At 37.9% G+C, this 131,912-nt stretch overlaps 1 protein-coding gene across 4 annotated transcripts; it reads left to right on the forward strand.

Moving 5' to 3' along the window:
* Nucleotides 1-29,779: 29,779 nt before the first annotated feature.
* On the forward strand, nucleotides 29,780-108,431 carry Nckap1 (NCK associated protein 1). Of its 4 annotated transcripts, none has more exons than XM_051184381.1 (32): nucleotides 29,780-29,946; nucleotides 40,921-40,938; nucleotides 41,878-41,988; nucleotides 54,822-54,914; nucleotides 55,199-55,255; nucleotides 55,927-56,069; nucleotides 56,153-56,243; nucleotides 56,430-56,567; nucleotides 57,425-57,473; nucleotides 59,964-60,120; nucleotides 62,797-62,853; nucleotides 63,712-63,808; nucleotides 64,107-64,213; nucleotides 65,095-65,227; nucleotides 68,540-68,621; nucleotides 70,914-70,972; nucleotides 74,789-74,934; nucleotides 76,544-76,676; nucleotides 79,485-79,604; nucleotides 83,583-83,722; nucleotides 85,080-85,211; nucleotides 88,016-88,234; nucleotides 88,569-88,699; nucleotides 88,873-88,970; nucleotides 90,596-90,689; nucleotides 95,331-95,413; nucleotides 95,770-95,850; nucleotides 99,092-99,185; nucleotides 100,878-100,994; nucleotides 101,570-101,679; nucleotides 106,610-106,699; nucleotides 107,543-108,431. In XM_051184381.1, exons 1-32 carry the CDS (start codon nucleotides 29,839-29,841, stop codon nucleotides 107,657-107,659), a joined length of 3,405 nt encoding a protein of 1,134 aa, XP_051040338.1. In that variant the 5' UTR covers nucleotides 29,780-29,838; the 3' UTR covers nucleotides 107,660-108,431. The 4 variants fall into 4 exon arrangements, with proteins under 4 accessions (XP_051040338.1, XP_051040339.1, XP_051040340.1 ...); XM_051184382.1 differs by having other exon boundaries at nucleotides 54,828-54,914; XM_051184383.1 differs by lacking the exon at nucleotides 40,921-40,938.
* The last annotated feature ends 23,481 nt before the right edge of the window (nucleotides 108,432-131,912 follow it).

The following is a 131,912-nucleotide window of genomic DNA, read 5'->3' on the forward strand; positions in this document are numbered from 1 at the left end:
CCATATCAGCAAAGAACAATTTAGAAAAACCTGATCCATTCCTTAACCAACAAACACATAGACAACAAACACATGCAAATCTGCAGAGAAAAGCTGTCTAAGTGTGTCTTTGGGTTTAGGGAGAGCTATTTTTTTAATATCACATTTCATACTAGTATGTGAATAGATTCTCTCTTCCCACCATGTGGGCTCAGGAGATCTAACTTAGGTTTGTGAGACTTGACAACAAGAGCCTTCACCCTGAGTCATCCCATTAACCCTGCTTCATGCTTTGGGGGCTAAAGCCTTCAAAGCTAAGGAGAGTTTTAGAACTGCCCTAACAACAAAGGAGACAAAATTCTTTAATATAATTTTCAAATGTGTGTTTTTAAGGATGCATATTCGTAGATGAGGATGTAGGACAACTTCAGGTGTAATCCTCAGAAGGGCAGCCTACTTCCTTTAAAACAGGGTCTTTTGTTAGTCTGATTCTCTCACTAATTAGGCTGGACCACCAGCAAGCAAGCCTCAGGGGTCCTCCTGTCTCTGCATTCCCAGAGCCTGGATTATGAGGACACACCACCAAGCTCAGCATTTTATGTGGGTTCTGGGGTCAAACTCATGTCCTTATACTAGCAAGGCGAACTGTTTTACTGACTGAGCCATCTCCCAGCTCTAGTCTGGTTTTATTTAATTTTTGTAATTGCATTTCCTTAAAGATTAGAGATTGAGATTATAATAGTTTAATTTTCCAAAAGAGGAGAGACCGAAAAGGGTTCAGGGTTCAAGGTTCTCATATTGGGGCAAGCACCATCACAGAGTTTTATGGGCAGCACAATTTTGGTCTTGAAGTATTAAAAAAAAAAAAAAAAAAAAAAAAAAAAAAGGACCCAAAGTTTGGTGGGTAAGGAAGTGGAGTTGGATCTGAAAAAAAGGTGGGGGAATGTAAATATGATAAAAACATGATTTGTGAAACTCTCAAAAAGCTAATAAGAATAAATTCACTGACACCCCCATAGTAAATGTGCATATTCTGCAAATACACCTCCACATTCATCTGCTGGAGGCTGAAACTCAGAGCACCCCCCCCCCCCCCCCCGCAAAGAACAGGAAATACTCTGACATCCTCAAACGAGTGTGACCAGGAAACTGTCCATAGATGGATAGACTTCTAAAGGCAAAGATGACTCCATACCCAACCCTTTCTAATGCCTGAAAGGACAAACCTGGTTCTAGGCTTTTGTGGCTCTTATTATTGAATAGCACATTAGTTTCCAGTGCCATTAAATTCTCTGTGCTACAAGATTTGGATAGATACACATTTCTATGGCAAGTTTATTAAGATATAGTACCCAAGTGTTCTTTTATTGGTGTGGAATTACTTAGAAATATCAGTGTGAGTATGCTATATCCCTACTGTAACTGCTCCCTTCTTTAGGAACCTATGTTGTGTTTAATCTACATCAATATAAAAAGTGTATTTGTGTATAATTTGAGAAGGGAATTTCTTTAAGCGTCAATTTCCAGTAGAATTTGAAATGTAAGATTACTTGCTCACATTTAGAAGCCATGAATAATTTGAATGCTCTTGACAGATATAGCTAAATTAGTCTCCAAAAAGGTAACAGCCATATGTGGAAGTAATTCTTTTACTCAAAATCAATTTGGGCTGGTGAAATAGCTCAGCTGGTAAAGGTACTTCCAGCAAGCCTGACAACATGAGTTCTATCCCTGGGATACACTCTTGTCACACTATCCTCTGATCACCACATGTGTGCCTTGGAATGTTTGCATCTCACCTACACCCAATAAAAATAAATAAAAATGTAATAAAGATTTTAAAATAAATTTGTTTATAGACTAAATTTTTCTGTTTTCTAAAATATAGAATCTTGCTGCTTTTATTTTGAAGATTACTTTTTCTTATGTTGCAAACAAATGAAGAAAATTAGATGTGGGCAGTTTTGTGTGTTATCAAGAGCAGACATTTTATTTCACAAATAATACAACATTATAGAGGTTAATATTTCACTATTTTATTATAGCTCTTTTCAATGACTCTTGAATTAACCTTAAATTTTACTATATAAGAATTAAATGATTATATTGTCAAGCTTGTCAATAAAGTTAGTTAATTTTTCCAAAGCTACAGCTAGTATTACCAGCAAAGTACAAACAAAACCCTCTTTCATTTTTTGTAATGGAAGGAGGGGGTCAATATTCTCACTAGATGAAGCAAAATTGTTTTATAGTTTTTCTGTCAGTATAAATCCCTAGCAAATGTTTAATACTTAGAGAAGCAGTCAATAATACTCCACTAAGAGTATGAATATTATCTGATTAGAAAATTAGAAGCTATTTTTCCTTGTATCTACATAGTAAACAGAGCACTTTTTACATAATCAAATTCCCTGCTCATGCCTCATTGTCTGAATACTCTGAGCATGCAATGGTTGAAGAGTGTTGTGGACAGGACAGGCAGCATAAGGCTTGGTTGGTTCATCCTGTGAGTTTGTAAAGGACGAACCACCTAGGAGAAGGAAAGGCAATTATTCTGGAGGGGAATATTATTCTTTCCTGCCAGTGACTCAGCACAATGAAAAACCCCATGCATTCTTCATCTGATTCTCAAAGATACAAACAGTTAGAAACCAGGGCTCATGTGGCCACTATATCACATGCTGTTAGCTTAGGTTCTGTTCGCTAGAGATATACATACTTAACTGACCTTTTAAGTGTGGCCCTGTGGAGGGGATTCTACCAGGAGTGTCACTTTTGAAAAAAAGATTTACTATTTTATTGTGTGTGTATGTATGTGTGTGTATGTATCTCTGTATGTTCGTGTATGTGTGCGCGCACATGTGGTGAGAAGAAAGCATCAGGTGTCTCCTCTATTATGCTCTATCTATCTTTAAGGCAGTATCTCTCCCAGAACTCAGGGCTAGTGTCTTTATCTCCTAGAGTGGAAGCCAGCAAGCCTCAGTATATTCCTGCCTCTGCTTCCTCTAGGATCTGGGTTACAGACATGTGTGGAACTCCTGGCTTGTTACATAGGTGCTGTAGATACAAACTATGTTGCTCATGATTACACATCAAACACTTATTCACTGATCAATCTCTCCAGCTCCCAGGAGTATCATTATGATATTTATTCTTAGTTCTTTCAAAACTTGCTAAAAAATAACCATCAAGAAATTTGAAAAAGAAAAAAAAAGTAGACCAGTAAGATGCTTCAGATGTTAAAAGCAATTGCCAAACACTCTCTCTGGCACTCATTTAAAAATATATTAAAAAGGAAAACTGAAAATAAAATTAACCTCATCTTGAAAATATTCTTTATAACTTCAATGCTTGAGGGAGTTAAAAACAGTTATCTTTTTTTTTCTTTATAATCAAGTCCATTTAAATGAAAACAAACATTTATAGACAATATTTGGGAATTTGGGCGTTGTTTTTTCCAAACTACTTCCTGCTGGTAAGGGGCGCTGTCATGGGGGATTCTAAGAAGATGCAGAAATCCTGACAAAAACAGTTATCTTTGAATAAATGTTTTAGAGCTTACTTTCAGTGTTTTTGAGGGCCAGTTGTAACAGGACCCCAGACCTAGTGAGCCCTATGACCTCAGCACAACTGACTGTGGATGTAAAACATGTAGACAGCACCACCTGTCAAAACAAAAATAAAGGCCCAATCCATCAAAGTCCATACTCCTGGGAAAGTCTCTAAATGGACTAACCTTGCTTTTTTTTGACTTTTATAGTTCTACTTCTGGCTAAGTGTTCCTTTTAACTGAAGTATGTCAATCCAGAATATGGTTTTATGTTTAAAAATTTACCCTGAGAAAGGCTCAGTGATACATTGGGATCCTGACCACCCAGTCATCGCCCTGGTAAAAAATACTTTCTATTGGCTTAAACCCATGTACAGTCTTTTCTGGTGAATTCCCCACAACATTTTTGGAGACACTTGAGGTCTCAGAGTGTCTTGGAGCAAGGAAGAGTGCAGTGATCAAGGGACTTCAGTGGGTGACAACCTGAGATGTTCCAGGCTCCCTTTGATCAATCACTGCCTAACACTTCAGAGAGGTCTGACACTTTTGGTGGTTTGGATAGACTTGGCCCCATAGACTCATGTGTTTGAATACTCAATCCATAGGGAGTGACACTATTAGGTGTGGCCTTGTTGGAAGAGGTTTAACTACCAGGTAGGCTTCAAGGTCATCTATGCTCAAGGTAGGCCTAGTGTCGCAGTCTCCTTCTGCTGCCTGCAGATCAATATATATACCTCTCAGTTCCTTCTCCAGCACCATTTCTGCCTGCAAACTGCCATACTTCCTGCCATGACCATAATGGATAAACCTCTGAAACTGTAAGCCAGCCCCAATTAAATGTTTTCCTTTACAAGAGTTGCCAGTGGTCATGGTATTTCTTCACAGCAATAGAAACCCTATAACACACCTCCACCCCAAAGGAAAAAAAAATTAGAAAGCTGCCTGGCCTGTCACCTACAGAGGAAAGTATGTTTAAGACTCTGTGGTAGTTCTAATGTAATTACCCCCATAAGCTTGTTAGTATTTAGGCATTTGTACTGGCCTTTCATGTTTTCTATCTCTTTTAAACCAATGACCTAGAAACCTACCATTCTCTGAAAAACAAAAAAATAGTTCAAAGAAACAAACAAAAACAAAGAGCATCCCTGGCCTGGGAAGGGAGATGTAGCACAATAAACAATAAAAGCCCAAATATTGGGGTTCAAGTTGAAGATCAAAAAGCAAAGCATTTAATCACTAGAGAGTTATTACTCTACTCGGGCTAAAACAAAAGGGTGGTGACCCTGTCCTCAGAGTGACTGTAGACTGCAACTCTCTCCACCAAACCTCAGACTGCCTGAGATTGCTCTGAGCTCCTGCCTTATATTCCTCTCTAATGCTGTGATTAAAGGTGTGACATCCCAAGTACTGGGATCAAAGGTGTGAGCTCTGTTTCTCTTTTAGACTGAGTCACTCTCATGTAGCTCAGGGTGGCCTTGAACTCAGAGATCCATCTGGGATTAAAGGTGTGTACCACCACTGCCTGTCCTCTATGACTAACTAGTGGCTTAGCTATGCACTCTGATCTTCAGGCAAGTTTTATTTGTTAAATCATAAACAAAATATCACCACAGGGGTATTGCTGCCAGACAACTCAGTGTGGAAAGAATGAATTTTCTCTCTGTCCAATACTGACCAAGGAGACTTTAAACAACTTTCACTAGGTGCTTTTAAAGATTAAAGACAACTGCTAAAAAGATTTCCTCTATTACCCAGTTGGCCCCAGATATTACAAAAAAAAATTAGAAAAGTCAAAAAACTTTAAAGTTATTAAACAGGTCCCAGTTGTTTGAGGTAGCTTAAAGGTTGCTTAACAACAGAGAGCTGATTGGGACAAAAAAAAAAAAAAAACTTTTGCATAAACTGAAAGCTACTATCACCTTCTCTGATGATGAGACACAGACTTACAGTAAAATGGCTTCTGTCAGAAGACTATCTCCCAGGTGAAAGTACTGTCTCTAATCAAAAGATATAGTTGGAAAGACTCTTAGTTTGATGACCAAGACTCCAGGGGATATAGGCAGAAACCAGCTCCCCAGGACTGCCCAACACCAAGCTCCTATAATTGTTCAACTAACCAGTATAGCTACCTCCATCCAGATTAAACAATACTCAATGACTCTGGAAATAAAAGGGTACATTGCAGTTCATAATGCATGGCTTAAGACCTGGGCATCCTGGTGCCCTGCCAGTCACCCTGGAATACATTCTCCTGCCTGTGAGGAAATATGGGACCTCTTATTCTCATGACTCTGATTCTTCTAGAGAAACAGGTGTACACTCTCTTGGACCTAAAAGATGCAGTCTTTAGCCTTCCATTGGCAGAGATGTGTCAAGCCATATTTGTTTTTAAATAGTCAGACCCAATTTGAGGTTACAGTGGACAACATACCTGGACCAGGTTGCCCTAGGATTTAAAGACACTAAATGCTGACTCCTGCCTTCCTGTAAGATGTTTCCTGGAAAAAAAAAAAAAAGATAAAAATACCCCAGAAGGACTGTGGCCAGAGTTACAGACCTTGGGCTACAGTGTCAACTAAGAAAGCCCAACTTTGTAGAAGGCTACCTATCTTGGCTACTAGCTGAAGGGAGGCAAAAGGAGCCTGTCTCAAAGTAGGATTGCTGCTGTCATGCAGATCCAGGCTCCAAAGACTAAGAGACAGGTTCCAGAGTTCCAAGTTACAGTTAGATATATCTGCCTCTGGATACCAGAGTTTGTGGAAATAACAAACCCTCTGTACACCAGCACAAAGAGGGGCACTGAGCCCCTAACCTTGACTGAGACTAAACAAAAAGCATTTGAGGCTTGAAAAACAGCTCTGTCTTCAGCTCACACCCTAGAACTTCCAAATATCACAAGACCTTTTCATCTGTTTACCCATAGAACAAAAGACAGGGTCTTTAACTGAAACTTTAGGGCCATAAAAAACACCCCGTGATATACTTGTCTAATTGATTGGACCCTGTAGCCACAGGATGATTCAGCCATCTAAGAGCTGTGGCAGCTACTGCTAGTTTAGTGAAAGAAATCAAACAAGTTAACTCTGGGTCCAGATCATATGCTCAAGTATCCCTTGACACTGTTGATGCCCTCTTCTGAAACACCAAAATGCTGGATATCTAATGACTGAGTGATCCACTAACAGGCCCTGCTCCTGACCCACCCTCTAGTCTGGTTTGAGAACCCATCACCATCAATTCAGCTTCCCTCTTGCCTGATGACTCAGGTGCTTGGCCATGACTGCCACGACATGAAAGATGAAACAGGTACATGGGAGCTTTACTAATTTCTTCAACCAAAACAATTTAGGTTCAAGTCAGGTATCTCAGCCCAGAAAACAGAACTGACTGGTCTGACCCAGGTACTTTAATTGGGAAAATGAATGTCCACGACCATATACATGGGCCATCAGTCGGTATGCTTTCACTACTGGGCAGATCCACAGTATGATCTATATAAAAAGAGGGCTTTTCATTGCTGGGTAAAATGACATTAAAAAAAATCTTGGCCTCCTCCAGGCTATTTGGTTTCCTCTGTGAACTGATGTCCTCCACTGCTGGACTGCTGACCTGGCTACCTGACAAACGGTCCTAAGACCAGCGAGTTCTACCGATATTCTGATGAAATACCATCACTCAGAACTAGCTCAAGCTTCATGGTAAGGAAGAAACAGAGAACTCAAACCCACAGATGGATGGAGGAAAGGACCATTTTCCCAGAAACAACTGGAAGGACTCTGGTAACCAACCTTCACCAGGTTACTTATCTGGGGTCTACAAAACTTTCTGAGTTGCTCAGACCAAGGTATAATATACCTAGACTGGACAGCCTAGCACAGGATATCTCAGCCAGATGCCAGGTTTGTGCTCAAGTAAATTCAAAACAGAGAGCCCTTGCCCAAGAAGGGATGCAAGGGAGAAACCAACACCCCAGCAAACTCTGAGAAAACTAACTTCACCAAGATCTGGCCTGCTGGGAGAGGATAAAAGTACTTAATGGCTTTTATTGATAACTTTTTCTAGGTGGGTAGAAGCATCTCTGATTAGACTAAAACTGCTCAAAGAGTAGTTAAAACATTCCTCCATCCCCTAGCAATGGGGTTTGACAATGGCCTGGCTTTCTCAGCCAAAACCTCTCAATTAATAGCTAAAGTTTTAGACATAGATTGAAAGCTTCATTGTACATTTAGACCTCAGAGATCTGGCCAAGTTAAAAAAACAAAAACAAACAAACAAAAAACAAAAAAACAGGACGTTAAAAGAAACTTTTAACAAAACTCTTATTAGAGTCCAGCAAAAGATGAACAGGTCTCCTTCCTTTGCTTTGTGCTGGCTCACTGCAACCTATATAGGAATGGATTTACCCCCCAAGATGAGATTATGTTTGGAAAATCTCCCCTACTGCTTCCAAGGCTCAGAGTCCAGCAGTCGGTAGACCTCTCTAACCATTCCTTTCGCAGATCACTACAGATTCTCCAAGCTCTCCATACAGGCTATTCATTGAACTACCTGAGAGACCCAACCTACTCTTGAGTCTACCACCAGTTTCCCCTAGATCGAATCCAATGATACCATCTGGGTCAAGTGAGTAGGCAAAGGGACACTGAAACTAACCTGGAAAGGACCTTACCAGGTGATTTCCTCCACTGGAACAGTGGTGAAGGTAGCTGGCATTATCCCAAGGATCTACCACACCCAGGCCAAGAAAATGAAAGCCACAGATACTGCTACCACATGAACTGTTTCTGAACTATGGACCCATTGAAATTAAGGTTTCTTTGGGCCCTGGGCCTTTCTACTCCCTGCCTCTCCACTTCCTCCTGAGTCTTGTGTTTTGTAGTATGGTTATGAATACAGGGTCGTGCTCCAGCCCCCACTACCCTCAGGCCTTGGACTGGAAACTAAGGAGTACAGATACAGGGAAGGGATTAGCTAGTGTGATTACAGACCAGCACCCCACATTCAGTCTTGACCTTAACTTTCTGATATCTACTGGTATTAAGAAAAGGAAAGATAGGGGAATTTGTCTTCTGAGATAAGAAAACAGAGTTTACAATTCTATGCATGCCCGGTGGCTGGGCCCCTAGTTACCGGAAACAAGGGAGTTTCCATTGTAAAAATTGGGGTTGTAAAACTGGGGCTTCCTGAAAAATTCCTTTTAAAAGATTCTGGCCTTTTGGAAACAGGAAAAGCCTGAAGAATCGGATGGTCTGCTATAGGAAGGGACCCTGGGGATAGATAGAGTTAATCATTCCTAGCCAGAAACTATCCAGATTGTCAGCCTATTGACTGACAAAGCTCACTGTGACTGGGGGTGGCCCAAGTTAACATTAGAGGGCTTATAAGGGGATAAAACCTGTCTAATATCCAAAACATTTATCCTAGGCATGTCCCTTTATTCTGATGCTTGCTATTCTGTCTTATGGATTAATTCATCTTGTTAATTGCAATATTAACCAAGGCCCTGTGTAAATGGAAATTTCCTGTCCTGGAGCTGCTCCATCCCAAATACCCAGCAACTACTTTCCAAATTAACACACAGAGGCTTATATTACTTTTAAATGCTTAGCTGATAGCTCAGGCTTATTACTAGCTAAATATTACACTTAAATTAACCCGTGTTTCTATTTATGCTTTGCTATGTATCTCATGGTTTGCTACCTCATTTTTTTTTTTACACATCCTGCTTATTCAGCTGCTGGCTGGCTGGCGTGTCCCTGACTCCGCCCTCCTTCTTCCCAGAGTCTTCTTTTTCTGCTATCCTGCCTATACTTCCTGCCTGGCTACTAGCCTGTCTGCTTTTTATTAATCAATGAGAGCAATACCAATGGTTTGACTAAATACACCTCTTGTGATGCTTTCCAAACAAAATAGACAGGTTGACTAGGACTTAGGGGTATTAAAATTAGATCCCCTTACAGAAATGATCTCCTTCCCCAATACACACAACACAACACACACACACACACAAAGTAATCTTACAAAACTGGAAAGGCTTAGACTTCTCATGAGATAAAGAAACCATGTCTGGCTTTGAAAAGAAAACTGTTGTTTCTATGCTAACTTATCAGGAGTAATTTTTTTAAAAATCTTTGTTAGTATTCAGGCATCTGTACTGGCTTGCCCTTAGGATCCTGACAGGATACATCCTCAGCTGTAGCCACCAAGAGCATCCCCTGTGCACATTCAATAAATTCCCTTATTAAAGGCAGGCCTTGCCCACCTCCCATCTCTTCCTTTTCCACTATTTTTGTCCTCAGAGACCTGTCTTTACCCCTCTCCCCTTCCCTCTGCCATCTGTTCCCTTTTCTGCCCCTTCTCTCTCCTCTTCCAATAAACCTCCTATATGAGCCCTGTTGTATAACATGATTTCTTCCTGCCGTTTTTAAAATTATAACAATCTTGCCATAGTTGTGCAGAAAGACAACCTCAAAAGGAGAAAGAAACAAAAACATAAATCAGATCATTGTTATCAGTATCTGTTCTCTTGGTCCTCCAGGCTAACTACTCTGCAATCAGCACTGACTGGGCCTTTAATTCTCATTCTGATTGGATTAATGGTGGACCCCTGCCTGCATCTTAGACTATATGGCCAATTATGTATCAGTTCAGTAAAATTAATGGTCCTTAGGACCAACTATGCCTCTTTAGAGCAGAATGAGTCCATGATTTGACTCATTCACTAAGGCCAGTGGGGAATGTAACAAGGCCCCAGAATTCGTAGGCCCCCAGCAGTTAGCACAACCAACTCCATAATGGAAGTCCATTCAGGCTGTAAAACAACATGTAGACAGCACCACTTGCCAAAACTAAAACGAAGGCCAAATCCATGAATGCCTATCCAGGAAAGACTCTAAATATAGTAACCTTGCGTTTTGGCTTCTTTAGTTCTGTTTCTGCCTAACTATTCTTGTTAACCAAAATACGTCAATCCAGAACATGGTTTTCATGCTTAAAAGCTCACCCTGAGTAAAGCTCGGGACTACACTGGGATCCTAAACACCCAGGATAGTAGCCAGCTGGCTTATAAATACTGGCTCAAAACCATGTTCGAGTAGTCTTCTCTAGTGAATACCCTACAATACAGTATAATGGCTTAAAAGATAAAGGCATGTGCAACCTGAATTCAAGCCCCAGGAATTCATGGTGGAAGAAAAAGGTCAATCCCTGTTTTTGATCTCCATCCAAGAACCATGGGGCACACACACACACACACACACACACACACACACACACACACACACACACACACACAAATACAATCAAAATAAAAAATAGGATAAAGAGATAGTTCAGAGGACCCAAGTTCATTCCCAGCACCCAAATCAGTTGGCTCACAACTATGTAACTCAATTCCAGGGGATTTGAAGCACACTTCTAGCTTGCATGGGCACTTATACACCTCTCTCTCTCTCTGTTTCTCACACACACACACACACACACACACATGCACACATACATACACACATACACACACACACTCACACATGCACACTCATAAATAAAAATTTAAAAATAGTTTCTAAAAAGAAAAAAAGTTGCTTGTCATTTATATTCCAATTTTTATCATAGCACAACTTTAAAAATCTGGTTTAGATTATAGGCAAATAAGTTGTTTTACATTCAAGTTTGGAAAAATATCATTAATGAGTTAAAGCTGGCTGGGCATTGTCTTGAAAACCTATAATCCCAGAATTCAGGTAGCTGAAGCAGGAGCATCACTGTGAGCTTAAGGTCATCTTAGGTTACATTTCAAACCTCTGTCTCAAAAAAAAAAAAAAAAAAAAGTAGAAGAGGGGAAAAGATGGGTAATGGGTACCCACAAAACTATAGTCTGTCTATTTGGTCTGTCTGTCTCTCCCTCTCAAGAGCTTTAGGAAACTCAGAATCTTCTCGTTAAATACAAGATTTTTTTTTTTTTTTTGGATTTTTTTAAATTTTATTTAATTTTATATAACAGTCCAATTAAATGAAAACAAACATTTATACACAATATTTGGGAATTTGGGCGTCGTTCTTTCCAAACTACTTCGTGCTGGTAAGGGGTGCTGTCTTGGGGGATTCGAAGAAGACAAGATTGTTTTTTTAAATGAAAAGGATGCAAAGAAAAATAAACCTCTCACAAGAATTGACTTAATATGTTCTGCAGGAACAGAAGAAAACAAATATGTCATTACTAGTAACTGAGTATCTTTTTGTGCGGTCATGTTGCACAAAGAATCCAGGTGCTGACCTAACTCTGGTAACCACTGTTACCTAATACAAACTTCTCTTTAACTTTACTTGAGAATAAATCGATTGTGTTTTTCTCTATTTAAAGAAAACAGTAGCAGTTTGAAACAGAGGATCAATTGTATTCGTGGGTGCGATTGCTACTTGTCCCAAAAGTAGGGGAGATATTTATGCCAGGCTCTCAGTTCTGGGTTTCTGGGTGTTTGAAAGCCTTGCCAGTCCTCGCTGCTGCTGCAGCATGAAGTTTGTAATCTTTGCAGGAGCTTATGTCTCTTCTTCCTCGTGTTAAGTCTTCTTAGGAAAAGGATATGAAGAGGGTGTACCAGCAACAGATTTCCCGACCTACTGCTTCACACAGAGCAGCTTTAGAAGCTGGAAAAAAAAAAAAAAAAAAAAAAACTGGCTGTGTGTACTTCAGCAGCAGGTTTCATAGTCTAAATCTGTAATGTTTCTGCAATCGTTCTGAGGCAGACTAAGTATGGCTTATGTCATGTGCAGAAACCATGGGCTAGCTAAAAAACACTGCATTTAATTTAGGACAAAACAGCCAACCCCATGCTACTTAAAGCAACAAGAGAAAGGGAAATGCAGAAAAATGACAACCTGTAGACAGTTTAAACCCTCCTGTTAAACAGCAGTTTCCATTTCCTTTCCATGAAAACATTTGGCCAAGGTGTTCAACCGAAAAACAAAACAAATTGGGTTTCACATTTCTATCTCTTCTACGTTCTGTGGGAGGTGCCAGACCTGGCAGCCAGAGTGTGACAAAGAGGGAACCTGAGAGATTGATCTACCGTGGGATATTGGGCCTTGATAAAATGCTGATTATAGCGGATACCCTGCTGCAGAGTTAGTGTATTGAACTGGTAAGGAAAAGGAAAACTCTATAGCTCTAGATGACATAAAATCTTCACTTTCTACTGTTTGTGTCCAGCTTAAACATGGACACTTCACATAGTTACTTGCTCCAATTATGCCTCTTTTCTCTCTCTCTCTCTCTCTCTCTCTCTCTCTCTCTCTCTCTCTCTCTCTCTCTCACTCTTCTCTCTCTCTGGTTTCACTATATAGTCTAGGTAGACTAGAGCTGCATATACTCTTGCCTCTGCCTGCTTTGCTTCTTATCAGTTGAGTGCTGGGATTACAGGCATAGTTCACCACAACTTGTGCAGGCAAGCACACTATAGAGCTCATGAATATGTCATAGTTAGAAGACACCATCTTTCAGCAGGAATCCTGGTCCACCAGCTCTTAAGTCTTTCAACTCCTCCTCCCATGGTATTCCCTGCTTAGTTATAGGGGTTGTATTGTAGATTTGCCATTTGGTGTTGAACACCACAGAATTACTTACTCTCTATACTTTGATCAGTTGTGGATCTCTGTAATAGTCTCCATCTGCTCCAAAAAGAAGCAACTTTGATGAGTGACAAGAACTACACTTATCTGTGGTTATGGGTAATAATATTTAGAATGCAGTTACAAGTCATACTGTAGCACTGGGTTCTTCACCGGCATCTGTGACTTCTCTAGCCATGGTTAGCTAGCTAGGTTTCTAGTACCAGGCATGACTTCTGTTCTATTAAGTGGACCTTATGTCCAATTAGACAGTCAATGTTTACCCCAAGACATAAATGCCACTACTACACCCTTGGTGATAATTTGCCATACTGGTCGTTGTTATGGTTCACAGGCTTACATCTGTGTAGGATTTGCTGTTTTCCTCTCTTGACAGCCTGTGCAGCACCTTCCCATATTATATGAACCAGTCCTCAGAGAGGAGGATCCCAGGTCATTTCCAGCTTAATTACTCCCAAGTCTTGTACTCAGAGTATGTGGTATCTTCAGCTATAAAGTCTTACCTTCAAATTCTGTGAGGCAGCCAAGCGCAATGAAAACAGCCTATAATGTTTTGGGAATCCCTTGAAACCCCCTGACCGGCTATTCAAAGACAGGTTCCCTATGCCTGGCACTGGGGTTTTATTAGATTGTCTATGGCTTTGGGGGTAAGCATTATCATTCTGGGTAGCATAATTTCATTTACTATACATAAAATGTTTAATTATATTAATATAACACAATATATATTAATATAATACAAATTATAATACATATAATACAAATACACATTATATGTTTAATATATGTTAACATATTTTATACATTTAATATATATTATTGCAATATATATTATACATGACTTTTAAGTAAGCTTATAAGATAATGTTCTCCTATGGCTTTTTCAAATATCCTTAGTGTTCCATATCTCTCCTTCCTCTCTCTCCCTCTGTACTACCCTCCCTCCATTTTCCATGGTTAAATGCAACTTACTGTGTATGACTATGGTAACATTGGGTTTGCATTTAAATATGAATACAAAGTTGAATTTATTTAATTTTTAAATTGTATTTATTTTTATGTATACATGTGTATATGGTATAGCTGTGTGTGTGTGTGTGTGTGTGTGTGTGTATACACGTGCATGCACAGGCATTATGGTACAGGTGCGGAGGTCAGAGAAGAGTTTTTGTGAGGTCATTTGTCTCTTTCTACCTTTACATGGGTTCCTGGAATCAAACTCGGGTCATCAGGCTTATATAGCTAGGGCCAAGCCATCTCTCCAGGCCTTACAATGTTGAATTTAAGAAGTAGTAAACACCTGAGTTATAAACATTTAGACTGCAAAGATGTCTTAATGAGGAAAAATCATCTTATGATGAGTTTGTATACTTTAACATAATGTATATTTTATAATAAAGGAAAAGTTAATGCCCTTAGCATTTGCATATAATCATTTTAGAATTATAGTGATTATGGTGTGTGCCTCACGTGAAACAGTGAAAATATCATTTTCAGAAATTATTACTTTGAAATAGGAGTTTTCTAAGCAAAGCAATTTAATGCAATTAGGTAGGTTTTTAATTTTTTTGGTTGAATGCTAAAACACAATGTGTTAGCTATTTAAAGAAGGCTATTATGCCATAGCCATCACCTACTCCTTTTCTGTTCTCTTCCTTCACTGTACTCAACTAAAAAAAGAAAACCCACAAGCTTCTATTTTTCTTCATGCAAATGCATGTACCAATGTACAGTATATAATGTACAGGGATTAAAAAAATAACAATAGATGATAACCATAAGAATTTGGAACCTTACCGTAAATTTGCATCTATTAAAATGGTCTCATACAACAACAGTCTAGTGAGGTCAGCCCAATGCTCTCTAGGGTGAAAAAGCAATACTTACAGAGCACTTACAGAGCACCTCAGCCACAGGCCACAGCCACACTGTACTGGGAAGCAGCGCCAGGATCCCACCTTTAGCATCTGACCTTTAGCTTAGGCTTTTTTCTTCTAACCGTATAACACACAACACAAAGCTTGAAGGAACACTGCATTTTTTTATTTTTATTTTTTGACTGTGCCTGGGGTGGAACTTAGAAACATTCACATACTAGGTATGTGCTGAGTTACACCACCTACCCTAAACATTTAACATTTTTTCCACATGTTTCAAGAAGTTGAAATATTTTTATTTCATTGAAAAGTTAGAAGATATGATAAAACATTCCTAACTTCTCCAAAAGAATTACTTTTTTAAAATTATGGTGTAGTTGTGTGTGTAGTGGGTTATGTGCATGTGAAAAGGCAGGTGGCCATAGAGTCCAAAAGAGGTTGTCAGATCCCCTGGCATTGGAATTAGAGGTGGCTGTGAGCCCCTTGCTGTGAGTACTATGAACCAAACTGGTCCTCTGTAAGAGGAGTATTGTATTCAGTGGAGTCCACCCACAAAAATTCTTATTTATGATGATGGCTGTGTGTGTGTGTGTGTGTGTGTGTGTGTGCCCATGCATACACTCATTCATGCACATGCATGAAGGTCAGAGGACAACTTTGTGAGTTCTCTCCTACTTTTACATGGATGAATGTTGAGGAAGGCAAGCACTTCATCCAATGAGCCATGTCACCAGCCCTGTGCAAATTCTACTGTGCTATATCAGTGTACATGGCATACATTAAGAGTGGGAGCACTCAGTATGAGTTTAGGCAGAACTTCCTTCTCTGTTTAACAGGATCAAAAGGATTTAACTACTCACAAGACTTAGTTAAGATGGAGTTCAATAACCCAAATCAGACAGCTGAAATGGCATGCACATTCCAAGCACCTGGTACTGACAAATTAACATCATCGTTTGGGATTCTTTAACCCCAATCTCATCAAAACAAAGAGTTAGTTTGGCCTCATATCAGCTGCTTCTCCGCCTCTTTCCTTCTTGTCCTTCTTGCTCTCTTTAAAGTGCCATGAACTTGCAGTTTGCCAAGTTCAATGAGTGCATGTCCACTTAGTTCTCTCATGAGTCAACTACTCAGTGGTATGGGGATATGGCTCCATGATAGAGTACATACTGCATGTGTGGTACTATAACAAAAACAAAGCAAGGGAAGGTCCAGTGGTCATTCAGGTGACCCACAACTCACTGAAATAATTTCTCTCTTGACTTCCCATTTGTTTATGATTTGCAGGTACCTTAAGGGACATTTGCTACCTCCATTTACTTTACTCAGGACCTACAGTTAAAGTTTGTCTGGTATGGGAACAGGATGGACAAGATCCTATTTTGCTTATTCAATCTACTTTTCAAACATTACTTAATTTAATTATATAAATATAAATACCAACTGTATTTTTCTTGTTCTGGAACTAGCTCTTGTAAACCAGACTGGTTTGGAACTTACAGAGATCTGCCTGTCTCTGCCTTCTGAGTGCTGAGATTAAAGGCGTGCACCACCAGCAGCCGGCTAAATACCAACTGTATTTTTTATATATATATATTTTTAAGACAGGGTTTCTCTGTGTAATGAGCAGCTCTGGCTATCTTGCAACCAGTTTTGTAGACCAGGCTGGCCTCAAATTCACAAGAGATCTGTCTGCCCCTGTTTTTCCAAGTGTTAGTATTAAAGGCATGCACCACCTCACCTTATCCACCTGTACTCTTAAGGATCCAATTTACATTTCCTTGGAAGCCTCTTTTATTATCATATTAAGTTCCCATCCCAAGTTTTGAAAGAATGTTAACTTTTGGGATAGATCAAATGTAAAACTGTGAACAAGTCACCTTTGTTTCAGCTGGAAATTGGGATTATCATAGGTTTAACTTGTATTCTAACCCCAGTTCTGTTCTATCATTAATACTGCCAAAATTGTATGTCACAATCTAACAGAACTGTGTACAAGATTATGATGACTGAGGTCAGGTCTTTATTTTTTTATTTTATTTAAAGCCAGGTCTTTATGTATGCTAAAGAAGCATGTTCCTGTGAATTCTACAGCCAGATATATAGTTTAAGATTTACAAACAGACCAAACCAAAAAGATCAATAAATATTTATATACACTGATATGGATTCCATTACATTCTATTTGCATATACAAAATAAAAACCTCATGAGTTCTTTGTGTTATGAAAATAACATGGACAATTAAAAAGCAATTATGCACTTAAATTGTTCATTGGATCAGACTTTTTCCCATAGGAAAGCTGAAGTTCTTTGGATGACTTTAAAAAGGAATCTAAACTGGACCTTGTACAGTACAGAATCGTAAGTAAGTATTATGAGGCGTATCCCTGAAGATCTAGTAAGCTGTAAGCTGACACTATCTGGATGGGAATGATTAAGCTTGGGGATGTAATTAATTTTTCATTGCTTTCCTTTTTATCTTTTTGTATTCATTCTATTTCTGGCATCTCCTCTGCTGACTGCTGGAGATGGTTTACGTTTCCTGTAGGCTGTCTTGGTTCCTCTTCTGACATACTGTGTTGCACTCTCTGTTAAGCTTTAACTCCTTACTCCTCTTTCTACAGATACTAGGATACCGTTGTACCATCTTTTCTTAATTCTTTTTCATGGTCATTTTCAGTGGTGACTATCTCATACCTTATAGTCTCTGCCATGATGGAGAACAGAAACTGCTGGTATGATTTAGCACTCATCTTACTATCTGTCATTTCTATGACCAGAGTTAAAACTATAATGAACTCTCCCATACTTCACCCTAAAGCTCTTTACCTAGAGTCAATTCCTCTGTTTATATTATAGTCTTGATAAACACAGCTTTAACACTGTTTTTAAAATGTTAATTCATTGAAAAACTTCATTAGTTTACTGTTCTTTTGCTTGACTGTTCCCAGATTGCCCCACTTTTTTCCTCTCTGAATTTCATTTTAGCAGAATGTAGCAGTGGTCCAAAGGAAGAGATAAAGGGCATATGTCTACTACTCTAGTCTTGGGTGTTTTTAAAGAGAAATTGTCCATTTATTTTGAATCAGCAGTATCTAGTTTGAGGTCTGATAGAAGGAAAATTGTTATATTTGTCTTTAAGAACTATCACCTTTCACCAAAGACTCATAATCAAAGTTGAGCACCCCTGGAAATGCTGCCAGCAAGTTTTCTCTGCTCTTTTATTATGAAGAGAAATAATAAAGGGTCAGTGTAGTAAGCTTTGTTGTCAGGACTGCCAGCCCAAAAATGACACAGAAATTGATTATTTATTAGGAAAGCATGGCCTTGGCTTAGGTTTTCTTACTAACTAGTTCTTATAACTTAATTAACTTGTTTCAATTAAACTAAGTTCTATCATGTGGCTTTGTCACCTTTCCTCTGTCCTGTATTTCTGACTTATTTCACATCCCATTGGTGTCTCTTGTATGCCTAGATTCATCCCTCTGACTTTCTCTCTCTCTCTTCTGGAAATCCTGCCTATCTTCTCTTGCCTAGCTATTAGCCATTCAGCTCTTTATTAAAGCTTTTTCAGGTCCTATGTGGAAATATGTGCCCCACATTGGGCACGAGTATTTTTTTGTTCTGCCAGTCAGCTCCCAAATAATGAAATGGAGACTTTTATTAATTATGAAAGCACAGTCTATAGCTTAGGCTTGTTCCTAACTAGTTCTTATAACTTAACTGATTCATATTAATCCACATTCTATCATGTGACATTACGTCTTTTTCATCTTATACCTCCTCTTCTCCATGTCTCCTGGCATCTCCTGTGTGCCTCGATTCCTCCTCCTCTTCCTTTCTCTCCAGAGAAATCCCACCTATACCTCCTATCTAGCTACTGGCTACTCAGTTTTTTATTATAGCAATCACAGCAATACATCTTCACACCGATTTTTTTTTTTTTTTAGATATAAAGCTGTAGGCCAGCTACTTGTTTATTATTGGCTAGCTCTGTCTTAATTATTAACCCATTTCTATTAATCTAAGTATTTCCACGTGGTCTTATCTTACCAGAGAGGGGCTGGCATTCTTCTCTCTATCCTCCATCTTGGATCTCCTCCCTCCTACTTCCTCTCTCCTCCTAGTCTCATAGTCCCGCCTATCTTGCTTTGCTATTGGCCAACATTGCTTTATTCATTAACCAATAAGAGAAACATATTTACAGAATGACATCTCCCATCATCTTCTCTTTTCTGTCTAAAATAAAAAGAAGGGTTTTAACCTTTCCATAGCAAAATGTATAACAAAACAGTTATCAAATAAGAACCAAAGTTAACAATATTTAGTCCATTAACATTTAGTAAGATTTGAAGAAAATATTTCATCATTTATGCTATCTTTGTGACTCTGAAGTCCTATATGTAACTTATCTTTAATCCTAACTAAAGAAAACTATAACCATAACTATATGTCTTCAACTCCTTCAAAGACCACAGAAGGATAATATATAAACTCTAGAAATGACAGAGACAACTTGACACCTGGTCAGTCACTTGAAGTTCTTCTGTAATGTTCCATCTTCAGCCCATAGGCCATAGTGTGTCTGGCAGACTCCTCAGCAAAGCAGGAAACTTTAAACTGTCCTTCTGTATTGGCAGTTTGTCAGTCACTTTTCTCTGTGTCCTGTAGACTATTTGGCAGACTCTTCTATGAAGCAGGGACCCTATAGCAATGTCCATCTTGTATCAGCAGTCACTTTCCTGTGGGCCCTGCATGTTTATACAGCATAAATCAAACAGTCTAGACAAGAGCAGTATCTTGCCCAAATGGCTAGTCTTGCCATATTGAAAGCAAATTCCATAATGTGTTTCTTCAAGGTCCATCTTCCTTTCAGATGCAGGTGGTGTTGCCAGGAGTAGTTGTGCCTCACTGTTAAGAAAAACCCTAAACCATTTTAAATGCCATATTCTGTAGGTCTTTGAAAGGTTTGAAGAATGCCTATCCATCTCAAATACATTTCTGTGTATCTTGAAAACCTAACTTAACTCTAAGTTTTGACTACCATAGGTAACTATCTACAATCTGTATCAAATTATACATTACATTTTAAATGAGCTATATAAACACAATACCTAAATAAGAGGAGAAATATATACATCACAAAATTGACCTTAAATTGTATCAATAAATGAAAATCCATTTTAAAACAAAGTTTTCATCTCTATACCATAATCCCCTTTTTACCTTTAAAAGAATTGGTTGTGATCATTAACCATTTATAACCAAGCCCATTTAAATGACAACAAACATTTATAAACAATATTTGGGAATTTGGGCGTCATTCTTTCCAAACTGCTTCCTGCTGGTAGGGGGCGCTGTCGTGGGGGATCAGAAGGAGATGCAGAAATCCTGACTGTAATCTGTAAGGTTGCCTTGTCCCAACTGTTTTGAATGTTGGATCACCTGGGACTCTGTTTCAGGGGGTCTTGCTTGAGCAAACCACATTAGTCTAGAAGGAATCCTCAGCTTTTCATTTTCTGTGGAAACAAAATTAAAAATCCTTTTCCCCAGTAACTTGTCCTTAGACTTAAATGTTGAAGTCAAAGCATTTTTTTTTCTTTTTTCAAGATGATAAGTTTTATTTTCTCAGGGGAGGCTTATATAGGATTGTGAGCAGGATGTGAGTAGGGTTTGAGCGTAGCCAGGGTATGGGCACTGGCACATAGGCAGAGTGAGAAGGTCAGTAGAAGGAATGCCCTGAATTGTTTAGCTAACTTGTAATTGGCTGTAAATTGCAGCTGGAGAGATAGCTCTGAGCTGGTTAGCTACTCTTTAGCTGGCTGTTAAACTGCAGCAGGAGAGAGAGCCCTGAGCTATTCTTTAACTGGCTGTGAGACCACAAGCCTGTACCTTGGAATGTTCTGCTGAACATTCTGTTTATATCTTTAAGAGGCAGTATTTTCTGCCTGAGAGACCTGAGGTTGTGAGGATGGTGATGGTCCCCAACAGTACTAAGGATGGCATGATTCATTGTGACATTGGTGTCCACTTGCTGTGTGTGGAACTATTCTTTCCAGGCTGCTCTATATGAGACATTGACTTCTAAAGATCTTTAGACTAACATTCAAATATCCTATATCTGTAATTGCATTGAGTTTTATCTATGTCTATTCTACCTTACCCCTAAAAAGGAGTTAAGACTATTGTACGTTAATAGATTAGCATGAAAAGGGAGCTTATTATTTTAAAGAGATTTTGATATTTTAACCTGTGGATACTGACATGTGGAATAACATATTTAATTAGTAAAGAAAAACGGGGTGCTTAAGGAAATGCAGGCACCTGGGAAATACATTTGGTATTTCAGTGCTTTACTAATTTGTATGTGAGCCTCAGTATATCATTTATTTCTCTGGCTTAATTTGTTGATTTGTAAAATTATTGTGTCATAAAATTTGAAATATGTCAGTGTATCTGTCTGAACATGATGTAGTAAAACTTAAATTCAAAAGAAAGCAAAATCTATAGTGACTAAACCAGTCTGAACCTGACTGAACTGGCTTGAACAGGATTAAACCGGTATGAACCAGATAGAACTGGATTAAACCGGTCTGAATCAGTATCAAACCGGTCTGAACCAGATTGAACTGGTTTAAACTGGTCTGAACCAATATGAACCAGATCCAACCAGTCTGAACTGGATCAAACAGGTCTGTACCAGTCTGAACCAGATGGAACTGGTGTGATCTCAATTGAACCTGTCTAAACTGGGCTGAACTGGATAGACCCAGTTTGATCCAGGCTGAACTGGATAGAACCAGATAGAGCCAGATAAAAACATCTTATGGGTCGGAACCAGATCAAACCAGTCTGAACCTGTCTAAACCGGTCTGAACTGGTTAGAGTCGGATAGAGCCGGATCGAACAAGTCTGAACAGGATCGAACTGGTATGAATCGGATCGAACCGGTCTGAACCAGCTTAAATAGTATCAGCCCAGTCTCAACTGGATAGAACCGGTCTGAACCAGATCGAACCTCTCTGAATCTGTCTAAACTGGATAGACCCAGTTTGATCCGGTCTGAATTGAATAGAGCCATTCTGAACCGGATCGAACCAGATAAACCAGGTCTGCACCGGTCTGAACTGGATCATACCTGTCTGAGTCTGTCTGAACTTGATAGAACCGGTCTGAACTGGATTTTTAAAATATATTAATTGAATCAATCCAGCAGTATTTCTTTTAACAGTTGTTGTTATTTCCTCATCAGTCAAACAATTTAAAGATAACAGAACAGCATATACTATCCAAAATTCCTCTGTGCTTTCCATCTTTACATGGCTTTTTTATTACTCTTTTTCTTCTACTTCTATTTTTTAATTTTTTTTTGAGACAGGGTTTCTCTGTGTAACTTTTATCTGTCCTAAATGTAACTCCAGGAGCACAGACACTGAGAGAAACAATTAATAAATGGGACCTCCTCAAACTTAGAAACTTCCGTAAGGCAAAGGACACAGTGGACAAGATCAAACAGCAGCCCACAGACTAGGAAAAAATTTTCACCAATCCTACATCTGACAAAGGGCTTATCTCAAGAAACTAGTCAACAAAACACCAAATAATCCTATTAAAAAATGGGGTACAGAACTGAAGAAAGAATTCTCAATAGAGGGAATCAAAAAGGCTGAAAGACACTTAAGAAAGTGCTCCGCATCATTAGCTATCAGGTAAGTGCAAATCAAAACAACTTTGAGATACCTATCTTATTCCTGCTAGAATGGCTAATATTAGAAATACCAATGACAACTTATGCTGGAGAGGATGTGGAGAAAAGGGAACACTCCTCCACTGTTGGTGGGAGTGCAAACTCGTTCAGCCATTTTGGAGATCAGTATGGAGGTTCCTCAGGAAAATGGGAATTAGCTTAACACAGGACCCAGCAATCCCCCTCTTAGGCATATACCCAAATAATCCACGTCCATGCAACAAAGACATGTGCTCAACTATGTTCATAGCAGCACTATTTGTAATAGCAAGAACCTGGAAGCAACCTAGATGCCCCTCAACTGAAGAATGGATAAAGAAGATGTGGCACATCTACACAATGGAATACTACTCTGCAGAAAAAAATAATGGTATCTTGAAATTCGCAGGCAAGTGGATGGCACTTGAAGAAACCATCCTGAATGAGGTAAGCCAGTTACAAAAAGAGGAACATGGTATGTATTCGCTCATATATGGATTTTAGAGCAAAAGATCACCAGCCTATAATTCACACCACCAGAGGAACTAGGATACAAGGTTTATTCTAAGAGAGTCATATAAGGTCCCTCACAGAACTGGGAAGGGACAAGTCCCCCAGAGCACATGGGAAGTGGGGGCGGGGCAGTGAACGGAGAGAGAAGTAAGAGAAAGAGAAGGGGAGGAGAGGAAAGCACATGCGACTAGGAAGATTGAGTCAGGGTAGGAATAGAAGACAAGAGAGAGAGAGAGAGAGAGAGAGAGAGAGAGAGAGAGAGAGAGAGAGAGAGAGAACACAAATGAACGAACATAAAAGAGGGAGCCATTACTGGTTTGAAGAGAAAACTGAATCTAAAGAAAGGTCTAGAGACCTAAAAGACTGCCGCCAACTAACAATTTGAGCAACCGTGGAAAGGCTACCATAAATGCCCTTCTTGGATAGTGAGATCAGCAACTTATCCACCATCATGGAGCCCTCATCTAGTACATGTTGGAAACAGAAGCAAACACCCATAAGTAAACACTGAGTCGAACTAGAATCCAGATGCAGAGGGAGAGGACAAGACCAGGTTGCAGAAACACATAGAGACAGCTGACCTGAACAAGGAGGAGCTAACGGGCCCCCAGGCTGATAGCTGGGAATCCAGCATGGGACTGACTCAGGCCCCCCTGAATATGGGTCTTAGCCAGAAGGACTGAACAGTCTAAGGGACCTCAGACAGTGGAACCAGAATGTATTCCTGGTGCACAAAAGGACCTTGTGGACACTTCCCCCATGGAGGGATAACTGCCTTAACCTAGAGACAGGAGAGAAGCCCTAGTTCCTACTTCAAATGATCTGTCAGATTTACATGACCCCACCTGGATGGCATTGCCCTACTTATGGAATTGGGGTGGGGGGGATGGGAGGGTGGTCAGGGTGCATGTGAGGGGGCAGAGAGGGTAAGAGGGAGAGAGGGAGGGAGAGGGAACTGGTATCGACATGTAAAATAAAAAATAAATTAAAAAAAGAGAAATATTTGACACAGGACAGCAGAGTGAAACAATTAGAAATTTTACTCTTAACAATAAATAAAACATGCTAGTAAAGTCCAAAAGAAAAAGAAAAAGAAAAAGAAAGTAGAGTGTGGTGGCACACACCTGTAATTCCAGTACTCAGGAGATAGAGGCAGGCAGATCTCTGTGATTGCAAAGTAAACTTGGTATATAGAGATAAAGCATGAATTTTAACTGATCTTAATAATAAAAACTCTGAGTCAGGTATCTGAAAATGAAAGCTGAAGGATCAGAGAAGCCAGAGCAGCCAGCTGTGAGAGAGTTCTTACCTCTACTAATGCTCAGACCAAAGGGGCGATCCTGTCCCTGCAAATCTTCAGACTGCATCTGTTTCTCTTTTAGACTGGATCAATTTTGTGTAGCTTAGAGTGGCCTTGAAGTTACAGAGATCAGTGTGCCTCTGTCTCTCCAGTGCTGGGAATAAAGATGTGTGCCACCATTGCCTGGCCTCTATAGCTAACTAGTATGAACAGCTCTGCACTCTGATCTGTGCTACTGTCTATGAGGTGGCCCTTGGGCAGTTAAAAAATAGTTATCTACATGTCAGTTTCCTTATTGTCTCATAGTACAGTGCTTGCTCAGCATTCAACTAGGATCTAGGTCTTTTTCCTTCAGCATTGTAACGGAAAAAAACAGACACAAGGGATGGAAGGATAGAGAGACAGAGAGAGAGAGAGAAAGAGAGAGAGAGAACAAGATTAAGTAACATCTCAAATATTTCTTCTTGAGATAGGTAGTATATTTATGAAAACCTGACACATAGTATAAGAATATCTAGTTTAATTTCTACTCCTTATTTTATTTTCTTAGCACAGAGATTATAATGTTAGTTGAAGAAACTATTATCATTAAAATCAAGTTTTGCTGCAGTAAACCCACCCCTCAAGAGGCCTCAAATTCATGACTCTTTTTCAATTACTATTACACACACACACACACACACACACACACACACACACACACACACAGTCTATTGAGCTGTTGCCTACATATGTAATTGTTTAAGGCTAAACACATGGAATTGGATTCCTGATCAGGGAGCTTATCCTTGGAGAGGACTGATTCTTCCTCTCCTAGCAGCCATTAATTAATTGACTGTAGTTCTTCATTTAGGGGCAAAGCCCCTAATTTCTCCAACACTCAATGGCATGTCAATTGGTGTTATCATTGTGTACATCTTGCTCAGTTGATCATATTTTTGAGATTTCATGGGTGCAGCTTCCCAGTCATATATAGAAGATGCTATCTCCCAGCAGATGTTCTGGTTCTGCTGGTTCTTCCATCTTTCTACCCTCTCCTCCTCCACAATGTTTCCTGAGTTTTCGACACATACTGTCACTATTGCAGTCTTGGGCATATCTTGTCATAGTGGTCTTTGTTGTGGTTGGTAGGCTTTATATCTGGGTAGGGCTGTTATTCTCTCTTGGCAGCTTGTATACCTTCCCCTATTATGAGGGCCAGTCCTCAGATAGGAGGCTCCAGATCAGCTCTTTGAAGGCCTATATCTGAAAATGTGTAGTGTCTTCAGCTATAAAATTGTACTTTTAAGTTCTGTGAGGCAACCAAGGACCTTTGTTATTTGGGATATCTCTTCAATTCCCTTGACTAAATGAAAACGTGTGTGTGTGTGTGTGTGTGTGTGTGTGTGTGTGTGTGTGTGTGTGAGAGAGAGAGAGAGAGAGAGAGAGAGAGAGAGAGAGAGAGAGAGAGAGAGAGAGAGAACTTATGGAAATGGTTTTTCTCTTCCTACCAACTTGGTCCTGAGGATTGCACTCTGATGATCAGACTTGATAATAAGCTCCCTTATCCATTGAATCATCTCAGCAGCCCTGTAAACAGTTTTTTTTTTTTGCAGGGAGGGAAGATCTAATGTCTTTTTTACTCAAATAAATTTAGTTGCTGGTTTTCTTGTCCTGCCAGGTCCCACAGCTCTGCTGCCCCAAATAAATGAGCAGACCTATATTAATTATTAAACTGTTGACCAAATGGCTAGGGCTTCTTACTGGCTACCTCTCTCTTAATTATTAACCTATAACAACTAATCCATGTATTTTCACGAGGTGCCCAGACCTTTTACTCCTTTATGGTCTACATGGTCTCTCTGGCAGGCTCCCTCTGCCTACCTTTCCCAGAATTCTCCTCATCTCCTAGCCCCACCTATATACGTCCTGCCTAGCCAATCAGTGTTTTATTCATCAACCAGTAAGTGAAACGTATATACAGAACATCCCCTATCAGGATTTGGCTTATTACATTGTTAGGTTAGTTTGTCTAAAAATTAGTTGTAAATAATCAAATAATATTAATGTGCTGGCAGTTATATTTCAACTTCACACACACAGTAGGGTCATTGGAGAAGAAGGTGCCTCAATTGACAAAATACAACCATAAGATCAGGCAAGCCTGTAGGGTATTTCCTAATTAGTGATTGATGTGGAGCATACCAGCCTTTTGTGGGTGGGGTCACTCCTGGGCTGGTGGTCCTAGTTTCTACTGAAAAGCAGGTTGAAGCCAGGAAGTGGTGGCACATCTTAGCACTCAGGAAGCAGTAGCAGGTGGATCTATGTGAGTCTGAGGCCAACTTGGTCTACAGAAGCATTCCAAGACAGTTAGGGTAACACAAAGAAACTCTGTCTTGAACTGTCTCTACCTGCCAGCCAAAAACATACAAACAAAAAACCAAAGGAAGAAAAAAGAAAACAGGCTGAGCAAGCCATGAGGAACAAGACAATAAGCAACACTCGTCCATAGCATAGCATCAGCTACTGCATCCAGGTTCCTGACCCCTTTTAGTTCATGCTCTGATTTCCTTTGAAGATGGGCTGTGATGTAGAAGTATAAGCCAAATGAACCCCTTCCTCCCCAAGTTGCTTTGGTTATGGTGTATTTAATCATACTAATAGTAATTATGATGGTTTGAATAAGAATGGCCCCATAGGCTCATATATATTTGAATGTTTAGTCAACAGAGAATGGCGTTATTTGGATCAGGATGTACTTTTCAATTACTCCACCACCAGCAGCCTGTCATGCTGTACCATGTTTGCTGCTACCATGATGATAATGGACTAAACCTCTGAAACTATAAGCAAGGCCCTAATTAAATACTTTCTATTATAAGAATTGCCTTGGTCATGGTGTCTCCTCATAGCAATAGGACACTGACTACAACAGTAATCCTGACTAAGACAATGAGTATCTGCAGACCTCTTTTATTGGATACTATAAGATATAAACAGCTGCAAGTACTCAAGTTCATATAGAAACCAGACACGGTACACATGCCTATAATCTTAGCTCATGGGAGGCAAGGCTGGAGAGACTGTTGGGTTTGAATGGGAATGGTTTCCTACAGGCTCATGCTTGAATACTTGGTCTCCAATTGTGGAACTATTGGGGAAGGATTAGGAGTTGTGGCCTTGTTAGAAGAGGTGTGTCACGGGGAATGGATGGACTTTGAGGTTTCAAAAGCTTGTGACATTCCTAGTAGCTCTCTGTCTCACACTTGGCAGCTCTCTGTTAGTAACAACTACAGCATCAAGCCTGCCTACTTGCTGCCATGCCTACATGATGGCCATGGACTCTAATCCTCTGAACATACACCCCCCTCTAAACTGTAGAGATGGTCAGTTCTGCCTGAGCTGAGCTTGGATTGTCATTTAGGACATTTTCGGTGGCACTGCCATTTGGAGGGCCTGCTTTGGACCTAACCCAACTGCCTGTAACTACAGTGCCAGGAGATCTGACACTGTATTCTGGCCTCCAGGCTTGTACAAAGTGCACTAACATACATGCAGGCTAAAACATTCATACACATAAAATAAAAACAAATGAATCTTAAGGAAATACAGCTATCCACCTAGACAGAATTGATACCTACTTTTCCTAAAGACACACACTGCTCTATATACAGTAGCTTTACATTTTCTTGTCTGGCTGCTCCCAGATTCTCACAGCAGTGTTCGCTTCCCAGTTTTCCTCTTAATTGTCTTGGGTTTGGACCCCGGCCTCTGGTAAATTTAAATGTTAGCTACCAGCTTGCCAAGTACCTAGTAAATTAAATTTCCCAATTAGTTAATAACAGAGTGAATAGCTCAACAGATGGTCTCTCTGAGATGGAGGAGAGAGAGAAGTAAGCAAGAGGGGGGAAGAGAGAGAATATATATACATCTAAGGGATGCTGTGCCACATATATGGCACACTGACAGCTAAACTTTTGACTTTTCTAGTGGGACTAGGACTCTTAAACGTCCCTTAAGGAAAATCTATTCTGTGTACTCTTGTAGATGTCTGTAAGCTAGTGGATACAGTAGCTTCTTAAAATGTCTCAGAAGCTATTTGTTACATTTCATTAGAAGGTTGCTTTAATGAATCTGTATCTTATTAACTTCAGAATGCCTTTTATTAAGGTGTTGGGGGCATTTTGTGGTTGATTTATACTAGTTAAAGCCCCAAATGTCCAAGTGTCCTGAGTACCTACCCCGCGGTGGAAGTTTTCACTCTATCATATGGAGACACATCTTACTCATGTTTGAAACCCTGTGTGATCATGAGTGGACGTGAAGTGGGATGATGACAAACCGTTCTTGGGAGGTAGGGGGTGGAAAAGTGGAACTGCTTCCAGAAAGGACTGGGGCTTGAGGAGGAGGCCGGGAGCGAACCCCTCCTTAACCGAGCAAACATTTACTCTTTTTTTTTTTTTTTTTTTTTTTTTGTGCCTACCACACGCCAGAGCCTATTCGTGTGTCTTCCGGATGGGTGCTGCTCCTTGATAATTCTCTATTCTGATAATCTCAGGAACTCGAGCTGCCCTCACTTCCGACCTCCTTCCTCTGAAGCCGGCCGGAGGCGGGAGCGGGGAGCGCGGCGGGGCGACCGATACCGGCCGGCCGACCGACCGGAGCACACATCTGCCGCGTTCTCCCGGGAGCGTCTGTCAAGGCGTGGGAGGAAAACGCGCTCCGAGTCGCCTCCAGCCGGGCCTCGGGACCAAGGTCTCCCGAAGCGCACGTTCCCCGCCCCCACGCCGCTGCGGGCCCCGGGGGTGGGGTGGGGTGGGGTGGAGGGAGCCGAGGCAACTTCGGGGGAAGTCGAGGAAGGCGGCCTGGGGTCCCGGGAGCCGAGGCCGGGCGGGGCGCACGGGCGCGGGCCGCAGTTCTCCCGGCGGCCTCGCGGGGGCGCCGGCGCGGCCGATCAGGTGACCGAGCGCCGGTCCGGGCTACGGGAAGCCGCCTCGTTCTCAGCCGCCGCCGCCGCCGCCGCCACCGCCACCACCACACCTAGCGGAGGAGCCGGGAAAGGCGGCCCGGGTGGGGGTGGGGGGACGACTGGGGTGGAGAGCGCCGCGGGTGGAGGCGGAAGGGCGGCGGGCGGAAGCGAGCGCCGCGGCTGCTGTGTCACGGCGCGGGTGGGCGCGCGGCATGGGCGCGCCGCGCTGAGGCGGAGGTCGCGGGCGGGCGGGCGGGAGGGCCTGAGGGAGGCGGCGAGCCGCGGAGTTGCGCGCCCGGCGGCGGCGGCGGCCGCACCATGTCGCGCTCCGTGCTGCAGCCCAGTCAGCAGAAGCTGGCGGAGAAGCTCACCATCCTCAACGACCGGGGCGTCGGCATGCTCACGCGCCTCTACAACATCAAGAAGGTGCGCACGGGCCGGTGAGGCCGGGCGGGGTGCGGCGGGGGAAGGCCGCGGGCGCGAGCTCGGCCTGCTCGCGCGGGGCCTCCGGGATGCGCCGCGGCCTAGAGTGAGCCGCGGGGCTGGCAGGCAGGAGCCATTTCCCGGCTCCCGGCGGCAGGAACCGGCCGGGCCGCGCATGGCTGCCGCGGCGCGTTGGTTTGCGGGAAGGGAGAGCGCGCGGCCTTCCCGGGCTGTGGCGGCGAACGAGCCCGGTTTCCTGGCGAGGGAGTGTGGGAATGTGGCGAGCGACCCTCGCTCCGCTCCCCACTTGGCCACTTGATATTTGGGTCGCTGAATAAGCCCCCTCTCCCCCCACCCCCAGCTCCAGCATGTTGACGTTTAGGATAATTCCATTTTGAAGATGGACAGGAGGGGGAAGTGAGGGTGGAACCGGTTTTCGTTTGAAATACTTGTAGACTGTGAGTCACTAGAACAGGAATAACAACCTTTCCTCTCTACTCCTCCTCATTTTAGTTTTCCCAACTCTATCTGAGGAGCACCAAGGCACCATTCCTTAAAGTACAATTTTATACAAAATAAAAACAAATCTGTTCCCTTTGCAATTCCCTTCGAAACATATACGAGGATTTGAGTAACTAGCCAGTGGACCTATTGGGAATCTGTATGCTTTCAGGTTGGGGAGTGGAAGACAGTATTGAAGTTACGAAAAGTAGATATAAAAATGAGAGGGGATGCCATTAATTTACCTTAGAGGGAAACAACCCCAAATCCGTTTGTTTTTAGACAGCTTTGATAAGCCTCCGTGAATTTCGTAGAGAAAAAGTTTGCTTTTGGTACAGTCTATACATCTACCTCCTTGTGGGTTTGTATGTATGTGTCAAATTTTTCATAATCCCGTTTTAAAAGGATATAACGTGAAATAGTGCCCTTTGACTATAGCAGTGAAGTATATAGGTTGTTTTTGAGTATTGCTGAAGATTCCTTTAAAAATTGAAGTCAAAGCATTCGAGTATAAACTTGTTTTAACCCTCCAGTTTGAATTAGATGCTGATTCTGAAGCACACTGCTTTAAGTTAGTAATATTAAACACTGGGAAAGGATGCTGTCTGTGTTCTGCTTACTCAGTTGGTTTCAATGAATGGTTGCTCTAAACCCAGCACACTCTAAAGGATGTACCTATTCAGTCTGTGACATGACAAAGTCCTCTTCATTCTTCCCTTGACTACAACTTTATAGGGTTTGGAAAAATTTAATTTTAGGTAGTATTAGTCGTATTGATGACAATCGACTTTTGGATTTCACCACTTAAGAATCTTGGAAGTCTAAGTTCTATGTGGACTTCGTTTTCTTAAAAAAAAAAAAAAAAAAAAAAAAAAAACCCAGCAAGTCAAATGTTACTAAAAGTTACCAGACCTGCGGTATTGTGGTTAAAGGAAATGGTTATGATGGTTTCTAGAAGAGGAAGTGAGAGTAACATCAGAAGTGATTTGGGTGGTTGAGCAAAATACTTTCTTTAATGCAGTCAATTCTCTAAACATTTTTATAGAATAAATATAAACAGACTTGAATACTTCATTCTCATGGGTAATAGTAAATGGAATTCTAAACATTTAAACTTATAATTACAGTCTGTGGCCTTTTTGCAAAGTGTTTTTCACTTCCTGTTTTGAGAAACCTCAGGCTCTTGTGTTGACTACTAAAATGGGAATTAAGTGAATGCAGTCATTATATCTAATTGTCAAGCATTTTGAGTTACTGAAATGTGTATATTTCAGCACTTACATGTAGTTAGTTTCTTGAAATATTTTGCCTACTTGGCTTATGAATTTCTTCTGAGAAGAGTAATTCATTTTGAAGACTAATACTTAGGACATTACATAGCACATAGGCTTTGATTAGTGCTCGATGAAATTGTGTGTGTGTGTGTGTGTGTGTGTGTGTGTGTGTGTGTGTGTGTGTGTTAAATGCATCTGCTGTTTATTTTGTGACAGGAAGAAAGAGAGTAAGGAAGCAATCAGGTGCTTGGAGGTTAGTGGATAACTTGGGAGAGTCTGTTCTCTCCTTCTACCTCGGGGGATTTCTGGGATAGGATATGGTAATCAGGTGTAGCTGTAAGTGCCTTTACACTCTGAACCATGTTGCTGGCCCATTTAATAGAATTTGAATCTTTTAGCCTATGGATTTGCCTGTCTATCAGCTGCTTTTCTATACCCAGTTGGCTAAGGATTGAAACATTTATTCAAATATCTTGCCAAAGAAGTAAGATCTGCTCATCATTGTTTATAATGTTCATGTTGTCTGTATTCTTATGGCAATATAAGTCACATAATCTTTATATTTATTTTTGTCTTTTAGATTTTAAGTTTTGTATGTATGAGTGTTTTGCCTCCATATATTTCTGTACCATTTGTGTGTCTGATGCCCACAGAGACCAGAAGAAGGTGTTAGAGACTCTGGAACTGGAGTTAAAATAGTTGTCAGCTCCTACTCATATTTCAAAACCTGGCACAAATGTTCCTATCCATCTTCCTATCTTTCCCAGTCTAAAATCTTTAGAGTCTCGAGTCTCCCACAATCCTACTTATACTCTGCATTTGACTAGCTACACATCTCTTTAATCAAGATATGATGCTGGATTTAATATACCTGTTTCTCTAATGCTAGAGAAGACATTGAATAGATGGTGACTAAATGCAATGGGGGGAAGTGTAGCATGAATTCTAATTGGTATTGATATTGGGATTAAAGCTGAAGATCAGAGAAGCAAAGTGGCCAGACACTAGAGTTCTCAGTCTGTACAAATGCTCAGACCAAAAGGGTGATCCTGTCCTCAGACTACATCTACAGACTGCACTGTTCCTCAGACTGCACTGATCTCCTGTCTCTTCACACCTTATGTTCCTCTCTAGTGCTGGAGTTAAATGCCTGGGACCCCAAGTGCTGATATCACCTTTGTGTGAGCTCTGTTTTTCTTTTAGACTGGATCAGTATTGTTTATCTCAGGATGGCCTTGAACTAAAGGAGATCTGCCTCTGTGTGTCACCACTGCCTGGCCTCTATGACTAATTAGTGTGGCTGGATTTGCACTCTGATCTTCAGGCTAGCTTTATTTGTTAGATCATAAACAAAACATCACTGTGGCATGAATAATAAGAACCCAGAGACAGATATTGGGATTCAAGCTGAAGACCAAAGGAGCAAAGAGTCCAGCCATTAGAGAGTTCTCGCCTCTACCAATGCTCAGTAGGAAGGGACGATCATGTACTCTGGTTGCATCTCCAAACTGCACTGCTCCTCGAACGGCCTAGACTGCAGAGTGAATACAGTCTGAGACCCTGAGCTCCTGTTTTTTATTCCTCTCTAGTGCTGGGATTAAAGGCTTGCACCACCACCCAGCATCTATGGCTAACTAGTGTGTCTGTTGGGATTAAAGGTATATACCACCAATGCCTGGCCTCTATGGCTGTGACTAGCTTTGCATTCTGATCTTCAGGCAAGGTTTATTTGTTAGAGCATAAACAAAATATCACCACATATCACCACAGGGAAACCCTCTCAGCATTGTGACTACCTAAAAGGTTAGCTTATAAGGAAGTATTTTCAAGATTCTTTTAAGAGATTATTTGAAATTTTCAGATACACAAATCTATTTACACATTAACAATTTAAGATTTTATGAGGTTTGATATAATTAATAAAATACTGCAATACTATGCTCAAATAGGGAATAGTTTCATTGTTTAAGTATACATTTTACCAAAGCCCAGAGTATTGTTAAATTCTTAGTAACAGTATGAATTCTTACAATCTTAAGAATTTAACTATATTCACTAGCAAATGTGATATTGAAAACAGCAAAAAAAAAATCTTAGGTGTGTGATTACTATAAATTAAGCTATTAATTAAACACACTTAGTTTGAGTACTATTAATGAAACAAACTTAGGCCAATCTATTCCTAATTGTATTTCTTTTATTGCTGTTTACATAGATTTTCAGTGTACAAAGTTATGATTTGTAATTTCATACCCTAGACTGTGCTAGAAAACAAATCTTTGAGGCAGTCTTACTAGAAGTGTTCTGACACCAAGCTAAATTTCCAGTGGCCCTTTTTGTCTTTGAAAATAAAAATCTAAAATGAAAATTGCAGAAGAAAAGATTTATTTCACTGTTTTTCTAATTTCCTCTTTAAGCAAAATGACCTACTTCTGTTAGTTTTACTTATGTGGTTAGTTCTTTCATCTTGTACACATTGTAATGCATCAGAGATTGAATCTTAACAGTAACCATAGAGAGCTGAGGAGACAGCTCAGCTAGGGAAGGGCTTGCCACACAAGCATAAACAGTATGAGTAAGGTCCCCAGTACTGACCTAACATTCCATATTTGTAATCCCAGCTCTATCAAGATAGCGACAAGTAGATTCTTAGAGCTTGCTGAGTAATCAGCCAGCCTCATCGAATCAGCAAAATGAGCCAGCCCCAGGTCCCAGTGAGAGACCCCCACTTCTCCAAAAAGGTTAGGTAACTCCTGTGGAATGATACCAATGCTGACCTTTGCCCTCTACATGAATGTACATGTGCACACACCTACAGTCAACCCATGTAAAGACAATTGCAAAAGAAAATAAACTTAACATGCAAAGTTGACATAAAATATATTTTACCGAAGAAATTTGAGTTAAAATTTTAAATTGCTAGTTTAAAGTTATCTCTCTTTTTAATACATTATACAAAACCAAACAGAAATCTCCATTAATACTCACTGATGCTCTGACATGATGAAAATGATCTTTTCATACAAATTTCATCACAAGTAATCCACAGTAAAAAGGAAAATTATTCCTCTACTTGTACATTTCTGTAAAGTTATTGGCATGTAACTATTAATTGCGTGTTTCTTTTAGATGTTTAAGAAATTGAATTGGATTTATCTAGAGTCAGGTTTCTGAAGAACATACAAGGAAAATTTAAGAAGCAGTGAGATGGCTCAGTGAGTAAAAACACTTCTGCTGGGCATGATGACCGGAGAATAATTAAGAGCCACGTAGTGGAAGGACAGAATTAACTCTGAAAAGCTGTCCTCTGACCTCTACATGTGCTCCATGGCAGCCAAGAGCATGTCCCTTTCCACATCTCCCTCTCTGCACACCCCATTCACACAAACTAAATAAATTAATAAAAAAATGAAACTTTCTGAGCTATAGAGATGGCTCAGCACTTACAAACACTGGCTGCTCTTCCAGAGGATCAGAGTTTGATTCCCAGAACTCACATGGTCCTTTACAACTGTCCTTAACTTCAGTTTCAAGGGATCTGACACCCTTTTCTGGCCTCTGGTGGCACCAGGCATGCCCACAGTGCACAGGCAAGAACTAACAAAGATTAAATTCCACAACTTATGTTCAGTAGAATAAAAATACAAACTATGTTATAAAATACCTGTGCTGGTATTTGTGTGTGTGTGTGTGTGTGTGTGTGTGTGTGTGTGTGTGTGTGTACGTACACCCCAGTGATCAGAGGACCACTTGGGGGAAGTTGTTCTTTTCTTCCATCATGTGGGTATTGGGGATTGACTCTGGTCATCAGACAGGGTGACAAGTCTTTAACAGCTGGGCCATCTAGCCAACTGTTTTTTTTGTTTGTTTGTTTTTTTTAAACAGGCAAACAAACTATACTTCCCTGTACTTAAATTTTCTTTTTCCAAGTCTCATGACATTTTATGGGTTGAGAGTCACATTCTAGGTGAAGCTTTAATACTAATCTGTTTTCACTGTGAACAAATTATTTGTCCTTCCTTCTTGGCTATAATTTATAAAGTGAGATTAGTAGTTCTTACAATTGAATTATCTTTTTTTTTCCCCCCCCAAGCACATGAGTCAGAAAGTAGTTGTGATGTTAAGAAGCTCTGCTGTAAGAAAACAGTGGTTCAGTCCTTACTGCCCATGGTTTCTTCCTCCCACAGCTGTTATTGTCAGGACTCAGTTTGTCAGCTAGGTTATAACAACATTTTGGAAGGTTGCTCAGGGCTGTCCTTTAAATGCAAAATGTCTTCATGGTATGTACCTTCCCTCAGGGCCTGTTAGATTCCGACCTGTATCTTTTGCCTTTTTAAAGCCTTACCGGCCCTGCTGGTTCTAGGCTAGCACTCTACCACTGCTCTGTATCTCCAGTCCTCAGTATTACTGATTTCTGTCTAGCCTTGGAATCTTAAGAGATATTCCAGTTCTCCCACAGGGTGCAATACTGTTACTAACCTCATAGTTGGAGAATTAAGTCAAATATTAGTACAGTGCGGTATTAAGGGATAAATGGGCTTGGAGAGATGGCTCACTGATTAAGGGTTCTTACTGCTCTTCCAGAGGACTTGAGTTTGGTTCTTCAGGTTCACAGATACATGTAACTCCAACTTTAGAGGATCTGACATCTTCCTTTAGCCTCTACAGATAACCTGCAGTTAACATACTCTCTCTCCTCCTCCCACCCCCCAAGCTTTAAAAGGGGAATAAACAGAATAAATGTTGGCTGCTGTTATCTGTTTTGGGATCTTCGAACAGAATACATCCCTCCCATTAACTTCAGCTCTGTTCCACCTTTAGAAACATTGCTTAAGTACCTTTTTCTCTACTTGACATCTAGTTAGTGTTCATACAGAGCAATTGCAGAAGTGTATTCTGCAGTAGTCTTTAAAGATCTAATTAACATTGGGAACAACTATATCAGTGTATAAAACCTAAATAAACCTTTGTTTCATAACAAGTATATATCTGTACCATGTGTATGCTTGGTGTCTAAGGAAGTCAGAAGAGGGCTTTGGACCCCCTGGAATTGGAGTTATGGGTGGTTGTAAACTACCACGTATGTCTGGAACTCAAACCAGAGTACTTGACAAGAGCAGGAAGTGCTTTTAACTGCTAAGCCTCTCTCCAACCCAGAATTAGAAAAAATTTTAGTGAATGATTTTGAAGGAGGTAATGGTTTGATCCTCTTAGATCATTATTTTCCCAAGATTTGTCTTGGAGAACAGAAATTAAAGTTTCTTTATCTTTATTCAGATCTACAATTACTAACTTTAAGAGCTAGAATTATTAATAAAATCACATGATTTGAAAGCACATCTAATAATTTTGATACACTTTTCTCTTGGCCTCTTAGCCTAAACTATTAATGAAGTTATTTCTTGTTTTCCTACTCAAACTCAGGGAAAGTATTAGTTTCAAGTAGATTGTCTGACTAAAATATAGGAGATACAGGAGGAAAAAAAATGGAATAGTAACCAGTGATTCTTCAGTTCAAGACTGCTATATTTTTATAAAGCTTATCAAATCAGTCAGTTTTGAGCAGCTGAATTATGGTAAGAATGTTGTGGCATGAATTCTCTTTAGTCTTAATAATAAAAACTTGGCCTTGGAGTTAAAGCTGAAAGGACAGAGAAGCAAACTGGCCAGCCACTAGAGAATTCTCACCTCTACCAATGCTCAGACTGAAGGGATGATGATCCTGTCCTCAGACTGATTGCTCCTCAAACTGCCATGAGCTCCTGTCTTCTCCTGCCTTGTATTCCTCTCTCTGTCCAGACATATCACTTCCTGTCTCCACCTCCTTAGTGCCAGGATTAAAGGCATGTCACTTCAAGTGTTGAGATCACCTTTGTGTGAGCACTGTTTTAGAGTGGACCAATTTTTTTTTGGTAGCTCAGGATGGCCTTGAACTAACAAGAGACCCATCTGCCTCTATCTCCTCAGTGCTGTAATTAAAAGGTGTGTGCCACCCTGCTTAGACTCTATGGCTAACTAGTGTGACTGACTTTGCACTCTGATCTTCAGGAAAGCTGTATTTGTTAGATCATAAACAAAATGGAGTATTTTTATATATCACCTTGGAGACCTCCTAGAGATATACCTTCTGGTATTGAGATATTCAGTTACAGGTTTGTATTTGTGTCATGCTAGTTAGTGACTAAATCCTTGACTAGGCTACTATGTTTCTCTGAAGTTCCTCTGTTCAGGTAATCTCTAATGCATGGCTGCCTTTGAATACAAGAATTACCCCAGTAATGTTGCTTCTATTCTCTTATTTTTGATTGTGTTGCTGTTTCTTGAGTTTTGTTAATAATCTTTTATGAATAGGTAGTAGGACTTTGAGAGTGCATTTTTTGTTTTTAATTTTGGTGACTTCTTGGAAAATCATGTAGCTGTAAGCATGTAAAATTAAGCTATGGTATGTAATCTTAGCTGTAAACACTTACGCAAAGGACTGAAAAGGATTTCAATTGTAGATTACTGGGGAAAAAATTCTACCAGGTCTATTCTTGGTGTTTCTAGTCAAAGGCATTTATTTTGTGACTTAAATTATACATGTTTTCTGGAAATCTGTTCCTGATGATAACATTAGATTTTGGTTTTGTGAGAACATTAACTTATAGATGTTGTATTAGCAATATGAATGTAAAATTGGAATTCCACATAGGTTGAAAGTTTTACTTTAAAAGTGAGAAGATGTGATTTAGAGCTCATTAAATATTTAAGTTCTTGGCATTGAGATAGGCATTTTACCTACCCTATTTATTAACGTGTTTAGATTCAGTCTTTGTTATGAGCCTTTCTGGATATATTAGTACAGATAGTTTTAGTAGCTAAGTGTAGTGATGATGTTTGTAAGATATATATATATATATATATATATATATATACACACACACACACATACACACACATATGTATGTATATTTATATATGTATATATAAAAAACTCTACTTCTAAGATGACCAATCAGAAGGGTTAATTACAAATTTGATAGCATGAGATGCTTTCAAATATGTTGACAATTTCTGTTCAAAAACAGTAGTGGGGAAAATTAATCTTTATAGAAAGATTTCTGGTCAGTTAAGTTTTTCTACTGTGGTACTGTTATGTGAAAACCATAACTGAGTTATAGCTCTTGCTAGTGTGTATCTTACCTGGGTAACTTAATCAGCTCATAGTTTAGTTTTTCTTGTACTTTTTTTTCCTGATTATTCCTCCTATAAATATTTTTTTATTAAGTAAATATGTTAGGTAAGTTGATTTTTTTTAAAAAAAAAGTAGAATGGAATGTTTGTGTATTCCTTGAGTTTGTATTAGGTTTATTTTTTTTAAATGTTCCTTGTATGTAAAATATACCTGTAAGTTCTTCACACCCACAAACATACCATACTGGTATAGTAAATACAGAACTTTTTAGAATAAGTTGTAATTATTGTCTCCAGTTTAGTAGAAGACACCAAGAAATGAAGGGTGAAATCATTAACTCATGGTTTTACAGCTATTATGTTACCTAACCAGGACTTGAACATGAGTATTCCATTTTAGAACTCATGTTCTTGAACTGTTGGGATATAATGGTAGAATATGTTCTTGGCATATTTGCATTCCCGAGTTCAATCCTCAGCACCAGAAATATAAATCTATATTCTTTCCCTAAGTAAAACAAATATAGCATGTTGACCTAGGGTAAGTGAGAGAAACAATGTGGTTGAGAGAGGGACTCACAGTTAAGGAAGTTACACTAAATGTGCTGCTTCTAGATATCATTATGTAGACCGTTACCAATGATCAGTCTCCATTGTAGACTTCGGCTTAAGTGACTGATACTCTTTATTTATTATAACCATTTCTAATAACGGTGTACATTTTTGAGCACTTACATGCCAGTCACTTTGTTAAATGCTTTACATGGATTACTTAGGCTCTTCAAACCCTCATAATGACACTGTGAGGTAAGTACTCTCCCTTCTGCCTCTTACAGAAGAAGGAACTGAGTGAGACTAGGGAATGTTCTAAATGTGAGGTCCCAGAGCTAGCAAGTGGTAGAAATCAGAGCCTAACTGCTTAGCAAAATCGGTGTCACTTCTCAGGGATGCTCTCATGTATGCCCACTGAGCAACATGCAAAGAATAATAACAGTAACTTCTAAAATAAGTTATGGATAATTTTATTTCTCCCCCGAACTGAAGTTCCTTTTTTACTTTGTTTTCAGTATAACAAGAGCTGTTTATATATAGATTTCTTTTGTGATTTTTGGAAATAGGTATTGTTTTTATTGATAGCTGCCAATATTGTTAAATAACCTGGAGTTTTAAATAATTAGAATATAAAAGATATGTATCATGAAAGGTCAACATATTGATTCACTTTAGGATTCTGTACTGTCTTAGGCATGCTTTATATAAGAAAATGCTAATCTGTAGCTATTGTTAAAGGGCAGTGAGTCTAGATTATGTTATATGTTATATATGAATGATATCTTGAAAAAAAGCCAACAAACTAGAAGACCAGTCAAAGAAATTATAGTCTGAGGAATCAGACTATGCTAATATTATGTAGAAACAGATTTCCGTAGTAGCCTCATCAGTCTCATTAAAGGTTAAGTTCTAAATTTAAAAAATTGTTTGATCTAATTATAGTGAGAATTGGTACTACGTTCCTATTTCCATTTATAAAAAATGGTTTCATTGGCTTTCTTTATTTTATACTTTGGATTGGAAGCTAGGTGATATTTAATAAATAGTTTCAATTTGAACTGAAGTACAAAGTTCATCCTGTAACAATTCATTTTTATTCTTGGCTACCGTTTCTTTTTAAGGTATGTAAAATTTCACTGATGGTTTTGCTCCTATTTTTATAGCTGCATGTAGTCTTTATTTTTCCTTCTTTCTAGTGTTACTTTAAGTTTGTTTAGAAAGACCCCTGAGATACTGACATGGTTGTACACTTACACGGTAGTATTTAAATCTATATGAATAGTATAAACTATATAAATCTATTGTATAATAGAACTTGCTACTTAAGTACCTTATAAATTGTAGCACCATACAATTCTCATTTTGTATTGTTATTCATAGTCTTCAGTGCATAAGTTTTCTACTGAAAAGTATGTCATAGTTTGACAATCATTGTTTACACGTAATTTTCTCTCTTTTTATTACAATGCTTCCCCAGCAAGGACAAGTTTGGAAGGTTTGCAAAGCTTTTCACCTTCCCTCTGCCCGCTTGCCCGCTTTCAGATCAGTCTCATGTTTCATAACTTCTCTTTCTGTAATCCACAACATAGCCATAGTAAACTAGAAGGTCAGGTTACAGTACTGTTTCTCCTCACACACGGCAGACATTACTGTAATAGCATATGCTTTAAAAATGGAATAAAAATTAAGGGTGATGTGATTGTAATATTTCCCTAAGAGAAAGCTTCTCACACAAGCAGGTATGTCATACTGGTACTGATGATAACTTGCTCGCACTGCTGATGTGGTTAGATGGGGACATTTCCGTATCCCTTGCTCTTGAGAGAGAGGACAGACACAGATGCATTGCTTGAGGTGCTGCTGTATGAGGGAACACAGTGTTGTAATGCAGATGACCGGAGAAGCAGGCAACACACTTTAGGAGTACAGTGTTAGCAGCTTCAGTGTTAGCAGCTTCCAGTTCTTCTGAACTAGGACTCTTGTATTAAAATGTTGTCAGTGAATGAGGAAAACATTTTGGAAAAAACATTTTTTAAGCATAAGCCTTCATTTTATACACTTAGAAATATTTCTAGGACTTTACTTAATATTTGATTTTGTAATACTTTATTAGCTTCAGATGAGTACAAACCTACCTCAAACCAAAAAGGGTTTTCATTTTCTTTTCCTTTTTTTAGGTTTGAGCTTTTTCCTTCACTGCTGTTCTGCGCTAACTGCTTTAAAACTTTCCATGCGTTTTTTTCAGTAGAAGAACATCTCTGTACTGTCTCCATCGCATATTTCAGCTGTGACAATCCCTGCACTTTGCCTGTTCATTTTATCACCTGCTCACCAAAAACAATAAATCTTTCTAATTTCTGATTTCAGATTTGCTATTCTTCCTTGATTTTAGGAAGATACATTTCACTCTTTTTCATTACTGTTGTTTTTTTAGGCATGTGGAGACCCCAAGGCTAAACCATCCTACCTTATTGACAAAAACCTGGAATCTGCCGTGAAATTCATAGTCAGAAAGTTTCCTGCTGTAGAAACGCGCAACAACAATGTAAGTTGTCCCAATTTTTTACTTGGCGTCACCCATCTATGAAAAGAGCAATGTTCAGTGGAGTGTTGTATCTCCCATTCATCTAACGCTATGTGCAACATTTGATGCACAGATTTTAGACCTTGTTTAAATGCTTTTAAAGGCAGTATTCATATCTCTGACACTAGAAAACCTTCTAGCTACATGTTACATCTTTATTTCTTACACACTATTTTCTTTGAACTAACAAGAATAGTTAATGTATTGATAAATAGCACCCCAAATGTGTGTGGTTGCTTGGGGCATCTTGTTATCCTTTCATCATTAATTTTCTTTTGAGGTTGGCAATGGTGTTATAGAGCTTATGGCTTTAGTAAGCAGCTGTTTTTACTTTTAAGATGTAGTTGCTTCCCTGGTACTTTCTTGGTTTCCAAAAGCATTTCTAAAGTTAGTGAGGTTGTGCTATTAGGGTCTTTCTTCCTATATTAGTTCCTATGTGGAATTTTTCTCTTATAAAATTTGGTCATATTCAGTCTTTCTGGTATGTTTTTTGGGAGGCAGTTTTTAATAGTAATCTTATGAATAACCAGTTCTAAAATTTTGTTTTACTGTAACATATTTATAAAAGTTTTATTGACTTGGAAACAAGTTATCCATTCCGCTTTTATTTTTCCTTTGATATTCTCATACTGCAACCCTTGCTTTCTTTTTTGCTTAATATAAAAATTTATTCTAGTAATTTTTGCTTATGAGTGCTCCAGTCTCAAATCTTTTTAAAAGATACATGCCACGTTTTATCCTGAAATGATATGTGATCATAGAAGATTTATATTTTCCTTGTTGCTAATATTTAAAACATTTTAATGTGGAGAGAAGTATTAGAATTAGTAAAAGTAAGTCAGGTGCTTTTAAAAAAAAAAGTCTTGGTTTGGGTTTCTTCTGCTTTTTAAGTACTTTGTTAAAGTCTGGGGTTTTTTTTTGTTTTTTGTTTTTTTGAAGTTTGGGTTGGTAAAAATCTTGGTTTTACAAAAGATTGTATTAGAACTTTATAATTGATTGTATAAAGGAATACAAAGAGGTCCTGATAGTAAAATTTTTATTCAAAGTACACATTTTAAAAAGACAGTTATTTAATGTAGATAATTAAAAGCAAGAAAACAGCATGATGTTATTTCATTGGTAATTTTCATACAGCCAAAATTAAAACAAAGTACATAGAAAGCATGTGTTCATTTGCATTGCATAGTAAAACATTTGCATAACTGCTGGGTGTGGTGGTGCACTCCTGTGGGCAGAGTCGGGCAGCTCTTAGTGACAGGCCAGATTAGTCTAATAGGGAGGTCTGGGACCCCAGGACTACATATTGAGACTGTCTCAGTCTCAATGAAAAGGGCAAGGTATTAGCTATGAATATTAATTTGCTCTTCTTTCTGAGAGATTAAATACTCATCCAAAAGGACAAATGATAATCTGTCACTTCATTATGTATATACTTTCTAATAAAGTGTGTGACAGGAAAATCTTTTAAATTTAACATATGATAATTTTCATATGGCACATGTACTGAATGTGAGATCTTATTAGGAGATGATTAGATAGATAATATATATTAACTGTTTCATAATAATAAACATTTTCTGGAAAAGCCAATAAATAATTCTTACTGTTTTCAGTATGCTTGACAAACTGCTTATAATAATAATGCTCTGCAGACCTTTGTTCTTTAATAGTTTCTCTTCCTTTTTCAATGTTAAAAGTATGAAATTAGAATTCTTGGATAAACACTTTATTTAGAAATATTTCATATGGTGTACAATTTACCTCCTAAATGTACAGATTAAGATTTTTAGTGTCTTCACAGAATAATTGCGAGTCTCGGGTACTGTACTGTTGGCCTGGCCCACATGAAGTAAACTGTTATTGGTTTTTAATACATTCAGCAACTCGGTAAATTTTAGAGCAGTTAATCACCCAGAAGAAATTCTGCTTGCTGAGCGTTGAGGATCTCTGATTCCCTGCCAGCCTCCTAGTCCTAGGCAAGCACTGATCTATTTTCTGTGTCTGTGCCTACTCTAGAACTCTTATGTAAATATAATCATGATATGTTATATTTTGTGACTGGCTTCTGCCATTCAGTACAATGCTTCCCAGGTTTATCCAAATGCTAGTGGTTTTACACTTCATTTCTTTTTATTGTGAAAATTATCCCACTATGAATATAAAAGTATTTTATGGATTCATTCATAAGTTGATAGATGTTCATATTGCTTTTACTTTTCTTGACCATGAATAATAGTATTGTGAACATTTTTTGTGTGTGATGTATGTGCATATATATGTATATATGTATATACTTTGCTTTTAATGCATACATTTATGAGTAAATTTGCTGTGATATGTGATTTTTTTTGTGTTGAACCTATAAAATTGATAGCATGATGTTAACTGTTATGACTGTATGTACAGTTGTCATATGCTTTCACAATTATTCTATATATGCTATTCTGTGCTGTCTGTTTTTTGTTCACTTTTAAATATACATTGTATTATGTATTGACTTTTTGAGGGGTCTTATCTCAGTTTTGGTCTGGATCTGCTAAAATATTGATGATAGACTCCTAGCTAGTTTAGATTAGAAAAGAAGAGGTTGGGCTTTGTAATTATTTTCAGTTCCATAAATTAGTTCATGAAGGCTACACATTTTATTGCAGCACTCAATAGGCAGAGACAGATGGATCTGTGGGTTTGAGGCCAGCCTGGTCTACCAAGTGATTTTTCAGGTCATTGAGGGCTATATAGTGAAACCTTGTCTCAAAACAAAAATTAATTAATTAATGAGAGTTTAAAGATTGAGCAACAGTGCCTGGAGTTGATAGGAAGTGGCAGATTTTCGTCTTTGTGCCACAGAGCATGCTTATGCTTACCCCACAATTGGCACTATTTGTACTTTAATTCATGTTTTAAATAATGCTTGTCCTCCACTTAAGAAAAAAAAAAAAAAACTCAAGAATAGAGATTGTTTTAGTATAAATTAAACATGTTTTTGAAGTTTTTCAAATAGATTCTTTAAGAAAAGGGTTACTCTTACAACATTTTAGCTAAAAGTGTTTCTGGTTTTGGTCCCTTCCTCAGTATCTGGCAGCAGTCTCTAAGCTTTTTAACTCTGTCCGAAGCTATGAGCACAACTTTCTGGGGTATGTCAAAGAAAGCACTGCTGTTGGCAGCAGGGTGGTATGTAAGGCGGCCTCGTTCATTTTCATTTTTCCTCTTATTCAGGACCCTTTGTGGACATACTGTCTATTTAATTCTGGATTTAGGGGGAAAACTGTACCAAAGAATGAGGGGTGCCTCCTCCCTCAGCTGTAGTGTTTAACTAAATACCTCATATACTTCAAAGTAAGCTGATGAAATGAAATCTGGTAGGTTTTGTGATTTTAGAAGCCACTTCATATTGCCTTCAATATTGTGGGCTGTACATTTTGGTATATTTCATTTATTTTCAAACTATCCAAATTATTGAACTATTATTTTTCATTATCTTGAAAGTTCAATTGTGAAGACGTCCATATTTTTCATAGATACCTGAAGATCTGTTATGATCGTAGGAGTGCATTAGAAACCCATTTAAAGTAATACTACTTTTAATAGGAAAGATTTTAAATCCCCACATTGTCCATGTTCAACTTAAAAATTCTTGCTATTTTTTCAAATAATTTCATTTTTTCTTCTGTTTCTTTCTTTGTATTTACATCTAAAATCTACTTTGTCATTTTTAAATAAGGGAATAATACTACCCTGTAATCCCACGTTTTAGGAGGTAGAATCTGGGAGATCAGGAGTTCAAGGTCATTCTCAGTTACAAGCAAGTCAGCCTGGGCAACATGAAACTATGTTTCAAAATGCAAACAAACAAAAGTGTAATAAAGAAAAATCTGTCATTACAGAATTTTCCTATTGTCACTTGTGTGTAATATTTTGATTTTATTTCCCAGTGTAATTGGAAAATAATAATCTCTGCCATAAATGTGTTGAATATATTTTACGGTCTAAGAACAAGAACATTGTTGTGAGGAGAGGGCAGCAAAGGTGTTACAGGGATTCTGGGCCAGAACACAGGCAATTGTCAAAATACTGTGAAATCATTTTTTTTTTTTCTTCTTCTTCTTCTTTTTTTATTTTTCTCCAAGATAGGGTTTCTCTTTGTACCCCTGGTTGTCGTGGAACTTGCTATGTAGGCCATGCTGGCCTTGAACTCACAGACATCAACTTGTCTCTGCCTCCTAAGTGCTGGGATTAAAGACATGCTCCACCATCTCCCAGGTGAAAATCATATTTTCTACCAAAGGACAATATTTTAAGTTATAGATGTTACTTCTTAGGGCAGCACAATATTATAAGAGGCTATGCAACAATTATTTCCTGTTTAAACTTACATTTTTAAATAGTTTGTTTTTTAATCCCTCGTGCCTATTTGGTACCAACTTTCTTTCACTTGTCTAATGCTGCCTTGGACTTAGGTCAGGACCCAAAACCTCTTTAAGATACAAAAAGAAATTCTAGTGCTTTTTAAAAAAATAAAGTTAATGCAGCTCTCATTAAGGTTGTTGTGGGGTTCTCAAAGTAACCTTGTAAAAGAATAACATTCCTAGCTTTAAAAACATAATGAGGCTGGTGGATATGGTAGTGGTATTGGAATAGATATAGGACTGTCCTTGATATGCCCACTGTGTAAAGGAGTTAGAAGGGAATGATAAAGACATTTGAATTCCTTCTTAACCAGTCCTTAAGGAGCTTTTATTGTTTTACCATGATTTTCATTATGAGAGTAGTATGGTGGTTAGAGACTGGACTTTGAACAGCAAAATTTTTTTCTAACATTGAACAGTATTCTTTTTTCCCCTTCTATTGTGTCTCCTGCCCTGAGCCATTATCATGTAACTTGGTTGTTTAAACTATAATCTTTATAATCTCCTTTCACTTTCATAAAACATCAGTCTCCTTATTTGGGGCTTGTTTTCAACTCCACAGTTTCATGGACTTACCTCATTCAGGTATATGTTATCTCTTGAAACAAGTACTATCTATCATAAGCCAAACATTGATTGTCATGTTTTCTAATCTCCCCACTTGCTATTTCTTCCATTCTCTAACAGGGGGAGTAAACCAAACCAGTGTTTCTCCCTTGCATATGTGTCTTTACTGACCAAGCCTTTCACTCATTTTTGAATCTCTGAGGTCTAGAAGATACAATCTCTGATGTTTAGGAGATATAGGTCAACAAGCAAAACTTTGGTTTAGTTGGTTTAGAAGGAATTACTTTGATATACAATATTATATACATTGTGGCTTCAGTATGAGTGTATATATTTCCTGATGGGAACTTGATAGAATGTTGGTTTTAACTAAATTGAACATGAATTCTAAAAAACTAAAAGAATTTCAGTACAGTAGAAATAATTCAGGCAACAATATTATTTTTAAATAACACGAAAGAAGACCTGATGGTTCTAAACACCAGTATTTACTTGGGAGATGAAACAAAAGAACTATGGACTCAATGGAGGTTGTATACAAAAGCTCAGTCTTAATGTGTTAGGCTTGAGGGTCCCGTAGCAATCTGCATGGAGACACTGGCAACAGATTGCACATTACAATCTGGAACTCAGGCTAGAGTTAGGGTGAGCTAAGAACCAAAGAGAGCTTTGATTGTTGGGGATTTTTAGGAGACTTGAGAAAGTATGTTAACTATTGAGGAAAGAGGGAGAGTGACTTGACAATAGAAACTAAAATAGTGTTCTGACTCAGTTACCATTAATTATCAAGTCAGCATGTGTGTGCTTTCTTTCACTGTAGGCTTCATCAGGCACTTATAAGAGGAAGAGAAGGACCAAAGATAATTGTAATGAAGGACCGTTTAAATTAAGATAGTTAAGAGAGGAATTAGGATATGATGATGGGTGACAGTTAAAAAAAAAAATAAAGGTAGGGGAATGGGGCTGGAGAGATGGCTCAGGTTAAGAATATGGTTGCTCTTCCAGAGGTCCTGAGTTCAATTTCCAGCAACCACATGGTGGCTCACAACCATCTGTAATGAGTTCTGCTACCCTCTTCTGGCTGGCAGTTATATATGCAGGCAGAACATTGTATACATAATAAATCAGTCTTCTTTTTAAAGGTAGGGTGAATAATCAGGGGCCTCTTGAGTTCAGAGATATGGTGGAGGTGTATATATTCTCTCTCTGATGTCATCTAATATCTCCAAGCTTTCCAAGAACAATAGATGTCCAAAAACAATTAAAAGAAGCCAAGATAACTTAAAAGATAAATTTATATTTTTGGTTTTTGGCTCACCAATTAAGGAAACTATCATTCTGTCTTGTCAGTATATACCCCAGATAATTCATGGGTGTTCTGAGTTTTAGGCCCATCTTTAATTTCCTCCACCAGGCTCACCATCCTTGTGACTCTTCAAAGCTATGGCCTTTCTTACTATGGTCTTTCTTGTACTACAATACAAGATCTTACCCCTTCCTGTCATTCCTGTGAGTCCCTGTGGCTTGCAGCAAATGTGGGGACTATAGTTTCCTCGCCATCTCTGAATTTCCACCTAGAAATAGTTGTGGAAATGGCTTCTCAACTGTGTATTTAACTTCAGCAGCAAACATGGGAAAGCCTTACATATGCGCACAGCCTTCACTATACTTGGTAGCTCATTTAGAGAGCCTTTGTTAATACTTTTGCTCAGCTTCTCCCACAAGGTCTGATAACTTTGTAGTATTTGTTCACAAATAATGATGTTATTTAGTGATCGAATTTCATTCCCTTGGCTGTCTGAATCACAGCTGAAAACTAGGAAAGGAAGCAGTTCTAATTGAAGGTAATCCAAATTTTCTCAAACAAAATAAAAATATCTTTCTTAGATATGTTCATAGCAACATTGATTATTCACAATTCCAAACTAGGAACAGTTCAGGTGTCCATCAACTAACTGATTCATGAATAAACAGAATGTGATTAACACTCCTCCACTCCAAACCAAATTTTTGGAAGCTCAAAGGAAAACACTACTGATATATATTTATGCCTCTACTAAACATTAAGGACATTATGGTAAGTGACGAAGTCAAATAAACTAAGCTGTGCATACTGTTTGATTCTTTTCTATAGGGAGTGTCTAGAAAAAGAGAGGTTTATTAAGACAGGAAGCAGATCATAATTTGCACAGGGCTGAGAGTCAAACCTAGATTACCTGCCAGTAAGCACAGGGAACAGTTTTGGGAGGATGGATATATTCTAAACTAAATAGGGTTGGTGGCTTAATAAGTATAAATATACTAAAATATGTAAAATACAATCTTGAGAAGTAAGTGATATTCTATAATCAGTTAAGTTTATTCATAGGAGGGCTTTCTGCTGCTATGGCCTAGCTAGTTGAGTTTTCTTAAATATAATTGTACCAAGAACACATTGTACATTAAATGGTACTTTCCCTTGGAAACATTATTGACAGGGAGAAATAAAAACCTTAAAAGTTTAGGGGCAGGGCAGGAACTAGGGTGATGGCTCAGTGGCTCAAGTTTGTGTCTGAAGCAACCACATGTGTAAAAGCTGGGCATGGTATGTTTAGTAGCATCTTGACTTGCCATTGAATTTGTGTTAGTGGCCATCCCCCTTTGGGTGTGGCTTTAGGTACAGATGTGACAGGAAGGTAAAGAAGTGCAGGGCGACTCTCTTCCTTGGGTCACAGGCAGATTGCATCGGAAGGGCAGAGACTGCATCTTCAGGCGCAGGAACTCTGGGGCAGTTCCTTATATTATCTGTGTAAGTTGTTCCCCAATAAAACACCCATTTATCATTTATCTTGGGTCTACTGAACTCATTAATATCCTACCTTCACTAGTGTGTGTCTGTAACTCCAGTGCTGGGAGTGGCCTTATGCATGTACTATCCCTTTTAGTTACTTCTTTCTTTTATACTTACCTGTTCTGGAATGGCATGTTCAAATATTTTGCCTACCTTTGGGGATTTATTGAAGGGATCAGTCACTGTATATGTTAAGTTACACTCACCTGGGAAATGAATGCAGTCCAGGATTTGAGTTCATTTTCTAGCCACAAAAAAGTAAGGCCTCCTTTGTGATTTTTTACTTTGAGAAACTTGAGGATAATTGATCTCTTGTTTATAGTGTATTCTGCACTTAGACTGTAGATACTGAAGCTCTGAGAAGACAAACCCTCTTGTTCTTGTAGAATTTAGTTCAAATAGACATGTTAGGTGACAAAGTGAATAAATATGCACTTCCTTCTTGAGATAAGTGGGAGAAAGCAATGAGAAGCAAGGTAGGGTTTAGAGCAGTGCTTTTCACCCCTCCTAACACTACAGCTCTGTATAATATAGTTCCTCATGTTGTGGTGACCCCAAGCATAAAATTATTTTTGATGCTACTTCATAACTGTAATTTTGCTACTGTTATGAATCATACTGTAAATACTTTATACTAGACCCATGTGAAAGGGCCATTTAACCCCCCTTAAGGGAGTCATGACCTCTGTATTGACTACTAGGAGGGAAGCGTACTTTAAATAAGTAGCCTTCAACAATATAGTCTTCACTGAAGAGAAGTGAGCAAAGAACATCCCAGCCATGACTAAGAGCAGATGCTAGAGTTCTGAGGTTTGTGACAAGCAGCAAGGCCAGTGGGCAGCTGTTGATAGTGGGGTGAGATTTGAGAAAGAAAACATTGGGTGCCTGTAAGATTGTATTTTAATCATGCCAGGAGATTACTGCAATTTAAAACTTTTTTTTTATAAAATAACATTAGACTTACATAAAATTTTCAGAAATACAGAGTTCTCACTATTCTTTCCACAGAGTTAATACATTGTGTGATCTTCATTAGAATTGCTTTTTTTCAAGGTAAAGTGGTGTGTACCTTCAGATGTACACTATGCTAATGCTATGTGAAGATGCATGAGGAATGCAAGTCCAAAGACCATTAAAAGCCACTGTAGTAGTCTAGTTGAGTGAGAGCTATGGCAGTTTAAGAAGGTATCTCAATACTTTCTTATTAAGTGTATCTGGTGTGAAGTCTCACTAAGACACTGGACAGTGTTTTCCTGAAACTAGACTTTAAAACTTGGTTTGGTTTTGCTTTGTTTTTGGCATAATTTTGAGACTAGGTGAGGCTAGGCTAGAACTCTCAATCCTGCCTTAACTTCCTGATTGCTGGAATTCTAGATGTGTGTCACTGCAAAACCCAAACTTCCCCCTCCCTTTGAGAACAATGGTCTATATCAAGAAAAAATAATTATACATAGCAACTTCAGTAGTAAAGAAGGTGATAACTATACTTAATTAAAACCTTTAGCCATGTTTCTTGTATTAAAGATTAGTGAGTTAGCCCTGCTGAGTATTGGTTCCTTCAGTAATTTACTAATGCCTTTTGTAGAAAATAATGAGAAATAGTAAATGCTAAATATCAGTTCACATTTAATTTTGTCTGTCTGAGCTGAGATTAAATCAGCAAGATACTCAGTGTAAAGATGTGTAATTTCTGTGACTGATATTTGCACTATTTCACATTTTACTTATTTTAATGTTAAGAATGTTACCAAGCCAGAAAACATAATGAAGTATTACATGAATATTTTGCTAAAATATTTTTATGTGTCACATGAATATTTTAAATTGTTGAATTCATGATGTTCAGATAGAACCTCTAATGTTCTGCTGTACATCAATAATTATTGCCCACATACATTTTAAATAATCTCCAACCTTGAACCTGGCATTAATGGTTTTTTAGGTGTATCATTGACTTTGAAAACTAAATGTAATTCTTTCTGGTTTTTTTCCCCTTGTAGTTGAAATCTGAGAATTATATTATTTGACATCTTTTGTGCATGAATTTATGAAGTTTATTTTCACTAAAATAGGGAGCATAATTGTGACTACTAGGTAGAAATTGTGTGATTCTTATAAAATACCAGGAATAATGCTGGACACCCAGTGCATACTTAGCAAATATTATAAATAGCATTAGGATTACTTATGTAATAGATTTTGTTTGTTTGGAGTAGTGGTCTGGGGCCTCATTATTATTCTCCCTAACACTTAATGCATACTTTGTAGGTGTTAGCCACTATTCAGTGTTGTCATGTGCCAGTTTATATAATTGCCTTGGTTAAGTATATAAATTAGTTTTCATGTGGTAAAGATATCAGACTTTGCACTGTTAAGTCACTTATCCTTTTTTGTTTACACAATTGGAGATGAACTTTCTAAAAGCATTTCTTCCCAAATATGTCATCTGGCACTCTGCATTATGATCCTTTACTTAATACACTTGGGTTCGATACTTACTTATATCGGTAAAACCTTGAGTCTTGAGCGCTGTCTCTCTTGATGAGGATAATAGGGACAAGCTAGAAAGCAGTGGCTCCCATCAGGAGGGAACGGTTTGTATTTAGGGAGGATGTTAGCAAGGTTGGTTTCTGGAAAATGGGGTTAGCATTTATGCTGAGTGGTTTACGATAGTGGGCTTTGGATATAAATGGTGAGGTTTTGCTATCTCTGTAGGGAAATCGAGTTAGAAATCATGAACTGTGCATAGAAAATAGCAATATTTGTTTACTGTAAAGTCTGTGAATGGATGTAGGGGAGATTGAGTCTGGAAAAGTAAAGGGACCAGATTGTAGAGAACATTAAAAACTCATTCACTTAGAACTTCCAATATAGTCACTGTAGCTAATACAGAGCCTAGAAATACGTGCTTGGGAAAAATTAAAGGAGAAATTTAGACTAAGGTGGGGCTCTATTTTGACAAGGAGAATGGAGTTGAGAATAGAACACATTTAAGACACTTGGCTGTTAATTAAGCATTTAACTTGCAAGATTTGTTTTGGATTTTGTAGGTAGTACATGTAATTTTTTTTAAAATTAGTAATGTGATTTTATAAAATTTATATAAAAATGACATGGAATGAAGGTTTGTATAAGACTTCAGATTTATTTATAAGAGTATGACGTGTCATTAACTTCAAATTAGGATATTGAGGTGGAAAAGAAGGCACTGTTAATAATTAGCTTGGTGCAATTGAAATAAATTGGGATTAAGAAATCCCATAGCAATCATATTATGCTCTTCATATCTTTTTATTTGTTTTTAGCTTTTTGAGACAGGGTTTCTCTGTATAGGCCTCACTGTCCTGGATGCCACTATATAGACCAGATTGGTCTGAAACTCACAGAGATCTACCTGTCTCTGCCTCTCTCTGAGTGCTAGGATTAAAGGTGTGTACTACCACATCTGGCTTTTCATATCTTGTTTTCTGAGCTTACTTTTCTGTATTGTACACTGGAATTCAAATTTATAGAACTGAAAAAGCCAGAAAAAATAATTATGTCAGTCGGATGTGTTTAGTAAAGTTAATGAACTAAAGGTGTAATTGAAGGATGGGATCATTTTTAAGTAGTTATTCACCTGATAATGCTGGAGTAGTAGTGATTTAAAAAAAAAATCAGGGAGACATGAAATTGTTTTGAAACAGATATATTGAACAAGATAGTTAGTTATGCTCAGAGAGGAGCTGCACATTGGAGTTACACATTGCTGCAGGTGCATAATTTCTTGAATTAGTGGGGAGAAATGAGATTTCAGTCACTCATGTTTTCCAGACATACCCCTTCCTTAAGTGGCTTTACACAGAGGTGTTAGTTTGCCAGACTGTTTACTGTTTCCAATCAGCTTTTCCAGAAGAATCTTTTCCTGATGTTAGGCTCACTTTTGTAAACTTTCATTTATCATAATGGCTCAATATACTTATGTATAGGCATCTCTCCCAGTGCTCCCATGAAAAGTATACATAACCCTATGAGGACACAATTGTGTGGCCTTTTGTCACCATGGACATTTTTGAATGCTTTCTTGTAGTTTTCTCATGTCCTAAGTGAGAAAGCCATTTCCTGTGTATGTAGATCACCTGAACTATGTTTTTAAAAGGCAGATTCTTTCTTACTTAGCAGGTCTGAGGTGGGCCAGAAACTCCTTCCACCTTTCTAATGAGGCCCTAACTGATACTCAGTAGATAGCATACAGAACATTCCGGCTCTGGATGCTCCCTTGGAATCCTGGGGACCCTGGATTACATAAGGCACCCTGTTACATAAGGCACCAGAAAGGACTAGTTTTCCAGAAATGATGGTAATTGTGATTTAATAAGGAAAAGTAGTACTTTTAAGTTCAATAATTCAAAAAGAATACTTTTTCACATTCCCTTCTCTCATGTCTAAACTCTAGTCTCGCTTTTTTGTTTTTTCATTTCCTTTTTGTTCTTGTGATTTTTGCTTTTGTTTAAAATATTATTGTGTTCTGTGGGTCTGATCAGGGAACCGTTACTGTATTTTATGTTTGTATCTACATTTTATTTTGCATGCGTAACGTGGCTTTGCCTGGATGTTCTTTTTGGTAAGTTCCAAATTTATCTAGCATATTGTTTTTTGTAGTGTAAGCTATAATGTTTTTCATCTTTTCTCCCACTTCTAGTGAACATAATCATGATTTGTTTTTATTTTTTTTAAGAGTTCATTCGATGTATTTTCTCCTAACATTTTTCAGTTTTCTGTTGTAGTGCAGTTTGGTACTAATCCGCCTTGATCTGTTTTATGGCCTCCCACTGTTCAGCTGCTGATCGCATTAGCAGTTGCTCTCTCAAGTGATTAGGTTTAAAAAAACCTTAATCATTTAGAAGTCTAAAAGCTTGCGCTTCCATATAGCAACCATTAGAAAGGTAGTGTACAGTGGAACTCGATATCTCTGCTCTCTCTGAAAATAAACTCTCATTTTGTTTTTACAGCAACAGCTTGCACAACTACAGAAGGAAAAATCAGAGATTCTGAAAAATCTGGCGTTATATTACTTTACATTTGTAGATGTTATGGAATTTAAGGTATGTATTTTAATAAGTAAACTTTAAGAATCCAGAAATTGATTTAGTATTTGTTAATTGTATTAATTGCTTTGTCACTTATGCAATAAAAGTAGAATTCTTCCATAACCAAAATATAAAGTATACTTCATACATTTGTGTTTTCCAAATTTAAAGTTATTTATTCAGGGCTGAAGATGTGGCTCAGTGGCAGAAGGAGTACCAACCAGAAACTCTGGCTTTAATCCTCAGCAATTCCCTCTAAAAGTCCTATTGGTAAAAGTTTGATAAACTTTCCTTTTCAGGACCATGTCTGTGACTTGCTGAATACTATTGACGTTTGCCAAGTCTTCTTTGATATTGTGAGTATCATTCTTTCCTAATTCTCTGTTTCCAAAGAACTCAGGGAACCAATTACTTTCCTTTGAAGAAACATTTTATAAGAGTATAAAGTTATAACATTGTTTATTTGGCTTGCTGAATAACTTTTTTAAAAGTAAAACTTTTGTCATATATTTTTTTATGTTATTGAATATAAGCCTAGTTCATTTGTAAAATAACTGTTAAATTTGGCATTTTTTCCATAATATATCCAGCTATAAAAACTGAACAATATTTTTCTGTAAAGTCATTCTTGATAGTTTTCCTTTATATGACATTTTTTAGATAGAGGGACTTAAGGTGAGAAATGTGCCCATTAACTTAATAGTAAAAATATGAAAAATTAAATACTCCTTTTTGCTTTGGTAAGATCCGTACCAATGTTTCTCCTTTCTCTCTCTCTCTTTCTCTCTCACTGTCTTGTCCTTTTCATCTATTAACAGCTTTAATATAGTAACCAATGTCCATTTTCTTTTTTCGGTAAAATTGTGTCACAAACAAAACAATTTTTATCTCTAACTCCTTAATTTTACATGTTTAGAGAAAGAAAGTAGAAATCCAGAAATGGGAGTAAACAAAGAGTTATAGAAAAAGATTTTTGTGTGTTTCAGACTTTGACAGGTAAGAGTTAAACTTGTTTTTGTTTTTCCAGACTGTGAACTTCGATTTAACAAAGAACTACTTAGATTTGACTGTAACCTATACAACGTTAATGATATTGCTATCCCGGATTGAAGAAAGGAAGGCAATCATTGGATTATACAACTATGCACATGAAATGACCCACGGAGCAAGGTAGGCATACATTATACAGTTGCTTATAAAGATATTAATTTGATGGCTTGTAACTCACTTGAATTTGATGTGTTAATTTTAAGTGATCGAGAATACCCACGCCTTGGTCAGATGATTGTGGACTATGAAAACCCTTTAAAAAAGATGATGGAAGAATTTGTACCCCATAGCAAGGTAAGAGATATTATTTAGATGTGCAACAGTACATGTAAGGGATGGATTGATCAAGCAGGAGGAATTAAATCACTTAGTTTGGTGGTAAAGATTATAATGACTTATGAATAACTGCTTTTTTATCTTGTGAGTCTAAACAGAAGAGAAGCACACTGTTCTTTCTTCACCTTATCCTTTGTTTATCAGTCTCTTTCAGATGCACTCATTTCTCTTCAGATGGTATATCCTAGACGGAATCTTTCAGCAGAGCAATGGAGAAATGCCCAGTTGTTGAGTCTTATCAGTGCACCCAGTACAATGCTCAACCCTGCCCAATCTGACACTGTACGGTCCATTTTACCTTTTAAATGTATATTCACTTATCATTTAAACATGTTATTGAAAGTTTTTCTAATTAATACTAGTCTGTCAGGTTTATTGTAAAAAAAAAAATAATCACACAGGTTTTTAAAAAAATTGCTTAGTTCTCAAAAATTGAAGTTAATCTGGTGAGATGACTCAGTGGATAGAGGCAATTGTCACTAAGCCTGACAACCAGAGTTTGATTCCCAGGATGTAGGGCATAGTGTAATGACAATGCCAACATGGGCATGTATGCCCACACAAATAAATGTAATTTTAAAAAATTGTTTTTATCATTGTATAAAAATTTGAAGATGTAGACAAGTATAAAGAAAAAAGCAAACACATTAAATCTTGCCAATAGAGAAAAATCATTGTTATAGTTTGCTATATTTCTTTTCAACTATCTCTCAGGATATGAACATGGATATTACTGTTACAGATAATGCACGTAAACCCTTGGTTTACTTGGGAGGAGATGGAGAGGATCCAGGCACAAGAATCTCTTTTCACTTGACTAAAATAAATCATTTGGACAAATGTAAACTCTTAAGTGAGTTTGAGAAACTAGAAATTTGGCAACAGTTTGGCAACAATATATATATATAGTTCAAAGATGGTTGACCATGTGCAAATGTGAAAGGCTGCAGCTCTCATTGCCCTTTGCTGGCTGTGAGCTGAAATAATTATTCATTTTTACCAGTGTCTCAAGTTTTTTGTGGTATGTGAACCAATAATTGACCAGTAAGAATTAGGAGGAAGCGAGGTGGAGAAAGATTAAGTAGGAAAGTTTTTAAAGAATTTATGTTAAGCACAGATGTGTCTGTTCTCTTTTTAAGATGCCTTGTGAATATCTCTCCTTGGATACAATGGAGAAATGGATTATCTGTAAGTAATGGGTTAGTTATGGGATTACCCCTTAGGTTTAAGCTTTAATGAGGAAATACCTGGTAACTTGCCTTCACTCTGTAGTGAACACCTGTATGCTTTACCTTATTCATTCCTCATACTGATCATATCAGTATGTAGATAATCATATAAATGAGGAATCTAAAGTTAGGTCACATAGTTCTGTAGTGACAGAGCCAAAGCTCAGGAACTACATTGCCTCCAATCACTCTCAACAATGAACTTTTGCTTTTACTAATTTTTTTCTTATGTCACATCTATTTAGTTAAGTCATTTGATAAATGACTTATTGCTTGGCAGTTTGATAGATTCATGAGGGTTAAAATTACTGCTGTGTGGTCCTAGGCAGCTCAAAAACTGGAAAAATAGACATGATAGAAAATGAGAATCGGTGTAGTATATATAGTCAGGTTCCTTCCTCCCGTTGCTCACTCAGTGCCAAAGGGAATAGTTTTGAGTAGTTTGTGCTTTTCTTCTTGATGTATTAACTGCTAACTGTTTATTGTACTATTATAGTGTTTCTCCAACTATGGTGAAGGACCATTTTTCTTTAATACCTGTGTTTTGATACTTTTGTAAAATAATGAACAATTTTTTTAACAAAACAAGTATTAGACATAGACACCCATAGTTTTGTTAGATTTAGCACAATTTAGCAATTAGATATTGTAAGGTTTACTTTAAAATGACTGCAGATTTTCAAATAGTCATCATATATACAAAATCTCATTATAGACTGGCATTTATAGTAACATTAACTTAAATATGAAAGAGAAATTTACTAGCACATACTATTTGCACTTAGATACTTTAATTAATTTTATTACTTTTCAGATTTGTGATAGTAATATTTTTCCAAAAAAGTTTACATTTCTATGCCTTGTCCATTAACTTGATTTTAAAGAAAGATAAGGCATTTGAAGTATTAATTTTGTTTGATTACATAATGATTCTTAGTGTTTGCTTTATGTGTTTGGCTGTGATTGAAGATTTGGGTTAAATGGTAGAGTTAGCTGTATGGATAACTATACAACTGTCTTTGTTAGTATTTCTGTTGTTGTGATAAAACACCATGACTAAAAACAACTTAAGGAGGTTTATTTCAACGTACATGTCCTGATCACAGAGGGAGGTCTTGGCAGGAACTCAAGGCAGGAACTTGGAGGCAGGAGCTGAAGCAGAGGCCATGGAGGATGCTGCTTATTGGCTTGCTCCTATGGTTTGCTTAGCCTGTTTTACAGCTTCCTAGATCACACGATTGACACAGGATGGTCAGTGCTCTCAATGGACTGCACCCTCCCAATTGCTAATGAAGAAAATAATCTACAGGCTTGCTTACAGCTCCACCATATGGAGACACTTGAGAGTCCCATGTCTTAAATGCCACCTTCTTGTTTAAAATGACACAAAACTAGCCAGCACTTTGGAATTCAGTTTTTAAAAAAATCAGGAGTGACTGTCAATGAATAGAAAAATTTCAACAAAAGTTGAAACTTTGTGCATATGTAGCAAGCACTAAGTAAATGTTGCATGAATAGACAATGAGGTTTCATGCCTTGCTGTAGAAGTTTAGAGAGGGCATTTACAAGTGCATATATGTATATATCATTATACATTTGTGTAGGGTTTCCAGATTGGGTAACCAAAAGTAGAAGATACTTAGAATTCATATAAAGAAAGCAGCTTAATCTGTTGCAAGAATGTTGGACTTCGGGGGTTAATACTTGGACTTCCTTGTTTTTTTGTTTGTTTGTTTTTTGCTTTTTTTTTGTTTGTTTTGTTTTTTTTTTTCTTGAAACAGAGTCTCCTGGCCTAGCCCTGGCTAGCTTGGGACTCATTATGCAGAGCAGGCTGGACTTGAACTCACTGCTTGCCTGCCTGTGAATGCTAGGTTAAAGATGTCTCCTTCTACACCCTGCCTGCCTCTGTTACTTTAGTATTACTGGGCACTCCTTCAGCTATAAAAGAATGATACTGTCTTCTCTATTACACAGAATAATCATGTGAGGTAATGTGTGCAAATATTAGTAAGGGAGAAACTGGTGAGACAAGAAATGTCGTTACTCTAGTATTCCTTCTTGTGACTACAAAAGTTGATTACTTTTATTTTTCAGTTACTTTAACAGCTGTAATGATTACCATATTTACCATATTATGTGTTAATTTCTGATCTTTTGCTGTGTTTTTAATGTTTCTTTTTTAAAAAAAAAAATTTCATAACCTCTCCCTAACAGATATTTTTCCCTTTTGTTACTGCATCTTCAAAGAATTTACAGAATATAGAAAGTTATAATTAAAAGTGTTGCTTATATACATATGTCTTTATACATATATATTACATTATGAATCACTTAGGAGCCTCCATTTAGTGATGGAAATTGTTTCCCCCTCTGTAGAAAGTTACCCCATAACCAAAGAGCCTTGTCTGTGCAGTACTTTTAACTTGTACTTGTTTTCTTTGTGTTGAAGTTGGCTTTATTCTGTGCCATGGGATGCTAAATACAGAGGCTACAGCACTGAACCTTTGGAAGCTAGCTCTTCAGAGTAGCTCTTGCCTCTCTCTCTTTCGGGATGAAGTTTTCCACATTCACAAAGCTGCGGAAGATTTATTTGTAAATATTCGGGGGTATGCTGTTTTCACTTTATTTATTTTTGGTGGGGTGGGGGCATGCAGGGAGAGAAGGTGGTGAATGCAATGTCTTTAGTAACAGATTTTGGGGTTAGAGATTGGTCACACCCTGCAGAAAGGTATGGCATAAACTTTTGATCCCAGCAAGTTGCTTTTAACAATAGCCTGGTAGAAATAATGCTCTTACAGGTAATTTTACTATTAAAAATCTTTAGGATTTCTTACCCTTTTAAATTTTGTGTTCTAGATAAATGTGTCCTCTTTTTAATTCATGCATGATTTTATACATAATTATTACTGAAAGCTAAATATAGGGTATATTTCCCAGCATGGTGGTTCATACCTTTAATTCTAGCACTTGGGTAACTGAGACCAGCAAATCTCTGACTTTGAGGCCTGCTCAGTCTATAGAGTGAGTTACAGGATGGCCAGGGCTACACTGAGAACCTTGTCTCACTCTGTCTGCCAAATAAAGAACAGCGTGTATTTATAAGACTATTTGAAGCAATCAAAAAATGTCATTAAGTTATGAGTAACAATTATAGAAGCCTAACCACAGCACAGGGATCATGGTTCTTAACAACAAAGGGTGCCCAAATGACTTATATTAATCTTCTGCATGCAAGAGATACTTCTCTGAAATGGTTGTGGGCACTTCTTTTGTTATGTCTCTAATAACTTCGTTTCTCTTGAGGTCCTGTAGCCAGTACATAAAGAGCCATGTTGAATTCACATGTGAGAGTAGTCATGTAATCTTTTGAAATAAAAAAACAGATAAAATACCCCTGAATTCCTTGCTCTTAGTTGAATCTGTTGGATATGGTAAGCAGGAAAAAAGTGAAATTTGTATATATTTTATATACAATTCAGTATTTCGTAAAGTTGAGACAAAATGAAGCTTTTGTTGGTTTTTACAAAAAAATAACAGTGTGTCTAGTGCTAATAAATTGAGCCAGTTCTGTGTCTTAGTGGGCATTTGAATTCCCCTGGGATGCAAACTGAACACAGGTTCTTCAGCATCACTATTATCTTGGAGAAAATAGTTTGTTCTGTGCACCTTGAGTAATTTATTGAGCAGTCTTCACCTAGATGATAGGTGAAGATGTAGGATGCCTCCGCTTCACAGATGAGCTTTTGCCCCTCTAGTCACCACTGCCATTCTTACTTCTTTCTGAGCAGTAGTGTTCTGACTTTGTCATTTTATTAGTCATAATAAGAAAAACATTACCAAGTTGCTTCTCTGCTTTTATTTTATTCAGATTGTAAATGATAAAATTTGTATTATGCCTTAATATGTTTGCCATCGCTTTCAGTGAACTAATGCATCAGTGTAAGTCTACTGATACCACAAAACTATCTTTATCCTGCCTGCTAAATGATTTTTTAAAAATTTACTTATTTTTATTTTATGTGATTGAATTTTTGCCTTCATGTATGTTTGTGTACTATGTACATGCTGGTTGGTGTCCAAGGAAGAAGGCATTGGATTCTCTGGAACTACAGTTGTGAGCTGCCATGTGGTGTTGGGAACCAAACCCTATTCTCTTCAAGAGTAGCACATACTCTGAACTGCTGAAACATCTCTTCAGCCCTGATCCTGGGTGTCCTGTCCCCCACTGCCAAAACCATTTCCTTCTTTTCCTTTGTTTTTCTTTTTTCAGTTGCCAGTCCCATTAAAAAGAATTATCATAGTCAAGTCATGAGTATGAAAGTGTGTTAATTACAAAGGCCCATATTAGACATTTTCTCAAAGAGAAAATAATATCAAGTGTGCTTGCATATAGAAATTGGGGTTCATGTTAGTGTAAATGACTCAGCTAAGTTGTCAGGAAAGGTTTTTTTTTTTCTTTATGAATTTTGAGATTTTATCAGTAGTCATGAAGTTATTTAATAATAAGCTTAGTGGTATATCTGAACTAATTAATATTGGAGTTCTGTTTCTTTTACTTTTTATTACAAGGCTTTTTTTTCCCTTTGAGAGTGGGTCTCATATAGTCCTGGGAGTCACTGTTCAGACCAGGCTGAACTTGAACTCACAGAGATCCACTTGCCACTGACTCTGAATTAAAGACATGCTCCATACACCCCCCCAAAAAAATTCCACGTGTGTGTGTGTGTGTGTGTGTGTGTGTGTATAAAATGTAAAAATAAGCCTGTCTCAAAAAAAAAAAAAAAAGTAATCAAAATGTCTTCCTGCTTTAGCTTTCTGTCCACAAAACACCCACATTCAAAGTAACTGCTGTGGATTCCTCATTTGTATCCTTTTAGAATTTATCTGTGCTTATGAGTGACATTGCTAGTGTCAGAAGCAATCGTTTTAATCATTTTTTGAGTATTTAAGATATTTGGAAGTTATTTAATTGCATCAAATTGAAATTTTAACATAACTTGATGCTTAAGGAAATAATAAAATTTAATAAAAATCTGCACAATGAAGTTTCATGTTATTTATTGATTTTTTTTTTTTTCTGTAACTAATATCTTTTCAAGAAGATTTGATTTGAGTGTGTAAAGTACCGGAAAATACTTCAGGTAGACTTCACCCATCATTTCCTTTGTCATTGTTACTGTTGTTGAAAATAGGTATTTCAAATTGATTTTTTTTGTATTTCACTTCTTTTTTACTTTGTTTCAAATTAAGATTGACATGGTTCGTATTTTCCTTGTACACAGCTATAATAAACGTATTAATGACATAAGAGAATGCAAGGAGGCGGCTGTATCACATGCGTGAGTACTTCCATCTGTGAGGAATTTCTTCTTAAAATACTACTTTGTTAAATGAAGACAGGTTAGGGATATTCAAATGTAGAAGATGAAAATGTTGAATTGAAGGAAAAGTAAGTATAGAATGTCTGTAACCAGTAACTTCATAATTAGCGTAGATGTTAGATGTTTTGAAATACTGATAAAATAAAAGAAGTTCCAAAAAATTATTTTACATGTATTTAATTAGTGAGAATATGCATGGGTGCATGACTGCTTGTGACACAGTACATATATTGTGGACAGAGGCCACCTTGGGGGAGTTGGTTCTCTCAGTCCACTATGTGTGTTCTGGGGAATCAGACTCAGATGGTCTAGATTGGTAGCAGGTGCTCTGTAGGTCCTGGCTTTTGTAGTTCCTACTGTCACTCTGATCCCCATGGCAGTGCTTTGTAAGCTCTGCTGAGTTTTGTACACCTTCGTGAAAACTATTAACATTCTTACACCAATGCAAACAATGTAAGAACATAACATTCACAGTTTGTTAAATCTTCACCTTGTTCCAGTTTTATATTCTGAAATTAAGAAATATGTGGAAATGATTGTATTTAAGACCTGTAAACAACTTTCCAGTTTCCCCATGAAATATTAGATACCTTAAGATGGTTGTTAAATACATGATTACATATTCTCCCATGAGCTTAGAGAAGATGAAATGGTGACACTGTCTGATCCATCAGTGTTTCTGCTAGACATGGGAAAGACAATCACGATTCCATAGATGAGGACAGCAGATCACAAGTTTTAAATCCTCATTCCCTGTGCCTACATTTTCCACCCAAGTGAAACACAGGTGACATGTGATGATATCTTTCTCTACAGTGGCTCAATGCACAGAGAAAGGCGCAAGTTTTTAAGGTCTGCACTGAAGGAACTGGCAACTGTCCTCTCTGATCAGCCTGGCCTGCTTGGTCCTAAGGTAAGTGACGATAAATGTGCCCTGTCAACAGTAAAAGGCATGGCTTCTTTAGGAAATTAAAGAAGCTTGAGCCAAGAACACATTTGCTGACTTGAGGCTCAGCATCACACTTCTCTCTTTTCCTCATTTCCTATATGCACACTCATCTTTGTGAGTACTGCTGTGTGGTCTGTCTTGTACTGACTGCCTCTTTCAATTTAGTATCATTTCTTGCCAAGGGCTTTTCACTTAGAACAAGACTATAAGCAATCTTGATCTTTAATCATTGTATAATCAACTGTTGTTTTTCTTTTAATAGGCACTTTTTGTTTTCATGGCATTATCTTTTGCCCGTGATGAAATTATCTGGCTACTTCGTCATGCAGATAATATGCCAAAGAAGAGTGCAGATGACTTTATAGATAAGTAAGTTAGTCACATTAGAGTCATGTTATTTCAGTTTATTTCAGTTCAGTTTAATATGAGTCTGAGGACTTATTAAAGCAAAGATATTTTGAAAAACTCTTCAGGGTCCTTTGTAATAGAAGAAATGTCGCTAATTTTGTAATTTTATAATTAGAATGCAAAAATTCTAAGACCTTTAATATTTATATTATACTAGTGATGAGAAAGTTGTTCTTTGGCTCTGCCTAGTAATATATATTCTATGTATTTGATTTTCAAAATTAATACTGCACAAAAATAAAAATCATGAAAAATAAAAATCATAGCATGGTCTCATTGCCATAAGTATGGCATTAGAAATATCATTTAGACCCTAGTTTCTTAGTCAGAATTAGATAACTGAAAATAGAAATGATTGCATTTAGAAAATCTTATTTCTTGTTAATAGTCTGGCTGATTTAAAACTAATGATGTAGCTAAGATGGGAAATTTTTACTTGCATTTGGATATTCTGCTGCTAATTTTCAGTCTTAGTGTTTTTTTTTTCTTTCCATGATTTTGTTGTTATAAAAGAATTTTAAAAGAAAGTAATTGACAATAAAAATTAATAGCTGTAGCCAAGTAGTGGTGGCACATGCCTTTAATTCCAGCACTTGAGAGGTAGGCAGGCAGATCTCTGTGAATTCAAGGCCAGCCTATTCTACAGAGTGAGTTCCAGGACAGTCAGTGCTGTTACACAGAGAAACCCTGTCTTGAACCGCCCCAACCCCCCCCCCCAAAAAGAAAAAAATTAATGCCTTTCTTAGGGGAAAAGTTCTAGAAATAATACCAAAAACATTTAGTATATTCCGGGTCAACAATGAACTTATTCTCTGAAACCTTTCTCCTGGCTTGTCACGAAGGCACATTGCTGAGCTGATCTTTTACATGGAAGAACTTAGAGCACACGTCAGGAAGTATGGGCCTGTAATGCAGAGGTACTATGTGCAGTACCTGTCTGGCTTTGATGCTGTAGTCCTCAATGAACTCGTGCAGGTAAGAATCCTAATGCCCTGTTTTTGCTTCCCACCTATTGAGTAATTGACATGTAAACTACAACATGTACCAAGTGGTGTAAATAGAAACAAGCCATGGCCACATTCTACAGGTGAAGAAACAGGTACTTACATTACATAGTTGGTTCTTTCATGTGTGTTTGTACAAACTTGAGAGTGAACACAATAAAGAGACTAGTTACCTGTTCCCAAGATGGTTGTATACACTAACCAGAAGAGCATTGCAAAAGAGCCTAGTCATAAGTCAGGATTTGGAAAGATCATGCTGGTCCAGCGTGGCTAAAGCATTGCTAGAAGCCAAGGGCCAAGGAGAAGACAAATTAGAGTAAATTCTTTTTTTTTAATTTAATTTATTATTTTATATGTCGATCCCAATTCCCTCTCCTTCCCTCCCTCACTTTTACCCTCTCTGCCCTCTAACATGCATCCTAACCACCCTCCCCTCCCATCCCCCACCCCAATTCCATATGTAGGGGAATGCCATTCAGTAGGGGTCATATAGATCTGACAGGTCATGTGAAGTAGGGACTAGGGCTTCTCTCCTGTCTCTAGATTAAGGCAGTTATCCCTCCATGGGGGATGTGTTCGCAAAGTCCTTTTGTGCACCAGGGATACATCCTGGCTCCACTGTCTGAGGTCCCTTAGACTGCTCAGTCCTTCTGGCTGAGACCCATATTCAGGGGGGCCTTAGTCAGTCCCATGCTGGCTTTCCAGCTATCAGTCTGGGGGCCTGTTAGCTCATCCTTGTTCAGGTCAGCTGTCTCTGTGTTTCTGCAGCCTGGTCTTGTCCTCTCCATCTGCATCTGGGTTCTACTTCAACTCAGTGTTTATGTATGGGTGTTTGCTCCTGTTTCCAACTGGTATTAGATGAGGGCTCCATGGATAAGCTAGTTGTTGATCTCACTATCTGGGAAGGGCATTTATGGTAGCCTTTCCACGGATGCTCAAATAGTTAGTTGGCAGCAGTCTTGTAGTTCCCTAGACCTTTCTTTGGGTTCAATTTTCTCTTCAAACCAATATTGGCTCTCTCTTTTATGTTCTCTCTCTCTCCCTCTCTCCTTCTCTTTCCCTTTCTCCCTCTCTCTCTCTCTGCCCCTCTACCCCTCTCTCCCTCTCCCTCTCCCTCTCCACCCCCCCTCCCTCCTGTCTTCTATTCCTAACCGGACGCAATCTTCCTAGTCGCACATGTTTTCCTCAGAATCTTATAGTAGGTTAGGTGAGTGCTAATGGGAGCCTGAACTGGGCAGTGACTAGATAAAGATGGATGAGATGGCAGACAGTCTAACTGGTAGTTAGTAGAGGGAAAGGGGTGGAGAGAACAAGATGGCCAGTAAGTGAAAAATTTGCCTGAATCTTATTCAAGTGTCCTATTTTTATTTTGGATTTTCCTCTTTGCTTTTTAATCTTTCCTTTTTGCTTAAAAAAAAAAAAAATCTTTAGTCTTTTTACTTTAATGTAAGTTTTTTAATTTTATTGCAGGTAAAGTATAATTTTAAATAGTTTTATTTTGCTTCACTTATAAACTCACAGGTACCTAAAGCTACTATAAATTAATGACCAATACAAAAAAGGAGGAAATTAAATTCTCTTTTAAGATCTGGTTTTCCTGGATTCCTCTATTTATCCACTAGATGGTGCTCAGGCTTGCCTTTTTTTTTTTTTTTTTTTTTTTTTTTAAGAATGGTCACTAAAATGAACATGAATACCTGTTAAATTTACCAGATGAGTGTTAGCTTATCATTGTTTATTATTATTTATTCATAATAGCATATAATTTTATAACAAACCCAAACTTCCTAGTTTCATGTAATTTTAAAAACTATGTTGTATCTCTTTGGATACTTACTAAGAAATTTTTACAGGTTTTTGATATATTGTTAAAATGTTTAGACCACTTAATATATATGGCATGTTTTATCTAAAATAGACTGTACTGAGAAAGTTCTTAGCATTTCTCCTGGGACTGTAGTAAGATTAGCAGTAGTAACAACAATAATAATAATACTAAAGTTGCTGTGCCCACTGATAGTGTATCTTATTAAGTTGCAATAACTGTGAAAGTAGAGAAAATAATCATTGTTGAAGAAAAGGAGCTAATAATGGTATCTCATAAGGAACAGTTCAATCTTTTTAATCAGGATACAATCTTGGTGCTAAGGTACACATGTAAAAGCACGATTATAAACCTGTTAATGAAGTTTATTGTTAAAGATGTTAATTATATAAAGAACATAATTTAACATTTTGACCATTTTTAAATTTATAATTCAGTGACATGTACATTTACATTGTTATGCAAGTCTTAGTGTTTTTAAACTATATTTTAGATATATTGTTTATAAGCCAAGCATCTACTGCTATTTAAAAGATTTACTTATATTTTATGTGTAAGGGTGTTTTGCCTACCTGTAAGTAGTTACTGTGTGCATATGAGGTATCCATGGAGTCTAGAATAGGGCATTGCATTACCCAGAACTTGAGAGACACAAACAGTGGAAAGTTACCATGTCGGTGCTAAGAATCAAAACCACTGAGCTATCTGCAGGCACAGATGTGCTTTTGTTGTTGCCTTTTGTTTTTAGTGTCCATTTTAGGTTTTAGATTCCGATTTTTAAACAGTCAGTTCTTGTTTTTGCTTTTGAAGTGCTGTAGATTAAACTACTTGCCTGTTACCTGCAGGCAAAGAGTGCTACTACTGAGCCACATCCCAAGGCTCCCAGATGCTCATTTTCTTAACCAGTTAAAAATAGTTTTCTTTGGGAATTTTACTATGGCCCTACCATGGTGAACATATGTAACTAAACCAGAAAGGTGGGATTTTTGTTGTTTTCATATTTTAAAAATGTTTTGTTTGTTGGTTCTTATTTTTGAGGCCTATTTTTACATGTTAAAAACATTTTTTTTTTTCATTTTGATGTAGTACATATTCATGTAACTCCCTCTACATTTGACCTAGAACATGCCCAGCAGCTTTAAGTTTTACTATGTATGTTCATGGTGGGTTCTTTATAACCCTTTCTAACAAACAATTCATGTCCTGTCACTGCAGTTTTACCTTCTGGAACATTGTTCATGCTTGTGGTATCCCACTTTATAGTCTTCTGGTTTTATTTCTTTCCATTAGTAAAGTGTTTTTGAGATTTATTATACCGGTCAGCATTTAATTACTTTTTCTTCCTGAAAAATAATTCTGTAATGTGGATATACCAGTTCATCTGTCCACGTGTGATGGAGTTGTGAGTTGTCTAATTAGATGGCTTTCATATTACTGTATGTTTGTTTTCTTCTTCAGAATCTCTCTGTTTGCCCTGAAGATGAATCAATCATCATGTCATCTTTTGTTAACACTATGACTTCCCTAAGTGTAAAACAAGGTAAGTAAGGGAGTGTTGTCTGTCTTTCAGTTAGAGACTCAAGTTTTGATTATTAAAGAGATCAGATTTTAACAGTAACATTTTATGAAGTCTTTTATGTTTGGATACATTTGATCTGTTGCCTTTGCATAATTTAGTTCTGTCAGAACAAAGATTTCCAAACTGGGTTTCAAATGGTGTCCATAAAAAATTGAAGAGTTGTTTTGTGATGTTTATTACTTAGGAGAAAAAGAGACATCTGTGACAAAAGGTAAAACGGGAGTTCTGCGAACTGTAATGTGTCTGTGTGGCTCTGGCACACCTGGGGCAACAGTACACTGGTATCAGTTATATCATGTTTATCTGAAGTCTGGCCTGGCATGGTGAGAGCCTTCAGTCCCAGCACTGGTGAAGCAGAGACATGTTCTGCATAGTGGGTTCCAGCGGGGCCCTGATCAGGAAGCCAAGTAATAATAACTTTAAAGTCTGTATCAGTGACTTCATATGTGTTGTCTCAATCTTCAACACAAAAAAAAGTTTCAAAAAAAAAAAGGATGTAACGAAAAGTTCTTTGTCCCAGCTGATCGATCCTTATGCCCTTGAGCTCCAAATAGACACAAAGTGTTTGCTGGTGGCTTGGGCTTCTTATTGGCTAGCTCTGTCTTAATTATTAGCCCATTTTTATTAATCTATGTATTTCCACGTAGTCTTGGCTTACTGGAGAATGCCTGGTGTGTCCTCTCTTTCCAGACACACATGGATACTCCGTCTGCCTACGTTTCCCAGAATTCTCCTAATCTCCTAGCCATGCCTATACTTCTTGCCTGGCCAATCAGCCAATCAGTGTTTTATTCATCAGCCAGTAAGAGAAACATATATACAGAAGGACATCTCCCATCAAAAGAAAGTTACTTCTTTTATTTGTCAGATATGGAAACTCTGGGTTTCCCTAAAGGGTTAAGAGTTAACCTCTCAATTATAAGTAAGAATAGTAATTAGAGATTAGGTATGCCAATCTCAAATAATCAGTGCTGTAAATACATCAGCTAACTGTTGTTTGAACATTCTGTTCCAATAGATTGATGTGTTTTTGTTTGTATTCCTTATAAAAAGATGTCAAAAATCCTGAAAAGATCAGGTTAATAACTGTATTTTAGTTCCATCAAGCTTTATGATTAATGTGTAGTAAGGAGACTACTGCAGTGTGGTGTAGTAATGCTTGATTGTGTGTCATTACCTTATGGAGTTTTAGTGTGCTAGCACTATCCTGCTCTCTTAGATTGGTGTTGTAAGCACATGAAGAGTCAGAGCGCTTGAAGACTCAGAGCTCTTAGAAGCCTTCTTCTTCTCTTGGCACAGTTGTTGCCTTTAAGGATTTGAGAAATATTGTGGTCTTAGTGCCTAAATTAAAATTTGTTGGTTTCATTTTTTTACTTATAAAATTCGCTTAACGTAAAACATCCTAACTATCTTTCAGTGTATTGTCCACTTAGGTTATTTATTGCCTAAGCACTAGTCTGGAGAGAGCTTTTTCATGTTGGAAAACTGGAACTCTGTTTTTAAAAATACATTATCTTCTCCCATTACCTATGGTAATTCCAATGCCATTCTAGTTCCCATTTTTGTAAACTTGCTCTAAAACACTTCTTAGTGGAGCTGAGTGCTGAGTAGTTGTATTTTTATAGCTGGCTGCTTTTTCTTTTCTTTTTTTTTTTTTTTTTTTTTTTTTTTTTTTTTTTTTTTTTACTTTTTTGTTGTTTTGAGAGGGGATTTTGTACATTACTTTTGGGTATACTCTAACACTTTACATAATCTTTCTGCCTCAGGCTCTCAAGTAGCTGGGATTTCAGGCACAAGCCACTGCAACTGGTCCTTGAACATGTCATTAGTGTTCAGCTATATGTAGAATTTCCTTCCTCTGTAAGACTAATACTCTTTTGTGGCTTCTGAGATGTTTTATTAATTCATTCATTTTTAGCAAACAGTTAAGTTACTTTCAGTTTGGAGTATTTTGAATTACCTAGGTATAACTATGCGTGTACAAATACCACTTTGAGACTCTGTTTTTCTTTTGGTTATATACCCAGAATTGAATTGTCTTGGCTCTTTTGTTTGCTTGTTTGTTTGTTTTGATTTTGTTGTTCTTTAGACAGGATCTTACTAGGTAGCTCTGGTTGTCCTAGAACTCCCAGGTACTAGGATTAATGTCCTGTACCACTAGCCCATGTGTCTTAGCTCTTAAAGTATAAAAAATAATTAGTGATTTGTAAAATGATTAATCTATTTTGTCCCCTTTATTTTTCTTTATTACAGTTGAAGATGGGGAAGTATTTGATTTCAGAGGGATGAGATTAGATTGGTTTAGGTTACAGGTAAGAAGAACTTGATTTTTATTGTATACATTGTAGTTTTATAACTGAATTAACTTACTGAAAAGGTGTCTTTTTTATGTGATGAACCATAAGCATGAAGTATTTTGTACATTGTCAAAATTAATTAGTCAATGTAGAAGTTTTTAATAAAATAGGTTATAATTTTATGATATCCATAAATGTATGTTCCTAGCTCTCTTGGTTATCCTGATTCATATATTTAAAGTTTAATGTGAAAGCGCAGTTTCTTTAGACAAAACACATTTATAGTGTTGCTATATTTTTTAAAAGTTGATACAAATTTGGGTTTGTATGCTGTTCGGTGTTTGACATAAACAACACTTCTGGGCGCTGGTAGCACATGCCCTTAAGCCTAGCACTTGGGAAGCAGAGGCAGGCTCTGTGAGTTCGAGGCCAGCCTGGTCTACAGAGCAAGTTCCAGGACAGCTTCCAAAGCTACAGAGAAATCCTGTTTCAAAAAACCAAAACAAAAAATAGCACTTCTATTCTAATACCAGAGCAGCTGCAGACTACATAAACGGAGCTCCCCAAACTTGTATTTCTGAACTACAGAACTATATAGTTTTAGACTTCAGTAGGGTCACTTCATATATATTTCTTGAGTGTCTTTGAAAAAAATCAATCCTATTCTCTTTGTGTGCTGTAAATTAGCAGCAATTGACTGTCTTTATTGTTAGTAATTACACAAAGAAAAGGGAGTTACCCTGTTTAAGCATTATATGATCTAACAACTATGTAGACAAGACATATAAAAAAAATAAAGCAGTTGAAAATCTAAAAGACTGGGGCTGGAGAGCTGTCTTGGTAGTTAAGAGCATGGGCTCTTCCAGAGAACCTAGATTTGATTCCCAACACCCACATGATGGCTCACAGCTGTCTGAACTCTGATTGCAGGGGTTTTGATGCTCTCCTCTGGCCTCTGGGCACTATGCATACACATGGTGCATAGACATACATCCTGGTGGGATACCCATACACATTAAGTAAATGAATCAATGTTTTTTTTTTAAGGATTGAATAGGGCATTGCAGTGATATAACTGTTTGCTTATTACAGCAATTGAGAGGGAGAAAGCTCAACTGATAGTAATAATAGTTAGAAAGAGGGGTGGGATTTAAATATGATGGTGGCTTGTTCAGGAAAAGGACAAAACTGAGTTAAGTAGAAATCAGCTCTAGTATGAAGTTTTCCTGTGAGAACGAAATATTAATGATAGTACTTCTGTCACTTACAGTTGATTCCAGGTGGAAGAATGAAAGTGATTAGATAAACAGGTGTGGCCAGGGAGAGGCTAAGGGTTCTGCAAACACCAGCAGTTGCAGTAGAGCAAAGCCAGCAAAATTAGCCTTTGGAGAATTGCAGTTGTGTACTTTACCCTTGCTGGAGTCATATCCAGTTTTGATTCTGAGGTTATTGATCATTTTCATGTTTCACTTTTTCCCACTCTTGTGAGTTCTTTATCTGTGCATTATCAGTCATTTTTCTCTTACCAGAGGATCTCATTCCCTTATCACTTCAGTCCCTTAAGCACGTAGTCATCTTCAGTTCCTTTCCAAATGTCATCTTCCCATTGTCTCATTTATTTGGATTGTCCCTTTCTTAAAAATGGTGTAGAAACACACTTCTCCTTCCTTTGTTGTCAGTAATTTCAGAAGTGTGTTTTCAGCCATTTCACTTGGCACTTTTTCTCCTGAATCTATTTTTATAATGTCATTTAAATTCTGAGCTTTTGAAGTAGGCACCAGTTATTGGAAGTCTTTATTGAAGTCATAACTACAACTGACTCGTTTAAAACACATTAAAAGCAAATAAATACAATTAGGATTATATATATATATACATATATATGTATATATATGTATGTATATACATATATATATATACACACACACACTCACACACATATACACACACAATTAGGATTACATATATATATATATATATATATATATATATATATATATATATATCATCAGAAAATTGATGTTTGTTTCTTAATCTTTTCCCCTTTTCTACCAAACAAAACTAAAACATAAAGAATTGCATTTTCTGACTTGTGTTAAAAGATGTTTTTTATTTTCTTCCACCTGCCAGTTCTTAAATAAACACTCAAAGACTTAATATTAATTATAATTTTTTGACCAATGGCTTAGGCATATTACTGCCTCGCTCTCACAATTAAATTAACCCATTCAGTTTATATTTTACCAGGATGCTCGTGGCTTATTACCTCACATCTTGCTTCTCTAGCAGCTACATGCTGTCTCCCAGATTCTGCCTTCTTTTCCCCTGTATCTTGGTTTGGATTTCCTGCCTGGCTCTATTCTGCCTGGCTATTGGCCAAATCAGCTTCTTTATTAACCAATGGTAATCAAACACATTCACAGCATACAGAAGGACATCCCACATCGGACTTGTTGCTATTAGTGAATGGTAATGTTGTCTATCTGAAGGCCTTTTGCCATTGTAAAATTAGAGATTTGATTTTTTTATATTTCTTATAAAACATAGCTTAGTTTCTTGTCATTCCTTGATTGATAGGACATGGAGCTCCAAGAGACCCAAGGACTTGATTTTTCCATCATGTATGTCAGCATATGTGCATCATTTTCTCTTTTGAGTCCTACATGAATAGGTTAGGGTCTTGCAGATTAATGACATGTGTGCAGTGGTTTATGCTGCTGCTAAGGCATCCTGAGCTTGAGGAACTGTCTGTTCTCTCAACAATATATAGGCTTGCTTATTATTTCCATGAAAACATAGCCACATCTTTCAGGTTTGATTTTATACATATGACTCCAATATGTAGCCTTGAGAATGAGTAGCCTGGGTCTTGAGTCTTTTTCATATGTAACAAAATGTAGAAGTGCATGAGACCCACAAAGACGTCTCCCCTAACAACCAGAACTATTATCAACATCCCAAATTCTGTCGCCCATTGCAACTAGTCATTTCCCACAATGAATTATTTGAGTGACTATCACTCTAGACCAAGCCATCATAAGCTGTCTGTCATGTTGCCAGCATGTCCTTCTAATAGGCTTCTGTCTCACTGTCTATCTACATCCATTTTCCTGCTCTTTCCATATGCAGTTTCTTAAGTAAGAACTGGCCATTACACAGATCTCTCAGTGGTTCACCCAAGGATTTGAATCCTTTAGCATGACATATAATCTGTTTGAATCTCATTCTTCACCCCTTCTTTTCATTCGTTTGCATTCAAACTCTGGCCACTGTGACCTATGTTTATCTGTAAGCACCTCTGCTGTTACCCTCTGCTCTTCTTAAATGTCCATTATTCACAGACAGAACCCTAATGTTTGATTTGATATCCAAGTCATGGAATTTCTTTCTCCACAACCTGCTTGAGAGTGTTGGTTACATCTTAAGTTTGTTTGTCCAGTTCATTTTAATAGTTAATATACTTACATATGTTTGTAGAAGCCATCAAATTAATTTAGTCTATTATATTGTCCAGATTTGTGTATATGTGTAGATGGTGTAGGACAGGGCACACATAAAGGTTAGAAGAAAACCTTGAGATTCAGTTCTGTCTTCTATTATGTGGGTCTAAGGGGTTGAACTAGATCATTTGGCTCAGCCACAAACAGGCCCACTTGCCAAGCCAATGTAGAGCTTCCACTGTGAACAATTGTAGAAAACAATGTTACAGGTACAGTTAGCATGTTTTTCAATAATGGATCCCCCCACACACACACACACACATACTTTATATTGGCAAGATTTGAGTCTTTTATCTTTCCCTAAACTATTGTTTGTGTTGAACTGCTACAGGCATATACTAGTGTCTCCAAAGCTTCACTTAGCCTTGCAGATCATCGAGAACTTGGAAAAATGATGAATACAATAATATTTCATACGAAAATGGTAGATTCCTTGGTGGAAATGTTGGTAGAAACATCAGATCTCTCCATATTTTGGTATGTTATACTTTTCTTTAAATCTGAACTGGAAATGTTTATTATCTGAAGTCGCTTGATTTTTTTGTTTGTTTATTTGTTTTTGTTAGTACAGTTCTTAAGATAGTTCAGTATTTAACCATAAGGGAACAATAGACTTTTTACAAGAACTTTGTAACAAGCTGGGTGCTGGTAACTTGCACTAATCCCAGAACTCAGGAGGCAGAAGTAGACAGATCTCTAAATTGGAGGAGGCCAGCCTGGTCTACAGACTGAATTCCAGGATACCTAGGGTTACACAGAGAAGCCCTGTCTCCATTGTTAACAAAATTAAGATTGCCAAACTGAGATTTTTATGTCTGGTTTTAGTTACTTATAAGAGAAACTCTTCATGGTGTGAAATGTCTTTCTTTCATTTTTTTGAAGATATGAATTTCACATTAAGGGCTCTTTTACATAATGATTTTGAGTGTAAAAAGGTGGTGGATAAATAAATAAATGAGAGAAAATATTGGAAATTAATACTTGGTACCTTGATGCATATTATATTTTGAGTCACAGGAATGTGCTAGCTGCTCCCAGCATTGTTAAGTACACCCTCTCCTGTTATACTTAGCACTGTCATTCACTTTTCTCTGGTTATCCTCTCCAGAAAACTTATTTCTTAAAGGAAGTTTATATTATTGAATTTTGGAATGAATGAGTGAACTAGGTTAGACTCAACTGTTCAAACTGTAGTACTCTCACACTGTAGCTGTGTGGTACCAACTCAGTTCCCTACTTCTTGGCCTTTTAGAGGGGTGAATTGAAGCACCAATATCTGTCTCCTTACTGCTAAAGGGCTGAGATATCCAAATGGATAGTAATAGTGGTATCGGTGTCACATGGAGATGATTATCTAAAGCTTTTTATTTTAGCAGTTTATTAGGTTTTCTTTTATTACTAGTGCTGGAGAAGAAATCACCTGCTTCTCAAAGGAACACAGCAGTCCATTTGCTTTTCCGTTTAGAGCCCTGTATATTAAATTTTAGAGAATTTTAAGAACATTTGAACCCCCTCTATAACTTTTTGATCCAAAATCTATTCTAGAAAGGATGTAACATTTTTTTATTTGGATTATTTTTTAGCTCTAGGAAGTTCCTATTGTAAAAAATTATAGTTAGAAACTTCTTCCCTTTTTAGAGATAAAAGTATTTTGTATAATATTTAAATTTTGTATTTGTCAGTCGTATTTGATTAATTTTATCCATATTTTAAAAATGGCATATGATTGATGGTATATGATTTGCAATATTCTCAATGATAAAATAATATTGTTCCTTATAATTGATAATTTCTTAGCTATGATAAAATTTGAAGATAAAAGTATTCATATTCTGTAAATATTGCAAATAACTGCTTAAGTTTTTGTTTAAAATGTTTGATGTTATTGAAAGAGTATTACTCTGAATGAATTATTGATATGTAAAAGGTACTTTAAGGGGAATATTCTTAAGGGAATAAATGTGATCAATTGGTAACCTTTATTCACTTGAGTTTAAGTTAACGAGACATCAGGCACTGTGTCATTTTTATTCGCATCTGAGCTATGAGAGTTGCTGTTTGATGCCTTCACTGTCTCTCCTAACAGTTTTTACAGCCGTGCTTTTGAGAAGATGTTTCAGCAGTGCTTGGAGTTACCCTCTCAGTCAAGATACTCCATAGCATTTCCTCTCCTCTGCACTCACTTCATGAGCTGCACACATGAGCTGTGTCCTGAAGAGGTAACTTTAGCGCAACGCTGTGGTTTATGCAATAATGTTAGATCAGATGGGCAGCCAGCCAAACATTTTAAAAGATCCAGTTACTTAATCTTTGTTCTTACCTAAACCTGTTTATAAAGTTCAGAAAAATGCTTGAACAAACACATGATAAAACAGTAAGATGTATGATAGAGGTATGGCAAATAAGAATATACGTAGCTGAATAGACAGGCATATATGTCAGTCCTTTGCCTTTTAAAATAACTAATATGACTAGTATTACTGTTTATACATTCAGTAATTCAATTTAATCTTAAATTCAATAATTACATTTTTGTGCTTTTCATCTTAACACTTGAAGAGCTTGAAAATGAATTTATGGATTACTGATTCATTAACATCATGGATATTAGATAAAACCCAGGTTTGCTGATACTTGTGAGGCAGATATAAACACACAACCCCTGAGGACTGCTAATCAGTCATTTTGGAGATCCTAACTGTCTGTCAGAAATACACTGGATATCAAAAGGAAAGTTTTAGCTTGGCAAAATAAGTTTCAATGATCTATTACACTGCATGGTGACACAGTTAATAATGTACAGCTGGGCATGGTGGTAATCCCAGGACTCGGGAGCCTGTGGCAGGAAGATCACAAGTTTAAGGCTAACCTGAGCTACCTAGATAGATCATCTCAGAAAATAGTAACATTAACAAATATTTTAACTGGCGAAAAAGAATTTTAACATTCTTACTACAGAAATCAAGTTGGTGAAGTGATGGAGTCTTTCTACAGTGTACACACAGATCATAATGTGAGGATGCTTAGAGTCCATAGTGTGCTAGAGTGTTTGCTGGGTGTTGACAAGGCTCTGGGGTTATCCCCAGAATTAAAAAAAAAAACAAAAACAAAAACATAAATAAATAAAACATTACATTACATCTCCAATAGATGCACTTTTCATTTGACAACCAGTAAGGAGATAAACTGAAAAGATGTTTTTTTTCTGGTCTTTAAAAAACAATTTATTTTGTAAGTGTGACAAGACTATACATTAAAATTGAGTAATGTATTACTTTGTAATTTAGTGTTTACTCTCTTTTCTTAGAACTGCAGAATATGTTGAAAAGAAACTTGAGGTAGCATATCTCTAGATTGTGAGTATTCCATGGGAAGAGGACTTTGAGACAGAGATGAGGCCATAGGAAGCTTTTTGGAAACTAAATATAAAGACTTGTGTGACATGTTAAGAGACACAACAGAGCCTGATGGCCCAAGCCTGTAATTTCTGCTACTTCTGAGGCCAAGGCAAGAGGATTGCATACTTAAGGCCAGGCTAGGCAATTTAATGAGAGCCTGTCTCAAATAAAGAAGGCAAATGAAGGTTGGAGATGTAGTTTATTGGTAAACTGCTTACCCAGTTAAACTACCTAGCTCCCCCCTTCACTGCCAAAAATAAAAAATAAAAAAAATTCTCTGAGTGCCCCCCCCACAATACAAATTTAAATTGGCCAGTATTTAATTATGCTTGGCTACAATTTCTTTTGTTTGGGTTCCTATTGAAGTTTTTAGGTTGTTTAAAATAACATTTAAGGTTGATAGATTCAGGAATGATTATTTTATGGATCAAATATTTGTATGTTGTGTACCATTATTTCAGCAACATGAAGACTTTCTGTGTGATACATAAATAGGAAAGAGAGAAATTTTTCCTTTGTAAAAAATGTATAGTGGAGAATTTATACCTTCATATTCTGAACACTCTAGCTTTTTGTTTGTTTTTTGTTATTTTGAGACAGAGTTTCTTTGTGTATCCCAAGATGTCCTAGAACTCATTCCATCGGTAGAACAGGCTGTTTTATGAAATTCTTTTCAGTCAGCAATTAATTTTGTGTTGTTTAGTTTCTAGTTTTTCAAGACAACCCTGAGTGTCCTGGAACTCGAACTTGTTCTGTAGCTCACACTGGCCATGAACTCACAAAGATCCACCTGCCTCTGCTTTTTGGGATTAAAGGCATGTGACAACACTGGCTGGCTCTTATTATTTTTAACAACATCCCACCAAACTACTACAGTCTGCCAAAACTAAACAAATACCGACCCCTGTAGAGATAAGTAGATTATCTAGATATAGCTATATATGCATACAGATGTGTTCAAAGAGTGCACGTTCAGTTTTGTTTCCTTCCCTTCACCATCCCCAGGAAGCAGGAACAGAGGAGATAATTTCAGAAATTTTAAATGTCTCATTTGTTTTCCCAACTTGATTTCTAATAGTTTTATTTGTTTGAGCTCTTGCTTGTTTATTACAGAACTATGTCAGAATTTATGTATTAGATGTAAATATTAAAGAGTCAAGATTAGAAAACTAACTTAAATATGCTCATGTCCATTGTGTGCTTTATTTGTAGCTACTGAGTATTTAGATTTAGAACTTGGTAAATTTGAATAATGAAATATATAGTTTATTATTCTTTCCAAGATAGTCTCAGTCTTGTAAAACTTCTGCCTCAGTTTCCCCAGTGCTGGGATTCCAAATGTGTGCTACCATGCCTGGATAAATAACATAATTTTATGCTTTATAAATATTGATATTTAAATATTTTTCTTAATCATAATTTTCTTACATTGTTAATGTTACAAAATACATATTATTGTATGTGCAAACATAAAGCCTTATTTTGGTTTCTGTAGTAGAGAAAGCAACCACATCTACTTCCCCACCCCTTACAGTAGGACTTTAATAACTGAATTTTCATGTTTATTTAAAGTGTTTTGTTTGCATCACTTTCTTGTGACCTGTGTTATTTCCATCCTCTGCCTATCAGCGCCATCATATTGGAGATCGCAGTCTTTCCCTGTGTAATATGTTCCTGGATGAAATGGCCAAACAAGCTCGAAACCTCATCACTGACATTTGCACAGAACAGTGTACTCTTAGTGACCAGGTAATAGTTTAAGTTTCCCTTACAGATAGAGAATTTGTGAGTGCAAGAAAATAAGTCATAAGATGTTGATTTACTTTTCTAAGATTCTCTGACTCTCAAAATAGTTGTTATCATCTCTTGTTGGGAACTCCATTAACAATCTGTTACGTAAAAGTCTGTCCATGTCTGTTCTTTTTTTTTTTTTTTTTTTTCCAAGAGATATAAGTTGTCTTCTTCTTGATTTGGTTTTTTTTTTGTGATTTTAGTACTTGATTCCATTATTTGGTGACTGCAAAATGTTTATTCATTTCTTTTGTATTAATAATAGTTGTACATTTTCTCATCTGCTTCTACTCAGTGGTATAGCTGTAAAGGAAAACAATAAAACACTTGACTGTTTCCCTCTATTTCCTAGGTGACTAGTAAACTATTTTATACTATAGTGGGTTCCTGGAATTTACCATGTTTGATAATTTTTAAATCAGTTTCTATACTAAAATTCATCTTTGGCCAGTGGGAACCTTTAGAGCACCTAAAAGCCTTCTTTCTTTCTTGCAAAATAAGCCCTGGGATAGTACATGCATTCCCCACTTGTCTAGTATGTACAAGGGCCTAGGTTCAATCCCCAGTGCTAAAATAAATTAGTTAATTTAAAAGTACCAACTTCATCTTGTATATGTTTTTATTTGGACAGTTTCTCTTAGTTTCTTTCAGTGGGACATATCAAGCCCCAGTCTGGACATTAGGATGCCTCCTGGTCTTATTTAGGCCTCCTGAGACACATTCATTCCTCATCACCCATGGGGTCCATACTACTAGTGTTTCAGATTCAGCACTGTGGCTTTGCTGTCTTTCCTTGTTTTATATCCATATCTTCCACATTGAGAAGATGAAAGAATTAGAATTTACCATAAATTATATGTATTCAAACTCAGAACAGTTCCATGGTGGTAATATTAATATTACCGACCAAAGTTTATAATTGTTTTTTTTTAAACATATCTTCCTGGCACTAACCCTGTTGGTGATGATATAATGACATTAAGCATGTAGTACTACATGTTCCACGCTGTTGACGTTGACTTTTATTTACTGTTACTTCTGTGAAAACATTTGATGCTACAGTTCTACTTCTTGTTTATCTCTTTAGTGGATTTATTTATGCACTTATTGATAGAGTTGACTTCAGTTTTCAACAATCTTTTATTCTTTTAGGAGTGTTGTTTGTTTTGGGCAATTATAATATAATTACAATTTTCTCCATTCTCTTTCCTCCTTTGAAACCCTCCTATATACCTCTCCCTGCTTGCTTTTAAATTCATGGCCTCTTCTTTCATTAATTGTTACTGCATACACACACACACACACACACACACACTCTCATTCAATCCTAACTCTAACCTGCTCAGTCCATATGTATGTTTTCAGAGCTGACCATTTGGCACTGGGCAGCCAGTTGGTGTGCTTTCCCTTAGGGAAGACAATTCCTCCTTCCTCCCAGCTTTCCTTAGTTTCCTATAGTTCTTTGTGTAGAGTTGAAGACTTGCGGGCTTTTCTCTGTCAGTTTTGGCATATTTGCTGGAGTCATCCTTGTTCAGCTCACATTTGGACAGTCATGTTTATAAGACTTTTGGAGCATAGCTTCTAATGTTACTGGAGATACAGTCTCACCACAAACTCCCTGATCCTCTGGCTCTTACTATCTTTCTGCCCCCCTCTTTTGCAATGTACCCTTAGCCCCAAGGAGTGTTTTGTAAATACATCTACTGGGACTGTGCGCCACAAGACTAATTTTTGATTGGTTGTGCTTTTCTGTGGTGGTCTTCATGTGTTGAAAAGAAATTTCCTTGATGAAGGATGAAGGCTACACTATCTGTGGGACAGATGTCTATAGATTGATATTGGGGATTATGCTGTCTTAGTAAATTTGTATTGGAGATTCTCCTCCCATTGTCCATGACTTTACTAGCACTGAGTAGTCATCTAGGTTTCCAATACCAGACATGACCTCCCTCTTGTTGAGTAGGCCTTAAGTCCAATTATCAAGCCATTGTTATCACCAAGGTGTGTGCACCTTTAGGGTCATCTCACCATGCTGGTTGGTGGCATGGTTCACAGGCAACAGAGCTGGGTAGTACTGTTGGTTGCCTCCCTCCTTTGGAAGCTTGAATAATGCCTCGGGGAGGGGACATTCAGGTCAGTTTATATCCTGAGTTTGTTTTTCCTTGTACTTTGATTAAGTATGGAATTACCTTTTAGAAATGTTGTTAAATTGTCTTTCTTGCATCAACTCTATGTGGAGTTAAAACTTCATATTATTTCTTACTTTTTTATGCAGTGTTAATTATCTTGGATTTGTGAAAGGAATTAGGGGCCAGATGGTTTCTCTTCTATATACTTTGCTGTTCCCACTTGACATTAACACATATGGCTGCTTGCTGTTCAGTGTTCTTTACATTGATGTATGTCCTCTCTTTTACCTTTTTAATTTTTATCTTGTGCAGTTTGATTCTATTTGCAGAAGGTTCAACTCATCATGGGGCACTGTCCTTGCTAGAGCTTGTACTGGCATGTTGAGGGTTGGTGGGACTTGAAGTCCTTCAGGCCTTTTGTAGGGCCCCTTCTAGTGTCTCAGATTCCCTATTACCTTTGTCTGTTTCTGAATAGACACTTATCTTCAGATTCCTGCCATGTTTTTTGGGATTGTATTTTGGATGTTGTTAGAGATTTGATTTTATGGTCAGTATTGTTCATAGGTTTGGGTTTGTACTCCAGCAGTTTATTTCTTTGTCAGTTAGACTTAACATTCTGGTTGTTAAGTAATTCATAATGTTGAAGTGTTCCTTAAACATCTTCATTTTCTTGTTTTTTAAAGGAAGGTACTCTGACAACACATGTTTCTCTTCACACACATTTCCAGGCTTTAGTTAGTTATTGCATATACCTAATGCCTAAATGGCTTTCACACCATCACTGTCCAGCAGAGATAGTGTTAGCCACATATATAATTTAAGTTTCTGGTACCATGCAAAAAAATTTTTTAAAAAGAGATAAGGAAGCATATTTTAAAGATAATGTTTTACTTAGTGTGATATCTAAATTTGTCATTGTTTTAGCATCTAATCATAAAATGTCTTACTTTTTTTTTTTTTTTTTTTTTTTTTTTACTAAATATTTTATTTGTAGGACAGTTAATTGGATAGATACATTTTGAGTCCACAAATGGTATAAGGCTGTATGGTACAGCCCTCATCCACCTTCTCTTATCTGTCAAACTAAATTATTTACTAGGTGTGTGTTAAGTTTTGTAATGGTGGTATTAACATTATATTAGGTAGAAATCTTCCCCCCCCCCCTTTCTCTATTTCATATGTAGATTACTAAACCTTTTCCACTTTCCCAGACCTGTGTGTGTGTATGGTTTTTTTTTTTTTTTTTTGGTCTTGTCTTATTTTATACCCTTGCCCACAACTTGTGCAGTTGTGTTTATTTAATTTTTATTGTTTTAACTGTTTTTTCAGTCCGTTCTAGCATTAGCTTTAGGAAATATCCTGTCATATCATACCATGTCTCCATTTGTAAAAATTGCCCCTGTATTCAAGTTTGCTTGCAATCTAAAAACCTCACCTCTGGCTTCACTCTCAGGAACCTCTTGATAGTTAGAACTACTACTATAGTTTACACTTTGGGCCCCACTACATAGTGTGCCCACTAGATCCTCAACAGACTTTGTTTCTTTTTTAAAAGCCATTCACATAATCGTAGGGACATATCTCACTCCGTATTTGCTTTGTATGTTTTTATTTAACCTTTGAATAAACCTTGGTATTTTAGTAGGTTTCCACTGTTTTCCATGCTCTGTGGGCCATGTGAGCTGCATGCTTCTTACATTTCTGTCCTTCTGCATGCTTGTCCAGACTCAGCTAAGGTGTCCTGCATTCATTTATACATTCTGAGGAATCGATGCAGCAATATAATATCATTCTTATCCAATTTCAGTTGCTGCCTAAGCATTGTGCCAAAACCATCAGTCAAGCAGTGAATAAGAAGTCAAAAAAACAGACTGGCAAGAAAGGGGAACCGGAAAGGGAAAAACCTGGTGTTGAGAGCATGAGGAAAAACAGGCTGGTAGTAACCAAGTAAGCCTTCCACTTTGATTGTATCTGTCTGTTCTCATAAAGATTCTTTCCATGTGGTATTTGATTAGCTGGTAGTATTTTATTCTAAAACATAGATTTCTTTTTCTTTTTTTCTTTTTTTTTTTTGAGACAGGTTTTTCCCTGTGTAACAGCTCTGGCTGTCTTGGAACTCATTTTGTAGACCAGGCTGGCCTCAAACTCACAGAGATCAGCCTGCCTCTGCCTCGTGAATTAAAGGGTGTACCATCACCACCCAGCCTAAAATGTAGATTTTTTTTTTTTTTTTTTTTTTTTGAGGGTAAATTACTTTTGTCTTATGGTTTGAGGGCACAGTGCATCCTGGTAGAGGAGGTAAACAGCAAGAGTTTGAGACCCTGGTCACACTGTGCCTGCAGCCAGGAAGCAGGGAGAGGAATGCTGGTGCTCAGCCTTCTTTTGACAAATTCCATGGGCCCCAGCCCATGAATGACACTCCTCACAGTTAGGGGAGGTCCTCCCACCCCTGTTAACCCAATCTAGAAACTCCTTACTGACACCACCATGGCTTTATTTCCTAGTTGACTCTCAACCTGTCAAGTATTGACAGTCAGTATTAACCCTCACATATATAACAGATGATATTTGTTGCTAAAGGTCAAGAATCTGTCTCAAACTCTGAGGAACAGTGTAAACAATCTTAATTCTTAAGTCAGGTAACAGACTTTTAGCATTTAATGATATTTTAGAGTAAGACCATGTGGAAATACATAGACCAGCAAAAATGGGTTAGTTAATAAGACAGAGCTAGCTGATAAAAAACTAGCACCTGGCCAACAGCATAATATCAAATACAGAGTCTCAGTGTGTTAATTGGGGCTGGCGTGGCAGTGGGGCAAGACTGGCGGCGGGGAGGGGGGGGGACCATACTCCCTACAAACATTACTTGAAAAAAAAAATATGTTAGCACTCTGGAACATTTAAGTTTTTAATTGTTAGGAAAGAAAGCGTAAGTGGTCAATAATTGGGTGGATGTTTTTTGTTACAATACTTGTTCCTAAGATGCACAAGCCATTGCCACTTTTTAGGTGTTCCATCTCCTGTAACAGATCAGCACCATCAGGAGGAGTTTACTGCTGTTGAGTGCAGAATAAGTACTTCCTGTGGTTGCTCAGTGTATTCATTTTTAGCCAAATACAGAAAAACATTGGGTTTTCTTAGAATTGCCTACTTGAGTTAAACCTAAACATTTTGACTGTCAGTTTAAGAATAAATAGAAAAACCAAATTCTGTATTCTATAAGTCTTGCTATTTTTTATGAAACTGATTTGTAATTGCTTATGAAACACCATATTAATTGTTATGTATTACTATTTTTTAGCCTTGATAAGTTGCACACTGCACTTTCGGAGTTATGCTTCTCCATAAATTATGTTCCAAACATGGTGGTGTGGGAGCACACCTTCACGCCGCGGGAGTATTTGACTTCTCACCTGGAAATACGCTTCACTAAGTAAGAGAGCACACAGACTGCTGTCGAGCTGTGTTCATTATCTAGTACCCATCTCTGATGCCAGCTTTTATTAGACAAAGTGAGTCGTACTGGTGCAGTACAAATATCGGTGGACTGAGAATCGTGTCGAGCAGTGAACTGAGACTTCCTGGGCAGCAGATTCCTGTCCTACACTTACTACTAATTACTGATACTGCTAACATCAGTTTCTCCAAGTTTTAATTGTTGAATGCAAACAGTAGGTGATTTGCTGATCTACCTTCAGGCTTACATACAAGCACTGACTGTCACCAAGTTTCTAGTACCCCTTTGTCTGTGTACACCTAGCTGTCAGTTCTGAGTAGTTTAAAAGGTGTTTGATAACACTGCATAGAATAAAATCCTTTCAGTTCTATGAATAGTACTACAGACTACTTAAAGTTAATTGTTAAGGAATTATTTTATTACTTAATAATTTTATAATCTCAAAAATCTTAGTATCTGAAAAATTTGCCGAAGAATTTTCAAAGTTTTTTTGTCATTAGTGAATACTATTTCTATTGTTGTATGTTTAACATTGCAGTGAGGAAACAGTATAAAGCTTAAAACTTAAATTGATAAGGCAAGAATACTGCAACAGAGAATAAAATAGGACTATATAAAAACAGTATTAAATTGAGTATTGAACCATACTCAGCTAGAGAACTGGCCAGGGTTGAACAGTGTCTCTTGTTCTCTTTATCAAATCAGATATACTGACAGCAAAACTGTCAGTATTTAGACCCAAGGAACATTATGCTGTCTAGTACTTAATATTCTTAGTTGAGTGCTGGGAGACTCCTGGGTAGAATCTGAAACTCAATTTTCAGGCCCAGTATTTTCTTTATATAAATAGTTTGGTTTATGATCTGTGGGCATGCAAATGTTCTTTTTTTCCTGAACCACTGTGTAGTGGTCAGAATTGAGATGAGAGAGCAGCTTACTGTATTTGTTTTGTTTGGTTTGTTTAGTTTTAATCTTAGCACTCAGCTGCTATATACTAGCAGTTTTCATCTTGAGTTGGCTTATCTGAGCGTAGTCCTAGGCTTGTTTTTCCTGCTGCCTCAAAAATGGCTTTTTACAAAAAACAAGTCTAAAATGTTGGCACATAAGGGGACTTCTTAAAAAAGAGAGTAAAGGCTGGAAGCATGACTCAGTAGATAAAGGTGCTTGCTGCTAAGCAAGCAGACATTAAGTAGGAGAGAACTGACTATACAGCATTGTGCTCTAAACTCTACCTATGTAACATGCCACGTATAAGTGTATATGCTTGCGAGCACGCGGGCACACACACACACACACATTAATTTAAATTTAAATTTTTTAAAAGGGAATAGAAAGGACTAATGTAGAAAAAGATCACTTAGAGAAGTGTCTTAGGGTTTCTATTGCTGTGAAGAGACACCATGACCATAGCAACTCTTATAAAGGAAAAACATTTCATTGGGGTGGCTTACAATTTCAGAGGTTTAGTCCATTATCATGGTGTGTGACATGGTGGCAGACAAACAGACATAGTGCTGGAGAAGGAACTGAAAGTCTACATCTTTTTTGTTTGTTTGTTTGGTTGGTTGGTTTTTGCATCTTTATCTATTTTTGTTTAGCAAATTTACCTGATCTAGGGCTCGGCCTATCTAGAAGTCCAAGACATGTTACGTTTTTCATCACCTGAAATACAATTTTGTTATCAAGTTTATTAAACAAGAAAAAAAAATCAGGCAATTCAGAATTAAATTTCTTCATTTGGCAGCTTCATCATGAATCTTGACTATAAGAATTAGTGAATTCTTAAATATTCCATTTGCAAATTTAGAATTACATTTTGACATCCATTATTGCTATGTATCGGTTGTATAATGGAAAGTCCTACATCTTTACCCACATGCAACAAGAAGTACTGTCTCACTGTGTGTGGGTTGAGTCCTCAAAGCCCACCTCCACAGTGAAACACTTCCTCCAGCAAGACCACACCTACTCCAACAAGGCTTATAATTAGCTCATAATGCTTATGGGGGATAATTACATTCAATTACCAAAAGAAGCATTTTCAAATTTGTGTTTCTTTTCAGCCTTATATATATATAAGGGGAATAAAAATAGGTTTTAATGTGCTGTTTCATTGTCATCTTGTTTTAACTGTTAATGCAGTTTGTTGAAAATCAGCATCAAGTTAGGCAGACATTTATGGATAAGTGCTCATTCATGGTGTCAACTTCAGATGCAGGACGTATCCCTTCATAAATGCTTAATTAGACTATTTCTGTAGTTGTGTATACACATTTCTTTTAGGTGTTTGGAAACTTTGTTCACTCTAGGCAGACCACTTCCAAACAGTAATGCTTTTTTTTTTTTTTTTTCATTTTTTTCATTTTTAGTTTACTTATGTTTTTAACCTTAGTTTACTTTATGAAATGTTAGTGATGATAGCTGTGTAGTCATGTTATTAGATATTGGAATTGTAGCTTGTTCACATAAAATACAAAACGCTTCAGGCAGCAGCGCCAGTAAACTATAAGTTAAATAGCTCATCGTGATTCCTATATTAATGCAGTTTTTAAAAGTCCTTTTTATGTTTAATCACTGTCGTTAATTTACATTCTCAGAATGTTTTTAAATTATTTCTATTCCTAGTTCATCATTTTTAGGTTATTACATAACCACAGTAGTAATTTCATGTTTTAATTTTAAGAATCTTTAAAAATTTTATTGCTTGACAGTAGATGTTAGCAGATTGGGTAGATTGTTTACCTAAGTGGGAAAAATCTTACCTTTTTTATTATCCCCAGATCAATTGTTGGAATGACTATGTATAATCAAGCTACACAGGAAATTGCAAAGCCATCAGAACTTCTAACAAGTGTAAGAGCGTATATGACTGTACTTCAGTCCATAGAGAACTATGTGCAGATCGATATCACCAGAGTATTTAATAATGTTCTTCTTCAACAAACACAACACTTAGACAGTCATGGAGAACCAACTATTACGAGTCTATATACAAATTGGTAAGGAATATGTTTAGAAATTTTGAATGATGAAATGTTTTTTTGTAATGACCTCCTTAGGAAAATCATTTTATAGTTAATGCTTATTTATAAATGTATGTTTAGTACATGTGTGACTGGTGCCCTCAGATTAGAAAAGAACACTGGATTCCCTGGAGTCATAACTAGTTGTAAACCAGCATCTGGATTCTGTGAATCTGAGCCATCTGTCTCTCCAGCATCATGTTCTCATTTATTTTATCAGTTGACTTGAAACTTACATGTAGGGATGTATACCATAATAAATTTTTGAGTAGACCTTTTCTTCTGGTTATAAATTTGTTTTTCTCTTTAGGTACTTGGAAACTTTACTGAGACAAGTCAGCAATGGCCATATAGCTTATTTTCCTGCCATGAAAGCATTTGTGAATTTACCCACAGAAAATGAATTAACATTCAATGCAGAGGAATATTCTGACATATCAGGTGAATATTTTATTACTAATGAAGAAAGCCTGATTGTTTTACATGATAACTTTGTTTGGCTTGGTTGTTTTGACTGTTAATATTTAGTTTATAAGATGGTATAGTGTGTTATGTCAGTGTTTCTTAATATATTTGCTCTGTCAAGGAACTGAAATCAATTCATTTCTTTTCAGAAATGAGGTCATTATCAGAGCTCCTAGGCCCATATGGGATGAAGTTCCTAAGTGAGAGTCTTATGTGGCATATTTCATCACAAGTTGCTGAACTTAAGGTACACAGTCCTTACCAACCCAGCTTGCTGTCCTTGTTTGCAATGTTGGTGTTTGAGCATGTGACCTCACATGTGTTAGGAAGTGCTCTACCAACTGAGCTACATCTCTAGCTCTTTTCTCATTTTTTATTTTGAAACAGGGTCTTAGTAAATTTCCCAGGCTGGCCTCAAACCTCCTGCACCAGCCTCCCAAATAGCTAGTATTCTAAATGTAGACTGCCAAATCTGGCTTTAATTCACCTTTTAACCAGTAAGTCTTGTAAAACATTTCAAGAATATAAGAAAATGTAGAATTTTAAATTAACCTGATGTGAAAGTACCAACATATACATAGAGTTAAAGCACGTGCAGAGCCTCTCAGTGGTATCTTGGCTTAGATACAAGTGAGAAAGCAAGAGACCTAAAAAGATGGATTAACTTGGAAAAGAGTCTTTAGTTCAAGTTTCTCAGTGCTTTTTAGTCAAGCCTTAATTATATTGCATCACGATACTTTTATTTGATTATGTTCAAATTTCTAGCCCAAGTTATTTGTTCCAATTTATCATTCAAGTATATTGCTTTCCATATTTCCACAGATTATTAGATTATTGGGTATGTTAGAGATTGAATGCAGGGCCTCTCACATGGTAGGCAAATACTCTACCTTTAGCCACATAACTGGTTTAGTTAGTATTATTAAAATGCAATGATGATACATCATGAACAAAAGTAAGTTGGGAAGGAAAGGGTTTATTTGGCTTACACTTCCACATCCTAGTCCATCGCTGAAGGAAATTAAGATAGGAACTCAAGCAGGGCAGAAATCTGGAGAGAGGAGATGTTGCAGAGCCCATAGAGGGGTGTTGCTTTCTGGCTTGTTTCCCATGACTTACTCAGCCAGCTTTCTTACAGACCTCAGGACCACCAGCCCAGGGATGGCACCACCCACAACGGGTTGGGCCCTCCCTCATCAGTTACTAATTAAGAAAATTCCAAAACAGCCAGCTGCTATGGAGACATTTTCTGAATTGAGGTCCCTCCTTATATATGACCCTGGCTTTTGTCAAGTTGGCATAAAACTAGCCAGCACACCCAGCTTAGTGTGTTATCTTTTATCTTAAATCCTTTAAGCTGGGTGGAAAATGTCTAGCATTTAACTAAAGATATTAAAGCCAGCAACATGTTAAATTACCATTTTATCATTAGGAATATGTCAGTGTTATATTGAATAAGTGTGTGTGTATGTGTGTGTGTGTGTGTGTTTATAAAATAACTGTAGACCTTGAGGGAATTTGGATTTGGGTTACTAAAACTTTTTAGAACTTACCAGACTAGAAAAGGCATGTTTTAAAGCACTGTTGTGCATCTAAGCATATGATGGATGGTCCTTATTCTTGGCACTTAATCTCTGTTGAGTCTTCCTGACCTCTTCTTGAATTGGAAAACAATAATCTTATATAAACAATTTTGAGATTTGTTTTTTTATTAAAACACAATTGTATAGCATACAACATGTGGACTTCATGAATTTTGTTTTTATTTTCTTATTGTAACTCACAAGCAAGTTCTTTGTCATTAACCCAAAGGTCTGTGTCTGACTTGGGCTCTTCCTTCCTTCCTTCCTTCCTTCCTTTCTTTCTTTTCAGAAACTTGTGGTGGAGAATGTTGATGTACTAACACAAATGAGGACCAGCTTTGACAAGCCAGACCAGATGGCTGCACTTTTCAAAAGATTATCCTGTGAGTAACCTATGGTACTTTTTATAAACATTCGAAAGAGCTAACACACAATAGTCAACTTCTAGCCAAATTTGTAAAATAAATGCAAGCAGCAAATTATGCAGAGTGCTCATTAGCATATGAAGAGAACTGGACATAAATTATAGATGATGGAACTTTTCAGTGTATATCTACTTTAGTTCTTTGTTTTTGGCCTTGATTTTGGGGGGAGGAGGGGGCAGAGTCTTAACCCAGACTGGCCTTAAACTCAAAGGTCTGCCTGCCTCTGCTTTCTGGCTTTACTTTAGAAATGCTTAATTATATTTCTAGTGTGTGTTGATTATTAGCAAATATTGCTTTTAATGAGTCCTTGAACCTATTTAATATAGTAGGTCTGCATTAATTAGACTACAAGATAATTAACTCTGGAATCTGTAACTTCCTAAAAGTCAGCTTCCCTAAAATGTCCAGACACTGAGTGAAGGCTGTGGTATATACTGACAGGTGTTATGTCTCTAACTGTGACCACAGGCAGCAGTCCTGTCATCTCAGCAGCCCCTGTCTCTCTGTTGTCTTCCTCCTCCTAAGCTTACACAGCCATTCCTGCCACCCACCATAGATTACATTTCTGTCTGGGTTCTTTCACTTAGCAAGTTTTTTGGATTTACCTGTCTGTATTTTCCACTGAGTGAATAATTTATTTCCTTTTTCTGCTAATTACTATTCTATTGCATGAAAACCCAGAGCCTATCATTTACAGCTTAAAATTTTCTTTAAATATCTTCTTGAAATTGACAAGGCAGCTATACCTTACTTATAATGGTAAAGGTTTTCCCAGCACTAAAATCTTTAGAAATCCAAAATAAAATTTATTTGTATTGAACAGAGCAGAGTGAGTTTATTACTCTCCAGAAATCCCAGGTTTCAGAGAGCATGCTTGCTTATCAAGTGCAAGGCTATGTATGGCTTCTGTTCCTAGCTTCACATAACTGAAACAGTGTCAGTCATTGGAAATAATTAAAGTATGCACTTGATGTACTTACCACCTGAAATTTTTTCTCTTAAATGCTTAGAGCTCACTTCATTGCCTGTCTTCTGCTTTTAAACCCTCACTTCATTAGAATTAGCATGGTGCTCCGGGGCACTAAGACCATCTTGTAGAACACAGCAATAGTTGCCAGGACTTAGAAAGAAAGCAGCAAAGGAGTCTGGCGGGTGATGAAGCTATTTGCCATAAAAGAGATGTTGGTAACAAATACATGATAACTTCGTAGAACTGAACACTGAGGGAAGGGGAGTAAAGCTGAGTTTATTATGTGGTTGTTTTAAAAAGAAAAAAAAAAATCAACTTGACAGCCTTACAAGGGAAAAGTACAAATAAATGGAAACTTTTTAACCTTTAATTTTTATTATTTTGCAATCTCTGTTTTTTCTTTATTCTTCTTCATTATTTTTGTTTCACTCAGTTTTTGGAGTCAGCTGACATGATCACTCTACCAACCTTACTGTACTTAACTTTCCTAGTAATAAGCAGTCTTTCGATTGAACCTTGCCATTTGAGAAAACTAATAGACTGAGCAGTTTAATACCATGTCCTTAACTCTACCTGTGCAATTGAAACAAAATGAAACTCTAGTTAAAAGAATTTGCAGACTTGTAAAATAAAATTTACTGTTCCGTATTGAGATTCTGCATGATTGAATTTTATGTGTAATAAGACTTTGGGATTTGCCAAAAGTAAAATTTAAATTAAATCTTTGTGATCCATATTTATAAAGTTAGCCTTTAAATAAAATACATTAAGCCTGTTTTGTGTTTTACTAGAAAAGTAAAAGATGTGCTTGAGAGAGGCTTCTTGGAGCAGATGACTATTCTTTGGGATGAAGTGTTTCCAAGACACTCTTGTCCTTGACCCTCTCTTAAGCTCCCTTCATCCCATATTCAGAAAGCCAGAAGTTTGATTTAGAGTCAGCAAGTTATTGTGTTAAAGAAAAGGCATTATGGCTTATTAAAGGTGGTTCTGACTTGGGAACCAGATGGAACCTGGTTTTCACTTTAGGGCTTCTATGTCACTCAAGCAGATCTCATATGTTCTGGGTCCTTACTTTCTGTCCTCTGACAGTCTGTCTTGGAGCCAGGCTTCTGCCTAATTCTAGACCATTCTCTTCTATCTTTCCGTCATGATTCTTTCTTTCAAAATTTATTTCATTCCCTTTTGTCCCCTGTCACTGTGTCTAAACCTACATGTCTCTGTAGAATAGTATTTAGGAGGGTGATCTCACTGCAAATTACTCCACAGTATTCTTGAAGTTTGGAGCTCTGCGTCCCAGTGCTCCGTTCCATTGGTGGTCTTGTATCAGTCACTGAATCTCAGGCTGCTTGCTCTCTTTTATTTACCCTTTTGTAAACTTTGGTTAGTGAGGCTTTCTCCTTTCTTAACATTTAGAGTGTTTCTGGGGGGAAAGGGGGTTGTGTGTAGAGGTCAGAGTATGTTTTCTCCTTCAACCATGTAAGTTCTGGAAGCTAACCTCAAGTTGTCAGGCTTGGCAGCAAGCCCCTTCAGCGGCTCTTGTTTAGCTTTGATGTGGAATATCTTTTCTTCCTAATCCTCCTTTATGCTAACTAGGATGACATTTTCTCAGACAAATCATTCTCTCTCTCTCTCTCTCTCTCTCTCTCTCTTTTCTTTTCTTTTTTTTTTTTTTTGCTCATTTCCTCTGGTAGAAACACTTCCCTCGTTTTTTTGTTTATTGACTTTCTGCTAATTTGCTGATCATCAGACACTAACATATTGTGGACAGATAAAAAGATGAATAGGTTACTTTTTCTTTATGTGGAACTAAACGGGTATTTGTGTCATTTTGTTGGCATTTTTTGCATTTATCACATTTAGCTCATATTATTCTTACTTATATTGCTTAAATTAAATTCTTAGAAAGTCCAAACAAAACACCTGAGTTCCTGCATTTCAGTTTGCATCTGTGGCTTTCTATACACCTCTTTTTATAAATTCTCTTATTTGAATTTTTCTAACATAAATGCAGCCATATTTTAGAGGCTTGTATGTGATATTTAAGTGAATGTGTATTCAGATACACATGTTCAGAGCCCCAAGGCTTATATCAGGTATTCTCAATTGTTTCTCCAATTGTTTGAGAGATGGTTTTCCCAGAACCTGGAGCTCATCAATCATAGAAGATGGATAGCCTGTGGCCACTCCATCGCACTAAAATTACATGAGTGTGCAACCGTGCCCAGCTTTTACATGGGTGCTCAAAATCCAAACCCACACTTTACCCACTGAGTTCTCTCCCTGGCCTCTTCTTCCCTTATATGTTTAGATTGTTTTCTGTATTTATGTTATTGCATAGCTCATTGCCTTATATAGGGTATTTAATAAAATATTCCCTTTGAATCCCACTCTTATTTTGTTAGGACAGTTTGACTATTAAGTATATAATAACCATTTTCAAAGTTATTTTCTCTGAGCAACATGCACAAAATCAAGTCCATCACCATGGGTTTCAGGAGCTTAGCTCTGTGCTACCTGCTTAGTTTCTGAGTTCAGAGGTGTTCAGGGTGATCTGTCCATCAACCTGCTTATGATCTCAATAAGCAATTGTTCCATTTTTGTCCACAACTGAAGAATTTTCTCCAGGGGATTGGAGAGATTAGCTCAGCAGTTAAAAGGTACTTGCTGTTCTTGCTGAGTACTGGAGTTTGGTCCAGGTTCTCAATCCCCTCATCAGTGAACACAACTGCCTTTAACTACAACTCCCAGTTCCAGGGCATCTGACACCTTTGGCCTCTTGGACACTCACACACTTAGGTCACACAGAGAGACTCACAGGAATACATATTGTAAAAAATGTTTAAAAGTTAAACTAGGAAGTCAGACAATGGTGGAGCACACCCTTAACTCCAGCTCTTGAGACGCAGGTGGTTCTTTGTATTCAAGGCCAGTGGATCTGCAGGGTGAGCCACAACCAGGAGCATACATAGAAACCCTGTCTCAACCACACACACCTTAAAAAATTAAAATAGCTGGAGCGATGACTCTGAGGTTAAGAGCACTGGCTGTTCTTTCAGAGAACCTGGGTTTTACTCCCAGTGTACATGTGGCAACTCGTAACCCATATCTCCAGTCCCAGAGAGCTGTTGCCCAGTTCTGGCCTCTGCAGTTACCTGGCACATAAAAGGTGCACACATGCATGCAGGCAAAACACCTATACACATAAAATAACATAAAAAATTTAAAATTAATAAAATAATTTACTCAGAATTCCTGTACCGTCTGAGGGTTTAATTCCTAACCATCCTAATGACCTTTCTCCCCAGCTCTCTCCCTATGCCTGGCTCTGCCTAGTGTATGAGGGGAGTTACATGTTATTCCAAGATTTTGATGAACATCAATATTCTAATACATTTAAAAGAATAGAGTTTTGATATGTGTGTGTGAATTGATAAATAATTTAAGGTTTAAATATTGGCTATCAATGCATTTGTCTCTTTAAACACTTGTTGAGTTAAATTGCAATTTTGGATTGCAATTTCTGGAATTTTTTCCAGAAATTTTGATTTTTGAGAATTTTAGCCAAAGCTAAGAAGGAAGTCAGTTTATGTTTTATTTTTTCTTTTCTTCTCCCCTCCCTTGTAATGTAGCTGTTGACAGTGTCTTGAAAAGGATGACCATAATCGGCGTTATTTTATCCTTCCGGTCATTGGCACAAGAAGCACTGAGAGATGTAAGAAATTATTTCCATATCATTGCTTTATTTTCCAAAAGTTAAAATTCATAGCAATAGTAATAGTAAAATTCCAGTTTGCATACTGATGGTAAATAAAGTACATTTTTTTGTTTGGTATTGAAATTTGGTTAATACACCATTTCAGCTTTGCCCTACATTGAAGTGTTCCTTTTGAACTATACTAATCTTAACACTAAATACATACCATTTCCATGCATTTTGGCCTTTTAGAAAGGTCCAGTGAAGTCGATAATAATGTTTTTTTGTGAAAACTTGAACTTATCAAATGGTCTTTCTTAAATGTACAGGCTGCATGAGTACATGAGTCCTGTGTTTGTTTATTTCCTGCCCAGGTTTTGTCCTACCACATTCCTTTCCTCGTGAGTTCCATTGAAGATTTCAAGGATCACATTCCAAGGGAAACTGACATGAAGGTAGAGCTTTTGTTGTTTGTAGTTTTAAAGTAAGATGCTCGAGTTACATGTGAAATAAAGTGTTAACAAACCTGAAAATAGCATGTTGCCTGTGCTAATGCTTCTCTGACCTCTCAGTACCAAAAACCTTAAGAATTTTGAAAGTCAGTCTTCTTTAATCACTTAGAAGAACATAAAATTTGTTAAAAAATTGATCCCCCTTGGTGTGGCAGCTTTTTCTTGCATGGTCATAAAACAGCAAGATGTGTTGTTTTAAAGTCAGTTGTAGTCAGTTTTAAAAATAAGTACTTAAAAAGTCTTAGAAAAGATTGCTATATTATAATCAAAACCAGTTTTCTTTAGCATCATATTTTTTAATGGATATAAGACAGGAAGTCAATAGCTTTTTAAAAATCCATATTTGTTGTAAAATTTTTGATCCATGTGATCCAGCCATTTTTTAATCTCAGCTGTGATTTCCTGCTATATTTGAATTATGTGATGTACAAGGAGTCATAGTTATTGTAAGTGTCCATGTTTGAGAGATGATTTTATATTTGGCTTACTGTACAAGTGCACATGTGTCTCCCAGGGATCAAACACAGGCTGTCATGCTTGTAGCAAGTGCCACTGCGCAATTAGCCATCCTCCAGCACCCTTTGCATGTCTTGACTCTTGAAGAGTTTCAAAGTGATGCCTTTCAAACTTCAGAGTGGGATAGGGCTTGGGTGTCTTCCTGTGAATCTCAGGCTGGCCTAGAACTCTAAATAATCCTCCTGCCTCACCCTCCCAAATGTTGGGCTCACAGATTTATGCCACCGTGCTTGCTTTATTCAAATGATGGCTTATCTCTACTGCTCTGTTTGTCTGCCTCTTCATATGTATCATCTGAGCTAATTAGATTTGTAGGTATTTATTCTCTTATGTATGCATTTCTCTCTTCATTTATTCTACTTGAAGCACTGCCCTCTTCTTATTTCTGCATTTGGGAATCTTGCCTAGCTGTTAAGGCAAGATTCACTTGCCATTTTCTAACATTTCTAGATTCCCCAGTGATAAAAGATTTTGTCTTAGTGCTAGTGGAGAACTTTTTATTTTTCTTCTACCAGATAATAAACATCTTAAAGGACGGGGGCCTTGTTTCTTTTAATTTTTGACTTTCCTATAATGCTTTGCAGAAATAACCATTTGAGAGCAATGAGTGTCCTATGAATTTATGACTGAAACTATGAATAGAGCAGAAAATGAGTTTTTCTTAAATGGAAATGCTGCAGAAAACTCAAGGCTAAACAGTTTTTTATGAACACACTGATGCACAAGTGCTGAGAATTCTAATACTCTGCCCACATTGAATTAATCTCCCAACTCCTATCAGTAGGTATAATTATATTTAGTTTCTAGCAAACTGTCAATAAAATTTACTTTGCTTAGAGAATCCAAACATGATTTCTAACATCTTTATTCTCATGTCATAAAATTTACTTATCTAAAATGGTTCATTGGTTTTGAGTGTAATCACAGAGTTGTGACTATCACAGTTTACATAGAACATCAGTACCCACAGCAGGCACTCCCCACTGTCCTACTTCCCCAGTCCTAGGTGACTATGTCTCTAACTGGACACTTGCCTGTTTTGAGTACTATGTATAAGTCATACAACAGATATTCTTTTGACTAAGACTTCTTTAACTTAGCCTGTTTTCATGGAGCATGTGTTAGCACTTAATCTTTTAGTGTTCATTGTATGCATATGCCATAGATTCAGACATCAATTGGTGATAGGGACTGTTTTAACTTCTTACATGTTGTAAATGATGCTAATTGTTTATCTCCCCCCCCCCCCTCTCTCTCTCTCTCTCTTGTGTAAGGAATGGAATTGCTGTAGAAAGTGTACTTTGCTTTAAGGAACCACCAAACTGATTGGCCATGCCAACATGTGTTATATTCTGTCAACACTGAATGAAGGTGCCAGGGTTTTCTATATCCAATCCTTGTCTTCTTGATAAGAGCCATTTTAGTAGTTGTGCAGTGGTGTCAAACTGTTTTGGTTTGCATTTCCTCCATTTAAGAGGATGCCACACATTTGTTGATGTGTCTCTGTGGCTTCTTTAGAGAAAGATTTATGTGGATCCTGTGCTCATTTTTAAACCTTGTTGTCATCTGTTGTATACAGAGTTCACCCTCTCTTTTCACCTTTGCCTGGCCCTAGTGGTTGAACTTGAGTTGCTAGGCTTGTGCAAGTGCCTATTCATCACAGGCCCACATCATTTTATTTTTGAAATGTCAAGAAATAATAAATCCTCAGTATAGTCATAATTTGCACATTTCCCCCACTGAATTATCTTTCCAGTTTCTTGGTGGTATACAAGAATCGCAGTTAATTTTGGTGTACTTTAGCTTATCTGTTTTTTCTTTATTTGTAGTTTTACTACCAAATTAGACAAATACCATCTTGACAAAGGTCATCAAGATATTTTCTTCCAAACGTTTTAAAATTTTAGCTTTTACATTTATGTCCTTGATGCATTTTGATTTTTGTATTTGTATGTGGTGATCAGGAACTTATTGCATAGTTTTTTCCATTTGCCTGCGGTTTGTTAACTGTAATATCAAAGATAACTAATTATTTACAGTTTTTAACTAAAGTATCAGTCAGCCTGAATAATTGGGATACATGTATGATATAGAAAATTACTTGCCAAAAATTGCTTTATCATATTAAGTTAGTGTTTTTTAAATTTGTAATTAAGTTGCTATGTTTATAGATTTGATTAAACATTGAATTCCTAAAAGTTTTCATGTGGACTTCAGCATAAGTTCAGTAATATTAATTCACTTTTGTTTGTTTTTTTCCTGTCTTGGCTTTTACTATAGTCCAGGCTGAGCTGGCACTCATTCTATAGCCAAAGCTGGCCTTGATAGTAGAGGTGTGAGCCACTACAACTGGCGTCATTTATTCTTTTCTTTTGACTTAATATTTTACATCCATGTTTTCAAGACTAATAGTAACTTTAGAGTGATTCCATGGAACTTGTCACAGAGGGACTAACTAGAAGTCTTGTTTGTCTGCACAGTGGGAAATTAATAGGAGCAGTGTTGATCATTGTCCAGTGTAGGTTAACTATTCCTGCTTCAGCCAAGTAGCTGAAATCCTCTAGTATGTAGGCAGATTGATTTAAACCATAAATATTTTCTTACAAAAGTAAACTTTCTCAGAAGTTTGTTAAAATACTGATTCTTTGCAATTCTTGTATTTTGTCAGGTTGCAATGAATGTGTATGAGTTATCATCAGCTGCTGGATTACCGTGTGAGATTGATCCTGCCTTAGTCGTAGCTCTTTCCTCACAAAAATCAGGTAAAATGCATTAGCAGATATGTAGGACAGCCTAGGTGTGCATGTGGTACTTACTTTTACAAATGTCTTCTTAATATTAAGCTTTAATTTTTTTAATTGGAACACATCAAGATTAAAAAAGACAAAATGCCTTACTTTTTGGAGTCTTTCTATGGCATGTTCATTACATATAAATTGTCTGGACCATATTACCAGATGAGGCTGTTAAAGTCATTTAGTGTAGATAGATGCATCAGTGCAGAGGAACAACACCATTTCAGCTGTAACGAGCTCAGGGAGGGGGAAGAACCACATAGAAACTGAAGTGGGAGGATCATGGAGTTAGAGAAAAACAAACAAAAGCTGGAAAGAAAGTGGAAAGGGACTCATCAGCTGTGCAGCTTCAGTGAGTTGTGATGAGGAAGTCGGTGTTGGGGGAATTCAGTGCAGCAGCACTCAGATGAATAGAGAAAGAGGGCTGCAGATGCTAAGTTAGAAACAGCTCTGTCAGGAACAGGGACATCAAGTTGGAGGTAGGAAGAAAATCAAGGCTTCCTTGTTGCCTTGGGAATCATAAGTAGGCCCTGCACATTCCACGCTTGAGCTTTACCCCAGCTTATGAGAAGGACTTCTGAGATGGAGAAGTTGAGGACATTTGTATGCTAGTGAAAGACTGTCCTTATGACAGCCAGGAAGTTGATAACTAGAAAACAATGTCCCATTTTAATTATAATGGATAATCATTGTAACAAATAGTTGACATATATTAATGACCATTTAGAAATTTTAAGGTCAGTCTTTTGAAACATAATACCAAAAATGTTCCACATAATTCTAGATATGTCTACAGTGTAAATAAGTTTTGTTTTGTTTGTATTGAAATTCCCTTCTCCACTCTTATTTTATTTGTATGAGTGTTTTGCCTGCACTTATATATCCACCATGTGCATGTCGGGTGCCCAAGGAGTAAAGAAGAGGGCATCAGCCCTTGGAAGGGGAGTTAGAGATGGTTGTGAATCACCATGTGGAACCCAGGTCCTCTGCCAGAACAGCTCTTAGCCACTGAGCCATCTCTACCTTCCTTTTCGATTCTTTTGAGCCAAAGTACAGTCTTGAGTTAATTAGTTTTCTTACTAGTTACTCTTTGTTTTCATGATTGAAGTAATGTATTGTTGCTTATAGTTATTATGATCAACCAAAATTTTAAAATACTATATATTTTTTCTATGATCAATTCATAATTACATACAATAACAAACTGCAGAGTAACTAGAACTTCCCAGGTATCAAGTCAAATACTAGACAGAACAATTTAAATACCATAAATATTTCAGTAAAGGTTATTGTCTTACAGCTATAGAGCATGCTAGATATTCTCATTCATAACTGCTTCCTCTTGTTTTCTAGAATGGAGAAGTAGATAATGCAGTCCCCTTTTCAATATTGATATTCTTTAGCAAGTATATTTTAAATGATATTCATAGCTATCTTAGAGAAAGAAAAGGATTTTTTCTTCTGGTAAATTTTCAGATTATGAGATATAAAAATTTATAAATGGCAACAGATATGGTGCTCTCATAATTTTTTATCAGTTTTCAGTTAGGAAATTTAGATTAAAGTTTATATTTCTTTTATTGTTTTTCTAGGTTGGATTATTAACTTTTAAATAATCTTGAAGAAAAGCTTGATTTTTATTCCTCATTGTTTCTCTAGAGAACATTAGTCCAGAAGAAGAATATAAGATTGCTTGCCTCCTGATGGTCTTTGTAGCAGTCTCCTTGCCTACACTGGCCAGCAATGTGATGTCGCAGTACAGCCCTGCTATAGAAGGTACCTGGCTTACACTTGTTGGGACACTGAAAGATCATTGGCTTTAATGTTATATGTGCTTTTTGCTTTAGCTAATCTATGTTCTTTTCTGATAAAATATAGATTAAGTTCTGCCAAATAGTAGCTTTGCAATGGGCATCTGTTTCTTTTTTTGAAGTTGTAGTTTTCTGAAATATGAAATGTGTGTAGGTCAGCTGAAGGTACAGCAGAGGATGGTGTGCATGCCTAGATCATGGGGTGATTTTGGGGATTGAGAGACGTCATGCTCTAAAGCAGCTTAGTCTTCATCATGTACATTTCCAAGGTATACATCTTAGTGTCACACTTAAAAAAAAAAAAAAAAAAAGAGTGCCTACCTGCTAATGAAATACTGACCTGATCATTACTTGCATCCTTGCTGTGATATTCAAAAACACTCAATGCTCAGAAAAGGAAGAAAGTAAATCATGTTGCATCCCAACTTTTAGACATAACTGCTATTTTTGTATTCTGAGGACTCATTAAAGGCTTGCCTTCTACGTGTTACAAAATTTTGAGGTCACACAAACTGCAAAATCCTGTTTGTACTTTCTCAGGGCACTGCAACAATATACATTGTTTGGCCAAAGCCATCAACCAGATCGCTGCAGCTTTGTTTACCATTCACAAAGGAAGTATTGAAGACCGACTTAAAGAATTCCTGGCGGTATGTCTACTCAAATATCAGAACTCATGACATTTTACAAAGAAAAAAAAAAAATTTACCTAATAGTATGTTTGCTTTTCAATGATAGTTTTGGTCTCAATTTATTAAATATATCAATCTTTATTTTTTTAATGTTTTATATTTGGAAAGAGAATAGGTTACATCAAATTTATCACTGTTTATCCCCCAGCTTAGATTTCTCCTTCTCTACCATTTGGCCTTTTTTGCTTACACTAATGTTTGGCCTAGAAATTTTATTCACATTCGAAAGATTATTATTTTCCTTTAAAGAAAAATGGAAGCAAAGAGAGATAATGTGCTTTTTAAAAGATACAGTTTGCTCATTTGCATTTACTTGGATAAAAGATCACAAATGCTCACAAACTCTACAATAAAAGTATTGCTTGAGAGCTTGACTGAAAGGGTGCTAAAGATAGAATTACAAGTTCTAAGCCAGCCAGCCTGGGCTAAAGGGTGAGAATCTCTCTCAAAAAAAAAAAAAAAGGCAAGGGGCCAGAGACATGGCTCATCAGTTAAGATTATTTGCTTCTCAGTTCCCAGACCTAATTGCAAAGTTCACAACCAACTGTGACTCCTGTTCCAGGTGATCTGACATTCTGGCCAGTGTGGGCACTGCTGGCATACAAATGGCATATTTAGGCTTTCAAGTATAAAAGAAAAATAAACATTTAAAACAGCAAAAGGTATACTATAATACTATTTTGTTTAGTACAAAATCAACAAAAGACAAAAAAAAAAAAAAGATTTCTGGGGCTGGAGAGATGGCTCAGCTTTTCTGGAGGACCCGGGTTCAGTTCCCAGCACCCACATCAGACTTCTCACAACTGCCTCTTAACTGCAGTTCTTAAGGTCAGATACCCACTTATACACAAACTCATGCAGGCATGCCCATACGCACATAAACTAAAATAAGAGAATAAATGAAACCATAAAAATGTCACTTGCTAGCAAAAGACAGTAATGTTAAATATGTCTGTCAGACATGGTTTTATGCAATTTTTTTTCTCTTTCAGCATATCCTTTCCATACTTTGCTTAAAGAAAAGCGATCAAACAAAAAACTCTCAAATATTTTAGTTTTTTCTTTGTTGAAAATCTTGTCAGCTTTTAAATTTAAAAATTTAAGGAGAAAACAAGTTTGAAAATAGTATTACATTTCAATTGTTTCTTTTATTTGCTGTATTTTCTTCCGGGTTTATTGTCCTCCTTTGCAGTTACTATGAATTCAAACCCAGTATAAAATTGCGTTCCTATTTAAGAGCTAAAAAATACACAATAAATATTACTGTTATCAATAAGATAATGCATTCAAAGTCTCCCACCCCAAGTGGGTACCTGAAATCAGAGGTAGGACTGAATCACATACATATACATACATGTACACTAACTACACACAGTAAACTATTAAAGCATAATAAATTGTTAGTAGAAATAATAGAAAAGGTTCACCAATATACTATAAAAAAAGTTAGGAGAGTGTGGTCTTTCGGTATATTTTGTTGTAGTGTGTTCACCCTTGTGACACTGAGGTAACATGGGTGTAGGTGAGATAAATAAAGGTGAATGTTGTAGACACTGCCATACAATGAGGGTGGGTGTTGATTTTTTGACAGTGCTTCAAAGGAAAGATCCTCTGCTTTGGATGATACTGATCTTTAAGCCATGAGAATGCCATAATGTGCTACAGAGAGAGCAGTACTGAGTCTACCCATCAAACATGGCTTGGTGTAGTTCTGGACATTCATGGCAGAAATAAATAGCCTTTAACAGAATCCCCAGCCCATCCCTTTTCTGCTCCCAAGAGAGGGTGAGGCCTTCCATGGGGAGTCTTCAAAGTCTGTCATATCATTTGCAGCAGGGCTTAGGCCCTCCCCCATGTATCTAGGCTGAGAGAATATCCTTCTATGTGGAATGGACTTCCAAAGTCCATTTGTATACTAGGGATAAATATTGATCCACTCCCAGAGACCCCATAAACTGCCCAGTGCTCCTAACTAACACTCACATTTTGGGGTCTGGTCCAGTCCTATTCTGGTTTCCCAGCTAGCAGACTGGAGTACATGAGCTCCCTCTTGTTCAAGTCAGCTGTTTCTGTGGCTTTCTCCAGCTTGGTCTTGACCCCTTTGCTCATCACTCCTCCCTCTCTGTAACTGGATTCCAGGAGTTTGGCTCAGTGTTTAGCTGTGGGTATCTGCTTCTTTTTCCATCAGCTACTAGATGAGGGCTCTATGATAGGTAATCATTAATCCCATTATTGGGGAAGGGCATTTGAGGTAGCCTCTCCACTATTGCTTAGATTGTTAGTTGGGGTCATTCTTGTAGATCTCTGGACATTTCCCTAGTGCCAGATTTCTCTGAAATACTGTAATGGCTCCCTCTATTCTAGTATCTCTTTTCTTGCTGTCCTCAGATTCTTTCCCAAACTCAATCTTCCTGCTCCCTCGTGGCCAGCTCTCCCCTTCTCTTCCTCCTAATTCCTCTTCTCTCCCTCATGCTCCTAATTTGCTTGGGAGATCTTGTCCCTTTCCCCTTCTGAGGGACCATGTATGCCTCTCTTAGGGTCTTCCTTGTTTCCTAGCTTTTCTGGCAGTGTGGATTGTAGGCTGGTGATCCCTTGCTCTAAAAACCATGTATGAGTAAGCATATACCTTGTTTGTCTTTTTGTGACTGTGTTACCTCACTCAGGATAGCTTCTTCTGGTTCCATCCATTTGCCTGCGAATTTCAAGATTCCATTGTTTTTTTGTTTTTTGTTTTTTGTTTTTTTTTTTTTTTTTGCCTCCCCCACACTGAGTAAATGTACCACATTTTCTCCATCCATTCTTCAGTTGAGGGGCATTTAGGTTTCTTCCAGGTTCTGGCTATTACAAATAATGCTGCTATGAACATAGTTGTCCCTGTTGTATGAATGTGCATCTTTTGGGTATATGCCTAAGAGTGGAATTACTGGATCTTGAGGTGGACTGATTCCCATTTTCCTGAGGAACTACCATACTGATTTCCAAAGTGGCCGTATGAGTTTTCACTCCCATAAGCAGTAGAGGAGTGTAACCCTTTCTCCACATCCTCTCCAGCATAAACTGTCTTGGTGTTTTTGATTTTAGCTATTCTGTCAAGAGTACGATGGAATCTCAAGAGTTGTTTTGATATGCATTACCCTGATGACTAAGGATATTGAGCACTTTCTTAGGTGTCTTTCAGCCATTTTTGATTCCTTTATTGAGAATTCTCTATTTAGTTCTGTACCCCATTTTTTAATTGCATTATTTGGTGTTTTAGTAACTAGCTTCTTGAGTTCTTGGTATATTTTGGAGATCAGCCCTCTGTCAAATGTGGGGTTGGTGAAGATATTTTCCCATTCTGTAGGCTGCTGTTCTGTCCTGTTGAGTGAGTTCTTTGCCTTACAGAAGCTTTTCAAGTTCGGGAGGTCCCGTTTATTAATTGTTGATCTCAGTGTCTGTGCTACTGGTATTATGTTCAAGAAGCTTTTTCTGATTTTTCTATCTGTCCTCAGAAAGCCTTTAAAATAACACATTCATAATTATATCCATGAGTTCCTCATATTGTTTCTGGTTTTTATTAAGCCATTGAAGTTTTAATGAATGTTACTGTGTTCATAATAACAAATAGTTTTTAATACTATATATTATGTCCAGGTTAGGGTTTGTTTGATTTGCTGGTTGATTACAGTCAAATAGCAGGAAGGTAGATTTGGCCATAATAAACTAAATAATACCCTAGTCAGAATGAATCATGCCACATTAAATTTTCTTCCTCCTTCCCTGCCTCCCTTCTTCCTTCCCTCCTTCCCTCCCTTATTACTAAGCTTTGTAGTCCTGGCTGTCCTGGTACTCAATAGACCAGGCTGGCCTCAAACTCATAGAGATCCACCTGCCTCAAGAGTGCTTAGATTAAAGACATGCGCCACTATGCCTGGCCCAGCATTACATTTTCATTGTCTCTTTCTGCAGAAGTTCAAGATGGTCAGGTGTTGTCTGTTACTCTTAAGGCTTTAAATTCAAACCCTTCTTGTAACATTTTTTTCTAGTTCTGGAATTATGTGAACAATATGTCTCCCACACTCAGTTATGCTTTTATTTCTGAGGTGATTTTGTCCATCACTGTACTGTGCCATACACCGTAGCTATAACCTTCAGTTTGACACATGGCAGCAGCACTAGAACAGATTTCCTTTTGCAGATAGAATGGATTTTTCTGGAGATTTCAGAGTCATGGCAGAAACTTACTTCCTGTGAAGATCTTTACATTTTCTTGTGAAGAAAAGACTGCTCCTCCTCTACTGTACAAGTGCAAGCAGTACTGCTAGTGTATTGGCACCGTTATATAGCAAGGGCCACTGGGACACACCAACTACATTACCAAGTCATTCACCAAGTGACTAACAAGCAGGTGCATACAGTGTGGATATACTGGACAGAGGAACAACTCTGTTCCCAGAGAAGATGGAGCAGAATCTTACAAGATTCCATCTACTTAGAATGGCATGTAATTCAAATTTAGAAACTGATTATTAGAAATTAGAAAATTCTAGAATTTTCTATTTTGTTTTCCAACCATGGTTGGCCAACAAAAGCAAGCCCCTTTGTAAAAGGAGGAGCTGCTGTATAGTTATTATAGATATTGGGAAAGGAGAAAAATAATTGGAATCATCTTAAGAAACAAACTTGAAGACAATGTCAAAGGAGTATTTGGTGTGTGTGTGTATACATACATACATACATACATACATACATACTACATAATTGTTAGTTGATGTACGGTCTCTAACTCATAGTACATTATACATTGAATAATTGAAGCTTGTTGGGGCTCAAACCATACTAAGAATGAACTAGTAGTTGAGCAGCATTTTATTGCCAACCTCACTGATTGCATATATGTACTTTTAAGCTTGCGTCCTCCAGTCTACTGAAAATCGGCCAAGAGACAGATAAAACTACAACAAGAAATAGAGAATCTGTTTATTTGCTACTGGATATGGTATGTCTTATTTTAGTTTAATTAACTTTTACTAATAACAAAAATCAATGCAATCCTTAACACACCTCTTCTTGGCAAGTAAAAGTTTTGTTGGTGTTTCATTCTGTTTTTGTTTCTTTTGCGATTTTTGGGTTTTCTCCATTTCTTTTGTTCACACCACCCAAACCATACACTTAAAAATTCCTGCAAAGACTGACAGCACTCCCATGTAGCCATAGGTCCATCATAGGCACTAATAAGACCAAGGGTGAGCGCTTTGTGATATCCTGAAAGGATGTGCGCAGGCCTTGTATTTTCCTGTTATGTGAAGTTCAGTTCTCTGAGCTTTTTCATGGCTGTGTCTACGAATCTGCCATGAGGCTCTTCTCAGAGTGGCTTCCTTAGCCTTGGAGAATCAGCAGAACTTGTAGATTCATTTTCCCAGATGATCTTTCTAATCACACAAGTCTATATTAGTCTTTTTTTTCCTTTTGAACATTCAGAATTTACTGCTCTCATTTAATTATACTCGGTTTTATTTTTTTACTTTCCTTTCTAGCTTAGTTTTGAGCATCTTAAAACATGCCATTACATTTTAAATATTTTTGTGTCATTTTTATGTTTAGAGTATTGCTGAGGATTTATGTTCCATTTGTTCCAAATTGATTAATTGATAAACTTGAAAAGTACCATTTAAAAGTATTTTGATTGAATTCACTGTGGCACATTTGTATTTTAGATTTTGAAATAAAATAGTTTGTGTCTGTTTATAATGTAAAGAATATAAAGCTGTTTACTACTCCCATTGAGTAACTTGAATTTTGACTTCTTTTTTTTTTTTTTTTTTTTTTTTAACTTTTCCAGATTGTACAGGAATCACCATTCCTAACAATGGATCTCTTGGAATCTTGTTTTCCTTACGTATTGCTTCGAAACGCATACCATGCTGTCTACAAACAAAGTGTTACATCTTCTGCATAGAATACTTACTCAAGACAAGCACGCGTTTTTGTTGCCTTGTTTTATCTGTAAACTGTGGAACTATTTTACCTTAAAGCCTGAAAACAGTTTTGTGGATCAAATTTTCTTCATGCCGTTGTATTTTCTGATCATTGGCTTCCTAATATGGTTGTACTATGATATACTTGGTTGATTTAGTTGCACATTCTCAAAACTCAGTGGAATTCTTTGATTTTAGAGTATCATTTGTTTTGAAATACCATAACACTATGTTTTTGATAACTGATAATGAAAAAAAAAACTTGCTTGTTTATTTCTGAAGATGAATTGTATCTAGTGATTATTTTAGATAGTGATATGATAGCACTCATCTGTGTGTAAATTATTTCATATAGGGAGAGTTCTGACCTGTACCTTTGGTTCTTACTGAGATCAAGACTGGATGTCCATTTCTGTGATGCTTACAAATACATTTATACTTTATTTTGATCATTTGCCAAACTAAATACTCTAACACTGTTTAACCTTAGAAATGTTAGACAACTTGAACATTGGAAGCAGATTCTGAACTTCTCAAACAGCAGCATTTGCTGTTGCCTGTAGAAAGCCTACTGATAATCTCATCCTATGCTGCCCAATTGGCATCAGCACTACCATGTACCCTGCTGTATAATAGACAAACGAGACACTTGTCAACTGTTGATACAGGTGTTAGTCCCAAACCACTTTTTATATGTTTTAAATTTTGAAATTCAAGTGTATCTGCCATAACATAAATAAACACTAGACTGTATCACATTTTGAATTAGTTCTTTAAGATCTTTGGAAATTTATTCAACAATATGAAATTTTTAGTTTAAACTTTGTTTAAAGTAAACATAGGTTTAGGAATATGTTAGAGCATTTGATAGCAGATCCATTATTACATGATTTGTTTAAATTAGGCAATATTCCTCTGGGGGGAGGGCTGAGATTAGGAAATAAGACTACATGACACTGTTTTAAAGCTAGGAACTGAAAGAAAGCATGTGTGTGCATGCCTGAGTAGTCATTGGTTTGCTAATTTTATCTATTAACCAAGTGGAGTTGTTGAAGGATAAGGAAAAATGGAGTGACCATGGAGCTAGTACTGTGTTGTTAGAGGCCAGTACTGGGTTGGAGGGTCACAGAGTATCTCTGCTTTGAGGTTGGCATGAACAGCAGGGCATCATGTTCAGGTTTTGCCTTTTGATTGATGTTTGACAGCCTCTTCAGCTCTGTCTGGAAAGCACAGAGAGCTACTGTTCTTAGCTGCTTATATATACTGCTAACATTACTTCCAAATTCATTGAGCCACTCATATATGATACTTCGTAACTCATGCTAAGGTTGCCTCCACATTGTTAAGATTTCTTTTTATTCCTTAGTGACTAACCAGTAAGCACATTTCCCTTTCAATGTGGCTTGAATATTTGTTTGTTGATGGTGATATAATTTTATTGAGGCACTCTCATAAACTTTATATACTACTTGATATTTTCAGGAACCATAACGTTGCTCCTTTTCAAAATACCTTGCATTTAGAAAAAAAAAAAAAAAGTAGAAAGTTGATGTTTTCTTATGCATTTACTGTATCATACAATAACTTGAAAAGTATTATCCATAAACTTGTGTTTCCCCAAGCTTCACAAGTTGAAATGTAATCTCCAATGAAGTGACAGGATAGGCCTGTGGGAGGTGGTTATGGCTGGAGGGAGTTCATTATGCCTGCCACTATATGAGGACACAAGAAGGAAGCACTGTCTCTGGACCAGCAAGCAGACAGGTCTTGAAGACAACAGATCTGGCAACATATCAATCTGGAGATACCTTAATATCAGCCACCCAGTCACAGCCCTCACAGACTGACATCCTGGCTCTGGAGGTCTAACTGTGGAGCAGTGGAACTGGATTTCAAGATGAAAATACTGCTTCTGAATGTGCAGTTAAGTGTGATGATATACACACCAGTTATAGAAAAACTATAACAAGTGTCACATAAATGCTTGCATTCTAAAGACATAAAGGGGAGTTCAAGTTTTCAGCTGAGTATAGTCATTTAAACACTGAATTGTTTCAGAGTAAGAGTTCCAGACCAGCTTGGGCTATGTAGTGAGACCTGCTCAACTATGTTCATAGCAATTTATTCATAATAGCCAGAACACGTAAACAGCCTAGCTGCCCCTCAACTGAAGAATGGTTAAAGAAAATATACATTTACACAATGGCATATCATGAAATTTGAAGACAAATGGATGGAACTAGAAATCATCCTCAGTGAGATAACCCAGACCCAGAAAGACATAGTATGTACTCATTTATAAGTGGCTATAATCATGCTACAGTCCACAGTCCCAGAGAGTCTAGTTAACAAGGTGGGTCCAAGGGAGAACACATGCATCTTCCTGAGAAGGGGAAATAGAGTTCTTGTGAATGGACTGGGAGCAAGTCGGGATGGAAACATGAGGGTTGAGGGATGAGGTTGGGGATAGGTGGAAGGGGAAAATACTGGAAAGAAGGGGTGGCATTTGGGGTCAGGTAGAAACCTGGTGCAAGGGAAACTCAGAAATCTACAAGGATGGCCCTAGCTAAGACTCCTAGCAATAGTGGCTATGTAGCCTGTAGCCATCTCCTGTGACCAGGCAAGACTTCCAATGGAGGGACTGGGACATCAACCCAGTGACATAACCTTTGAGCAACAGTCTGTGCTGCCTATGGAATGTGCTGGGTTAAGAGTGGCCAACCAGTGACTGGTCCAGCCTGAGACCCATGTCATGAGAGTGAGCCCACTCCTGACACTGCATGGAGCACCAGGACCCACAGGCTGGATAGCCCAGAGACCTAGGATAGAACCAAACATGATTGGAGGAAAAAGAGTCAACATAATGGTGCCTAACAATGTTATGCTGTACTCATAGATTGGTGACTAATCCGATTATCATCAGAGAGCCTTCACCCAGTAACTGATGATAACATGCAGAAACCCATAGCCAAACATCAGGCTAAAATCAGAATCCTGCTGAAGAAAGGGAGGAAGGATTGTACGAGTCAGTGTGTCAAGGACATCACAAGAAAACCCACAGAAATAACTACCCTTGGGCTCGTAGGAGCTCACAGAGTCTAAACTGACCAGAGAGCCTGCATGGGACTGACGTAGGCCCTCTGCAGATAAGTTACAGCTGTGTAGCTCGATCTACTTGTAAGACTCTTCACAGTAGGAACATGGGCTGTTGACCCATGTGAGTCCTGCCCTTTTGTAAACAGAAACAAGAGGAGTGGGGGAAGAAGAGGAGGAAGGGGAAACTGCAGTCAGGATGTAAAATAAAATTAATGGAAATAACAAATGAAAAAAGGAAGCTCACTTGCTTCCAGATTAACAATGGTAATAACCTATATGATAACTGTTGTTGGTACACATGTTAAAGGACTTCCTAAAGCATGATGAAGCAGCCATTTAATTACTTGTTTGACCTTGCAAAGGATAACACTAAGGAGCAAAATACACTTCTTCCCAGGTTGGAGCTGTCATTTCATTCCTAATTTTCACTTACAGTCCCAGTGTACAAGGATCTTGTGTGCAGCCTGATGCAAGGTCCATCTGGAAGAACTTGGGGTGGCAAGGCAAGGAAGAAAATTTGACCTGTCCATGCTAACAATACTGGCTGGAGCAATAATGAGAGTAATGTGAATTCAGAGTTCGCTATGCATTACATTATGCTGTGTTTTATTTAATGTAACCTTAAGTATCACTCATTTAGTTCTCAGTCCTATACGTTTACTAGTGTGGTTACGGAAGCTCAAAAATTAAAGACATTTGTATAAACACTGCAAGGAACAAAAGTGAAGATGAAAACCTAGTCCGCAGCATTTAACGCTTTTGTTCTTACTAAAGTGCAGGGCATAGAAAGCAACACCAAGTTCTTATACTACTCAGGTATTTTCAAATCCTGTTCATTTCATCTCAACCAAATTGTTCACTAGCAATTTTCCCCAACTGCCATAAACGAGTGAGGAACTGTCTCTCAAATCGGTCGCCTGCACAGTATCAATAGAATTATTGAAAAATAATGTTAAGTGCATGAGTGTTGCCTTTCTAGCCCACACTTTTAACACTTGCTCTTTTCAAAGTACTAAAACAGTTCCCTTGGTCCTTACTGATTCTAATTGTGTTATTTGCATCTGTCACTCCTGTTGGCCTCAGCTGCACATATTGAACCAAATTCCTTACCTCTGTTTCCATGTTACAGGAATCTGAATACTTTAAAGTTCATGATCCTGATGCCTCTGTCTTAGTTTTCTGCATTGCCCTGATAAAAGTAATTTAAGGAAATAAAGGAGGGTCTCTCACAGTTTGAGGGTATAGTCCATTCATGAGAATGTAACATGTTCGTGTATAGCTATAATCTGAAAATTTCACATTATCTGAAATGAAAAAGAATGATTTCCTTAATTTTAACATAGACAAAGGGAAAATTAATCTTAAAACTATGTTGAGGCATATATACATACATGTATATATAGTGCATGGTATTCTACATGTAACATTCAGATATAGAGCTTATACCTTCAAATGTCATTGTGACACTCAAATCAATTGCGTTAATTGTTCCTTGGAAGCCCCTCCCCTTTTCTGCATGCTGTTCCCTACCCATACAGTGGAATGTTCTTTTACATTCTGACTGGTAAACTCCTGATCATGTTCTAGGTATTGAGTTCAAGTATCAATAACCCTGTTCCTTAATGCACCATTCTGTTTCTTTCCAACCTTGCAAATGCCTTTATAATAGAGCCTGTCACATGCTATTGTCTTTTTCTATATCTTGAGGTTAGGGTCTGTTTATTTCCCCTTCCTGTATGGTCAGATCTCCACCCCTGGATAGCTCATAAACTATGTGATGTAGACATGGTGGTGGCTAGGTAGATGCTGCAGATCTCCTTTGGTAGAGTTGCCCTTTGTTTCACTTCAGGTGGGGACTGGGTGATTATATTGCTCTTGATATTGGTGGGGTTACTGAGCATCGTGAGTTCCAGGGAATGAAAGGATTCCCAGTGCCTGGAATACTGAGGTCTCAGTGTTAACAGAAAAGTGGTTTTGGCTATTTTGTACATCAAGATAATTCACTTGCCTGGGAATTTTGAGATAGAAGCAGGATTGCATCAATGGGATATCAAAAATATTTTCCTTGTTTCAGAAAACAATTAATTTGGAAATATTAAGAAAATATTGAAGAGCAAAGAAGAACCAAAAAGGAATCACAAAACACACTGCACATGAATAAATATTTCCATTCTGGTGACTCAGCTCTAACTGGGGTCAGTACTTCATAAAAAAGTGCTGGGGCTTTGTTGCACTTAACTGTAATCTTACCCCTGTGCTGAAATTCCTCCTGCACTCAGCCTAGCCTGGTGATCTGATGTCGCCAAGCACAAGGGATTAACAAGCCTTGACATTTTATCCTATCAATGTAATACACCAGCTTTTCTCAAGATTGCACTGGCTGTTTCTTTGGCAGCTGATCACACAGGGAGAACCGTAGGGACTCATAGGCTTTCAAGACAGCAGATCAAACTTGGAGAATGAATGTCCTGGGTGCTGCAGGTCATAGCTCCCAGAAGTTACTAGAGGTGGCAGCTGATGGCCCCTGGAGCCTGGAGTGAGCTCTACTATTTCTGTCACAGGTCCAGATGCTAAGAAGTGAACTGTGTCACACCCCCTTTCCAAAGGAGAATACTACTCTGATCTAGATTCTCTTCAGCTGTGAACCATGAACCTTTTTCAAAACAAGTGGTTGAGACCCACATAGAGTCTCACAACTGGGGAGGCGGGTGTAGGATTTTTTTATATGTGTATTTGAGCTACTTTTTTTATTTAAAATTGTTTTTCATTTTATATACTAACCACAGTTCTTCCTTCCTCCACTTCTCCCACCTCCTCCCCCCCAGGACACCCCCTGTCCACTCCTCAGAGGGGGTAAGGCCTTTTTTGGGGGGGGTCAACAAAGTCTGGCATACAAAGTTGAGATAGGACAGCGCCCATCCCTTTTTCCCCCATATCAAGGGTGAATGGGCTCCAAAAAGCTAGTTCATGCACCTGGCATAGGTTCTGTTCCCACTTCCAGGGGCCTCCCATAACAGGTCAAGCCATATAACTCACGCACATTCAGAGGGCCTAGTTTGATCGCATGCAAGTTCCCCAGCTATCAGTCCATAGTCTGTGAGCTCCCACTAGCTCGGGTCAGCTGTCTCTGTGGTTTTCCCCCATTATGATCTTGACTCTCCCACCCTGTTCATATGATCCCTCCTCCCTGAGGTAACCCAGCCACAGAAAGACAAACATGGTATATACTCACTCATAAGTGGATATTAGACATAAAGCAAAGGATAACCAGGCTACAATCCACAACCCCAGAGAAGCTAGATAAAAAGGAGGACCCTAAGAAGGACACACATGGAAAGCCCCAGGAAGAGAAAATAGTTAAGATTTCCTGAGTAAACTGGGGGGGGGGGGTAGAAGAGAGGGGATGGGGGATGGAAACATGAGAAATTGAGAAAGTGGAGCTGAGGGAGGATCAGAAGGGGAGATCAATGAAAGAGATTTTCCTGATAGAAGGAGCCAGTATGGGATTAGGGAGAAACCTGGTGCTAGGAAAATTCCCAGGAATCCACAGGGATGACCCCAGCTAAGACTCCTAGCAATAGTGGAGAGGGGGTCTGAACTGATCTTCCCTTTAATCAGATTAGTGACTACCCTAATTGTTATCATAGAACCTACATCCAGTAACTGATGGAAGCAGATGCAGTGACCCACAGCCAAGCACCAGGCTGCGCTCCTGGAGTTCAGTTGTTTTGTTTTGAGAACAACTTCCAAAGCCCAAACCACACTATGGACACCTGTTCTTGAGGTTATGCCTCATGATTACTTTATCATACCTTGAGAAGTAAGGGTTCCCAAGTGTACACAGAAGACCAGCCCCTAAGACAAGGTTACTTCCTCTCAGTGTTACAGGGAAGAGACCTTGAGAGTTCCTGCAGCCTTGGGACAAGGACCCAGATAGAGGTGACAGCCATAAAGTGCTCTGACAACCAGGAAGACAAGATTCCTGCTTCAAATCATCACATATAGTCTTAGTTTTATCACCCTTTACAAACTCAAATTTATTTTAAATTTGGTGTGTGTGTATGTGTGTGTGTGTGTACACCATGTGCAGTCATGGACTACTTGTAGGAGTTGGTTCTCTCTATCATCTTGGCCCCAGGAATTAGATTTAGGTCATTGTCTTACTTAGAGTTTCTATTACTGCAATTCTATTACTGCAATGAAACACCATGACCAAAGGCAAGTAGGGGATGGAAGGATTTATTTGATTTATATTTCAACATTTTAGTCCATTGCTGAAAGAAGTCAGGACAGGAACTCAAGTAGGACAGGAACCTAGAGGCAGGAACTGATGCAGAGGCCATAGAAGAATGCTGCTTATTGGCTTGCTCCCCATGGCTTGCTCAGCCTGCTTTTTCTTCCTTCCTTTCTTTTCTTTTCTTTTCTTTTCTTTCTTTATTCCTTTCTTTCTTTCTTTTTTTTTTTTTTTTTTTTTTTTTTTTTTTTTTTTTTTTGAGATGGTTTCTCTGTATTGCTCTGGAGGTTGTCCGGGAACTAGCTCTGTAGACCAGGCTGGCCTCAAACTCAAAGAGATCTGCCTGTCTTTGCCTCCAGAGTGCTGGGATTAAAGGCATGTGCCACCAATGCTGGACACTCAGCTTGCTTGCTTGCTTATGACACAAGCCCAGGGATGGCACCACCCACAATGGCTGGCCCCTCCTCCCTAAATCCCTAATTAAGAAAATGCTCTATGGCTGGATCTTATGGAGGCATTTTCTAAATTGAGGTTCCCTCTTTTCAGATGTCTCCAGCTTGTGTCCAGTTGACATAAAACTAGCCAAGACAGTCATCATCAGGCTTGGAGGCAAACCCCTTTACTCACCCTTCCCAGACCCCTTTTTAGAGAACAGAGGGAAAAGGCAACAAAAAGGCCTCTCCAACAAAACAACAAAGCTGATTGCTTGCTTGGCAGCATAAAGGACTTCTCAGCCTCTGAAATTCTGTACCATCTGGTCAACCATTAACCTTTCTACTCTCAATAATATTTGGGTTTGGGGGGAGAGGATTTTACTAGAAGGAAATTTAATTCCTCACTTTTTGAATCTTGAATTTAATGATACAACACCTCTTGACATTAAAAAAAAAAGACTTAAGGGATTTAGAAGAGAATATACTTATTGTGGTATTTTTAAAATGAGAGGTGGGCTGGCGTGCAGCTCAGAAAGTAGAGTTTGTTCCTAGTATGAGCAAGGCCACAGGCTCCATCTCCAGCACCACATACACCAAGCATAGTGTCAACAAATGTAATCCTAGAATTTGGGAGACTGAAGCTATCCTCTGCTTTAGCAAATTTGAAGCGAGCCTGGAATACACATGTCTTAGTTATAAGGTTTTTATTGTTATGAAGAGACACCATGACTATGTCAACTCTTATAAAGAAAACACTTAATTGAGGGGGCTCACTTACACTTTCAGAGGTTCAGTCCATTACCATCATAGCAGGGAGCGTGGCAGTGTACAGGCAGATATGGTGCTAGAGTAATAGGTGAGAATCCTACATCTTTCAGGCAACAGGAAATTGACTGAGACACTGGGTGGTAGCCTGAGCATGAGAAACCTCAAAGCCCATCCCGTAGTGACACACTTCCTCCAACAAGGCCATACACACTCCAACAAAGCCACACCTAGTAGGACTGCTCCTTATGAGCTTATGGGGGTCAACTACATTCAAACTACCACAACATGATACCCCATCTCTAAAGAGATAAATAGATCATTAATTAATTAAATCGTGGAATGGTTTCTAGTATGCTTACAGTGAACAACTGTTTTCTAAATAATTATATAGTAGAGCCTGTTTGTTTGGTATCTAAACAATTGTGATTAATATACAATGACTGCTATTGTGCCTTTTCTTTTTGCAGTCCTGTACACTCTGAACTCATGACCTGCTCCTGGGAGGCAAGGGCTTTACTACTGAGTGACATTCTCAGCTCTTTAAACTGCCTTCTCTTTTAATGATTGATTTGTCAAGTTTCCACTTACAAGCAATGTTGAGAGCAAAGTTAAACATCAGTTTCCTGCTTTAAATGTGTGCATCTTGGCAGCAGTTAGATAGATCTGTCTAGAGCTCAAAACTCTGGCAACTTTATCTCCTGCTTTCCTTCCCATCACATATAAACTGTAAAACCTAGAGATAGTAATCCATATCTTAGCGTCAGTTTATTAAAAGTTGTTTTTTTTTAATGAAAAATACCTACTATGTGTTCAATATAAGGGGCAGATGGCAAAATACAAAGCCATCCTAAGGAAAAGCATGGTTGACTAGATTTGTCAGTGGTTTTGTGTTGTACCCCTAGTTTCATTCAGAGGAGATTCTACTCGGAGGGACACTTTAAGCTAAAAGTCTCATGGAGTAAGGGCTGGGCAAGAATTGGAAGATTAATTGTGCTTGGAGGTTATGAGAGCAGAAACCACTAGGAAATTGATCAGGAAAGAAAAACAGAGCAAATGCATTGTGTTAGCTTTCTGTCGCTGTGATAAAACACCACAGTCAAGGCAACACATGGAAGAGTTTATTTAGGTTTATGATTCCAGAGTGTTAAACATTCATGATGGTTTGAACAGCATGGCAGTGGGAGACAAATGGCAGACATGGAGGTTAGAGCAGCAAACAGCCCCACATCTTGGAGAGCAAGCACAAAACAGAGAAAGCAAACTAAAAATGACAGTCTTTAAACTCTGAAAGCCTGTCTCCAGTGACACACTTCCACCAACAAGGTCATGCCTCTTCAACTTCCCCAAACAGTGAGGACCAAATATTCAAAAAACATGAATGTCCTATGGAGGACAATCTCGTGCAAACCACCTCATACCCAAAAGGAAGCCTGAGAGGCGGAGGAAGAGAAAACAGTCAAATTATTTTTTCACCTGAATTAATTCGACTAGACTTGTCTTGCAGCCAAGGGTTCTGAAGAAAATATCAGCAATAACTATTTGTTGAATAAATGAGTTCATGCACATTATTTCACAGTGTCTGCAAGAACCAGATATGCTGCCTGATGTCACAGAATTTGCAAATTAGTGAAGGGGACATACATTTCCCTTTGCCCATAACATAAATCTTAACACTTCTCATATATGCAGGGGGCAGATAGTCAAACAAAGAATGATTGTTCAGCATGACTGTGTCAAAACCCAGCAGGGACTCCAGTGAGAGTCTCAGTGTTATTAATCACTGCCAATGCATTGGTGGATACCTTTGAAAATTAACATTCTATCGCTCCCTGGCAAACAGAATGAATTGCATTGCTCCTCCTTCCCTCTTTAGAATGCAGTTACTATATCCAGTGCACTTATTGTAAGTTTGTTAAGGGATGCCCAATAGAGTATGTGGAATGCTACAAATGTTGAAGTACATGTTTATCCCAGTGACTAAATAGTAATAGGTCATCTTGTCAACTGTGATGTTATAGCTAAGAGCAAAGCCCTTGCAATTGTAGATTCTTCCAAGCAGAAAAGGGGCATATTTCCCTATCACAGAGCATGGCTGAACTTATTAAATATGCTTTTCCTATTTTATATTTTCTCATTTTTTTTCTGGGAAAAGTGCCTTTCTTGAATATGCAACTTTGTACCTCAGAATTATAAGGTGCTAAAAGATGCCCTGGCCTTTCAAGGACAAGACGAAGCTCACAGTGGAACCTCTTTGATCCCTGCTGGCTTTTTAACTGAAAGGTTTTAAGACATCTTTTGGCACAGACAGAAACAGAACTGTAGTGGCTGTTTATAGTAAGTAGATTTTATCATTGGATAAGAAAGTATTTGTTGACGCCAATTTATTAATGCTTGATGGGCAGCATGTTGCCCTACAGGCATTTTTTTTTCTCACATCAAAACTCCCTTCCTTTTTTTAAACTAACATCCAAAGATATTTAAAACAAATCTTTATTTTCTTTTCCAACCCATCATATGCTGAGAAGTAGGACTGAAGCCTTCTGAACTTCTGTGTTTTGTTTTGTTTTCCATGATGTAAATGATATCATATCTACTCAGTTGACCACAAGTTTTTAAGGGCTAAGTCTGTTTGCTGAATTGTTTGCATTTCCTGCTCAACTAAAAGAATTCAAAGTCATGAAGTGTCTATTGTGAAAATACATGAATAATACAAAAGCTGTTCTCAAGAGGCCTGTCAGAGTGAGTACCAATGCAGTAACTGGTCTCTACTGATCTGATGGAAAAATAGAGCTGTATCAAATTCATTAAGGCACTTTCTCCTCACTTTTTTTTAATCAATAAATTCCCCCACCAATAAAAACAGGTGCTTTTCAGCATACTCTTTCAATTAAGAGGGATAAGGAGGAGTGGAGTAGGAATGCGTTGCAAACTAACTAATTGGTAACTCTGCCATCTCCAAATCATGATGATGGTTTGAATTGCCAGAGTATTGGCTTGTTTGATCATAGTTTGGGAGTTTGTACATCAGTATTTTCATATGGTCAGTTTATAGCAGTACATAAGTATGCATTAGCTCTGTGGCTTAATAAAATCTTAAGTTGTAGGCTATACTGTGGGTTGAACCCCTTCCCATGTACTTGATTCTGTATTACATAGGGGGTGATGAAAGTCTGATAATCTAAGGGTACATACAGTCAGATGCCACAAGCTACTCCATATTTGAGTCAGATGCAGGAAGGTAAAGGCTCTAAGAACCAGTACTGGTGGGCTCATCCCATGCCTCAGGGCTATAGAGAGCTTTAGTGGTAGTACAGTGGATACTGTTGGCTAGCAGGAACAGGCCAGCTGTATAGTTCAGTGTTCTCTGGGGTAGCTGTGGCATCCTCCCTGGACTTTCTATGCTTTGGGTGGCCCAGTGTCCAGAACTGGATTTGTAGCATTTAGCATGATAGTTAATATTTTGTGAAATTCTTCTTTATTTAACAAAATTATACTGTTTGTTCTTGTTTTTTTAATAGATAAACATATATTAGTAAAGTAAGCTCACTTACACATTTTAATGCATGGGGATCTGCACTCCACTTCAGTGGATACTTAGTTATACCTCTGCAGTGTAGCAAATGTAGGTGTGTGGGGGTGTGGACCAGCTGAGAAGGTTGGTTACAAGGTTACTGGATGGAAAGGGAACCACAGGGACTCCAAATGTTCAAACTGCAGTGGCCATCTCCCCACATGTCACTCAGACCTCCAAGCCTCTGAAAATTATTTCTTCCACAAAACTTTGGATTCATCTGGATACAGAAACTCATTCACCATTCTGGCTCTGGGGGCTGCTGCTCTTAGCACAGCATCTGTGCTAATCACCATGATTAGATCAGGACAGCTGCTCAAACTCTTTAACAGGCAGAACTTCCGTGGTACTCAGCTGAGGATGTGGGTGGGGTGGCAAAGATTGGTCCTGATTAAATTTGCTTGAATCTTAACATAGCCTAGAGCTTATTGAGATAGTTCTTCTAATTCATACTCATTGCTGCTTTGGCTTCCAAAGCATTTACATGACAACAGGTTGTTGAACAAACTGGTTAAGTAACCAGTTTTTGCAGGAAACTGTTTCTCCTTGATGCTAGAGCCAGCAATTGAATTTACTAGAACATTGCTCTTCTAGACCTCCTGTGGTTTAACTATGCCTCATTCTCACACAGGTTGAGGCTTGGCCCTGGTTTAATGGTGTTGAGGCTTTTGAGATGAATCTATTCTTCTTTAAAGTCCTGAATTTTTGCTCACACGTGACAGACTGCTCATCACAAGAAAGGTTTGTTGTGAAGGGCACTTGGCACCTCCCCATTCTTGTACAAGTGATTTTCTTCATGTTTCTTCTCTACTCTCGCAGGTGCTCAGGCCATATAAATCAGCCAACCTCATTATTTTGTTACAGCTTAGCCTAAATCAACTAAGAAATGACTCTCCCATTTCCCTTTATATTATGGCCTTCACGAATCCCCATTCCACTTGTTTTAACAGACAGGGTTACATGAGTGTGAACACCAAATGAATCAGAATTCGTGATTTTTGCCCAGGGGGATAATTGGCCTTACACTAAATCTGTTGATGGCAATGATCTGTAGCAAAAGTCTTTCTTAGGCATTCTCAACAGCTCATGTTGAAACTCAACTCATGTTAAACATCTTGCTCCATTCTCAATCATAAACCAAGTTCAAAATGAAGAACAAGCTGGACATGTTAGTGTATGCCTATAATCTCAGCACTTAGAGGAATGAAGCAAGAGGATTGCCATGAATTTAAGACAAGAAATCAGGGCACCGAAAGCTCTCTGTTCAAATTGTTGGTATTTTTGCTACTTTGCATCCTAAACTTAGTCTCTGGGAAAATCTGGTAGGCTGAGTTGTAATGGCACATGCCTTTAATCCTGACACTCAGGAGACAGAGGCAGGTGGAGCTTTGTAAGTTCGGGAGACTAGCCTGGTCTACAAAGCAAGTTTCAGGATAGCCGGAGCTGTTACACAAAGAAAAAGAAACACAGACAGACAAGAAAAAAAGAAGGAAGGAAGAAAGGAAAGAAGGAAGGAAGAAAAGAAGGAAGAAAATGATTGATCCTTTAATTAAAAAAACACAAGGAAATTCAGTAAACCTATGTTCATCAACACATGATAAATGAAGGAACAAATGTGGTTCACAATGAAATTTTAATCAGCCTTTAAAAATGGGGAAATAGACACATGCAGCAACATGAGTGAAGAGTCAAGATGTGCTAAGTGAAACAAGCCAACTACAAGGCACAGATGTTGGGGCTGCCCCTCTGTAAGATGGTATTGAGAATGACCAGTTCACAGAGATGAACTGTGGTGATATTTTGTTTATGCTATAACAAATAAAGCTTGCCTGAAGATCAGAATGCAAAGCTAGGCACACTAGTTAGTGATAGAGGCCAGACAGTGGTGGCACACACCTTCAACCTCAGCATTTGGGAAACAGAGACAGATGGATCTCTGTTAGTTCAAGGTCACCCTGTGCTACATGAAGTTGACCCAGTCTAAAAGAGAAACATGCCTTTAATCCCAGCACTAAGGATGTGGAGACAAGAAGGCATATGGCTGGGCAGAGAGAGGAATATAAGGTGAGAGGAGACAGGAGCTCATGGCAGACAGGAGACAGCAGTCTGAGGCAGCAGTCTGTAGCAGGCAGTCTGAGGATTGCCCCTTTGGTCAGAGCATTGGTTGAGGTAAGAACTCTCTACAGCTGGCTGCTCTGCTTTTCTGATTCTTCAGCTTTCACTCCCTGATAGCTGACTCCTAGTTTCTATTATTAAGGACAATTAGGATTTGTGCTACAATGGAAAGTAAGTGACAGTTACTAGTGGAGGTGGGGGAGCAGACCGGCAAACATACAAATAAGATTCTCAGACCAGCTGAACTGCCTGGAAGAGATGAAAGACACACTCAACCTGTTGATCTACCAGGAACTGCAGTCTTTATCCTCTAGGTTCCCATCTTTTGTGAGCTGTCATTCATGCTGAGATGGACTTTGATGATGCCGCTGTCTTTTGGTCATTTCTGCTCCTGTGGGTAATCCTCCACTCACGTTCCTATAAGTCACCCCAATAAAACTCATTGGTTCACCGAGTTGTACTTTGGTGTGCTCCCTTCTTTGATCTATTATTGGTTCCACATCTGGGGGGGTAGATATTTATTTGTGTATCCCCAGGAACAGTGTCATTTCTGTGGCTTCTGTAGTTTTATCTTTTCTTTTAAGGACGTATTATGTGTCTGCTTGTGGGTATGTGCACATGAGTATAAGTGTCCTCAGAGGCCAGTCTGTCAAATCCTCTGGAGCTGGAGTTAGATCACTAATATGGTGCCAGGATCTAAGATCCTCCAGTAGAGCAGCAAATGCTCTTAAATCATTGCCACTCACAGTTTCATATTATACTAACTGCCTCCCATTCATTTAATTACATCCCTATGGAAAACAAGTGAGAAAGCTAGTTCAGTAAACCCCCATTTCTTGCCTATAATACAGCTGGTAATTGATAAGTTCCCAATCTTTGTTACTGAGGCACAGCCATGGTACTGAATGGTTAATGTGTTCACAGAATTTATGACCACAGACTACCTATGCTGTCCACTCCTGCATCCCACAGGAGAACTGGCCCTGGAGAAGAACATAAAGAACAGCCTGTCAGAACTGCTGGCACCCAGCCCAGCATCAGGCTTCCCTCACTGAGTACTGCATTTTCACATCTTTCAGGGGTAGCACAAATGGATGTAGGACATTGCTGCTAGTGCAGCTTGCTACCTGCGCTGACACAGACCTCCATGCCTGCCTGGGTGACTTAACATGCTCCCTTCTCACTCAAAGGCCAGAGAGTGGTAAGTTTCTCCAACCACTCATACTAAATCTCGGAGTGAAACCAGACTCTAACCTGTGCTAAGGTCCTGGCGATCTGGAGCTCCATTTAAAGGTTATGAGACAGGTTCTTGTGTTAGTCACTTCTCCTGTTGCTGTGACAAAATACAAAAGCAATACAAGGAACCAAAGGTTTACTGAGATGCACAGTTTGAGGGTACAACATCGTGGTCAGGAAGGTATGGTGACTAGAATGTGAGGTAGCTCTGTTAGTCAGGATTCTCTAGAGAAATGGAACTGATTGTGTGTGTGTGTGTGTGTGTGTACATGCGCATACACAGGATGATATGTTTTGGCCCTACTATTCCAACAATGGCTCTCTTGCCATGGTAAGTCCAAGAATCCTGTAGTTGTTCAGTCCACAAGGCTGTATGTCTCAGCTGAGATTCAGTATGTGCCAAAACCTCCAAAGAAGTGGGCTCTAATGTCAACGAAGGAATGGACTTACTAACAAGGCAAACAGGCAAAGAGAGAGTGCTTCCTTCTGCCCTGTCCTTTATACAGGCTGCCGTGAGAAGAAGTGACCCAAGTCAAAGGTGGGTCTCCTGACCTCAAGTGATATGGAGTTTAGGCTGCTCTTCTGGCCTCAAATGGACCAGTTAACTAAAAATCCCTCATAGGTGTGCCTAGTGGCTTGGGTTTTTAGTTAATTCCTGGTGTGGTCGAGTTGACAACCAAGAATAGACATCACAGAGAGATTACTCAGCTCACTTTGCCTTTATCTTTGCATTCAGTCTCGAAGTCCAGCCTAGCGGGTGGTGCTGACCACATTCAGGATGGTTTTCTCACCTCAGTTCACCATCTCTGGAAAAACCAAAGAGATAACTGGAGGTATGTCTGTTAGTGCCTCTAAGTCCAGTCAAGTTGATAAGCTCAACCATCTCGTTGCCATGTTTATACGTGTGTGTGTGTGTGTGTGTGTGTGTGTGTGATTTTCCTGATTTTAATAGCTCATATTACCTATTAGTTTTTTTTTTCCAAAGGAAATGGAGAAAGGGCCTAGAATTATTGAAAAGCATACCCTGTATAGATTTTCTGTTTAATGGATGTTTACAGCATGGTGTGTTCTTGAAATAAGTAGTTCTTCAGTGTAAAGCTTTTCATGATGGTTTTCTGTTAGTAACTCCCAGTTAAGAAGGACAAGGTCAGCAAGTGTGTAAATATTTTTAAAACCTTTTGCCTTTTCTTCAGCGCTCTCTGCTTTCCCTCCTCTGCAATCTTTCCTGAAAGCTGAAAAACACTATGTGGAAAAGTGTGAGAACACTGAATCCTAAATGGTCAGTCCTGGTTGTGATGAAGCCAAAGCAAAGGTTCACCATATCTTTAGTTGCTCTGTGTGGTGGTGGGGGGTCTGTGCGTGGGGTGTCACATGGAGCTGATTCTACTTCTCAAATAGCTACACCATTTCTGTGGTTATAGGCAAGCAAGTTACTGAAGGGAAGGTGAAATGAGGTGGCAGAGCTGGGAAAACTTGGACACAATCTAGAGGGAGCCCCCCCTCTATATTACAGCGGTGTGACTATACTCACAGGTGTTCTTGGAGGTGAAGAATTACAGCAGCTATTCGTGACCTATAGGTCATGACCCTTTTGGGGGTTGCATATCAGATATTTACATTATGATTCATAACAGTAGGAAAATTACAGTTATAAAGTAGCAACCAAATAATTACAGCTATTATTTTGAAGAGAAATACCACAGGAGCTGTTCTCAGCCTTCCTAATGCTACAGCCCTTTAACACATTTCCTCAGGTTATGGTGACCACCCCCCAGCCAAAAAAGATTATTTCATTGCTACTTCATAACTGTAATTTTGCTACTGCTAGTGAATCATAATATAAATTCTGATATGCAAGATATGTGATATATGGCACACAAAACAGTTGCGATCCACAGGTTGAGAACCTCTAATTTAGAAACACGGACTAGAGATATTCAAACATCCAGAACACAGAATGTAAAGTGAAACATAAACAAAGCAAAACTAAGCTCATGCTGGGACAGGGGGTGTCTATTTCCACCTCTTCTATATTAGCTAAACTGAGCCAAAGCAATTAGCAAAGCAAGCTTAAATTCTTTATACACTGGTTTTCAACCTTGTTAACATCCTTGAATACAATTCCTCATGATGTGGTGATCCCCAACCATAAAATTATTTTTGCTGCTGCTTCTTACAGTGATTTTGCTACTCTTAGGAATAGTAGCATAAATATTTTTGGTGATAGAGGTTTGCCAAAAAACTCATGACCTACATGTTGAGAACCACTGACCTATAGGCAGGTACGGCAAAACTTCAGTCTTGTAGAAAACAGTAAGTATAATAAATCCCTCTTTTATTATTGTAACTGGATATGTTTTATGGTGCTTTCAAAAGTCATATAACTAGGGACACAAATAACTTAAATTCTAGCTTGTGTATTAATAAATAGCATCTGCATATACTATATCTGTTTAGCTGTACTTTGTAAGAGTAACTGCGTTTGCACAGTTAAGGAATTCCTTAACTGTGATTCAGAGATGAAGGGGAAAAGGCAGTTGACACTGTGTACATGAGTTGTTATATGTAGTCACACTGCCTGGGGAGTATGAAAAGAGGATAGTATATTGTAACTCATTAGTTTGAATGGAAACAAGTTAGGTGAGGGGTCAGGGAGATGGCTCAGTGGTATAGCACTTACCACACAAGTGTTGGGGCCTGAGTTTGAATCCCTGGAGCCCACACCAATTGTAATAGCAGCATCTGTGCTCCCAGTGCTCCAAGAGCAGAATGGGGGAGACAGGAGAATCCCTGAGGCTCATGGCCTGCTCGTTTTGCATATGGACCATTAAACAGCAACGAGACCATATCTTGAACAAGATATAAGAGAAGGAGTATCTCTCTCTCTCTCTCTCTCTCTCTCACACACACACATACACACACACACACATACACACACACACACATACACACACACAAACTCTTTCAGGAATATGATATGTATAGGTTAGCATACCCAAGGCTCTGAGTGATATTCTCATATTCTCACCCTAGCCTTTTTTTTTTTAAAGCCCATTCAAGAGAAAGAAAATATCATGTAATTACTGTCCTCAGAAGGGCAACTTTCTTCAAAAGTAAGAAAGAGCGGGGGAAAAGTTCTATTTTTTGTTTTGTTTTCTAGACCACAAAAAAAAGCCAAGAAAATTAAAGAATAAGGGAGACTCTCTCATGAGCCCTAAAGTCGAAAGTTTTCACCATATGCCATCTCCACACTAAGTGCTGTTTTCTCAACAGCAGCTCACGAGAGCACAAGCATGGCATAGTTGCTTCTTCTGTGGTTGCCATGCGGGGCCCCAGGGCAGGTCTTCTCTGTGTATCACATAGAATCCCAAAGTTCTAAGGCTGAAAGGAAATATTTTCATGAAGATTGGCATGCAGACTAGGTATTACATTATAAAGGCGCCACACGAAGATGATATTTCCTGCTTTGTTCTTAGACTGAGAAGACAGTGCCTGATGGAAAAGCAAGAAGGAACTGAATGCCAAAACAAATTTCCTGTTCCCGGAGCTCCTAGCTCTTGGTAAGTTAACATAGAAAAATAATTTAAATAACCTACACTCGGGAAAAAAATAGAACATTTAAAGTCAATTAAAAATGTTTTATACACAATCAATATGCCATAAGAAAGGTCTTACATAGAACTGGATACTTCTTCACTTTGAAAATCTGAGGTGTTACACACACACACACACACACACAAAAACAACAACAACAAAAAAAAAACCTTGAAATCTAATGGGTGGCTTGTAAAGAGCACTAAGAGATCAATAGCTAATGGCTCAGTTGTTGCCAGTGAATTTTTTGAGACTGAGATCATAATCCCATATAGTCTGGGAAATACACCTCTGCCTGCAACAAAACCCAACAGGCAAAACACTACAATTAAAAACTGGGACTTGATGGGACCCAGAGAGAGGGCTCAGTGGTCCAGTGGTCAAGGGCACTTGATGCTGTTCCAGAGGATCTGAATTTGGTTTCCCAGCACCCACATCAGTCCACTCACATCACTGTTGCTCATGATCTTCTGGCCTCTGTAGGCATCCACACACATGTACACATACTCACGGATAGACACATGTACAAAAAAATGACAATCTTTTGAAAAAGAAAATATTGGGACTTAAGAAACAGTAACGTAAAATATTTTTCTTTCAGAATGATATGATTTAATACCAGATTGGATAAAGTCTGGCAATTGGTTGATCTATTTTAATTTTTCATAGTGCACAATATTTAAATGGCTTTTATGCATTTAAAGTAATATTTTCTCCTTGAAGAACATTTATATATTTACTGAAAAAACCCATGTTAACCCAGGAAATTTACAGATAATCAAAGAACACAAATATTAAAATCACCCTGAATTTCATTCCTTGGAAAGATTTTGTCAGATGTCTTAATATCAATAGCTATATGTAAAAACAAATGGAAATAAAATTAAAATTTTTATCTGTCCACAAGTATATATAATGTACATCCTAGAACAGATAGTTATGGGTATAGTTTTCCTTAGTTAGGATTAAAGATAAGTTACATATAGGACTTTAGACTCACAAAGATAAAATAGATGATAGAATATTTTCTTAAATCTTACTAAATGTTAATGAACTAAATATTGTTAACTGTGATTCTTATCTGATAACAGTTGTGTGATATATTTTACTATGTTAAGGTTAAAACCTTTTTTTTTATTTAGACAGAAAAGAGGAGATGATGGGAGATGTCATTCTATAAATATGTTTCTCATATTTGTTAATGAATAAAGTGTTGTTGGCCAATAGGAAAGCAAGATAGGTGGGACTAGGAGACAAGGAGGATTTGAGGAAGTAGTAAGGAGGAGTCAACATGGGGAGACTGGGGAGAAAAGATGCCAGCCCGACTCTCCAATAAGATGAGACCACATGGAAATACTTAGATTAATAGAAATGGGTTAATACTTAAGACAGAGCTAGCCGATAAGAAACAAGTAACTGGCCAACAGCATTATATCTAATACAGAGTCTCTATGTGTTAATTGGGGCTGGTGCCATGGTGGGTCCAGGCCAGTGGGGAAAACCTACTCATAACAATAAATGTATTTCTCTAAATATATCTGTTTACATCTATAAGTATGTATCTATCCTGACATCCTCTATCACCTATCTCAGTAGTTATGATGGTATACTTTCATAACATCATTCAATAACCCCTGTTAGATAATAATGGTGTGTGTGTGTTGTGTATGTATGTGTGTGTGTGCATGCAGTGTGTATATGTGTGTGTGTGCACGCACATGTGTGCGCATACGTGCTTGCTTATGAGGATAATTAGAGTGAGATACAAGACTTTGTGCATGGTACATAAATGTCCTTTCATAAAGCTATACCCCTGCCATGTTTGATAACTTCAGATTCAAATTTTTAAATTTATCCTATTTCCCCATGCCATTTTCTTCTCCTTTTCTATTTCAAATTATTTTAATTGTTTATGCTTATGTAGCATGTTCCAATATCTGCTTCTTCATTGGGGAACATTTGCAAACACAGAATTCTGGGTTAAGGTAGGAACTCTTCTACCCTACTGTGACCCTTTGTTCTGCAGACACCATTTCTCTTTCTCCTAATAGAATTTGACAGGCTTGCTTCTCCACATCATAGCAAACACCAAACACCAAACATTATTTTAAGGTTTTATAGGGTCTTCTTAATTTGAACAACTTAAAGTACCATATATACACAGATAGAAAGACAGACAGACAGACAGACACACACACACACACACACACATGCACACACACACACACAAGCTCTAAGTAGCCTTTGTTCTTAATGAATCCTGTGACTTAAGTCATAGGGATCTTCAAGTCACCTCTATGACCTTTCCACTCCTTGCAGACACAGCCTCCTCACCACTCTGCCAACCTGCTACACACACACAAATACACACCTCAGACCCTGTTGCCAATGTGTCTGAACCATACCCTTCATCTTCTTCAGGTTTCCACTCAACCTTTGTAGCAAAGCCCCATACAGCAGAAGTTGGGGGAAGGAAGAGCCTGCACTTCATTTGAAAAGAGATTATTAGCTCTTCTTAACTGGATGTTGGAATAGACAGTTATTTGAGGCACAATTTAAAATGTTGACTCCACTAGGTTTTATCTGGATTGCTTTACTTGCTTGGAGATGAGATGCAGTTCCATGGTAGAACATTGACCTACAACTTGCCTAGCAAGCATAAGGCTGCAGGTTTTAGCCCTCACCCAACCAGCAAAGGCAAACAAACACCATCCTATCACTTTTTCTTTTTGCAAATTTGTGTAACTTCCCATGTTGCTGATGTCTCATCCCCTGAGGGGCCAGTCTCATCACTGCCAAACTATTTAAGGGACGTTTCCAGTACCCCAAGAATTTATGAGCATTCTGCTGTTTTAACCTTCTCATTTTCCTGTGATTATTTTCATTCATTTTCTATGCTCATGCAAATTACTTACAAAGACATTTGTTTGCATGTGGAAAACAGGACAGATGCTTCAGGAAAATGGAGAGATTTCTATCACAGGTGAGTCAACATCAAAATGAAATATTATGTGTTTCTGACGTTGGAAGTGCCTTGGTTGTTTCTACAGAGTGTGCTCTAGTCTCTGTAATGACACTGGATGGTTGTGAGGGTGAAGTGAGAGGGAGGAAGAACTTCTTGAACAATGCTCAGCACAGAGAAACTGTTAGCCCTCATGTTTCTCTTACTTTCATCTTCATTGCTCATGCTGTTGCTGTGCAGCTAGATTCTCTTCTCTTTCCCTTGCCCCACATCCTCCTCCCTCTCCCCAATCTCTCTGACATCTATATTTGCTTTTACTTCTGGTTGGCTACAGATCTTTCAGTCCCACCCATCTGAGATGTTTATGAAAGCATTTCCTAAACAGATATGGTTTCTTTTCTAAGAATCGTGGTGCCAGCCATTAAGATAAAACATCTTGCTTTCCCCTCCCCTAAGTACTTGAAGCCTGGGTATAAGATTTACTTAAGTTACAGATACAGCCTGGATTCAGATCACGTTTCACCCACATGTCCCAGATAATCTAGCTACACAGTTTGCTTGTTGACCACACAATGTGTTTCTTTGCTTTGTTAAAGGAGCACACATTCCTGGCAAGACTGTGTGTCTATATTTTGTTCTCAATCAAAATCTCTGGGGTAAACCTACCTGGTGATTAGCTGATGCTTTCCCCTCCTCTGCCAATGTCATTATGTCACTGAGTCCTTTACTTACATGTCTTCTTATGAAACCTTTGTGATCATTTGACTTTAGGTCAAGAAACAAAATCAGAATTATTCTACACTTTAGAGAGTTCAACTTAAAACTACTGATAAAATCAAGTACAAGGACACCACAAGGAGACAATGGAGAACAGAGCTGTATCTAGGAGGACCTGGCACATGTGATGGTGCATATTTATACTGCACCAAGGTCACGAGTTCAGTATGAGCTGGTTGAGCTCAAATGGTTGACACTGTTGGGGCAATGTATATTCTTTATAAGAGAAAATAATGTCTTTCTGATGTTTCTGCAATATTATGCTGACTAGCAATAAATACATGGGGACTTTATTTTGAAAAACTCATTAAGTGAATAGATCAAATAAAAAATATATTCAGAACTCCTTTTGGTGGTGGATGCCTATAATCTCAGCACTCAGAAAGTTGGGACGCAGAGTTTAGTATAGTATGAGTCTAGCCTAGGATGCACAAATGAGATCCTTTATGAAAACAAAGCAACCTTGTTCAATTCCAAGAGGGATGATATATGTAGATAAAGATAAAGATATGCATACGCACACACGCACACACACACACATTCTCTCTCACACACGGTGTATGTCAAAGGACATTCTTTTACAGATAGTGTTGTGTGTTATCTTACTAGGACACCCTTTGAGGGAGGAGGGGAGGAAAAATGGAACACCAATAACTGAGGAACTGGGAGTCAGTGAGTAGCAGAGTGTGTTGCAGACTCGTTTATTAGGGAGGTTAGGCCTGCCTTCATACCCCCTCCCAAGGTTCTAATGGCTCTGGCGGCTGACCCTGCTGTATATCCCTTTCTCATTGGTGTTTCTGGGTCAGGTGTCTCTCCATCCCTAGAGTCTGGGCATTGAGTCAGGTTTGGTGTCCTGGCTCAGGGAGGAAGTGCCTGCTGCTCATGCACATGCACATACGGGCTGGCCTGGGCACCAGGACAGGGAGACTGTGGCTTGGGTAGGCTAGCTGCAGTTTCTCCTACAAGATGGCATGGAAAGTTTTAAATTATTCCCCACAGAAGCAATAAAAAAGCTGAAAGAGTTACATGATGCCCATTTGAGGCTCAGCAAGCAGCGATTTCAATTGGAGGAGACAGCTGTGGGAGTATAGTAGGGTATGGGCACTTGTGTGCATAGGTGTGCCTGCCGGAATTGTGTACCTTTGCAGCAGCGGGGGCTATATTCATGTTGTGGAGGCACAGTAGAGAGAATGCTTTCCTGTCTTGTGTCTGGCTGAGGGGAGATTTGGGATGTGTTTGTTTTTAAATCCTGTAGGACATTTTGCATGAGCAGGGTCTTGACAGATCAGTCTTCACTCTCTTTAATATACAAGGATTTACCAACACCCATTTTGTGTCTCCTGGTATTGACTAATTAAAAAAAAAATCCATGAATTTTTCCCTTCCTCCTTGAAAGGAAGAAGGAAGGTGAAAGGCATCTATATACTTCATAAGTGTCACTGAGCAA

This window comes from Phodopus roborovskii, unplaced genomic scaffold (genome assembly GCF_943737965.1).
Source record: "Phodopus roborovskii unplaced genomic scaffold, PHOROB, whole genome shotgun sequence".
Classification (NCBI taxonomy): Eukaryota; Metazoa; Chordata; class Mammalia; order Rodentia; family Cricetidae; genus Phodopus; species Phodopus roborovskii.

Coding starts and splice junctions, on each gene's coding strand:
- Nckap1 (XM_051184381.1), top strand. CDS start 29,839: ATGTCGCGCTCCGTGCTGCAGCCCAGTCAGCAGAAGCTGGCGGAGAAG. Junction 62,854..63,711: donor GAGGCGGCTGTATCACATGC/GTGAGTACTTCC, acceptor CTTTCTCTACAG/TGGCTCAATGCACAGAGAAA. Junction 65,228..68,539: donor TCCTCAATGAACTCGTGCAG/GTAAGAATCCTA, acceptor TTTCTTCTTCAG/AATCTCTCTGTTTGCCCTGA.